At 39.0% G+C, this 144,179-nt stretch overlaps 1 protein-coding gene and 1 long non-coding RNA gene across 2 annotated transcripts; one reads left to right on the top strand and one right to left on the bottom strand.

Moving 5' to 3' along the window:
- Positions 1–31,112: 31,112 nt before the first annotated feature.
- Positions 31,113–86,829, top strand: Samd5 (sterile alpha motif domain containing 5). Its single transcript, XM_005321352.5, has 2 exons — positions 31,113–32,999; positions 82,059–86,829. The coding sequence occupies exons 1-2, from the start codon at positions 32,541–32,543 to the stop codon at positions 82,119–82,121; spliced, it is 522 nt and encodes a 173-aa protein (XP_005321409.1). The 5' UTR covers positions 31,113–32,540; the 3' UTR covers positions 82,122–86,829.
- Positions 73,559–77,003, bottom strand: LOC144366006 (uncharacterized). Its single transcript, XR_013424790.1, has 2 exons — positions 76,909–77,003; positions 73,559–75,197 (listed from the first exon to the last, which is right to left on the bottom strand). It is a non-coding gene; the product is annotated as an uncharacterized LOC144366006 (long non-coding RNA).
- Positions 86,830–144,179: the final 57,350 nt, after the last annotated feature.

Below are 144,179 nucleotides of genomic sequence, written 5' to 3'. Positions count from 1 at the left end.
TTCCTTCCTTCCTTCCTTCCTTCCTTCCTTCCTTCCTTCCTTCCTTCCTTCCTTCCTTCCTTCCTTCTTTCTTTCTTTCTTTCTTTCTTTCTTTCTTTCTTTCTTTCTTTCAACAGAATTATATGTTCTGCAAATGGAGACAGTTTTATTTCTTCCCAAGCAGCAGGCTCTCCATCTATGTCTATCTCTCCTTGCTATCTATTTTATCATCTCTCTTATCTCATTGAACTGACATAAAACTTCCAATATTGTGGTCCACAGGAATAGTGAGCATGGACATCCTGGTCTTGTTTCAGACCTCTGTTATTATATTTTTTAGTTCTGAAATCTCAACATGGATTTTCTTTATATATTTTATTTCTCTGCTGAGGCTTTCTGTTTTTCCATTTCTTTCTAAAAAGTTCACAGTGCTGGTTGGAGAGAGTAGCATGTACTCGCTGCTTCTTTCCTAGAACCCAAATCCTTCTTGCCTTTCCACATACATTGAATTTTTTAAAAATAGCTCTATTGAGTTGCAATCTGCATACCACAAAATTCACCTATTGAAAGTGTGTAACTCAATGGTTTATGGAAAAGTTTTAGTGTATGCAAAATTTGTTCAAATACTACCATGATCCCCTCAAAGAACTCTCATCCTCATTAGCAGTTACTTCTCATGTCACTCAACTTCTATATCCCCAAACTTAGCCTGACTGAGTTACTTACTGTTTCTATAGATTTGCCTATTCTGGACAAATCATACAATATGGTCTTTTGTAATAGCTTCTTTCAATTATCATAGTATTTTCAAGGGTCTTCCATTTTTGAGATATATTTGTCCTTTATCCTTTCATTGCTGAATAATATTCCACTGCCTGGATATACCACATTCTATTTACTAGTTAACATTTGATGGAAATTTGGGTTGTTTCAGTGTTTGGCTATCACGAATAATGCTGATGTGAACATTTCTGAGTAAGCTTTTATGTGAACATATATTTTCATATTTATACCTATAAGTGGAGTTACCGGGTCACATGGTTAACTCTTAATATTTGTAGAAACTGCTAACAAGGGTTCATCATTTTCAGTCTCACTAGTGCTGGAGAAGTGTTCCAATTTCCCACATTCTTGCCAACATTTGTTATTATCAGTCATTTTTATTACCAACATTCTATTGGGTGTGATTGTATATTATCCTCATTTTTATCCTTATGCAAATGCCACATTGTCATTTTAACTTTGTATTAAATTTGAAATCAGGAAATGCCAGTCCTCCAACACTCTTCACCCTTTTCTTTTCTCTTCTTCTTTTTCTCCCTTTTTCTTTTTTGCCTATTCTGATTTCCTTGTATCTACATATGACATTTAGAATTGCTTGCTAATTTCTGCAAAGAAGCCAGCTGGGATTTTGATAAGGAGTGTGTTGAATCTGTGAGTGGACATGGGCAATATTGTCATCTTAACAACATTAAGTCTTCAATCCATGAACCCCTGATGGATTTACACTTAACTAGCTCTTCTTTAATTTCCTTAGGCAATGTTTTACACTTTCAGAATATAAAGTTTGCATTTTTTATTGAATTTATTCAAGGTATTGTAAATATGTTGCTTCCTAATTTAATTTTTGTATTTTATATTCCATTCTGTAAATTTTAATTTTTTTATTCCCTGAAGTCCTGTTTGTATGTTTGTTCATACTAGCCTAGTAATTCATGTTTAATATATTATTTAATATAAAAATCAAATCATACTAAGTTCAGTGGTGCATGCCTATAATTCCAGCACATAGGGAGGCTGAGGCAGGGATATTGCAAATTCAAAGCCAGCCTCAGCAACTTAGAAAGGCCCTAAACAACTAAGCAAGACCCTGTCTCAAAATTTAAATAAATAAATAAATAAATAAGAGCTGGTGAGATGGGTGCAGTGATTAATTGCCTTTGGGTTCAATCTCTGGTATCAAAAACAAACAAAAAACTAAAAACAAAACATCAAATCATAAACCTCAATGTAAAACAAAAATGGAGATAACAGGAGAAAGTATAGATAACCTTGGATTTGGCACTAACTCTTGCACAAAATGCCAAAGACACAATCAAGAAGGAAAGAATTGACAAGGTAGACTTCATTAAAATTAAAGTTTTCTGCTCCATGAGAGACCATGTCAAGACAATGAAAAGACAAGGCATAACATGGGAGAAAATATCTATAAGACATATCCCATAGAAGATCATTATTCATAATATCCAAGCACCATTTAATACTCAAGAATAGGGAAACAAGTCCATCAAAAATGAGCCAAAGACTAACTGACACAAAAGGAGATATATGGATGGCAAATAAGCATATGGAAAGATGGGCCACCTTGATGTCATCAGGGAAATGTAAATACAACAACAGTAAGATACCACTGCAAATGTATCGCAGTAGCCACAAGAACACTGAAACCCCCAACAGGAGGGGAACAGGAAACAGCAGGGACTCCTGTTCATTTCCTGTGGAAATGCAAAATGGTGCAGCCACCTTGGAAGACCATTTGGTTGTTTCCTACAAAGCAACATAGACTCTCACTGTATGACCCAGAAATTCTGCTCCTTTGTGTTTGCAAGGATTTGAAAACTTAAGTCCACACAGAATTCTACACAGGCTTTATAGCAGTTTTACTGACAGTTGCCAAAACTTGAAAGCAATGAAGATGCCCTGCAGTAAATAAATTAACTGCAGTATATCCAGACAACAGAATATTCGGCACTAAAAAAAGAAATGTGCTACTAAGTTAGGAAAAGTCATGGAGAAGACTTAACACATTACCAAATGAAAAAAAATCCAATATGAAAAATGAACTATTCCAGCATGAACTATTCCCACCAGACAATATTCTGTGAATGGCAAAACTATGGAAACAATAAAAAAAAATCAGTGGTTGCCAGAAGCTGGAGGAAGGAGGAATGAATAGGAGTACAGAGGAGTTTTAGGGCAGTGAAAACACTCTAGGATACTGTACTGGTGGATATTTGCCTTATACCTTTCTTCAAACCCATGGAATATGCAACATCAAGCATGAAGCCAAATGTCCACTGTGGATGTTGGTGGCAATGGTGTGTCAGTGTAAAACATAAGTTGTAACAAACGTACCACACGTCAATGGTGGGGTGTTGATGATGGGGGAGGCTATGCATATGTGGGTGCAGGGACATATGGGATATCTCTGTACTTTCTGCTCAACTTTGTTGGGAATCTAAAACTGCCCTAAAAATAAAGTCAATCATTAAAACAACGAGACAAAAAAAAAAATACCACAAAACAACAATAAGAAAAAAGATCCGATTCAAATCAATCAGATGTAGAACATACACTGTAGGCTTCAAATCTGGTTTATATTTCTTGGAACTTTAATTGCAGGACTGATGTGAGGCTTAGTTTGATGGTACACAGAAGATTTGAGTTTGCTTCTGTGAGGTTCTTGAGGACACTGCCTACCCACTTGGAGCTAAGTTTGCAGATGGGATTTTATCACACAGGAAGTACACATTCTTGTTCCAAAACCCCTGATTGCTAGTTTCTTTTGGGGGTTCTTTCAGGGAAGCTTGTTTTCCCCTTGCTACTCAGAGCCAAATCCTAGATCAGATAAGGTTATTGACTCTCCCCCTTCATATGGTTGTATTTTTCTATTTTATTCTATTTCTGAGCTTGTCTTACTTTCTAAGTTCCAGATTTATGTGGGGTCAATTGTCCAAATCTCCAACCTGGTTTTGTTTTATTTTGGTTTTAGGTTTTGTTCCAAGGGTTGAACTCAGAGGTACTTAACAATTGAGTCACATCCCAAGTATGTATGTATGTATCTATCTATCTATCTATCTATTTATTAGTTCTGGTCAGTTGTATATGACAATAAAAATCTCTTCAATTCATTGTACACAAATGGAGCAGAATTTTTCACTTCTTTGGTTGTATATGAAGTAGAGTCACATCATTTGTGCAATCGTACATGTACCTAGGGTAATGATGTCTGTCTCATTCCACTATCTTTCCTACCCCTTTGCCCCTTTCCCCCATCCCCTTTGCCCTATCCAAAGTTCCTCCACTCATTCCATGCCCACCCCCATTATGGATTAACATCTACTTATTGGAGAAAACACTCAGCCCCTGGTTTTTTGAGATTGGCTTATTTTGCTTAACATAATGTTCTCCAACTCCATCTATTTACCTGCAAATGTTATAGTTTTATTCTCTTTTCATGACGAGTAATATTCCATTGTGTCTATGTACCACAGTTTCTTTATCCGTTCATCTATTGAAGGGCACCTAGGTTGGTTTCACAGATTAACAATTGTAAATTGTGCTGCTATAAGCATTGAAGTGGCTGCGTCACTGTAGTATGCTGTTTTTAAGTCTTTAGTATATCCCCAGTCTTTTTAAATTTTTAAATTTTGAGACAGGATCTTGTTAAGTTGCTTAAGGCTTTGCTAACTTGCTGAGGCTGGTGGTGAATTTGGTGACCCTCCTGCATCAGCCTCCTTCCAAGTTTCTGAAATTATAGGTGTGTGCTATTACACCCAGCTCAAGCTCCAGATTTTGTGTGTAGCTCTTTAAATTTTAGCATCCAGGACCCCAGGGATTGATAAAAACTACAGACACTACCACCTAGCACTCCTGTGCCATTCTAATTTGTTCTTATTTTGAACTTCTCATTATTTGTACTCCTCTATTAGCTCTTCAGTAATTAGAAAGCACTTTAAAATATCTTTAGCTGCAAATTTCCTTTCTTCTGAACATTAATTCTGCAATGTTACCTGTGATGGAACCCAATTAATATTTCCTTAATTTCAGTCCAATTGAAGTTGGAAGGTATGAAATTTGACTCTGGTTCTAACAGCATGAACTTTAGTAAGACTCTGATTCTCTTTGTGCCTTAATAGCTTCATCTGTGAAATATGAGGGGATTAGACTAAAATGATCCCCACAGACTTTTCCAGCTATGTATGCACATGACTCTTAGATGCACTGATTCCTAATTGTGCAGAACTTTGATTGCTATTCATCACATTCAGGGAGTTATTTTACATTGGCAAGGATGAGATGGTTCTCAAGTATAGGTTTCCTCTGATCTGAGTGGTTTATTCATTTTCTCTTAGTGGGATCTCTTCTTCTTATTGGGGCCCACACATTTGATTGATGAGTATTGTAATTCTGCTTTAAAATACTCCATATATATATATATATATATAATATGTCAAAATACACTCTACTGTAATGTATATCTTAAAAGAATAGATTTTAAAAATATTAAAAAATAAAACGAAATCTACCAAAGTAAAAGTTTGGGTTTCTTTTCTTCATGCAGATATCCTTGAAAATATTTCACATCCCCTACAAACTCTCCTTTCTCTTTTAGATTCTTTAAGAGGTGCTGGCCGTAGAAATTTGAAAATTTCTGATAACGTTCTGAGATATATTTTTTTGCAGATTCTACACTTTCAAAGCCCTTCAAACAACAAACCATAAATTGGGAGCAGGCATTGAAAAGGAAAAATCATCTTGAAGCAAACACTCTGTTTATTGCTGAGAACCCATGAATCACAAAGAACAATGTAACCCAAGTGTGTTTTCCTTCTGCTATTTGCAGTTGCAAGAGCAAATTGTGGCCTTGAAGTAATGAAATGCATTGAGATGGTACAAAAAATGCATTATTCAGTTGCTTGCTACCTAATGTGATTTAAATTGTTTTTCATTCCATTATCCTCGGCTCCTGGGCACTTAAGTTGAGGCAGATTTATGAGTATTTCATAATTAACAAGTGTTCCTCTCTGACAAAGAAAGTAGCCCAATTTCAGGGGAGGACAGGGGTCTTTTATTCTCTGTCCAAGCCGAATTTCTCCTTCAACACCTTTACTTCTCATCTGTCTGTGACTCCATTAACTTTAAAAGCAAATTAGAATCTAGCCCCTTTAACTGTTCTCACTTCACTCAAATCAAAAGGCACTTAATTAGTTTGCTTCTAGGATATATTACTGCAATAACAGGATCTAATATAAACAATATAAAATGATGGTCTAAGACTGTGCGGGTTCAAAAAAACTTGGAACGAATTATGGTCCATGCCTAAAGGACATCTCAGACAAAGTCTCTGACTTTATCCAACATTTGCAAGACTTTCATCTGTGTATAAAGCTTTAAAAGACCCATTTTTCCATGTTTGGGAATAATAAAGCTTTTGACAAAAATAAAAGTTTGACAGTTCATGGTTGCAAGGTAGTTTCAGCAGAGTCTGTTCATTCTTAGCAAATATGAGGGACTCTTGATGGAAAGTGACTTGCCTACCTTCCTTACCTTGACTCCAGCAAGGCTGGTACCTCAGGCCCTGTGGACCCTTGTTGGTGGTGGCAGGGTCACATACCAGGTCTTTGAGCTGCTCAAGAGGTAGCAAGACCTTCAAAATGGGAGGGCAGACATAGGAGGCTTCCTCTACCTGTCTTAATGTTCATGTGCTCTATTTCTACATTGTATGGTCACTTTGGGGGACATGCGTAGGCATTTCTTAAACCCCATACCGATTGAGAAAGCATGATTCAAGTACTGCTGTGTGACTCCCAAGATTACTTAGTGAAACAAAAACAAAAACAAAAACAGAAAAAACAAGAAAAGAAAGTATCTGTGGGGACTGCTTCCAGGATGGACTCTCAGATACCAAAATCCTTACATAAAATTGCATGATATATGTATATAACCTACAAATATCCTTCCTGATGGTTTAAAAACCTTCTCTAAATTCCTCACAACACCTAATACAATGCACATGTTGTGTAAATAGTTGTTACATTGTATCATTTAGGGAATAATCACAAGACAAAAGTCTGTACATGTTTATTACAGACAAATCTTTTTTTCCAGTACCAGGGATTGAATCCAGGGGTGCGGTACCACCGAATGACATACTAGAGGGGTTTGTATATGGTGATAATCACCCAGGTGAGCTGGAACAACTGAGAGGAGTGAGAAGGAAAGACACAGACACAGTCATCAAAAGTTCAGGAAAGGGACCCCATCCCACTGGAAAGGCTGGTGGGGTTCAGAGCATTCATGCTCCTTGCTGATATTGAAAGAAGGTGGGAAGGTTGGCAGATTTGGGTAGATGAGAAGGTTCTGTGCTCATTGAATTCACTTCCACAAGGAATGAAGGTGAGCAATGGGTACCTACGTGTTTCTAAGCCTCAGTACTTTAGGCTTTTAAGAACAAAGGCAGCTTCTAGTTAAAATGGGTGCAGGGAGGCAGTACAAATGTGGAGGATGAAAATCATTAAATAATATAGTTACTATGATTGAAAGAAACCCCTTTCTATATTCACAAGGTTTCAGAAAATGGAAATGATTAATTTGAGTCTTAAATAGTCAGATAAATAGTGTTTTGCATTTAATATTTTAGGCAAGTCAATTTTGCTGACAATGAAGAGAGACTTTCAAGAAGATGAGGTAAACCCATTCCAGAAATTGGGGTGGGGCACAATTATAAAAATACAAAAATGTTACTGAAAGTGACAAAGGAAAAAGAGATATAGACTTACTCTATTTCTGAATTAGAAGTCTGATTTAGGCTATTATATTAAAAAATGGTGTCTTTTAAAAGGAACTTGTCAAAATGATTATAAATTGCTTTGGGAAGAATGTATAGTTTTGGTTGAAATTTTTTTTCTTGAGCAAAGAAGGCAGATTCTAAACATTTTGAAAGATTATAAAGATTAAGTTACTATACTATTAGCATAAGATTGGACAAACTAATGTGCAAAACAGGAAAGAAGAATAAAGAAACAGACTTCAAATTTTAAAATATTTGCACCACAAACTAATGAAGGAAGAAGGATCATTCACTGTTTGAACTAAGAACCTGATTAGTTATTGTTTTTAAAAATGTACATTCTCATCAGCACACTGTAAATAAATTTAGGAAGAATTAACGACTTATACAAAAATCAAACCATGGAAAAGGTACAATATATTTTTCATATAATTTTAATCATCTTTGAGAAATACCATCTTAATCTTTTTTTAATTAAATTTTTATTTGTTCTATAACACATATACTCAGAAAAATGAGAAACTATATCCATCTATGTATAATATATCAAAGTGCATAAATGTATTATACTGTCATGTATACGTGTTATAGAATCACATTCATCATGCAGTCATATATATATATATATATATTACTTATATAAAGTAATAATGTCTATTTCATTCTTCTATCCTTCCTATCCTCATATACTTTTCCCTTCCCTCCTTTCCCTTCCCTCTACCTACTCTTAGGTAACTCTATCCTTATTTGGTGCCCCCCCCCAATTGTGAATTAGCATTCACATATTAGAGAAAACATTTGGCCTTTGGTTTTTGGGGATTGACTTATTTTGTTTAGCATGATAATCTCCAACTCCATCCATTTACTAGCAAATGCCACAATTTCATTCTTATTTTAAGCTGAGTAATATTCCATTGAATACGTGTACCACATTTTCTTTATCCATTTATCTATTGAAGGACACTTAGGTTGGTTCCACAGTTTAGCTATTGTGAATTGAGCTGCTATAAACATTGATGTGGGTGCATTACTGTATTATGCTGATTTTAAGTCCTTTGGGTATAAACCAAGGAGTGGGATAACTAGGTCAAATGGTGGTTCCATTTCAAGTTTTCTGAGGAATCTCCAAACTGCTTTTTATAGTGGTTGTACCAATTTGCAGTCCCACCAGCAATGTATGAGTGTACCTTTTCCCCCACATCCTCACCAACATTTATTGTTGCCTGTATTCTTGATGACTGCCATTCTGATTGGAGTGAGATGAAATCTTAGTGTAGTTTTGATTTGCATTTCTCTGATTGCTAGAGATGTTGAACACTTTTTCATGTATTTAGTTGATCAGTTGTATTTCTTCTTCTGTGAAGTGTCTGTTAAGCTCCTTAACCCATTTATTGATTGGGTTATTTTTGCTTTTGGTGTTTAACTTTTTTGAGTTCTTTATATAATATATCCTAGAGATTAATGTTTTATAGAAGGTGAATGTGGTAAAGATTTTCTCCCAATCTGTAGGCTCTCTCCTCATGTTATTGATTGTATCCTTTGCTGAGAAGAAGCTTTTTAATTTGAATCCATCCCATTTATTGATTCCTGATTTTACTTCTTGCACTTTAGGGGTCTTGTTGGGGAAGTCAGATCCTAGGCTGACATGATGAAGATTTGGGCCTACTTTTTCTTCTATTAGGTGCAGGGTCTCTGTTTTAGTGTCTAAATCTTTTATCCACTTTGAGTTGATTTTTGTGCAAGGTGAGAGATGGAGGTTTAATTTCATTTTGCTACATATGGAGTTCCAGTTTGCTATCACCAATTGTTGAATAGGCTATCTTGTCTCCAGTGAATGTTTTTGGCACCCTTCTCTAGTATGAGATTACCGAATTTATGTAGGTTTGTCTCTGAGTCCTCTATTCTGTACCATTGGTCTACAAGTCTACTTTGGTGCCAATACCATGCCATTTTTGTTACCCTATCACTGTAGTATAGTTTAAGGTCTGGTATTGTGATGCCTCCTGCTTCACTCTTCTTGCTAAGGATTGCTTTGGCTATTCTGGGTCTCTTATTTTTCCAAATAAATTTCATGATTGCTTTTTCTATTTCTATGAAGAATGTCATTGGGATTTCAATAGGCATTGCATTAAATCTGTATAATGCTTTTGGTAGTATGAACATCTTGACAATATTAATTCTGCCCATCCAGGAGCAGCAGAGTTTTTTCCATCTTCTGAGATTTCCTTCGATTTCTTTTTTTAATGTTTTGTAGTTTTCATTGTAGAGGTCTTTCATTGTTAGATTGAGTCTCAAGTGTTTTTTTTTTTTTTTGAGGTACCAACCACTGCCATTACTACCTCTATCTAACTTCTTAAAGCTTGAAAGGCAACAAAACATTTGACTACATAAAATGCTAAATTTTCCATTAAAATATAAACAGAATTGAAAGACAAACTAAAAATCCCTATCAGAAATAAATAAACTCATTAAAATAAATAAGAAAAGTACTAAGTTCCATTAGGTAAATGGACCAAGTATAAGCAGATATCTTACCAAGAAAAAATATAAACTATTCCTGAATGTTTGAAAACTTTAAATTTTCTGGAAATAAGTAAAATGGAAATGTAAACATTATTACTATTAATAAAAATATTACAATGATAATTTTGGTTGTTAAAATAGAAAAAAAGTTCTTCATATCACTTAGAACTTAGTAAGACATACGAGGAAATTGGTAGAAATTGGTAGGAAATTGGAAAGTGATTTTAGCAATATGTATTGGTAGGAAATTGGAAAGTGATTTTAGCAATATGTATCAAACACATAAACAATGTGTTTCCTCTTCTAAGGATTTAACCTTAAGAAAATAATCAGAAATGTGAACCTAAAGGAATGTAAATGATGTTCATTGTATGTCTATTTATACCCATGAAAATTTTTTATATATGTGTATATTCAAAGTGGGAAGGAAATGTATCAAAATGTTAACATTATTGTTCATTGTAATGAAATAATGAGCAAGCACTATTTTCTTCTTAGCTATTTTCTAAATTTTCAAGATAAGCATATATTTTTCATTATAATTTAAGGAAACTCTCTTTTTAAATGGAGGAATGTATCTGAAATTCCATCAAATGAATTATGTCCAGCTATCTGTTGATAATCCTAAATGTATTTCAATTAAGGAAAGAGAATTCTTATTTATAGCTGAAAACAAAAGATAGCGAGAATACACATATCTCTATAAAAATTTAAATTTTCTACATTTACCATTTTAAAGTGAAAATAATAATTTTAAGGCCTTGTTTGTAATTTTTAAGATTGAAAACAAACCTATAGGCCATATTTTTTTAAGGTAACTGCTTGACTTCCTACTGACCTGCAATATTTCATATGAGCATATAACTCAAATTACTTATGCACATTAATAAAAATCACATAAGTATACATTTTTTAAATCTCTCTTTTTTGTCAATAGACCTTTATTTTACTTATTCATAAGTGGTGCTGAGAATCGAACCCAGTGCCTCACACATGCTAGGCAAGTGCTCTACCACTGAGCCACAACCCCAGCCCCAAGTATATATTTTGATAAAATAAAATACTGAGGATGTGAAACAGATGTTTACAGAATACTTCTTTTAATATCCTAAGTGTGATAATTCTACCATTTTGTAGGTTGTCTAACTAAAAACACAAAATCTAGTCAAGTTGGTGACAAAAGAAATGCCTAGAGGACAAATGTGTAATTTATCCTTGTATATTATTAATTTATGATAACTTTGCTTTGAAAATTTTATCTTTCATATATATCTCAAAAAAAACTCATTTCTGTTATAAATGTTTTCACAAACAACACAATTTTATATTTAATTTAATTTCCATTATTATTTTCTAGAACACTTTGTACACTAAAATATTAAAGAAGAAAGATTTTATATTGAACATATAACTTACAGCAACAGTAGGATCTGCTAGTTTATTTTTTATAAGATATTTATTTTCTCATATTTTTAAAAATTCACAAGACATTCATCAATGAAGTATTTTTCACATCATCAAAACACTGGCTTTACTTTTAAAATTCTGACTGTGTCCAAATTTATAGCATGTCCATTATTTTCCTGAGAACCGACTTTGGGTGTGACAGCAGAAAGGCAAGGAAAAATCTTCAGAATGTAAAAATAAATTCTGAAATATTTCCAGAGATACCTATAAAGAAATAGCACACTAGATAGTGACATTATGAGGCCTCATCCATAATCGGCCACATGGAGGACCCTCATTTAACATTAAGATCCTTCTCATGCCTTTAATAACAAAGGCAATCCTCTGAGCATCCAGGAAGTTCTTCAGAGAACTCGGTAGAACTCTCTCCATGGAAATGCATGGAAGTGGGCCAGCACAAGGAGGGGCCATTTCTTCACTATGACCATCTTTGCTTATGGGTGTCTCCAGTTTTTACTTTATTTTTATTTTATTTTTTATTTATTTATTTTTTTTTGATGATGACCATTGGTTTCTTTACTGAATCTCAACCTCTTCCCTTTGTTTAAAATTGTAGCCGAAGATTTGATGCTTGTCATGGAAGGCGTAAAACTTTGTTGTCTTTGCCTTGACGCAGATGCCTTTGGACTGTGTTTAAAAGTCACTTTATTTCAGGTACTTTAAAAACGTTTTGAGCAAGGAACAATTAATAGGTTAACCTATTGCAGTGACAATAAAGCATAATTTCGAGCTGTGGGAGGCAGGGTTGGCAGTCCTTTGCCACTTCACAGTTATGTGGCTATAAATGACTTGCCGCCACTCAGAGTCCTAGTTTCCACATCCTCGAAGGGGAAAAATTGCTTATTTCAAGGCTTAGAGTGAATGAAGCTTAGAAAAGATAAAGTTCTGAAAAGCACTCTGTACAGTGAAATACTAATACTCTTATTATTTTAAGACCATGTTTCTTTGTCTTCCCTTCCTCTTCGTGTCTCTGAGGCTTTCCAGATCTATAATTGAATCTGCTGCTTTGTCTTTGTTAATATTCTAAGTTTATGCTAAAACCTAAATGCAACCATGCTCTGGAGCCCACTTATTAGTACCGTATTCTTTTCCAGTTTATCTATAGGGTACAGGTGCCGTTCTAGGCAGAGGAGCGTGCAGTGTGGCACGCTAAACTTTGAACAATGAAATGACAGAGATAAATTAGAATAGCAATGCAAAGAGCTGGTAAGAATGAGGACAGTTTTCATTTTATTGCCAGTTCTTTGAGGCTGCTGTAATCATTCTACTATAAATCTGTAAACACAGTCGGCACTGAATGATTTGAAACAAAATAATTCAGAGGAATAGACCAAGAGAGGCAAATAACTTCAGAGAAGACTTTTAAAATCCTAATATGTATTTTTGAATTCTACTATGTATGACCTTACAAACAATTATAGTAATTTAACTCTTTATGCACTCAATGAAAGCATTTTCTTCAAGAATTTGCCAAAGTTGTACATATTCTTTGACTTAATCTTTCTAGTTCTAGAAGGGCCTGAGAATTTCCCTGGGTCTGACTAACCATTTTAAGAATAGTTACCACTGTTTAGCATCCCTTCATTCACTCTATAAATATTCATTAAATATTTACCACATGCCAGAGTTCTAGGCCACATGTATACAGCAGTACACAAAACAGTCACCCTCTCTCTTCCACCCCTCAGAGTCACTGAACCTACATTAAGTATTATGTTAGATCAGAAGCACTGGGAAGAAAAATAAAAGCTGTGAATGGAGCAAAGTGTTGGGGGAAGGCTTTTGCTCATTTATTTGCTTGTTTGGTGATTTAATTAGGGTGGCCACAGAAAGCCCATTTGAGAAAAAGTTTGCAGGAGGAAGTGAGGAAGCCACCAGTGTAAAGGTTCTGAGGAGTAGTGTGTGTGTCTGTCCCATCTGAGATCAGCAGGGAGACCAGTGTCCTTCATGGAGTGAGGAAGCTGGGAGGTTGGTGGAACTGTGGACAGGTGACGTTCTGTGGGGATAACTTTGGGAACTTAGAGAACTTGGTGACTATTAGCTTCTACTCTAAGAGAAGGAGTAAGGAAAAAATGGAGGGCAATGAGCAGAGGAGAGGCATAGGCAGATGTACCTCTGAACAGAATCAGCTGATTACTGGAGAGGGGGGCTAGGGCAGAAGTGCAGAGACAAGTTTGGAGCCACCGCAGTGATCCTGGTCAGAGCTGATGGAGGGTCAGGCCAGAGCTGCAATTCAGTCACCTATACATGTGAAAGACGCTGCATGGGGCACTATTGTCAGGATCATCTGAAGGAGTGAGCAGGAGGGTGGTGGGAATGTGAGTCAGGAAAGCCTGCGTTCATAAGACGGGAGGAGGAAGAACAGTTTGCAAAGGGTACCAAGCCTGGCTTAGGGCTGTAGGTGAGCTAGGCCTGTGCTGCACTTCCACCTCAGGAGAAGGACCAAGATGGCCACACAAAGAGATCTGCTCTCACCCCCTGGGCTCAACATGGCACTGGATGTCCTACCCTGGAGCAGTCAACACTGGAAAAGAAATGGAAGGCATGTAATTTTGAAAAGAAAGAGTGAAGTTTTATTTATTCTCAGCATAATCATCCATGTAATACTCTTAGGAAAACTGAACCTGGTCCCCTCCCACCTCCCAAAAAACCTATTTGAACCAATAAGTGAGTTCAGCAAGGTCACAGGATACCAGGTGAGTTTAAAAAAATCATGTTTCTTCAAAATGCCAAGCAATGCTTAGACATTGAATTTAAAAATGCATATAATAACAATGGAAATATGAAATATTAGGAATAAATTTATAAAAGTTTTCAAGACCTGTGTATTAACAACTATAAAGATGTTGATAATCGGGCTGGGGATATGGCTCAAGCGGTAACACACTCGCCTGGCATGCATGGGGCGCTGGGTTCAATCCTCAGCACCATATAAAAATAAAATAAAGATATTGTGTCCACCAAAAACTGAAAAATAAATATTAAAAAATTCTCTCTCTCTCTTTTTTAAAAAAGATGTTAATAATGAAGATTAAAGAAAATCTAAATAAATGGATAGATCCTGATAAAGAACATGCATCCAGATTTTTTAAATATTTATTTTATATTTTTAGTTGAAGTTGGACACAATACCTTTATTTTATTTATTTATATGTGGTGCTGAGGATCCAACCCCAGGGCCTCGCATGTGTTAGGCGAGCACTCTACCAGTGGGCCACAACCCCAGACCTCAGATTTTTATTAACAACAACAACAAAAAAACCCTCTCGTTACTCCATACTCAATAAAATAAAATAGGCAAAAAATCTACACTTATACATTGAAACATGGTCAATGTCATTAGTCATTAGGGAAATGGAATTAAAACCATAATGAGATACACTATACATCCATTTAAATTAAACATATTTGAATCTGGGGAAGGAAACAATTATTTAACCCATAATAGATGAGGTATGGCACAGGAAAGGAGGTGTTGGGGAAGAACTGGGAATACATTTGCTGGGTGGCAGATTCTACCAGTGGTAAAATGTTGCGTCCCTTTGGAATAGCATGAAGAGGTGGGGAACCCTACTTGGAGGACGTTTTGTGCTTAGTTGGACCTGAGTACACAGAGCTTGGCATTAGAGATGTCACCAGGAGAGCTGTACCTCTAGATGGCCCCCAGGGACATGAACAAGGAATAGCCAGAACAAGCTGAGAGCTGAAAGCTTTTTCTCTTGCTTTTCTCTAATTTCTGGTGTGCAGAAGCCTCTGGGTTCTTATACCACGACAAAGGAGGGGAAAGCAGCCCTGAAAAGGATTTATCTTCCTGATACTTCTGTTCATGATAGTGGCCAGATTTAAGTCAAATTAATCTAGAAAAATGAATGAATAAATGTTTCCAGCTTTTGGAATCTGTGGAGCAATCTCTAACTGTTGTGCATTTACAGATACCTACTACATTCCTGGGACTGCTGAATAAAGAATAAAAAGGAGTCACAGCCCCTGTTCTCAAGTAGGTCATAGCGAGAGGGACATACAGAGATGCAAATAGTTAACAAAGAGTCTAGTAAGTTCAGTCATAGGAATTAGTACACAGTAGTATAGAAATATGGAGTAAGGGGGCCCCAAAAAAGCAGGAAGGACTCTGACCCAAATTTTGGTTCAGATGTCAAGACTAATAATCCCCCCTAAACCCTAAAGACTTTGGAAAGCTCTATTTTTGACATAATGGAGGTCAGTAGGTCAGAAGCCCCTCAGGCAAGTCCAAAATGGTTTGACAGGGAGGCTTTTATTGTGGCCAGGGGTGGGGCTGGGCCTGAATCTCCTGATGGATCCAAAGGAGGGTGCAAAGAGGCTGGGCTTCCTTATCACTTTATCCAGATGTGGCACATACCACAATAGGGAGAGGGAAGGGTAAAAATAGACAGCTAGCACCAGTCAGATATAAAAAATGGAGCCAGGTGCTTCATTGTAGCCCCTAGTCCATTTTTCTGAGAAGTGGGGTGGAGATAGGAAGTTTTCTGAGAAAGGTTATATCAGAGGTAATATGAACATTAAGGAATGAGTATTTCTGCATTTATTGATTGTTTCTATTTATAAATAGATGGCAATTGCCAAAAGGTGACAAATACCAAAAAGTATTAAAATTCACTCATGACTCTGCCATTCTAAATTTAACATTTTTGTTTTTCCCCAACTAGGGAAATTTGATCATTAGAAAAAGTAAATGATCAAAAAATGAAAACATGTGATTTTTTTTTTTCTGGTATGCTTTTCACTAACTTCAGTTATTTTAAAGAACATGTGTCTTTTTCTCCATGATGTCTTGGTATCATTGTTATTGTTTAAACTTCATATATATTCAAATTTTCTTACTATCCCTGGTGATAATTTCCTATTCCATTACTTTAAACACAGTGGAACTGCAACTACTATACTTTTTTAAAGTTTGCAAATCTACAATTTTATTTTTGTTTTCATTAAGAGTAGTGTTATTTTTACCACACCTATTTTGCTGTCAGGAAATTCTAGAATTCAGACTCGACCTTTCCTGTTCAATGCCTCAAGCAGAGCTGAATTGCCAAAGGACCAACATTTCGAACCCCTCCATCAACAGCACAACCTGCATTTGGAAATCCACATTCTCTCACTTTCAGTGCTTAAGGAACCTGTCAAATTCAAAAAGACAATCAACCCCTTTGTGTTTAAAGAATTTCAAGGCAGTTTGTCAATGATGTTTCTAAAGACTGATAGAGTGGGTTCCCTTTATCCCTGTAATCCTCACCTTTTCAAATTCCTTATTGGTTTATTTCATATTATTTTTATTGTCCCACAAAGGGGAAAGGAGGAAAAGAAGTCCCCTGTCCAGTCTTGCTTATTCCCTAGTCTTCGTCGGTCATTTCTATTTCATTGTACTCTATTTGGTGAATAGCAGTCCACATACCCAATTATAAAAAGAATGAAGTTCTTGATCATGAGGCAAAGGTGGTCATAGCCTTGGGCTTTGCAAAGAAAAGCCTCAAAGTGCAATCATCTTGAAAGACCTTGGTTCCCAAGATAATCTTCAGTAAATTCCCTTCCAGCTCATCCAAGAAGACTGACTTTGGATCACAGAAACATGTGAATGTATTTGCAGTACCTTTGTTTTCATTAAGATATTTGCGTGAAGTACATAATACAAACATGCAGATTGACATTTCTTTTTAAAGGGGGAAATGTATTTTAGATCCTTTACTTTCTAGAATCATCAGCTATTCAGAACCAAAACCTGAAACATTTATTATCTAGCCCTTTATAGAACAAGTTTGGGGATCCCTGATCCCATGCCCAAATTTACCAAAAGTTGGAAGTTGAAAAGAAATGATAAATTTTTCAGGTGATGGATATGCCAGTTACCCTGATTCAATCATCACATGTTCTATACAGATATTGAAATATCACACTCTAACCCATAAATCTGAATAATTATTATGTGTCAGTTAGAACTTTAAAAGTACATATTTTTAAAGAATTGATCATTGATACAGTACTGTAGGTACTTTAATTAATTAAAAAGGAAATTTTTGGTAGTTACTCACATAAAATAACAACATTATACCCATTGCAAAAATGTCTGTTGGACAGAGGATATCATGGCCAGTCTGCACATGGACAAAATGTAAAGCAAGTGACTTTAAAAAGAATGCATGTGACTATCATATAACTTTTTATTAGTGTTCATTAGTTTCTACAACTGAGCTATACTGTGAAAAAAAGTAAGTGCTGAAACTATATACCATCGAGGAAATGCACAATTAAGTGTCATCTTAATTAACAAATGTTGAAGGATCTTGGTTTGCTCTGTGTACAAAGCTATAAAAGTCTAGTTTGTCTCTCAAGAAGCTTAATCATAAAATCCACCAACATTTATGAAGCTACATGCCAAACATTCTAAGCACTTTGCCTGAATTATCTATCTTCATTCTCCCAGTATCACTATGAAGTAGGTACTACAGTCATGAACTCATTTTAAAGAGGAAATCCCATGGCTCAGAAGGTTCAATCACTTGCCCAGGGCCATGCAACTATAAAGATTCAGAGTGTAACTAAGAGCTCAGAAACCCCTCCATTGTGTACACCATTTCCCCCAAATCCCCAGTCCTGTGTGGTCTGTGCTTGATTGGGGGTGGGGTTTATATAAAACACTGTGGAGGAGGGTGGGATGCTGGCGAGGCCTTCTCCGAGAACCCAGTCTGGAATGATAAACAGGATGTGTGGGCAGTGGCAGGAGAATACATTTCAATCCTCCCCAGTAATTCCTCTCCTCCCCCAGCCCCACCTATGGCATCCATTCTGAATGAAGCTGCCCTCCTCTTCCATGTTAAGGGCTCTTGCTCTCCCCAGTGAGCCCTCTAACTGCTGGATGCTGCTCTATGTTGTGTGCCTGCTGTGATTTTACTAATCCACCTCCCAGGGATGAATGACAGGTGACCTTTCAAGACCCTATCCTCATAATTAAGATGACAGTGAACATCCATATAGACCTTTGTGAGAATTTTACATGCTAGAGTGGAGTTGCCCAACCTTTGAGCCAGTCTGTGTGCCACACCTGAGCAAGGCACAGAGTCTTCTGTATACCAACATATACAACTGTGTACCTAATGCCAATATATAATATAGGTATTCTACTTACCATTTTGTTACACTTGGCAAGTTAATGCTTGACATTTGTCAGCACAATCCACATAGTCCTTAATATATCTGGTCTAAAACCACAAGCCAGATAATTCATGGCTGCATCCAGGATGCAGATCAAACTCTTAGCTGGAACGGGCTAGGCACTCACAGCTCTTGTTCTTACAACATTCTTACAGCAGCTGAGCACTTGCTTGTTGTGTTGTCCTCTGTGATTATTTGTCTCTGATTCCCATTTTACTGTGAGTCCTCCGGAGTGGGGAGGGCATGTTACCCATCTTTTAGATCCAGAGAGCAGGACATAGTGCGCAGCATAGGAGCACTTGATACAAGCCTATTTACCTGAACAGAGAGAAAACAGGATTGAAGAACCAGTTTGAGAGGAAAGAGGATCACATTTTTGACACATTGGAATTAAATAATCAGTTTAATTGATAGCGAAATGTTCATATTATTTATTCAGAAAATCTAGAACTTCACATTTAAAAAAGAAGAGTGAGTTTGGAGACAAAGTTGCATTTGAGTCATTACATTTGAGAGAGTTTGGGGACAAAGTACCATTGAGTCGTTACTAGAGAATTAATGAATTGCATGCAAAAATATATTGAGCAAACTATGGAAAACAGGTTTACTTTGCAGTCATGGGACGATGGTCCTCTGCCAAAGAAGGCCAGAGGAAGAAGCTCGGAAACAGTGTCATGGTTTAGTGGGAGGTGTCCTCCAAAAGCTCATATGTGACACATTGCAGGAAAGTTTAGAGGTGAAATGATTGGGTTATGACAGCCTTAACCTAATCAGTGCCTTGATTTGCTGATATGGATTAACTGGATGGTAAGTGTCGGCAGGTGGAGTGTGGTTGGAGGGGGTATGTCGCTAGAGGCATGTCTTTGCGTTTATATTTTCCCTGGTAGCAGAGCTTTCTCTGCTTCCTGATTCCATGTCCTGAGCTGCTTTCCTCCTCCTGCCTCTCTGCCTTGATGTGCTGCCTCACCTCAGGCTAGGATCGATGGAGTTGGCTGACTCTCTCAAACTATGAGACCTAAACTTTTCCTCCTCTAATTGTTCTTGTTGGGGTTTTGGTCACAGAATTGAAAAGCTAACTAAAATAAAGAGGGGCCTGAGGGGGAGACTCAGAAAGACAGGTTTAGCTACAAGAGAGGAATCATTGGGATGTCTCTACACCAAGGGGAGTCTGATGATCAGAGGAACAGGTGTCCTTTAGCGCAAGGCAGTAGGCTCAGAATGAGACTGAGCAGAATCTGCCAAGTCTGAAAATTTATATTTAAGTAGTGTCTTCAATAGAGCCTATTAATTTATATTGACATTAAGAAATGTTCATCATTTTTATTTTATTTATCTTCCCTTTTGCCTTAGTTTCATTGTAGGACACTTGAAATACCTATATGAGGAAGAAATTCAGAATGTAATAGTGTAGAAAATTTGGAATTTTACTGAAAGTAGTTACGTTAAAATTTTTTGCCTATCAATTACTTTGTATCATGCATTTCTTTTATTTTTTAAACATTAGCTAATTCCCTTGTCTCATTATATCACATAAGAGTATCTCCAAAACTGTGGGAGCTTTGTATGTTTTAAAGAAAGGCACAATAGTGTGTCTTACCACCACATGCTAACATTGACACCATTTGTTTCAAGAAACCTGCTTTTCCCCAGCAATTCCATGAGGAACTAGAAGATATATGAACATAAGTTTTTGCAAGGTTACATAATATGTTATTATGTTCTTTTTTTAATTATCTGCTTTCTTCCTTATTGGATTTCCATTTTAATGAACATCCTAAGTTTCTTGTCAAAGAAATTTAAACACTTTCTTTTTTTTAATCTCATAGAACTTCTTGGAGAACACAGTTTTTATGAAGATCTTAAATTTCTACCTCTTCAGAAAGAGTCTTCTTTATAGTCTTTATATTTTATAAATCCTTCATCATGATTTTTATAAGTTATTTCTTCCTTCCTTTTACCAATCAGAAGCATAATCTTTCAGAATTTTCTGGAAGGAAAGAGAAATTGCCTTAAGTCATTTTCTATTATTTCCAGGAATAGAATTAAATTAATGCAATAAAACTTAAAGAAGAAAGTCTTCCTTTCGTATAGCTTTCATGCTCATTTCTTTTATTTCTTTTGCACCTGAAATTTACGTCTCTCTGTGCCCACAGTCAGTGACTTGTAAATTGTTTTTGCCCATCTACACTTCTGATTTCAGGCCTTGGAAAAAGATTTTTTTTGAGTCTCGTGATTTCCTTTCGTACATCACTTTCAGGATGGTAGGTTGTGTTAAGGTGATTGTGATTAGGATATAACTTGGGTTCTCTGGAATTCTGTCAGGCATGGTTAACCTTTGCTTACCTCTCTCCTATCTTTCACTAACACAATAATTGGTGCTCATAACCCCAACGTGGCCACTCTGCCTTCTGAACCATCAAGGTTGTCAGCCTGGTTTTATTAGGTACTTTATTTATATAAGTCCTTTACAAAGTTATAGTCCTGTAGACCAGGGGTGGTGGCACAGCCTGTCTGAGGCAGGAAGGTGGAAAGTTTGAGTCCAGGCTGCACAATTTAGCAAAATACTGTCTCAAAAATAATTTTAAAAATTTTTTAAAAAGGCTGGAAATGTACCTCAGTGGTAGAGTGGTAAGGTCCTGGGTTCCATCCCCAGCACTATCACCAAAAGTTATTATCCTTTAGAAGGAATTTTAATTAATCAAATTATTTGGTTAACTGGATCACCTCTTTCTTTGCTCTATGCTGGATATCAGAAGACCTGGCATAGTTTGAAGGTGGCTTTGGTTATTACAGTTTGGAGGCTGACTGTTCCCCAAAGGCTCTTGTGTTATAGCTTGGTTCCCAGGGTGGTGTTGTTGAGAGGGCTGTGGACCTTTAGGAGGAAGGGCCTTGTGGGAGGTCCTCAGATCATTGAGGGTGTGCTCTCAAAAGGGATTGCAAGGCCCTGGTCTCTTCCTCTTTCTCTTTTGCTTCCTGGCCTTGGGGTGAGCAGTGTGCTGCACCATGTGCTTCCTCCCATCGCTGTGCAGCACCCCCATTCGAGGTCCTAAGTAATGGGTCCATCCAATCTTGGACTAGAACTGCCAAAACCATGAGCCAAAAAAAAATCTTTCCTTTTTATGAAATAATTACCTTAGGTATATTGTTATAGTGGTTTTAAGCTGACACTGTATGACTGCATGATTTTTAAACTTTTCATATGTAAATCCTATCTTGCATTTTTCTCTGTATTTTTTTTTTTCCTAAGAGTCAAAGTCTGGTTAGGGTGAACTGTGGTTGTTCTGCATCTGCATCTGCATCTGTACATCTCCATGAGACAGAAGGACAAAACTCAATGCTGATAACTGGTCTCAATTCAGGGTTATGACTTTAAACCTCTGGTGTGACCCCAGAATCCCTGACATGCTTGTTCTTGCTCTCCGAGGTTCATTCACTGTCCCTCCCTCTTGGAGGACTGTTTCTGCATTATCTCATAGCTCCCTTGCCTCCTGCTCTCTCAGCAAATGACCTGGACTCTGGTCATTAATCAGAACTTCCACCTCATATTCCAACAAATATACCAACCCACCTGAATCTGTCCCCACAGACTCCCCTATTACCATCTCCTCTTCTGCCACTCAGTCTCTCTTGGGTCAGCTCCAGCTGAGATAGCTCCAGACAACCCAGACATTGACCTCTGTGGTACCCGATCTAAGTCAGTTTTAGGTTTCGTTTCTCTGGATACCTCAGCAGCCCTGGACACAGTTGCCCTTCTTGAAACAGCTTTCTTCTAGGATTCCAGATCCCAACCTTATTAGCTGCTCCTTTCCCCTCCCTTCTGTCGCTCTTTCGAGTCACGCTCAGTTTCTGCATGTTGGAGTGCCCTGTGTGTTAGTCTTAGCCTTCTTTAATCTAAACCCATTTGGTCCTATGACTCAAAGTACCAAAACTCTTGTTCCTTTCCTTCCCTATGCCCAAGATTACTCTTTTTTTATGTCTTCTCTGCCTTAGGACAGAACAACTCATTCACTCAATGGGTCATACCAAATATTTAGGGGTCGACGTTGGGTCCTCTTAAAGGTTTACCACTATTGGGTTCAAGTCCAGGTGATGCCTAGCTCTTGCTGGAACTATGAAGTAGCTTTCTAAGGGCTCTCAATTCTTCTGCTCTTGCAGCCAGAAAGCTTCTATTAAATTCTGAGTCAATTCACTTTGCTCCCTGGGCAAAACCTTCAGTGTCTTCCAGCACATTTGCAATGAGCCCCAAAGCTTACAGTGATTTGGCTTTGCCTCCCTTTCTAGTCCAGTTGCTGCCCCTTTCCTCCACACTGACTGTGCTCCAGCACAGGAGCCTGCTTGCTGCTTCCCAGACACACCATGCATGGTGCTGACCTGTCCTTTCATTCGCTGTTTCTCCACCCAGGATGCTCCTCCCACGGGAATCTCTTGACACGTTTCCTTCCTTTCTCCACTTTATTTTTCTTTGTATTTTTGTCATCACCTGAAATGAGATATTTATTTATGCTCCACGAGATGGAAACTTAGTCTTCCTTGGTTGCTATTGTTTCTCCATGCTTAGAACAGGGTTTGAAAAAATGATAGACCTCAATAAATGGTAAATAAAAGTAATTAATGGCAAAAGGTATCTCTCATATTTTCAGCTTAGACACACCCCACTGGTGCATATTCTTTGCTACATGCTTTCTTTGGTATATTCTTTGCTACATGCTTTCTTCGGATGTTTTTTCCTAAGGATGTTTGGGTTGATAAAACAAAATACATAGACTGAGTGCCTTAAACAATAGATACTTAGTTTTCAAATTTCTGGAGGTTGGAAAATCCAAGATCAAAGTGCCAGAGGGTTTGGTTCTATGGGATGTGGCGGGGACAGAAGAGAAGAGGGGAGGGGATATAGTGATATAGCTCAGTTGCATGTACAAAGCCCTGGGTTCAATCCCCAGCGAGAGAGAGAGAGAGAGAGAGAGAGAAAGAGAGAGAGAGAGAGAGAGAGAGAGAAACTCTGGTAGGAATCTCATTGTGGGGGCTCCATGACCTCATCTAAACCTAATTAACTCCCCAAAGACCTACCTCCTGACCTCCACAGGGGGATTAGTGCTCCAACATAATGGGTTTTGAGATGACACATACATTCAGACCCTAACACCTCTGTTGTAGCTCCAGTCATCCCTCAGCTCCCAGCCCTACAGAATAGCTCTGCTCTCTGTCATTATCAAGCTCATCTTCTGAGAGATGGTAAGTGTTCTGTTTTCATTATAATAGGCCATCTTGTGTCTAATTCGTAAGCACAGAGACTAATAAAGAGTGTAACAAATCCATAGTAACATCACTCAGCTTCAACAATTAACTCATTCTTAATTTTGCTTCATATATTATCACCCACTATCTCCTCAGATTATTCTGAAGCCAATCCCAGGCATTATGTAATTTCATCTGTAAAAATTTCATCTCCAAAATATAAGGAATATCTATCTATCTTAAAATGGATAGAAAAAAAGAAAGTGATTTAATGAAACAATGGCATATTCACTACAACCACGATTTTCCAAACTATGAAGTTTGTATGTCTGTATGTATGATGTGCACACATGAATGCCAATTTGGCAGAAATGTACTGCAAAATATATACATAGAGGTACATACACAAAACTTTAAAAATAGGAAGGATTTTCAATAATGTTCACATTGTGTTTTTTTTCCTCTTCATAAAATTACTTGGTTTTCTGTTTTATATTTTCATTTTGTACCTTTGTTTTCCATGTGAACATACACAATATCTAAAATTTTTAAAGAATGAATAATATTAAACTATAGATACAAATTAGAATAGAAACACACAGGGGCTAGGGTTGTAGCTCAGCAGTATAGCACTTGCCTAGCAAGTGTGACACATTGGGTTCTATCCTCAGTACCACATAATAAATAAATAAATAATAAAACAAAGGTATTTTAAAAAAGAATAGAAACACAGAAGTTTAAATTTCTTTCATTACTTTTTACATAAGTGATCTCTTGAATAATTGTGTCTGTTCTACTGAAAAAATTCTTCAAGAAATGTTTTATTAAAGCCTCATTATTACCTGAAAAAAGAAAAACGTGTTACTGTGATTACCGATAATAGTTTATCACAACTAGAAATTAACAATTTCTTAAATGTCAACAAATATCTAGTTACTGCTCACATATTTCTTCATTTTTAATAGTAATATTTTATAAAGTTGTTTGAATGAGGTTCCAGAAAAGACATTGATCTTCATATTATGTCTTTGCAGAAGTCTCTTTCTTTCTGTCTTGATTGTTTTCCCCTTTTCCCTGATTCCCACTTTTCTTGAAGAAACCAGGTCATTTTGTTTTCATTGCTTCTCTCACATGTTCATGTGTTATATTTTCTATAAATTGATAGTTAGATGTAGAGCTTTGATCAGATTCTGGGGCAATATAGTTTTTGGCATGGGTACTTCATAGGTGGCCTACTTTCAATAAGAAGTAAAAACAATGTCTGTTTCTCTCTCCTTTTGTGAGATTGTCAGTTACTGCTTAGATGGGCACTTAACAAATTTTTGGTCTTAACACATGTATTTCCCAGCTTTTGTTCATGTGGAATTTATCTGTTGATATATTCCACATGAATTAGAAAGGAGGAAAATTTAATTTTTTACTTATTTGTGATAACTATGAAAACCCTGTACAAATCAAAATAAATGGTATACTTTTATTAGAAATAACTTCATCTTCCAAAATAAAAAATTCATAAGATGAGGGACAATGTTTATATTTTTTTATAAATTCCCTTTATAGTCTGGATCCACAGAAGACAGCTAGACTCTTTTATCTGCCTCCCCATGCAGTCTATTGCTTTAATTAAAGTTATGAATTTCATCTTCACAAAAACATAGAGTTTGCAGTGCAAAGATTATTTTAATACCCTTTTCAAGGAGTTGTAGATATTTTTCTTTATCAAAATGTGACAAATGGTAGTTTATTAGAAGGAAGTTGAGGTATGAAATCTGAAACTATGTCAATAACTTTTTCATTCTGTAACATGAAGATCCATTGGTTTCTCTTGCTCTGTTTGTGTGTGTGTGTGTGGGGGGGTGTGTGGGGACGGGTTAACCAGGGATTGAACTCAGCATTGCTCAACCACTGAGCCACATCCCCAGCCCTAGTTTATATTTGAGTTGCTCAGTGCCTCACTGTTACTGAGGCTGGCTTTGAACTTGTGATCCTCATGCCTTAGCCTCCCAATTATCTTGCTCTTTTACTAGATCTCTTGCCTATGCATGATTTTGTAACATTATTTGGAATATATAGGGTCACTGATATATGTGATTTATAAATGTGGAAATATTTCACTATTCAATACTAAAGAGCAACATTATTAACTGTTAGTGTTATTAGAAAAGTCTATCAATATTGAGAATCTCTCAATTTCATGGTAGCCAATCAAAGCTTGCCAAAATTCAAATTTTATTTGAAAGCTTGAATATTACCACTGCCAAAAATACTGTTGGTGATTTACCTGATATGTCAGATTTATTTCATTCATTTTCAAGAAAATGCTGCCAAAGACTTGAATGTATATAACCATAAATTTTCCTGCCTGTCATTTTGCAAAATGAAAATGATGTGCCCTGAAAAGTATGGCTAGTTCGGCTGGCAACTCAAGCAATCACATAGATGGTTCTCAAGGTCAGATGCATCCATGTGTCTCACAAGTCATTCTCATTGCATTATGTGGAATATTTTCTTAAAGTATACAAAGGTAAAGATTAATACAATTTGTACTTTTTACTGCTTCACTGAGGAAATTCTTCACTGAAACTAATCCTGTCCCTTGTAATGCAATGTGGTAGAAAATACAATTACTTCTAGTAGCATAGTGCCACTCATTGATGCTAGGGCACCAGCCCTTTTTGACCATCATGGTCTTTGCAGCATTAATGCAAAGTTAACAAAGAGAAAATGAGATTGAATTTGTGATCTTCCTAAAACAGTGTCAGGGATCTTCAGCAGTCCATATAGAAGATAAGCTGGCTGAGATCCATTCATGCATTAGGAGTTGCAAAGGAACTCTTCTTCATCAATGATTTTATTTCCTGAGGTACAGATCATATAGAAAAAAAAACAGAAAAAAAATGTTTGATTTACTTCCTTTATGTACCAGTTTTCAAAATGATAAAGTGGTTCTGAAATGTTCTCTAAAGGTTACTGTTAACCTGAACAATCAGAGAGAGATTTTCCAAAGAATAATGGTATTTACTTGAGATAGCATGACAATGGGAACATGGTGTCATAATAAGCTATGGCAAGTGTTCTTTCGATAGCATCTTGTCTCAATTGTTGCAGTCTTAGAGAATATCAAAGATAATCTTTGTTAAAGAAATTCGTACAAATGTGTGCACCTTACAAAGAGTGGGGTTATGGCATAGAATGTGAAGAAAAGTCCTTGAAATAGGATTTACCTCCAGACAGGCAGGCAGGAGCTCTCTCCCTTCATCACTTCTTCAGACTCTAATTTTTTCTAAGCCTGACATGAATAATTTTATGTCGGTATCAGCAACTTTCACTTGTCTAAAATAGCTTTTGTCAATATCATTTCACTTGTATAAGGTCATGTAACCCAAGTTTGAAGAGCTAAGTTAACTTTGCTGACATCAGATTGGGGAAAAGAAAAATACTCCTAAGAACTGTCTATGTTCATTTAACAAAATACTGCACCAACAACCATTTTTACCCCCAGGAACTACTGGATTCATCTTTCCTTCTCCTCTTGAGTACATTTCAAAGCACAGAACTTTTGGAGATTGTAAGAGATGAGGTGATAAGAGTGTAAGAGTGTTTTTTGGTGGACCTCATCTTATTTTCTACCACGAATACCATCTTTTTGCTCAGCACTCTTCCTGTGAGTGACCTCTCAGTCTATGACTTCTCAAATGTGTACGCCCCCTTCCTTCTTTCAAGAAAAGAAAGGCCTGTTATAATAGCAATGAATAATCTAATGGCATCCTGCTGGTGTTCCCTACTGCTCCTTGTCGCTCCTTCTTTCAAATATGTGTTGTCACACACATGTATAATGTCTGCAGCTCAGGCATGTTAACAGACATCCCCACCCAGCCTGCCCTTAATTAAGGTGCCAACCCCACGCCTCATTCCCAGCGGTGAAGAAGAGATTGCCCCTTACATCACTCAAGCCCATTATTCTCTCTTTTCCCCACGACATATGTAACTTCTTGATGTTTTTTTAGCTCAGGGTTTAAGCCAAGACAAGACATATTTAGCATTTTAAGATTAATATTATATATCCTCTACGTTTACAAGGCTAGACACCCTGGGGATTCACATTTAATAGATGTTAATGGAATTTAATTTTATACATGCTAGGTATGAACATCTGTCTCCTAAATAAAATAGTATAAAATCTTATGTGGCACCAAGAAAACTCCAAAACAAATTATTTTTCACTCTGTAACCTGAAATTGAGTTACTGAGCAAAGCAGAAAAGCTGGTCTTTGATATTTGGAATTTAAAACCTGAATATAATTATCATTGATTAATTTCACTGAGTGTCAGTGCTAAGTTAACTTTGCACTTTGAAATCTGAAACCATGTCATATAGTGATTGTCATAGTTCTGAAACAGTACCTAAAATAAAACTCTCTCCACAACTGGTTTTCCCAGTGACTTTCATTAGGCAAGGAATCTTCCATGCAAAAAAGTCTCGCCTCAAATATATTAAGTAGTAATCAATATGATATATATTTTGAAATTTTTATCTAAAGAAAAACAATTCTTCGAAAGCATTATCACTCAAAAATATCTTGTAAAGTTAAACATACTTGACAACACTTGCTAGGTAAATTAATTTGGAATTCAAGGCTGTACCTAGGATCATAAAAGCCACTTATTTTTAAAGTACTTTTTTGTCTGCATGTCAAATATAATTTAATTTCAAATTTTGGCTAATGTTATCATATATAGAATTTGTATATAGTAAAGATAGAAGGCAGAACCTTTGTATCTTTGTAATCTTCACAATTCGTGAACCAGCATATAAAAAACTACCAGTTATTCTGTACATATTTTAAATGCTGAAATCTGTTCAGTTACAATTAATGAAGAAAAACTCTTTTTGCTTCAGTCCCCTGTACTGAAGTGCCTATTTAATAAACATTTGATGAGTAAATAAATGATTTTGACAGTAGCAGGTGCTCACAGCAAAAATGAGGTCATGCAGTGTACTGCAATGAGCCATGCAAGGGACAGAGCTGAGTTCTTGTCCCAGTTCTGTCACCCATTAGCTGTGTGATCTTAGATAAGTTACTTGACCCTCCTGGACCACTTATTTCCTTCATATAAATTTGGATGTCAGAGATAATAGCAATAATGTTTGAGCTCTAAAAGGCTACAGTTCTAAATCTTTAAATTGTTCTTTGTTGTTCTTGGCAGTTTTATTGTGGACTTCATCCATATGTGTCTACAGAAAAGTAGAGTCATATTTAGACTATAGAAGTTCTGCTTTGTGCTTTCACATGTTAGCCTCTAGAAAAAAAAATATTGAGAGGTTTAATGTGCTAAGGCAGGTGGTGGAAAGGAAGAAGATTCCAGGGTTCATACAGAAGACTTGAGCAAGTGGGGGGAAGAGAAGGGAACCCTGGAAAGGAATCTTCTATAGCTCAGACTAATGAAGTCTCCAGATAGCAAGTTTCTCAAGAGGTCAAAATGAGGAGGTTTTATTTATGACAGATTAACAGATTATTAGTTCATAAAAGGTGTCCCTTCCAGAAAGAGCACCAGGATGCTTTATTTCCTAATTAGATGGTTTTCTGCACATAAATAAAGGAGAATCACTGCTGCCTGTCAGAGAGACCCTCTGACAAGACAGGGTCTTTCTTGTCTCTGTCCTGATTTACAATATGACCTTGGGCAAGTCATTCATCTTCCTTTAAACCAGTTTCCCTAATTATAAAATGGAAATAAAAATACTCACTGCCTTGGCTGAAGATTAATGAGACAAGATGAATCTTTCTAGGCTCCCAGGGGGTAAAGCTTGTGTATAAGAAGGCAAAGAACTAGTAAGAAGCACTGTTGGACTTTTCACACAACAGGGGGAATAAAAACCAGGACAATAAAATCCTCTTCCTTTAAGTTTCCCGGTCTGAAAAAGAAAGAACCCAGTGTTTCCTGCTCATTAAAACACACCTGTAATTGGTGATAACTCTTGGGCAAATTAATGTTTTGGTGCCTTGATTTCTTCTCTGTAGGATATTGGATAATAATCCTACTCATCACATATGTACAGATAATACATATAGATGCCTTGCATATACTGATTTCTCCACAAATGTTTGTTTATAGCCTCTCTTAGACCAATTCAAACTAGGAAGTATTTTACTTTTAAAACTCAAGTCTTTATGAGAGAGCATTGGGATGCAAAGATTAACATTATGTAAATATTGGTACTTAAATTTTTTTTGTAGTTGTAGATGGACAGAATCCCTTTGTTTATTTTTGTGTGGTGCTAAGGATTGAACCCAGTGCTTCATACGTGCTAGGCAAGCACTCTGCCACTGAGCTATAGCCCCAGCCCAATATTTGTACTTTTAAAAGGTGGCGGGAAACTGGAAGCCATAAAACCCAGTGCCTTCTGCTTGAATAAAATGAGTTTGGAGGACTTGGACAACGCCTTAAAAATTCGCCAGTGAGGACACGAGGGGGCACTGTGCGTCCGCTTTGGCGAGGGAGAGGCGGCCACCCGCGCGGGGCTGGGAGGATTGAGAGCATCCTGCATCCCAAGGCCCTGGCGCCTAGCGCTCCACCAGCGCCACAGATCCCAACCCCGACTCAAGGGCCGCCTGGGTGATCCAGGGCTGGGAGCGCTCTCAGCCCCACAACTGTTCGCGTTCGGTTCCCTTCCCTCCCGAATATAAGGTTTTCTGGCAGCTGTTTTTAATATTAGATTCGCTGAGTTCCGGAGCTAGGGAATCCGGAACCAACTGCAAATGTAAGGGAACATTTTGGGCGCATCTACATCGGGCATTTTCCTCGGCATAAAGGAAAAAGCTGTCAGATTCCGTAAGGGGTCCGTGTCCAAAGATGTGCTTGAGTTCTTCCAATTTAGGGAAGGAGGACGCCCGCCTACACGCAGCAGATTGGGAAACGACTCTAACATCACGACTAGTCCACTTCTCAGTGTCAGGGCGACAAGCTGGCACACCCCACGAATATGCCATCAAAAAAAGGGTCCAAGGCAGGTCCCGAATGAAAGCTTTCAGGTCTGAAGTTGAACTGCACTTGTGCTAAAAGGAGACAGTGTGGCCTCGGTCCAAGATTCTTAACTACTCTTAGTCCCCCCCAAAGAGGCGTGATACCGGGAAAGTGATCCTGGCAGGATCTGTTCCACCTGACGCTCGGGTCCCCATCTCACAAGGTTGCTCAAGCAGGATGAGGAGACTCTAGGGATTTTGCTAGTCTCTAGAGAGAAAGTGTCGCCGGCGGAGGTTGTCCTAGCGTCCCCTCTGTTACCAGAGGCATCTGGTTTATTGATTTCTTTGCGATCCTTGGGCGGACGAAGCGAGAGTCTGCTCTGATTCCCGGGCTCCAGGACCGAACACCTCGCTTGTCCGTTGAAAATCATGCCACCCAGGGCGCTCGGATAGAATACAGGGTGGGGAGACCTGAGAAAAAGCATAGGGCAGGAGAGGGTGAGGGTAGCCAGCCGAAAGCAGAGCAGAACAGGCGGTTGCACTGGCCAAGGAGAAACCACATCCATCCTAAACTTTGGGATATCTGGGAGCCTGGCAAGAATGAGCCAAGCGGGAGCAACAGCAGCCTCTCCACGCCGGCGTGCCCAGCTGTAGCAGGAGGTGCTGCACGCAGCGCGGGCTGGACGCGGGCGGTCCCCACGTCGCGCCCACCCGCCTGCCAAAGCGCCGCCGCACCGTTCGGGACACAGAGCGAGTGACCACAGAAACAGCCAGATTGCGGGCTCCAGCCTTCACGGGAGCTCCGAGGAAGGGGGATTCAACGCGGATCGGAAAGGGAGAGAAGATACTTGATTTTGAAACCTTGCCTATCTCTGTGTGGGTGGCAGGGTCTTGCCCTTGGGCGGCCTTGGGCACGCAAGCTGAAGTCAGGTAGACTCCGGAAGAAGTGAGCGCAGAGACTTTCACGGGCTAAGGAAGTCGAATTTAAAAAGAAATGTGGAAAGCAATCCAGGGTGGCCACTGGAGCCCGGTAGCTTAAAAACCACCCGATCCCCACTAGGAGGACGACAGTGACTGGCACTCGCGAAGACTCGGCGCTCCCGGGCAGCCGCTGGTCTGCGCGGAGGAGCCGCCTCCCCAGCGTGGGGCGCGCGTGCAAACGCCAACCGCGGCGGGCAGAAGGCGGCGAGATGCGGCGAGCGGCCGCCGGACTGTCCCGGCTGGGGAAACTCTGGGGCTGCGCGGCTCGGTGCTGACCCAGGGCAGGTTCGAGGGGTGTGCCCGGCCCCGCCCGCCTCCGCCCCCTCCTGCGCCCCTCCCAGTGGCGGCGGCGCATCCAGGGGCGGTGCGGAGCGCAGCGGCTCTGCTCAGCCGCCAGCTCCTGCGAGCTCCGCGGCTGCTCCGGGAATTTACTTTGCTGCTTTTAACGTGTCTCTCTTTCTCAGACCGCTTCGAATGGCTTTCGGTCTCTGGCCTGATCGTTTCCTTTAACAGGAAAACTTTACTGCGCTTTCTTTTTCCCCTTCGAGGAGAGGATTAAAAGTTCCACGAACTGGTGCCGCCCGTGCCGCTTGGGCGCTGGGAAGGTGTTCGCCGGAGGGGTTCCCAGTCCCACCATGTGCACCAACATAGTTTACGAGTGGCTGAAAGCGCTGCAGCTCCCGCAGTACGCGGAATCCTTCGTGGATAACGGCTATGATGACCTGGAGGTGTGCAAGCAGATCGGAGATCCGGACCTGGACGCTATCGGGGTGCTGGCGCCCGCACACCGCCGACGCATCCTGGAGGCCGTGCGCCGGCTGCGGGAGCAGGACGCTGCTGCCGCGGGCCTCTACTTCACACTGGAGCCGCAGCCCGCGTCGCCGGGGCCTCCAGCGGACGACATGACCCCCTGCCGCCGGGGGGAGCCGTGCGGCGGCCCAGCCCAGGGTACCTGCGGAGACCCCCGCGGCCAGACGACCGCCCCCCGGAGTAGGGAGCTGGTGAGCTACCCCAAACTGAAGCTGAAGATCATGATCAGGGATAAACTCGTTCGAGATGGCATCCACCTGAGCAAGCCCCCTTACTCCCGAAAGGTAAGGAGGCGCCGCCCAGGCGGCCCGGGCGGGAGGAGGGTGGGGACAGGTCCAGACTGCTTGCGCCGGGCTGGGCAGCCCATTCCAGGTGACAGTGGGGAGGGCAAGATGGTTTGGGTGTCTGGAACTCTTCTCTTTTCTGTTATCTCTTTATTCCTTCCTTCCTTGTGTCACTAGTGGTTGATAAGACAAGATCCAGCTCTCGGATATTAACTCCAAACTAGCTCGGATTCTCTGCGTAGTCATTGGGTCTCATCTGTTAGGGGTTGTGGACTTGGAGTTGCTTCTGGTAGTAGGGGGATTCCCAACGTCTCTGTGGTGCTTGGGTCTTCAGGATACCAGAAAACATGGTCAACACGGAACATTATATTCAACCTTCCTTTTCTTCTTTACTTTTCCGAGTTTTGATAAACTCCCCAAAGAAATAAATTGATGAACTCTCTTGAATAAAGAGTGGGAGGTTGGGCCCAGTTGCTCTCAGTTCTATAAAATAAATAACCCGGCCGCTGCTGCACATTTGAGGAGTATAACATTAACCTGAACATCCTTGGGAGGGAGTTAATGAAACACGAAACATGTGCCCATGCACTTGAGTGAGACGCCTTCTTTGAACTTAACTATCCCGTGTTTGGTAATGAGGTACTGAAGACATTGGGAAATATGGGGCCAGAGGGCGCCCTTTGGAGGTCTGCGGTGTCAACTCTTTGGCTGTTATTGATCTAGATGAGATGAAGTAGGTACAACTGTGACTTACTTCAGGTGACATTTCAGTTTCTAGAGAGGATTCTGCAAGGGGGCGGGAAGGGGTGGGGAGCACCTTGGAAATGCTCACAGCTGCTCTTGGAGCAAGGCTGAAATGTGCAGTGGGCTTTGAATAATTAGGTAACAGAAAGTGCTGTTTCACCCTGGAGTTCTGCCTCTGTCTCTTGGGTTAGTCCAGTTGAGATTTCTGCAGCTGTCCACAGAGGCCTGACTTGACAGGAAATTAACAGCATAGGTAACCTGCCTCGCCTGGATTGCACAGGAAGATGAACACCTCAACTTGAAAAATCAAGACTGGGAGAAGCCCAGGGAGAAAATGATGGCAAGGATGCTCATCTGACAGGGACTGAAAACAGCACCCTGGTGGGGAAATGGGGATGATCTAGTGTTTTGTGGGCATCTGGGGCCCTTGAATTGCTTTATATTCTTAAGTGTTGGTTATAATGCCTGGATTTAAGAAAGTTCAAGTGAAAGCTATATAATAAGCAGATGGAAGTATAGGGTTTGATATTATCCATCTATTATCTTGCAGGTAAGGGAATAACCTGCTTGAGAATATAAGTTGGTTTTTATTATTAAGAAGACAGGTCAGGAGGACAGTGGGCTTCCGTTTAAACATACGTTCCAGTTCCCTGCTCTGACAGTACTATCCATGTGTGCCAAGAGCAAGAATGGATGCAATTTGCCAAAGCAGTTAGCATTAGGTATAGAGGGATCCTGGTCAGTCATACAGGAAGTTACTCCTGGAAGAAAGGAGGGCCAAGCCAGCTCCATGTTTGTTATTAATTGCCACCAGAATGTAGGTGGGCTTAGACTGAGAGAAGGTAAGTACCTGGGCATGTGGTGAGGGCGCAGTTTAAGTCCTGGCCACAAAGGGCAGCAGAGGGAAGGTGTGTCACTAGGGCTTGCTTAGTCTTCAGGAAAGCTGTGAGGTGACACAGCTAGGGAGGTGGGAAGCTGAGGACCTGGGTGATAGGAGTTGGCACTGTAATGTGTGTTAGTTCTGATCCTTACTAACCCAAAGACAGGCCTAAATATCAAACTTGGAAACTGTAAAGGATTTTAAGAATATGCAGTGTCTGACTGTAGGCTTTGAAACTGTGGACTCCTGCCTAGATCAGGGAGTGATAAAGCAGTGCGTTTTTATAAGTTAGATTTATGTAAGAAAATTTTCACTTGCATTGTTATGCTATTTACTTTCCACGTAAAGAATTATTTCATTCAACTTTCATATAAATACAATAATGTTTGCTAATAAAGATATGGCCTGTTCACTTTCTGTACATACTAATTCTCTTTCTTGAACTGATAGAAGGATAAAAATGGGAGCAGAAATGTTTTCATTACCTCCTTCATAGGTACTCCAGCTGGGGACCCCACCCCCCCAAAAAATCAAAGCTGACAAACTTTCTTGTAAGAAAAAATAACTCACTTTGCCAAAAATTAAAATATAATTAAAGGACATGAAACTGCATAGAGGTGTGTAGTAGCAGATCCTGTTCATTTGGAATTTGTTGCATGTGTATTCATTGCTTCCTAAGTTGTGGATTTAAATTATTTAGGGTCTTTTTTTCCCCCTGATGCATCTCATTCACTCATAAGCAGTGCAGGGAATTTTTCTTTAAAATGTGATCTGCATTATAATTTTTCCAGATTACTTGGCTCTGTCATGATCAGCATGTGTAATATTTGTTGTGTGCATTTGGAATTCTGCTTGGAAGATCGGCTCCAGCCTCCTTTATGGTCATTTGCATTGTTGATCCTTGTGGTTTTATGCTTTGGTGAGAATATTAGATGGTTTAAAAGTGGATTATATCAAGGATGATCAGAGCATTTTTCCAAGAGTCACCTGGATGGATTGTAGGATTTGCTCCAGTAACTATTCAGGTTTCTTGGTTTAGTAATCAGTGATTTAATATGGAATTAAAAAGCAAGTTTCTCCTTGTTTCCCAAAGGGAGTCTGTAGCTTTGGAAAACCAGGAGCTTTGAAAGCACACCAGCTTTGAAATTGGAGATGAATCCCTCATCTGCTCTGTAGCTAGCTTCTTTGACAACTGTGATGGTTGCCTTTACAAATAGAGATTTTTTTATGTATATATATATTTTTAAACCAAGCTTCTCTATGTCATGACCTCTCTAGGTTACTGTGGTTGATGGGATGCAGAAGGCCTGCCTTCAGAGATCTTGGGATTTAGCAGAGATAAAATAGATTGAGCAATAATGATGAATTGGAACAGTTGTACCCAGGTTAATTTTCAGGGACTGGTGATCAGCCAGGTCAGAGGAAAAGAGGAGGAAGTCCTGTTTAGAAGCCACTGGAAGCTCTCAGTTTTCAAGGAGGAAGTGACTTGTCAGAAGAGGTAAAGATTCTAGTATATCTTGCTGAAATAGCAACCATGCCAACAAAGGCCTTTACAATAGACAATGAGAGTGGAGACATGGGGCATGCCCCTCTCTTAAACAGAGTTTGAGAAAGTGGATCTAAAGCCACTGGAGGAAGAAGGGAGACTTTAGGTCAAGGGAAGTGTTCTGTGGGCTTGTGTTTGAGAATGAGAGAAAACGGAGCATGCCTAAGTGTTTGTGGCAGTGGTGAGAGAAAGGGAGACAATGAAGGTCTGGGAGGAATGGGAGAATTCGAGGTTAAAGGAGAACATTACTGATGTACAAATGTGAGTGGCTGTGATCAGATTTTTATAACCATGCCTAAATATAAACACTATGCAATAAAACACATAGAATTAAATACAGTTACACAGAGAAAGGCATCCTTGCCGTATATTTGTACCACAGGTTATAGGTTATGCATGGTGTTTCATTGAGTTCTATGAAGTGTAACAATGCTTGTGAAGGGGTCTGGGGTAGGTGTGAATGGTACAGGGCTTTAAAGATTCTTTCCACACTTGAAATGGTAGAGTGCAGGCCCCAAGGAGGTAGGAGGTGGAGCAGGCTTCTAGGCTTCTGGACTGAAAGTACCTCTTGCCACATCTATCAGCTGAAACTATTTGAGTTAGTATGACTTATTGAATAATGCTGGAGAAGTGTTAATCTTCATTTGTACCTTAGTGCTAAATGAACTAATTAACAAGACTCCATGGTAATAGGGCTCTCTATGGATACTCTGGAGGGACAGCCTAGAATGGAGGAATTTAGAGATGCAGAGGTAGCACGAAGGCTTCTCTGTATGGAGGAGAGAAGAAGGATTTAGAAAGAAAGGGGAAATGCCGGCGACAGACACACTACTGTCATTTGGAGACCTGCCTGTGGTTGTGGCAGAAGTTGAAATGATAATAAATATTGCTTCTCCCAAGAATTCCTTCTGCCTTCATGATATTACCAAGACAGATTGGAGACTGGCAAACTTAAGATTTTCCCAGGTCAATCAGAATCCTCAAGTGTCCTCAGCCTAGATCCTAATGGGCTTTTTTGTCTTTGGTCCCTGATTGGAGAACTGTAGGAAGAAGGGATGGGACACAGACAAGAGCTTGGGCGGTGATAGGGCTGCTGCTTTTCTCTTGCTCCTGTGGATTCTGTGTATGGAGTTTCTGTGTAAGTGGACCTGCAGACATCCTCCCGTCTGTTCATCTGTCTCTGTCCATCGACCCATTGTTCATTGATCCATACACCCATACTCCCATATTACCAATACTGAGCATGTGCCATGTGCTAGGTTTTCGGATTGGGATTGCAGGGAGCTAGACAGATGTGTGTTTATATGTGAAGGGCCTAACCCAGGATTTGGCCTGAAGTAGTTACATTATATCAAAGTTAAATGTTAGTTCTACAAACCTCAGAGGTTAGAGAATTTTACACTTGTGTTCCTTTCAAATGTTAACAAAAGTTCAACTTTGGTGAGAACTTGAGTAAAGGTAATGAAAGATGAAGTTAAAAGTCAAAACATGTTTATTTCTTAAGTGTTATTGGAGAAGGACTGGGAATTAAAGTGCTGGTCCTTAGTTCAAATGGCAGTCTTCAAGGATACAAATCATAATAAATGCTGGCAACGACGTAGGACGTAGGGGAAATGGTGCACTGAAACATTGTTGGTGGGACTGTAAATTAGTACAACCACTTGGGAAAGCAGTATGGAGGATTCCTTAAAAGCCTAGGACTAGAACATCCATATGACCCAGCTATTCCCACTCCTTGGAATTTATTCAAAAGAACTAAAATCAGCAAACTCTAGTAATCCAGGTACATCAGTGCTTGTAGCAGCCTAATTCACAATTGGCAAGTTATGGAACTAGCTCAGGTGCTTGTCAACAGAATTGAGAAAATGTGATACATACACACAATGGAGTTTTACTCAGCCATGACGAATAAAATTATGGCATTTGCTGGTAAATGGATGGAATTGAAGAACATCATGCTAAGTGAAATAAGATAGACTCAGAAGGTCAGACATCAAATGTTTTTTCTCACATACAATAGCTAGAGTAAAGTAAAGGAAAACAAAGTGTGTATGTGTGTGTGTGTGTGTGTGGGTGGGTGGGTGTGTGGCTCTGATCCCATGAAAACAGAGGGGAGATCATTGGAATAGAGGAAGAGGATTGAGGAGAAGGGAATGGGGGAGGCAAGAGGAGAAGGAAAGAGGAAATACTTTGGATTAAAGTTGAGCCAAGTATGGCTCAACCATATATAGCATGGACTATATATGATTAGGTCATAATGAATCCTACTTTTATGCATGACTATAATACACTAATAAAAACATTTCAGAAAAAGTGCTGATCCTGCAGGACATTCATAAGAAGATGTCTATAGCAGGGCCAGGAGAAGTGTGAGGTAGGTTAGGAGCTCAGGGTGCACAGATAAAGAGGTGCTTGCTCTCCAGGTGATACTAGACATCCAGCCATTATTAACAAAATTCCTTATTATGAAATTTCAAGTATGTGTAGGTATCCTCAGTGCCTCTCGAATTGCACACTAAGCATTCACCTACTCTTCCTACACCTAACTCCTACCCTCAGTAACAATGTGCTGAGAGCCATGATGATGTTGGTCTCCCGAACTCAAGCAAACATGGTTTCTGTGAAGTCTGGCAGGTCACAGGATTCATCCAGGTGAGATCAATTCTGTGCATTGAGATTACGCTTTCTGACGCCACAGGGTGGTGGTTATGAGTACAGGCTCAGACCCAGACTGCAAAGTTCATATCCCAGCTCTGATCCATACTAGATCACCCTTGGCTCCTCTGTGAAAAAAAAAAGGGGGGCCTCACTAGTGACTACCTCATAGGGTAGTTATGGAGATTAGATGAGCTCACACTCATTAATTTACTAGATCAAAATTTGTAACACTTGCCTAGAGCTGCCCCAACATGTTCCACAAACTGAGTGTTTGAAACAACAGAAATGTGTTCTCTCATAGTTTTGGAGGCTACAAGTCCAAGATCAAGGTCTTAGCAGAACTTTTAGGGCAAAGAGCCTTGCTCTAAAATCCTAAGGACCTGCACCTAGGTTCACCTAGACAGGCCTGCCAAAGGCTACAAACAGCATCCCTGTATCTGCTACTGACACCTCAAGCACCCCTAGGTCTGCTCAATCATGTGACTCAAGTGGCAAAACAGCTCCAACTGCAGCTTGGGCCTGCAGCAGAGCCTTCTGTTGTTCTGGGCCTCACTCACTCAGAACTGGCAGCTTTTTGGGTCACACAGTAAGTGGGCTGAAGTAGCACTTTCAAATGAAGATGTGGCCTCCAAATAGAGGCACATTAGACATTGTGCTTCCTTCTTGGTTGTTGTAGGAGGTCAGATGCAACAACTTTATTCTTCATTTTAGAAAGGGTTTCTTGTTATGCTCCCCACCACTGGATCCCTGAAAATTCACTGAGGTGGAAGGCCCTGAGTCTATCAGGTTTATCTACCACTTTCTGACATGCAAACTGTCATACCAATAAGTCAAGGGTGGTCACTTCATCTTGCTTACTAGGTCCAAGCAGCCTAATGTCATCATGGTAATGGAACAGTGGGAGACCCCATGGAAAGGAAAGGTGACCAAGGTCTCTGGGAACTAAATTGTGAAATACATCTGGAGAGTGGATGTACTTCTGTGGTTACACAGTCGAAGTGTACTGCTGTCCTTGCCAGCTGCAAACCAATTGCTTCTGGTAGGCTTTACTAACAGGGTTGAGAAAAGAGCATTTGCTAGGTGGATAGCCTGGCTCACGGTAAGTGCTCACTTGTGTTAGCTCCAGCTAGCCCTGTGTTGAGGTTTACCTAGACACCACAGCTCTATCTAGCATGTGATCTATATTTACTATATACAGCATATACAGAGGAGCCCACTGAACCAAGTCTCATTCCTAATGATATGGGTGTTTGGAACTAAATCCATAGTAGAGTTTTAGTATAAGTAATGTGATGCCTAGTCATTTCTATGTGCCTGAGAATACAATAATAAAAATTATTTTAAAAAATAAAAACATTCTGGAAACTATAGCATTTATTGGTAAATGGATGGAGCTGGAGAATTTAAATGCTAAGTGAAATAAATCAATCCCCCCAAACCAAAGGCTGAATCTTTTCTCCATATGCAGGTGCTAATTCCACAATAAGGAGGGTGCTAGGGAAGAATAGAGGTACTTTGGATTAGACAGAGGGGAATAAAGGGAGGGGAGCGGGCATGGAGGTAGGAAAGATAGTAGAATGAATCAGACATGATTACCCTATGTGCATATATGATTACATGACCAGTGTATTTCTACATCATGTACGACCCAAAGAATGAGAAGTTATATTCCATTTATGAATAATGTGTCAAAATGCATTCTACTTCATGTATAACTAATTAGAACAAATTTTAAAAGTCAGTAAAAACAATTACAGAATTTAAATAAGCAAAATTATGTTGCAATTTTTTAAAAACAATCACTTGGAAGATAACATTGTTGCCATTACTTAGAGCATTTCTAGAACTTCATGCCCATCTACAGTGGTGGCAAGCCCTTGTCCTCAGGTAGATTTGGTTTGGGGTAAATACTTAAAGTAATTTGGAATAAAATCAGTCAATTGAGAATAATGACATTAAGTAAAATGTGAAATAGAGAATGGAATCTCACTACTCTTGTTAGGACTTGCAAACTGGTTTTTGGATTTTATGATATTTATCATCCTTTTCCTATTTTTAAAACTTTAAAGTGTGCATCCATGTTTGCAAATATGGAAACTCCTCCAAACGCTTTTCAGAATACAGAAGTCAGTTTCCTAGCATTTGTGAAGAACAAGACACAGTGATGGTCTTCCCCAGTAGGAAATAGCTGCAAAGTGCCTATGGTGCTGCTGGGGAGGAATCAGGTAAACTGCACAGACAGGAAAAAACTGTGATGCCCGTGGGGTGGGTTACTCAGAATTGGGAAAGTGCAAGAAGGTTCATAGGCCTTTGTATTTGCTTGTCCTGTGCCAAAGGCCAATGTCTCGACTTGGCACCAGAATCACGAGGCACTCACAGCTTTGTAGGTTCAAACAGCAATTCTTTATTCCAGCTCTCACACCACCTCCACACAGGTCCAGGGGCAATCGCGTTCTCCTGTCTCCCGCACAAACCACCTACTCCACGAGGCTCTCTCCAAATCCCATTTTTATCTCACGAGAACTCAATGGGAACAAGCAGCAGGAACACCCTAATCCCAGCAATAATCTTCAACTTCCAACTTCCTTAAAACCCATTATCTTAAACTGGCAACGCCTTAAACTCAAGGAGCCGGTTACTTCCTCAAACCTGATCAGTTCTAAACCCGGATCTGCCTTGGTCCTTGAGCAAGGTCACCTCATTAAAGCATGCATGCAATGTCCCATCAAATGTCCTCTAAGCAGCATGGGGTACGCTTGGCAAGGAAATTTCGATGCGTCATTCCTACTTGGTAATGGCCCTCAGCATCTCCCCCCTTCTGATTAATTAAACAACAAGCCATGTGGCTTAGGACCGTGCCTGGTAGGTTGTCCAATTTAACATATGGTTCTTACCCGTCATCGGATGAACTGACCTCTAGGCGTCAGTCCCCTGTCTTAGGTTGAATCCACTGCAATCAGATCAACCCGTCGCTGACTAACCGGTCCAGCATTCAGCCATGCTTGTGGATAGGCCTAAGCACCAGTGGGGGGGTGAGGTTCTTGCCTCACCTCTGTTGGCCCCCAAATTTAACCTTGGTGCCAGTGGGGGGGTGGGGTTCTTGCCTCACCTCTGTTGGCCCCCAAATTTTAGACCATCACTAGTAGAAGGGAGGAAGATACAGAAATGCCACGACACCAAGCCAATTGACGGCTCCTTTGGAAAAATTGCATCACTGGTGACACCATCAGCAAAGATGTCAGCATTACCACAATTAACATGGGGTGCGCTGGCAAGGAAATTGCATCACTGGTGACACCATCAGCAAAAATATGCCAGCAGTACCACAATTCGCTGCACCAGACGATAGTTCACAATGCATGCAACTGATATATAGTCCAGGCAAGTTCTGCAGGCAGTTCAAATCGGAGGAGTCTATCAATATGTCCATTTCCTCCCAAAGTAAATCAAGTCCTTGATTGAGCATTACTTGTTGAGTTATATTCATTGATGCATCAGTTTATACAGTTTACTGTGGTAGCTATCATAGAAGCTGTAGTTTGGTTTTCTTTGTCTTCACCGGCACTGGGATGGAGATGGGAATTCTGGCAATGATGTTAAAGAGACATTATCCTGAACAGAATTATCAAATATAATGAAAAGGAAAAGTGAAAGTAAACAAACAGATCTGTTAATCACCTTTAAAAACAATAGTAAGCAAACAGATCTATTAACCACCTTTGAAAACAATCATTAACAGCTGTTTACCTAATTAGATTAAACCACTTAAATCACGTGAATAAAAAAAAATTCGGATCCATTTTTTCATGAGCGCTCCTCATATAAAAATATGGACATACACACATACTGACATGCAACACAAAACAGTGCATACATAACATACAACACATAAGACAATAATAACGGCCTTGTAGCTTTACCTAGGTAAAATAGCTTTACCTAGGTAAAATCTCCATTGCAATGTTTAAAAACTCCAGTCAAAAAATAAAACACAGTCAAAAAACAAAACTGATCAGAAAAACATTAACCTAGGTTTGTATGAGCTCAAAAAGTAAAATAGAACTTTATGATGTGGGAAAAATGCAATAATAAAATAGATATTGAAAAAAGGCACCGTGGTTAATCACTGTCGCAGATGTAAGAATAGCCAAGCTGGAGCTCTGGATATCAGCTGTTATGGATTTCAGTCAAATCATCTTCTTTTTCTGTAGAAATTGTTTTGGTTAACCTCTCTGGAATCCAAATCGGCTGCTGTTCTCCCTGTGGGAACACACAAACGGAACCCGACTCCAGACAATAACTGGGTCGGGACCTTTCCATTGTCCTGTTAGAATATCTTTCCAAAGTACCTTAGGCTTATGTACATTTTTCGGATACATATGTCTTTCCGCAGCACTAAGTCATGATGAATCCAAATTTAGAAAGTTTAGAGTAAAAAAAGGGTTATTTTAAGTTTATCTTTGGGGGATATATACCCCTTTAAGATCCTTTTAAATTTAAGTCTTTCAAAAGCATTTTTCCTTAGTTTTTAAAATTACTTTAGTCCTTTTAATTTTTAGATGTGGTTTTAAACCATAGTTGTCTTAGCCTTTTGTATTTTCTATCTGAAATACCTTTACTTGACATTTTTAACCATTTTCTATCTTATTTCTATCTTCTACTTTTCTTCTAAGGTTTTTATATTTACCCTTAGTTGCTTTCTTGTCTCCTAGTTTTCTTTTGTTTCCTATTTTGTGGGTTTAAAATTCTTGTCTTTCTACATCTTTTTTATCTTCCTATATCTTTTTTATCTTTCTACATCTTCTCTCTCTCTTTTTTTACCTTCCTGTACTTCTGTTTTTGAAGTTTTCCACTTCAAATTTTTAATCTTCTTTATCTAAATCTTTTTTCTTATTATCTTCCCATTTTCATAGGTTATATATTTTTTCTCCGTCATGAAGGCATCTTAACCACCTTCAATTTGACCTTTTAAACCCTTTTGCAACTTATTTAGACATTTTACAACCTTTTACTTTACCTCACAAAGATTATTTCATCTCCCTCTTTTTAGTTTAATAAATATATTTTAATAGTTAATAGTTTGATGAGTAAAGCAATCTTTTATCCGCCATGAAGGTATCTCGACCACCTTCAATTTAACCTTTTAAAGCCTTTTAATTATCACCTATACTGTACTTTTAAATGTACTTTTTCACCACCTACAGCTTCACTCTTTTAAACGAGGCTTAGATTCTGTTTAAATCGCTTAATGTTAGTTTACATGGCTGCCCTTCAACCAAAGGCTTTTTTTTTTTTTTTTTTTTTTAGCTCCATTAAGAAGCTTTGTCTCAATCTGCCATGTACAAATACCTTTTTTTTCTTTCTTCTTTTCTCAAGCTTATAAAGTAAGTCTAGTTTCCTCAAAATCTTTTTAAATGGCATTTACAACTTTTTACTTTACCATACAGAGATTATCTCATCTAGAAACATTTATTTAACCTTTAACCTTTTATATTAAAATATATTTCCACATCTTGAACCTTTTTATATCCCTTTTTTAACCATTAACACTTTTTATAAATTCACATTCTGAAACAACCCATATAAAATTACTCCACTTTAATAAGATGAAATACTTTCATGTTTTTAAGGTACTATTATGCTGTAATTGAAACCCAACTGAAACTTCTTATACTCTTTGTATATAAATTACACATGATAGAATCTTAACTCTTAGTAACCTTGTTTTAGCAAAGACACAGACCAAAGCAATATTAAACCTTTTTCCATTTACCGATTTATGAAAACACACATAATGTTTAAATATATTACCTTATGGAACTTAATAAGTAAAGAGTACTTGATTTCATATTTAGTGGTTGATATTTTAACACTTTAGCTTTGTAAATTAATCAGCTGTCTGTAAAAACCAAGATCTTAGACAAGTATAGTAAACAGAACTAGCCATCTCTTTCTTGTTCAAGAAAAATCCTTCTACAGGATACCATGATGGTCCTATTGATATACTTAATAACTCATCTTTAAAAAGCCATGGGCTACATTTTTGTACTGTATCAACATATGCCCTAGCTGTTCTTGGTCTTACTCGGGTGCCTCCTTCCTCTAACAATTTCTCTTCCTCAGAGGCGAACAAATTCAAACCTTGAGTCAACCATTTTCCCCAGTTTGCCTGAGAAAGTTCTAGGAACAGGCAACTTGAAATAAAAACAAAATAAACCAAAACAAGAACACGTTGTTTTTTGAAATGGTCACCCATTTTTTTTTTTTGCTCTCCTTCAGGATCGAGCAAATTCACTTACCCCCAAGCTTCAGACATCCCCGTACGGGCCACCAAATGCCAAAGGCCAATGTCTCGGCTTGGCACCAGAATCACGAGGCACTCACAGCTTTGTAGGTTCAAACAGCAATTCTTTATTCCAGCTCTCACACCACCTCCACACAGGTCCAGGGGCAATCACGTTCTCCTGTCTCCCGCACAAACCACCTACTCCACGAGGCTCTCTCCAAATCCCATTTTTATCTCACGAGAACTCAATGGGAACAAGCAGCAGGAACACCCTAATCCCAGCAATAATCTTCAACTTCCAACTTCCTTAAAACCCATTATCTTAAACTGGCAACGCCTTAAACTCAAGGAGCCGGTTACTTCCTCAAACCTGATCAGTTCTAAACCCGGATCTGCCTTGGTCCTTGAGCAAGGTCACCTCATTAAAGCATGCATGCAATGTCCCATCAAATGTCCTCTAAGCAGCATGGGGTACGCTTGGCAAGGAAATTTCGATGCGTCATTCCTACTTGGTAATGGCCCTCAGCATCCTGCTGTTCCTAGACAGCTCTCTTCCCTACATTGTTATGTCCGGTCTTAAAGGAGTCATAGTTGAACTCATTTTTCCTTCTAGTCTCTTGACTAAAATGATGCTCAAGTCAGGGGTACAGAATTAAGGCTTCCTTCTCCTAGGAGTAGGGTACTGTCTAAGGTAGTAAGACACATGTTTTTGTCAGCTTTTTTCCTTCTGTGACCAAAAGACCTGACAAGAACAATTTTAGAGGATTAAAAGTTTATTTGGGGGCTCACAGTTTCCGAGGTCTCAGTCCATAGATAGCTGGCTCCATTGCTTAGGGCCCAAGGTGTGGCAGAACATCATGGTGGAAGAGTGTGGTGGAGGAAAGTGTCTCAGGACATGGCCACCAGAAAACAGAAAGATTCTCTCACCAAGGACAAAATATATACCAAACAGGCATGACCCGGTGACCCACACATGAGCTTTTGTGGGGGACACCACATATCTAAATCATAACAGTCAGAAACCATGATGGGTCATAGCTTCTCAAGGTCACAACCTATGTAGGGTTAGAGCCAACAGTGAGTCCTTGGCTACAGCAAAGACTTGTTTTTACCACCAGCATTACTGAGCTGAAAGATTTTTAAGAGTTCTTTTCTAAGTTTTGTGAAATAATGCTGAAATAATGATCAACCACTGATTTGGACTTGTGGAAACCTAGGAAGAGAAGGAGGGAAATCTTTTTCTTAGTCAATATAAGAAATATTAAGGGACAGGCATGGTGACACATGCCTGTAATCCCAGCTTCTGAAGAGGCTGAGGCAGGAGGATCTCAAGATCAGAGCCAGACTGGGCAACTCAGAGAGACTCTGTCTCAAAGTCAGGGAACTGGGAGGCGGAGCACTTGCCTGTAGTACTAGAAATTAAACCCAGTACTACAGAAATAAACAATTAAGGGCCATAACTGGGGATCATGCCAAAAGGCATTAAGCATATGATCTGTCTTACATAAAGGCTAAGTGATATCTAATAGTTTAAAGATTTCATTACTGCTTCTAATTGACATAAATGGTCTGAGGCTCTCTAAAAAGCTTACTGTTACATTTCCATAAAGTTATAAATACAAACAAAATAAGACCTATTTTATTTGGAGCATGTCAGAAAGAAAGACAATTGGTATGTATTCATTTTTACTTTTTTTAACTTTTTAAAAAATTTCTTACATACATGACAATAGTGGAATGCATTACAATCATAATTATGCATCCACAATTTTTGACTTAACCAAAATCATAATGACCACATGTGACAAAGTTTAAGATTTTTTTCCCCAAGAAAGTAATAATAGAGGCATACCTATTTGACACCCAGAATATGCCACTGTTTAATACCTACCATTATTTGACAAAATTATTTTAAGTAATAGTCATGTAATATGCAGTGTTTATTATTTTCTTAATTCCTTCTTTTGTTTTAAAGAAATGAACAATTGAAAGAAGGAATTCACTTAAATTTTAAAAGGATTCAAATTTAGTAAAAATAATTTCATCTATTGAATAGAATTTGCATTGAAGTTTTTGCACTTTGCTGTTTGTATTCTGTCTTACTGTTTAAAGTTTTCAACACAAGTAAAACTAATATAAGAAAGAAGTGAAGTTATCCAAATGCTGGGTTTTTTTTTTCATTTTTTACAAATTATGGTGCTATCATTATTTCAAGTTCACTGCTTAACTCAAGAGTATTCAATCCATGAAGGAGGTACAATAGCTTTACAGACTTATTGTCCAAAATTGTCCTTGCATAACCAAGTGTGTGGCTTGGGGTCAACTCTATAACTGGGGACTCTGAATTAACTTCCACTGATACTATAGTGCTTATTGAAGGACAGGTAATGAGAGACGCCAATTCAAATCTTAGTGCAGATCATCGAAACCCAACGGACACTAAGAGCCACAGTTATTTAGGCCAGCAAAAGACACCCCCCCCCATGAGAAACGTGTCTTGTCAGTGACATTGTTTAGAATGTCACTGAATTGTTAGTACAGCATTTTCCTAATGAAAGGTTTTACTCTGATTTCAAGAACTCCTTCCTGTCTACAACTGGGGTGAGCCCTTCCCTATGCTTTGTTAGTACAAGATATGAAGAAGTTTTTTCCTTATGTAGAGCCCATGTTTTTCTTACAGCCTTGTAGTATGAATTTAATGGCATAATATATATGAAGTTGCTTTGTAAACTCTAAAAGATCTGTCCACATTTAAGGTGTCCTCCACTGATAGCAAATAAATGTTTATAACAAAATTTTAAAGGTATTTCTGTTGGAAAACAGCAAACACTCTGAATTGAGAAAATCGGGAGAAAAATTAACTGGACCAAGAGAAATTTTACATGGCCTATATTGAAGCATCTAATGTTATTCTGTATTCCTTTAAAAATATTTATGTGTCAGAATATTTTTTTTTACTCATGCACTAAACTTATATCACATTGTGTGAGAATAAGGGTCAGGTTATTTTTGTGTCAGCAGGTATTATTTGAAAAATGATTTTTCCACAGCTTTATTAAGATACCATTAACAAAAATTATATATATATTTTGTATAGTGTACAGTGTGATGTTTTGACATATGTGTTTATTATGAAATGATTAAGTCAAGCTAATTAGCTTTGTTTATCACCTCACATATTTATCATGTTTTTATGGTAAAAAGATTTACTTAAGCTCTAATCTCTTAGCAGTTTTCAAGTATACAATACATTTTATTAACTATAATCCCAGTTCTGTATGAGGGAGCTCCAGAATTTATTCATCCTGTCTAATTGAAACTTTATACCATTTAACCAACATTTCCTCATTTTTCTGCCACTTGGAAAAAATGATTTTCATCCAAGAAATTTTCTATCTCAGGTCAATCATAATTAATTTAGGCATTCTCTTATTGGGTTGGAAACAATTTACATTAATTATTTTCACATTATTACCTATATTATTATTATCATTATTATTTTAATATTTTGTTAGTTGTTGATGGATCTTTATTTGTATGTGGTGCTGAGAATCAAACCCAATGCCTCACACAGGCTGGACAAATGCTCTACCACTGAGCCACAACCCCAGCCCCTACCTATATCATTAATTATTATAATTTTCATTATTTGAGCATGTCAACTTTGAGAAATGAAATTTTGGCATTATTTAAATTGTATTAAGACTATTAGTTTATATAATTTGATGTCTGTGGGATTTTTTAATATCATGTATTGCCTGTTCATAGTACTTGCTTATTTTTTCTACTGGTCTTACACTACTTCTACTTGTTTTGCAAGAGGTATTCATGTATTAAGGACAATAATCATTACTTCACAGAAGTTGCAGAAATTTGTCTCTCAAAAAGAATATCTTTAGTTTAGAATTTTATAGCTTTTTGGATATGCAGAAATTTAAAATTCTTATATATTATACCTTATCAGGAATTTTGTAGCTGTTTCTTCCAAGCTAAAGAACAATAGCTATTACAGACTCGGAATTGAGATAGAATATTTTATTTAACCTTAATTGGAACAAGTTACTTAATCTCTCTGAACCTGAATTGCCTCATTTATAAAATGCATATACTGTCACCTGCTTCTTAAGGCTTTTGTGATGAATTAATGAGGCATTCACAAGAAGGGTCTCATGCAATACCTGACACACTGCAGTAATACTAAACATCTGGCTGATATTTATGCATTGTGCATACCTTAAAAAACAAAGTTTTTCTCTAGATGAAATCCATATCCTAAATGTTCATCTCCTTGCCATTCAGTTGAGATGCATTCTTTTCACAATTAAAAAAATCTTTAACAAGAATAACTTTTTTTTCTGTTCCACCATTGTAAATGTTTTGCTATTTATCATTTGCCTTGTAGATTTTCCTTTTTTAATTAAGCATAATCAATCCTATTTGTGCAATTGCAATTATATTTATGAATCCCTTCACTAAGCCACAGTTAGTGTTTTTGTGTGTATATATCTATACACACACATATATATATGCACACATATATACATCTTTTATTTTTATTGTTTCTTTTTTAACATTTAGCTCTGTAATCAGTCTCTAATTTATTATGGTACATAATATAATCTAAAGCTCTAATGTTATACATAATTATACACACAATAAATGTATCCTCTATTTTACAGAAATTATAGCTCTCATATCTTTGTTCTGGTGTTATTGTGTTGGCTAGAATTTATAAAATAGTGTTAAATAATAAATACAATTAGGCCTCCTCATCCTATTGCAAATTCTAATGAAAATGCCAGTATTTTGCTATTATTATTTTTATTGGCTCTCAGTTTAGGACAGTAAAGAAAACATCCTTCACAATGTAAAGAATACAATCCTTCTTTTTCTAATTTTGTAAGAATCTTTACCGGGAGTGGATATTTAATTATACAAAATGTCTTCTTAGCAACTTGAAAATAAGTTTTTTTTTTCCTTATTATATCTCCTGTTGAGATGGACATTAATTGATTTCCTAAGATTAAACTGTTCTCACATAGCTCTGGTAAAGTAAAACATGAAATGTCTCTTGAATCAACCTGTGAGCACAGGAATTTATATTAATCTTTCTCCCAGGACATGATTACACTCTTCTACATTATATCTTTTCTGTCACGAATAATGTTTGAACCTTACCTTTAGTTGTGTAACCAGTTCATCAATTATTTCCATGATGTTATTACATTTGACTTCCTGCCAATAATTTTTTGGAAGTGATGGTGTCTGTCTAGACAGGTATAGAGACTAGCAGTTTCCATACCCGAAAGGCAACAGCCATGTAATTGGAGGTAATAATTTAGTATTCTTGTCTTGTATAGAAATTTTGTTTTTGAACAAGGGGGTGGAGACTCTGAAGTGGGTAAAGGGTTAGCCTATATCTCTGTTGATTTTACTGTTTTCATAGCAAAAGGGTCTTTTCTTTCTCCAAGCATAGTTTAGGAAACTCCTGGATTCTGGAAACATATTCTTCTCCTTTCTTTTCCCACATTTCCCATCCTTCGCTTCCCCCCAGTCGTCTGTTACCTTTTTGACCCTTACCCACTCTCGTAGCCTTAGTGGAAGATATGGCATCTGGCAAGGAGACCCTGTCTATATCAAATTGAAAACCCTTATAAAAGAAATCAAATTGGCATTCATTTTAAATTGAATCTTTGGCTTTGCATAGCAAGAATAGCCCAATGTGTAACACAGATGAAATTGGAAAATTCTGAAGGAAGTATTAATTTAACAAACCTTGATTTGCATTTAAACATACAATGAAAGGGTCAAATAGATGGATTTTTTTTCTAAAAAAGTCATTGAAGCAAGGATTAAAAATGGGGTGTAGGAATAGAATGTTTCTGGAGAAGATAATAAATCAGGTGCTGCACTCAGCTGACTTTGCAGAAATGGATACACCCAACACTTCCCAAGCTGGCCATCAATCATGCAATAAAGATACAGCCACTTTAAAGTAACCATGTATCAACGCAGAAGTCAACACTGCTGTATTATGAAGGCTCCTCTGGGAAGCTCTTGATTGACAAAAATAGTACTGCTTTAAGTAGTAGCAATATTTTCATGGCCAGAAAGTAATAAAACTATAGATGAGCTTTATGAAGGGAAAATATTTTACATAAAAAAATTCCCCACAGAGCAATAGATGGGACTTGCTTCCTGCAGGATCAGGTTAAGGTGCAAAGTATCTCCACCCTATGTGGGAGAAGAAATTGATAATTCAATGTTATTTACATCCAAGTCACTGTCATTTATGGGCATCTAATGAAAGCATGGGATTATTTTCCATTTGGATCACATAAAATGTATCTCTAGCTTGCTTAGGCTTGTATGGTAGGAAAACAAATGCAGGGTAGCAGGATATGCCTATTGTACCCAGGGCTGAGCCTGAGGGTTTACAAATTCATTTACTCTTTGAGACCCACTTTGTTGCAGAGGGGTGAAAGAGAGAGTTAAATTGGAGAAATTAACTTTGAGTTTTATTGTTACATTATTTTAAATCAGTTTTTACTGCCACTTTTTTGGCATAGGAATTTGGGTCAGTGTTTTTATATGGATGAATATACTCACCTTGAAAATGGTAGTTAATTGAATCTTATGATCATTTATTAAAACAGTATGTCAATGACCCAGCTGACCTGCTGGGGCCTTTTTAGATGGATTTGTTGACAGGAAGTACAGTATGGTCCATCATCCCCAACATGGCTGTGCTAAGATGCACATGCTAAATTATATTACAAGTGCATTGTGGAGAAAGGAGGAATGATTTCTTTTTTTTAACTGAAAGCTGGAAAATTGAAAAAGCCAGAGCTGAACAATGAACTGAAGCTGTATTTTGAAATTTTTTTTCATTGTGCTTTGATTTCATTAATTGTGATAATTAGAATTATTCTGCACTTGGCCATATGTTAATTAGTTGTTGGCTTTTCTCTTCACATCTGGAGGGGCCTTCTCGGCTTTGAGTCACCTCCTTTACTCTCTTTGTGGAATATAGAAAGATTACTATTTTTCATCCCCACCTAAATTCACTTTTTAAGTCAGAGTTGGGCAAGTTAGACAACAGCCTTAAATTTGCCAAATCATAACAACAGAGATGTTTATTTATTATTATTTCCAACAGGAGATGGACTTTAGTGTATTTCCTACACTATTTTGTTCATGTCTTGTGACACTCCTCTAAAGTCGAAGTTATTCTTGTTATCCATATTTTATACATGAGGAAAATGAAGCTAAAAGAGTTTGGGCAACTTATGCAAAGTCACTCAACTAGTAAATTAAGGGCCTTATCATTGTGCAGTTCTCTCTAAAACCATTGCATCATGGGATTTGGGAACTATCTCTTGGTGAAAAATAGGTGTGAGATAGGGAATGGATATGTCTTAGAGATTTTATTGCTTTGTAAAAAAAATTTTCATGGCATACTAATTAGTTTAAATTTCAAAGATGTTATGGTAGAATGAATCCATATTTTATATTTGATTTAAGATGAAGGGAATGCCTTCATTCTTTCAATATGTATTATAAGTACTGATGGACAATAGGAGGTATGAAGAAAAAGTCATCTATAAATGAAATCACACTAATTTGGTAACAGAAGTTCATGTTGTTAAACTTGAGCATCCAGCCTCTTGTTCCATGTTCTCTGTAGGATGAGAAAGTTATCAGTCTTTATTGGCAATGTATGATTACTACTGTGGTACCCACTGTACAAAAGAATATTGGTTTTCTTTGGTTTGGGTCTTCAGGAACTTTACAATATAAAATCTTCTCTAAATAAACACTTTACTAGTTTAATTTGATATATTCTTAAGATCCAAGGCTTTTAAGATTAAAGATGGAGAATAACTTAGAGCCAGCAGCCATTTAATAAAATGATTCTTTTCTTACTTAGACTAAATCTAGAAGTTAGTTGGTCTTGCTTTTTTACCTCCAGCAGTTTTTGAAGTGCCAGAATGACTTATTTGACATCTGGAGTCAGATTTGGAAACAGTTGTAAGTCATTTTGGTAGATAAAGTTAGCTAGTGACTAGTCCTGTTTTAAGTTCCAAGTCCTCAAATTGAATATAAAATAAATAAATAAACAAAAATGTGATTGTGCAATGTCCAGACTGAAGTTCCACATCTCCAAATTAAATTAAAAAATAAACAAAAATGTGATTATGAAGTGTCCAGGCTGGTTTTGTCAGATGTGGGCATTTGCAGGGGAATCCATGTCTCAATACCTTAATCATGTGTGTGGCTACACTGTGTCATACACAAGTCTCCCAGGAAAAAATTGCTTTAAAAAATGTGTTTTTTGAGGGGGTGGGGAGCATACATAAAGCTTGATTTTTTTAATGTACTTAATCATTTCTAATAAGTATCCCCTCTGCATAGATCAAGCATTTGAAATGGTCTTATTTTGCTATTAAAATTGAGAACAAATATTTAAAATTCAGTTAGTAGCAATTATGAACATAGGGAAACAGACTCCTTGTTCTCAAGCCTTAATTGTGAAAGAGGAAATTAACCTGTGCTGAGGAATTAGTATATTAGACAGCTCTAGTAAGACTGGGCCGTGTTCCATCTGTGAAATCATGTGTGTTTTAATGGGAATAGGCCTGGGATACCTTGAAAACATCGGAGTGTGAATGAGAGATGCATATACCAAACAGTGGTTTTATTGTGTTGAAAAGAAGGAAAGGGGAGTTTGGAAATTATGAGAAAATATTGGTTATACTGTAATGTCCTCTAGGATTAGTAGCTGATTTTATAGGATATTCAACTCTCGAGTTTTGCTGTTCACATAGGTCACAGAGAGCCCCAAGGAAATATCCCTCCCATGTTAGCAATGAGAAAAAGATGAATAGTCTACAATGCCACTTGTTCTGTCCCCCCAGAGACCTGAGGTACAAAGGCAGCCAGGTGACCTAAATTCAGTTGAGAGAAGGGCGAGTCTTTGTTGTGTTTTTGGCAGAGCCCAAGGGGGAGGGTTAACAACCATCAAAGTAGATTTGAGAAAAACAACTAAAGTTTTTGTGAATTTTTAAAGGCCGCTATGGGTTAGCATGACAATTTGAATTCCCAGGAACCACAGGTACAAAGATTTGTATCTTCATGCCAGATCTTTATAACAGGCCTCCGGTGGGTATTATGAGAACTATTAGGGGCAGAGCAGGAAACCCAGACAGACTCTAAGCTGGGCATGTACACAGGTGGTGATCAGTTACCCCTGGAAAATATGCACAAAATCCACCAGAGTCTGGGACCTTCTGTCATAGGACACAAAAACTTAGAGGTGGGGGCTCAGTAAACAAGAAACCTGCCCAAACACCTGACCCAGATAAAAATTGGCAGCTATTTGGGTAGATATTTCAGAAAAAAAAAAAAGATGCTTTCCTTGCCCCGTGCTGACCCTAAATAAATCCCATCTGTACTAGGGGAGACCTAGGAAATCCACTTATACCCAGGATCTGAACGATACAATGTAATGGTATGCCGTAGCTGAAAGGATCAGGCTGAATCCAAGACCCACATCAATTCAAGGTGGAGACTGGCAGTCAGTCAGGGGTGGAATCAAGTAGAAATACTGAGAGTATCATCCCTGAAGCTCCAGTGCAGAGTCCTTCAAAGACAGAAGCTGCAGCAGAGGAAGAACCTTCTTGACTCCCATGTGAGACACCCCTGGAACAACAAGTCCCAAGCTGGGGGAAGAATGAGAACACACAGAGCAGCACCCGCAGTGGCACAGGTGTGCAGGGACTGCAGAGAGAGGGTGGAGCAGGAGCACTCAGGAAAACTCTGTCACCCCAGGCTTCATAGAACAAGTTGGCTGGAATCCACTTCTAGAGGAGCTGGAAGTCCCTGCTGCACTGAAGGTTACTATAGTTATAACAAAATCCAAATCCAGCTCCACCACTACTTAGACTGACTGGACCACCCATGATAATGCCCATGGAAGAGATGTGCCCATTTCAGAAGGACATCAGTTTATCTCAGGCCCAGCTGTTCTTTTACATATGTTAAGTTTTACATTTAAGCAAAATTTACACATGGAAAAAAAATGACTTACGGAGAAAAAAGTAGTTAGGAATGGCTAGGAATTTGGAACTGTCACATACAAACTGTAAAATGGATGTTAATTATAAAAAAAAAAAAAATCATACCAGAGTAAAATGTTAATGGAAATGGTACAGGGGTAGATGGGATCTCTCTATATTATTTTTGTAATTTTTCTGTAAATCCAAAAATAAAGTTTAATAAAAATTTATATTGTTAAGGAATACATTTGAGATCTATTGTTAAGGAGATGAAGGTCAAGCCAGAGACCAAGAAAATGTATTTCTAAATCACACCATTAATAAATAGTAACTAGAATAATAACTCTTATAACTTACTAGTAAGAGCACACAGTAGACTCAGCTGAAAAATGGAGAAATATTTGGACCTTCACCAAATAAGTTATTCAGGTTACTGTTATGCAAGTGAAAAGATAGCCAGCATTATTAGTTGTCAAAGGAAAGCACTTTTGCCACAGTTTTAATGGCCTTTCAGAACCAAGTGCTTTTGAAAATGTAGAGTGAGTAGAATTCCCAAACAGTTCTGGTAGAGGTGCAGGATGGTATAACAACTTGGGAAGATGGTTTGATGGTTTCTTATAAAGATGAAGATTCACTTCCCATATAACCAGGCAGCCCCACTCAGCTATTAATAGAAGAGACACTCAAGCAAACATCTCTACAAAGACCTGTATAGACATAGATGCTTCAATTAAAACTGCCCCAAATGTGAAACAACCCTAAGGATCATCTACTTGTTAATGCATCAACAGATTTCCATACATCTGTAACTACAGAATAAACTGGGCAATAAAAAGGAACACATTACTTTCAACAACATGGAAAAACCTCAGAAACATCAGATTGATGGAAAGAAGCCACACATAGAAGATTACATAGTGTGTAACTCCATTTATATGACATTCTAAAAAAGCCAAAACTGTAGGGACAGAAAGCAGATATGTGTTGGGCTGGGATGGAGGGATGGGCTTGACTATAAAAGGGCACATGGAACATTGAGATGATGGTGATGTTATGAATCTTGATTATGATTGTGATTACATGACCGTATGCAATTCTCGAAACTTATTGAGCTGTAGTCTTAAAAAGGGTAAGTAATTTACATTGTACCTCAACAAACTTGTCCAAGAACGCTGTTAAAATCTGGAAGAACAGATAGTGGGTTCTCATAAAATGCATGTTTAAAATGAAATTTAAGAAGGTTTTGATAATCTCTGTTCGTATCAGATTGTGCTGTCTGGTAGCATTGAGCCTACTACTTCTCAGTGTCTTGTTTCCTTATATGTGAAATGGGATAACAGCCCTATCTTCTGTGACCTTTTGTGTGTGTGTGTGTGTGTGTGTGTGTGTGTGTGTGTGAGCATTTAATTAATTAGTATACATAAAGTACCTAGAAAAATCCCAGAACATAGCCAGTACTCAGATTACATATCTGTGATGATGCTCATGGGACATTAATTTTTATGTATAGTAGGGGCTGAAATGTTAGCTCTCCATGTACTAAGGAAAGAATTTACAGAAACATCATGAGTTTTCTTCAAAATTGATGTTTGTACTATTGACTGATCTCATTTCTGCATTAATTCAAGAAATCTGCTTTTGAGCACTCTCTATACAAGGCAGGTGGTAGAATTACCTTGATGAAGAAGACTTGGTGTGTGCCCTCAAAAACTTACTGTGGAACAGACCAATTTGTAGGGTCTGCATTCTCTGTGATAAGTAGTACTAGGAGTGAACAAGAGGTCCTGCCAGGGTGGACCATGGAATAGGCATCTCCTATGGCAGAGAGGAAGATATATCATGGAGGGGGTGATGGTATGGAGGTCCCTAAAGAGGCAAGCATGTCATCACTTTGGACTCTCAGGAATAGTGATGCATTTAAAAAGTCTATGGAATACTCACACAGGAAGGGGAAAAAATTAAAAGTGGAATCTGTGTAAGGGGTATCTGGTTTTGTAGTAAAGTCTGTTCATTGATATCCTAAATATTGATTGGTAGCTAGGCTTTACAAAGCATGTAGTTCCCATTGTTTTCCATCACAATGGGAAGATCAGATTTAAAATAAACCAGAGCCATAAAAATTCTGAGGACATCAGTGCAGATTTTAATTAAGGTGTGAATGAACCAGGGTGATTGGTCACCATGTGAGCAAAATCAACAGATGGCTGTGTCACAAAGTCTGGATAAAGAGAGACCTTTGTCAGCCCGTATTAGGAAGCAGTGGTGGCTGCCAGTGTTCCAAATGTGCTGGAAAAATTTTGCTTCTTGAGCAGGACCAGTCTGTTGATCACGCACAGGCAGACAAACAGAACCAAGAAACCAGCTTGCCTTCTGGAAGGCTGGGTGGTTTTATGGTGGTCATAAGACATTCATCCCTAAACCAATTTTAAGTTCCAGCAAGCAGGGACAGGTTCAGATTATCTGAGGCTGTATCACAGCGACCACACCTGGCTGCCTGTTGACACTTTGTCAGTGTCACCTTCACACCAAGCTCTTGAAATGGCCTGATAGAAATGAATTCTTGGGATAGAGCTCAGACATGAAACAGGCTTGTTGGAATTCAGCTAAAAAGCTTGAACCTGTACACAGGGAATGGGAACGGTGTTTTTCTGGGGAAACACTAAACCTAGATTTTTTTTTTTTTTTTTAGACTTAGTTTTGGTGAATTTCATATTTAGTATTCTACCTTAGAGTATTACTTGGCTATTATTAATTAATATTGTTGGTTGCATTCAGCAAGTGTTTATAAAACATGAAGAATGTGCAAAACACTATTAGGTGTTTTAGATGGGGGAATTAAAAGATGACTGTAGTATAATTGTGTCCTGAAGGAATTTGTGGTCTGGAGAAGGGTACACATAGACACACAAGTTTCAGAGTTTACACAGTTTAAACAATGTATATGGTCTCTGAGATATTCATGACTTACATTGCGTGTTTTAAAGAATAAAGTTAGTGAAAAAATAATTTCTAGATTTAGAAATGGTTTGAGAGGACATTTAAAAACATACACATTTGGGAGTCTTCTGCACTCTTTCTTGTGGTGGTCTGTTTTCTTTCAAGTGGATTAGTCTTTACCATATATGGGGAAGATATTTTTCTGATATTTTGTTTCTGCTTAACAAAACTACCTAAGAAGTATCAAACTAACCATAAGAGGTTGTTTTTTTTTTCACAGAAAGGAAAATATTTGTTGTTTGTGTTTGAGATTTCTGTTCCTTGAGAGTTAAACTTATTATTATTTTTTAACTATTAAGTAGAGGTGACATGGACAGGAATCACATTCATAACAGAGGAGGAATGATTTTTAGTAATACAGTAACAGCACCAGGTTGCTGCGTGCACAGGTGTGGACACATACACACCTGCGTGTCTACGCACATTTTATTTGTTGGGATTTACCTTGGAGGAGTAAGGTGTGTGAGCAGGAGGCAGGTGCAGAAGGGTTTTTCCCAGTGATAGGCATGTCAGTTCTCATTTCCTCTCTGCTAAGGGGTATGAAGTGCAGCAGCCTTGGTGCCTTCTGGGGCCAGCCTGCTCCTTCCTTCCCCTGACTTCTTGGAGAAGTGCCATCCCATCTCAACCCCTGCCTCCCCAGCCACAATTGGCTGTGGTTTTCCTTTTTGTCTTGTGGTCCCATTGAGGGTTGTGTAATTTAATTTAAGAAGCAGAACAACCAGTGAGAGGCGAATCTTGCAGACTGAGGAAGTTCCTGTAAATGCTAAAAATCACCAACTGAAAAGAAAGGAATGTGGTGGTGGAGTTAAGGAATTAGTGAGATGCTGGCCAGGCCGTGGTTCTCAAACACAAAAAGAAGAATCTGGTCTTGGATTCTGAGCCCTGCATTTGCATAATCAGCCTTCTATGCAATTTGTACTTGATGTCTTAATCTGTTATTCTGAGAACTATGAAATCTTGAAATGCCGATCCAAGTTACTCCAAGTTAACCTCTGAACTTGATCTAATTTCACTTGGAATTAGCCTTTTAAAAAACATTCTTTTTAGTGATATTTAACACCAGACTATACCCTGACATAGTCACAGAAGCATGGAGTGCAACCTGCTCCAATTCTGTCCCCAGCACTCCCCTCCCTCCACTCCACCACTCCACCAAAGCCTCTTCAATTCATTTACAGTTTACTTTTTTTTAAAATTAGCTTCCTGGTCCTGTGGATACACCTGGTGCTGAGATCCACCATGCCACATCCATGAACGCACATAAAAAAGTGCGTTCTTTCCGCTGTTCTTCATTTTTCTTGTTTCTCCTTCCTTCAATCCCCTTAGTCTCCTTTGCTGATGATCTTTCCTCTCTTTTGATAAAATTTCCTTTCACTTTTTTTCCCTTTTCTCTCTCTTATTTTGGACTAGCTTCTGCATATCAAAGAAAACCTTCCACCTTTGACTTTTTGGAACTGGCTTATTTCACTTAGCACAATAGTCTTGTTTAAAATCTGAACTACTGTCTTGACTGTAGCAAATGAAACAGTATTGTGTTTATTAAACTTATGCCCTCCCCTGTCCCACTACTACTGTAGATCTTTCCCTGCTGAGGAAGTCTGTATAAAAAAAAACCCAGAATATATATTTCATTTATCATAGGACATTTAAACTTCTAAGGATTTTAAAATAATACTTCTTAGTGGTAAAATAATTTCTTTAGGCTTGAAAATGTTCAATGAATTTTTGATCTAATGCTTCATAAAAATGCTTTGATCCTGTTTTTTTTATGGATAAAGTCCAGTCCACATGTGAAATTACACTAAAGTCAGGATGATCAGTTATGATTATGTAAATTGTAGAATTGAATCTGGCTAAGCATTTAAAATACCCTGCCTCAAATTGCAGTGTTTAATTGTAATCTTAGATTATTATCAGGATAATTGCTGTTTTAAGTCTTATTTCCATGAGATGTGAAGGCAGACTCATGTCTTAGTTATTTCGTCTGCAGAGCCCCCACACAAGGCCTGGAGGGGTACCCAGTGAGCATGGCACTGAATGGAATGGTCACCCAGAAGCTTCTTTCCTCCATTTTCATTTTGTGCATGCCTGTAGAAAACATAGTCACCAAAATTTATGTCAGAACTATAGCATTATTATAGCAGGAGGTTGTCTTCTCATATAAGACTTCAGCCAGACTCAACAAAAATGTTCTAATTCATTGGCTCTATGGTATATGATAATTTTGAGTTCATTTTTTTGTAAATTGTGTGCTACACATAATTTATTAAATAGGTTGTGTCCTTTATATCATCACTATTTAGAATTTACAATAAATTATGAATATGTATATGTGCACGCATTTTTCCTCCTCCAGAGCCAGTTTTTAAACCCTTAGCACCATATCTCTAAGGAAGCCTCCTTTTTATTCTAGTTACTTCTAGGATTTTGGGTAATAAAGACTAACTAAGGTTCTTTTGAGCTGGGATTTGAAAGACAGCCATATATGACTTCTTGTGCTCTGCATTTTTGGGGACTGAACCCAGGGGTGTACTATTTAAATTTTTTTTTTTTTTTTTTTTTTTTGGTACCAGATATTGAACTCTGGAGCTTTTGACCACTGAGCCACATCCCCGGTACTATTTTGTATTTTATTTAGAGACAGGGTCTCACGGAGTTGCCTAATACCTTGCTTTTGCTGAGGCTAGCTTAGAACTCTCCATCCTTTGCCTCAGCCTCCTGAGCCACCGGGATTACAGGCATGTGCCACCATGCCCAGCTATTTTTTAAAATTTTGAGACAGGGTCTTGCTGAATGCTGAGGCTGGCCTTGAATTTATCATCCTCCTACTTCAGCCTCTGAAGTTGCTGTTATCACAGGAGTGTGCCACCATGCCCACCTCCTGCACTATACTCTGTATGGTGGAATGAAGGCAATGTAGCTGTGGCCCCAGAATCAGGTCAGGCCTTGGGTTGGAGGGGCTTGGTATTCTGCTACAAGCCAGCAGAGCTCAGACCCCATGTCAAATCCCAGACCAATCCATCAAGTCCAGGGTAGATCCGGGGCTCCTACAACATGATACGAAAAATTTGGGGAGCTTCTTTAAGGCAATAGAATGAAAAGTTTAGGTAAAAGACTGGAAATCCCAGGTGAGTGGCCCTGTGGCTTCAACTTCCTGGTAGACCAGATTGGACTAAACTGAACATTTAAGAAACCATGTGCTTGCAGCTCAAGAATGTGAAGGTAGACACTAATATCTACAAGAATATCAGTGGTGGCAGAAGTCAGCAAACAGAGGGTCACCACTCGTTGGCTAGGATGAGAAGCCTTCTGCTAAAGGAACAGAACCATAGGCTGTCTGTCTGTCTCTTTCTTCTGTTATTTTAAGAAATTGACTCAGGCCCTTGTAGGTCTGAAATCTTGTGGGTCTGAAATCTGCAGGACAGACCAACTGCTACAGATCCAAGGGTGAGCCGATGTTGCAATCTTGAGTTTGAAGGTGGTCTGGAAGCAGAATTCTTTTCTTCTTGAAAACATCAGTCTTTCCCGTTTTGATTGGATGAGGCCTACCCACATTTTGCAGGATAATCTACTTGACTCAAAATGTTCCGCTTTAAATGCTAGTCACATGTTAAAAAAAAATATGTTACAGAGACATCAAGATGGGTATTTAATATAAAAACTGGTACCACTCTCAAGCCAGGTTGACACATAAAATTAACCATCCTGGTCTAGAGGAGGGCTTGTGAGGGCAGGTGACCCCTGCCACAGCATGGAGGTAGCCCGAGGCACGGAGAATGGAAGAAAAAGGCAGCAAGTGAAAGATGGGGTTCAGCTCTCTGCCGTGCTCTTAGCTGGTTCAGTGGGGCCTCTGGGAGGTGAATCCTTTTATCCTTCCATCCTGAGTGAGTTTTCTGCCATGTAAAATAAGACATTTTGTAGAGACATGCCACATCAGAAGTGACAGGACTGGGGTTTACATTGATTTTTTTTTTTCCTTATGGAACCCTGTTGGAGGAAATCTGAACACCCCCACCCCCCAAAAAAAGTTAACAGTTGCTTATCTAAATCAATGTGAGGCACAGAATAGGAACCAGCTCCCTTGAGCAGGCTGCACATCTCTGGAGCGTGGTATGGAAACCACTGGAGTCCATCTCCCCCCACTCCTCCACCATGTTTTCTTTTCCTAACTAACTACTTAACTCCTGAACCCGTGTCTATTCCATGATCATGGAATAATAGAATCAAGAACCAAAGCCATTCCTTCTTAGCTGCAGAATTCTTCCTGTTGAAAGACCTGGAGTCTTGTCCTTGCTTGCACTGATTTGCTAAAACACCCCCACACACCTTCTGATATCTGCGAACATTTTTACAATTTATAATAAGAGTTTCTTGGCATACAGGACTCCACTTCTAAAGAAAAATTCTAATGATAGTGAGGTCAGAACCATAGATCTTAGCTGAAATTATATGGAAGTGAAAAAAATTTTAACTTTTAACAATTTTACTATTAAGGGTCTTCATATTGGTGTTTGTGTGTTTGAGCTGATTATACCCAATTATAACTGAGTACAATTGACAGAACTTGCAATATTTAGGCATAAATAACTTAAGAACACCTAATTCTGAAATTATGCAAGTATTGGTTATTTAGAATTATGGACAGTTTCTTTCAGCACTGAGATAGGTCTCTACTGATGAACTTATGGTTGATAAGAAGACAAATTTATGAATTTATTAAATGCTCAAGTAAAGAGACACTAAAGGCAGCCAAGATGAGAAATCAGGCTGGTTATTAAAGGGACTGAGAGTTGTGAGTAGGGAGAATGAATTTCTCAGGAGGAGCTGGCCTGGGAATTAGAACATAAAGGATGGACTTGGAGCCAGGTCTGGATCTGAGTGGGAAGGAGGAGGCGGGGGTGGGGGTGGGGGGTTTCAGGAGATGGAAGGGTGTCAGCAGATGTGTAGCGTGGGAAAGAAATGCTCAAGGGAGCAAGGTCCTCTTCTCTCAAAGGCAATTGGAAAGGTATGTTTAAAATTAAGATACTCAAAAGAGATTAAGGCCCCTTAAGATGCTGGCACAAGGTGAATAGGAAATTACCACATGTAAAATTTTATAAAAGACTCCCTGTGGAGGTACAGTGTTATTATAAGACAACCTGGTTTGCAAGGCTATCACCTCCATTGTGGACAACAGCCACATTGATAATAGATAGAAAATTTGGGTTTTCATAAGATGCTTTGTGTTGCTTCATGAGTTATATGTTATAAACAGTATTTTATGTATATTCATGCCAGTTCAAGTATTTATGGAATGGTCATCTGACTCTAAAAGATGTACAGGTTTAATGTCTCTAATCCAAAAAAATAAAATGCTCCAAAATCTGGAACTTTTGAGCATCAACATCATGCCACAAATGGAAAATTCCATACCATGAAACTACATACTACATAACCAGTTACTGCATACAGTTATTAAAAATATTGTGTAAAATTACCTTCCTGCTATGTGTATAAAATATATATGAACTATAAACAAATCTTGGGTTATGTTTAGACTTAGGTCTTATTCCCAAGATATTTCGGTATGTTCAAATATTCCAGAATCTGAAAAAAATCATCTTAAATGCTTTTGGGCCAAAGGTTTTGGGGTAAGGGGTACTCATCCTAAAATATCAGATTTTCCTGCCTACCTAGCAATTCTACTCAAGAGTAACATTCTAAAAACTTCATATATATAGCCCAACAACTGACCCATAGTTATAATAAATGTTTATAAGAAGCATATTCAAGATTTTAAAGTGGGAATTATTAAATTATTAGCCTTTAAGCTTACAAAGTTATGTCCAGAGACTTACATTCCATAAGAATGACCTGCTGGCCCATCCTATCTTCAGTTCTTTCCTTTTTTTCTTTCTTTTTTCTTCTTCTTCTTCTTTTTTTTTTTTTTTTTTTTTTTATCAGGAATTGAACTCAGAGCATTTAATCACTGGGCCACATCCCTGGCCCTTTTTATTTTGCATTTTGAGACAGGGTCTTGCTGAGTTGCTTAGGGCCTCACTAAATTGTTGAAACTGGCTTTGAACTCGAGATCCTCCTGCCTCAGCCTCCCCAGCCCCTGGGATTGCAGGTATGTTCATTTCTTAAGTGCACAAATGTAACAGTGGAGCTCTAGTGTCCTTGATCCTTTTTTTTTTTTTTTTTTTTAGCAAATTTAGTGACTGACTTTGTCATTTTTGTTAAGGAGGTTAATGCTGATGTTGCAAGATCTTGTAGTTGCCTCTGGTGAGGGTGGGTTTGGTAGTGACACTGCCATTGGTGCATGACTTTATATCCTTTTGGAAATAGTAAATTCCATTTGGTTTTTCCATTCTATTTTTGTTATTGTTTCCTTGATAAATGTAAAATCCTGAGTGAATAAGAAAAAAAAAATCCAAGTAATTTTGCTCCAGAATCAACTCTTCAAATTTTACAGTATAAAATGTTCTTATTGCTCTAGACAGAGCAAAAGCTTTCAAAGTTAATTCTGCATACCTGAAATTCTCTGGCACAAAATAATTCTGAATACTAGTAGAAAATTTATGGATTTCAATTAGAGTTTGTAGTGTATCATAATTCCAGTTTTATATTCCATGCAGTTCAGTGTTTTGGATTTTTAATGGGGCCAGTGCAGTAATAATAAAAGTGATTCAAAATGCACCCAGTAATTACAGAGATTTGCTGTTGCCTTTGCATTAAAAATGATGATGATTTATGCTCAGAGAAATTGCGGTCTGTGGCTCTATTTAGGGTATTCTTGCTATTAGGCTGCTTATTAGTTATGGTCAGTGATTTAAAGCTTAAGAGCTACATTAGAGGGCTGTAAAATTATTTATTTCTTAATAGATAATAGTAAATTTGAAACAGACGTTAGGTTAATTATAATCTTGTACATTAAAGAATATGTATTAGCCCTTTGTCTCTTCTTAGGTCTTTTGAAATCCATTTCAAGTACATGGAAAATATAGGTGATTGGAATAGACATCTGGTGTATTTACTTCTGCCTCCTGGTTTATAAATAGTTAACACCTTTTCTGAGTGTTCTCAAAACAGACTTAACTTCTCATTGTGAATCCGTCTCCATGCTAAGCACATGCTAGGCTTCACTATAACTTGTCGTTGTTCCAGATTGACATTCCATGAATTAGGCTGAAAAGATCTGAGGGTCAGGGCCTTCTCCTGATCCGGGGTGGAGGCCGTGGGGGATGGGAATGTGAAGGCTAAGTATACTTTAATTTGGCATTGCTGGAGGAAGTTTGTCATTATTCCCATCATTAATAATTATGTATAAATTTACGTGTGTATATATATACATGTACACACACTTGTAAAAATTAGGTTTTATATGCTTCTTATTATAACTCTATAAGAAATCATCCAGTGTAAACATCGAGATGCATCGGAATAAAAATTCCTTATAATATTTATTTTGATATTCAAATTCCTATTTAATGTTTAGGTGTTATACTAAATCAAGAGAAAAGTTATAGAGAAAGAGACTGTCTAGGAAGCTGTTAAATCAAATGAGAAAATATGTATTTATCATAAGTTAGGCTATGCTTTTAAAAGGAGATATCAGCTCCTTTTCCCACACTCAACTCAAAACCTTAGCATCACAAATACTCTTTCGTGGGTTTGTGGTGACTTTTTTTGCCTCAGTGATCTTCATCTTGTGGCCTAGCATCTCAACACTGGCTTCTTCAGGGACAGTGGCATAGGAGGATTTTAGAGCGAGGCTTAGAAGAGACTTCTGTTGTTTCTGCTTACAACTCATGGATCAGAACTCCATCAGAGGAGGGCCTTCGGCCTATGGTAAGGAAACCTGGGAATGAAAGCCTTTAGTTGTGTTGAGGAAGAGGGAAACAAAATAGTAGTCTGTGAATATCACACATTGTCTCTGCTGCAATATGTGAATGCTTCTGTGCTCAGCATGTACTATTGTGAATTTACAGCTTGGAAAATCATTAATATATGACATCTTTTAAGTAGTTTCATGATCTCCCTGCTACCTTCTGCCCCACATACTAATAAACGGAAAGAAAATCAGTTGGTTGCATCCAGATTCCTATCTCTCATGGCTTGGTACGTGGTCATTTATCACAGTCGGCCTCTATCTTCCTTTAGAGCTGCTGGTTGCCTTGCCTAAATGCAACCCTGCCCACTGGGCAGATGATAGTCCCCATTAGTCTGTCCCACGTTGGGCCAGCCTTTCCATCACTGACCTCTCCTTCCTTTGTCCCCAGGGAATTCCCTCCCTTTCATGAAAATTAATGGTGCACATTCAGAAGATGCGAAAGAGTCATTATTTAACTGTTTAACAGAACTCTGCAGATGATAAATCCGGTTACATATTGTATTAGTTTTCTATGGCTGCTTAATAAATGACTACAAACTTAGTAGCTAAAAATAACTCCCATTTATTATCTCATAGTTCTGTAGGTCAGAATTCTGAGCAAGTTCCAAGCTTGGTTAGTTGGGTTCTCTGCTCAGTGTCTTACTGAGCCAAATGCAAAGTATCCGCCAGTCTGGGCTCCTCTCTGGAGATTAGGAGGGAAAACCTGATTCCAGGCTCATTAAGGTTTTTGGAACAGTCTAGTTTCTTGCAACAGCAGAGTGAGGTTCCCATTTCTTTTGTTGGCTGTTACTGTGGGTCTGGGTCTAAAGACTGCCTCCTTCCTCTTCATCTGGCTCCTTCCATGTTTGACCAGCAGTAGTGGAGGGTAGAGTTGTATCATTTTTGAGTTTTGCATGTCTCTGACTTCCTGTTTTCCAACCAGAGAAGCACAGTGCTTGAAAGGGCACATTGTACTAGGCTAGCCAACCTGAACTATTTTCCTTTTGTCACATACTGTCACCTTCTCTTGGGAGTGTGACATCTCATGCATTTACAGGTTTTATCCACACTCAGAAGGGAGGGCAAGAATCACCGGGCTTTCCTTAGAATTTTGTCTACTATGTGTTTCTTGCCCAGGAAAAAATTAGGAAGCTTTTGTTTAGTAGAACTGGCATTTTTGCTCAAACACAGTTTTGTCAAGTAAGAAATTCTTCTAAAATAAGAATTCGATGTGAGTATGGCTGGAATTGGTGGGAAAAGAGAATTTTCTTTCAAAAGCTTCTTGATGTCCAGAAAATGTTCGAAAAAAGAAAGTTCACTTAGGTCATGGGCATATAAAATAGTTCACTTGCTTGGTTTTAAAATTAAGAACAATATTTAGAAAATTTATTTTACTAAGTACACTTAAAAAAGAGTAATAGTCAATAAAAGTAGAGAGATGTCATGGGAACTGGGATGTCCATTGAGATCTTAATAGGGTAACAAGAGCCCTAAGTGGGTCATCTTGCTAATACTTTTATAAAAAAAAAAAACTTTGTAAACCAGGCACGGAGACACATTCCTGTAGTTCCAGTTACTCAGGAGGCTGAGGCAGGAGGATTGCTTGACCCCAGGAGTTTGAGACCAGCCAGGGCAACATAGCAAGACCCTTCCCAAAAACAAAACAAAAATTTATGATTTTACATAAGTCGTTTAATAATTTTCTTAAGTGTTACTTCTCCAGAGAGATCATCCTTTGAACACTGGCAGCCCTATCTCTGCCTCTCACTGTCTTACTGTTTTTACAGAATGTGACAGGATTTGAAATTATCTTGGGTGTTTACATGGGTCATTGTCTATTCTCCGCATCCCCACTTGAATACAGAATGATGACTGTAATGTTTTGTATCACTTTGACCCTGGAATACAAATACAGGAAACCGAGTCCCGGCTCCAGTTCTGTCATTAACTCGTTTAGAGGTCGCTTCGTTTGTGAGTTCTGAGAACTGATGTCAGCTCAGCATCCGTGAAACAAAGACATTCACAATATGGGAACGACATGATTTCTAGTGCTTCGGCCTCAGCTGGTCCCAATGCCTTGTTTTGTTTTCTCCTTGGACAGAGGTCTACTGGAAATGATTTCCTTTCTTTGATTGGCACTTAGTATTTCTGAATATTGGGTGGCCATGTGTATAAAGAAAAGAAGGCCCTATGAAGGAGCTTGCACAGGGTTCCTGAGAGTGAATTATTCCTCCTGCCTTTGACTTTCTGCCCGTGGAATTGAGGTCCAGTGTGTTATATTAGCTATTAATTACCTGTCCTATATCCTCCCCCCCCATAGAAATATTGTTGAAAGTATTGTGTGTCCCAGTCTAGAACTATGACACGCCTTGGGCAACAAAAGGTGAGTAGAAGTGATGTGAATCTCTTCTAAGCAGAAACTTTACAAAACTCTGCATGGTTCAAAAATTTTAAATCTTTTTCTCTTTGTTATAATGACTGACAGTGTTTATAATAGAAATTCTTCTGTCAGCTTTGGATCTGGGGTGAAGAAAATGGCAAAGAACTATAGCTGATCCCTAGTAGATTTGTAGCATGACCTAAAAATAAACCCTTGCCTTTAAGCCATTAAAATTCCAGATCATTTGTTACTGCAGCATTAATTGGCCCATCCTGACTGATACACATGGCCTGATACTTGTTTGCCCCACTGAGATCATCTTGGCCTCAAGTCTTATTTTAGCTAATATTAAACAAACAATTTGACATGGGCTTCAACAAGCACAGCATACAGGTGCAGTCTGACAGTTCACTGATTTACGAACAGGCTTCCTGCTTTATGTCCAGAGGCAATAGGAAGTCCAAGGAAATTCATACCTTGGACAAGGCAACACGGACAAGTGGGAAATAGAAGCTGAGTCATAAATGTTTCTCTGCTCATTTTCTTCCTTGCACCATTCTGAATGATACCTCCTAAGGCTCCTGGGGGAAAGTACTGTGTAATTTAGCAAAACATCCCCAGTGGTCAACCCCATCATACTTCCTGTGCTGGTTTTCCCTTCCCTTCTTTGTACTCTCTGGAATTTTAGCTCCAAATAAATTGCCTGCTCATGAGCCTTTGTCTCAGATTCTGTTTGCTGGAAGAACCTGACTCATTACCACTTAGACCCTCTTTTAATTGGACTCATCAAAACATTACCCCCATCCAGAGTGAAATATTTAATTTCACAAGTAAAGGCTAATACTTTATCCTTGCAATAACTCACACAATACAAACATTTTGCTCTTCACACTGGAAGTTATTGTTAGGTTTTCTGGTCCAAAAATAAGTCTTCTTCCTGCCCCCACCACACAGATTGATCCCCTATCATTAGATACTTGTCAGTCCATCCCGATGATGGTGGCGTACAGGTATTAGATGGGAGGAATACATGTTTTTGAGATTCAGCCTTTGTAGAATAACACATTGGTAGGCAACTCTTTAAATTTTATGATATGGTTGAGGCTTTGGCACGATAGTCATCGTGCCACACCCACACCTTGTTGCCCACCAGCTCCGAGTGCCCTGTATGACAGTTGTGGGGTACCAGGGGAAATGCTGCCTTGCCCAGGCACTGAGTTGACCCCGTTTCCATTGTGCCTTGGCTCTTGCCCCTCCTGGACTCCTTGCACTCTGTTCCCTAAGAATCCTAAAGTCATAGCATGATATGACCAGAGGATAGTTTAAAATCATTTGGCCAGCCTCCTTATTTCATAGATCAGAAAATAAATCCATAGAGGTTAAGGAAAATGATCTGTTTTGTGGGGTGGGGAGAAAAATTGAGGGGGATATAATTTGGACTGTTGAGAAGATACTGTTCTTTTTTGACATAATTAAATTCTTGATTATGATGCTCTTAAATGAACCATGAAATTCTAAGCACTTACAATGCAAGTGTGATTTTTAACTAAGGCTCTTTCCACCCCATCTGAATGTTAAGGTGGCAGATGCATAACTAATCTTAGCTGAATCTATATTAAGAAATCAGCAAGGTGTCTTTATTTAACTTGCATGATCTGTGAATATAATGTAGTGTTAAATAGCATGATTTTGCACGTTACATCCCAAAATAAAAACAACTTCTCCTTTAATGTGAAAGGTTATTTTATATTTAGGCTCAAAGGGAAAGAAAAGTACAGAAGGAAAACATGGAAGAATTTGTTTCTAAATGTGATTTGAGCAGGTGTGTGTGTGTGTGTGTGTGTGTGTGTGTGTGTGTGTGTGTGTCTGATGGACCAAAGTCAATGCTTGGAATTGTGTCCTATGACATACAAAGGAAACTCTTATCAATAAGAGAGAGGGCAGAGGGCATAACCTTCTTTATCAATAGAAGGGAGGGTAATACATTTTCGGGGTTGGGGGGAACTGAACCCATTGATCCTCTATGTTTGTGCTCAGGTATGTTTCCATGGATCTGTTTGAGTCCCAGGAAGTTTGTGTCTTTTGTATTTTGTTTTGGGAACCAAGGCTCCTGCAGAAACTCCATGAGTTTAATCTCTGTTCTCTATTTAACATCTTTGCTGCCATGGGTCAGATTCCTGAAGGGGTGAACAATGAAATATTTTAAGGCCTTTGGAAGATTGTGTGGAGAGGAAATCCAGTTATTCTGAGTTAAGACGTAAAAAATGTTGGCCTTTAGCTTCTTGAAATGCTGCTGTCAACTTTTGCCTCTTGCACACTGACCAGGGCAAACATGTAGGACCACTCGTGCTGATTCAGAAATTTGGATTCTGGAGTTTGACTCTTGCTTGGTTAACCAGTTTTAAAAATTGTAATGTGTTTGAACTTCTTTAAGAATCCAATTCTAGCTTCTGATGATTCCATTCCCCTGTGAAAATACTCCCAGTGCAAGGAACACAGACGCTTGAGGAATAAATACAAGAGTCCCAGAACCTATTTGGGTACCAACTGTTGTCAGTGATGCTCCATAAATAATATGCTTTATATAAATATATGTGAAGTTGTTTCTAAATTTCTCAGTCTCTTTTAAAGCAGTGATTTTTTTTTCAAAGTAAGAAAAATATAATAGTGAGGTTATGCTGTATGAGTGTTTCTGCTTATATGCATACACACAGTCATATGCAGTGTGGGGAGAGACTGTTTTTAAAACAATTAAAGAGGTCTTGATGCTTCAACAAGCTGAGAACTACTACCACAGTACTTATGTTCTATAGGGCATGCTTCACAAAGCTAAATGAAAAATTTTTAAAGTTAATGGCTAAACGGTGCTTAAAGCACACGCATTATTCATGATTTATTTTAATAACATTTGTGGATGACTAACTTAATAATGCCACTGAACATCCATTATGTTTTTGTTCTGAAGATGTGCCTAAGTATCTATGTCTCCTCAGGGGTGGGTTTATATCACTCAGTGATTGAGCTGAGATGTAGAAATTCCACATCTTTGTATAAGGCAGGCACTAGAAAAACATCCAGACAGACAGGCTCACAAGGTGCCAGATACTGTTCTAAGCAGACTTAAGATTTTAGCTAATTTAATTGTCAACAGCCTCCTGTGATGGAGGTATTAGTCTTGTTCCTATTTTATAGGGGAAATTAAAGGAGAGAGTGGTTAGGTCCACTGGGCCCAAGGAACCCTATCTGGGAAGTGGCAGGGCTGGGGTTTGAATCTAGAAAGCAGATCCCTTACCCTGGGCTGCTTCCTCCAGGAATTCCCATTTGTCCTGGCTGGGCCAGATGAGATGACAGCCAGGGGTGGCTAGGGGCTGATTGGTTTGGTTTGAGGTCATAAAAGCCACGTGTCCTTCATTCCCCACATTCCCTACTGTCTCCCCCCAAAACTACCCCCCATACCCACCCTGTGCCCACTCTGAATACATCGCATCAGGTGACTTGGGACTGACTGAGGGGCCAGATCTTCTCCGGGGAACTGCTACTTCCTAGGAGCAAGTGTGAGTGGTTAGGGTCTCCAGTGTGTGAAGCAGCTCACTCCTACTCACATCTTTTGCTGCTTCGGGTAACCTCTTACACGTCCTCAGAGTTCATCGGGACAAGGCGGGCCTCTGAGGGTTGTTTGGATGACTCTCCATGGCTGTTCCTTTAAAACTCTTAGGTGGTGGTCCATCAGAGCTTGCTGTTTTTGTTAGATGTCATAGTGCCACTTTTCACCTTTGCCAAAGTCAGACATAAGGTAGGGCAATCGAAAACAGCTCCCTGGATAGGCCCTCACTCTGGAAGCCACTAAACATGCAAATATGCCTTTTCGCAGAATTGCTAAAGAGGATTATGACAGTTGTCTTGCTTCCCTGCCCATTCCAATTTGGCAGGTGAGGTCAAGGCCCAGTGGAGGCCATGCTTCAGTGTGTAGGGGCTGAGACTGGATGCCAGGAGACAGGCAGCCGGTGATTTTGATGTGGCAGACTGGCAGTCCTCAGAATTGTCTGCATTGCTTTGAAAGGGACTGGCAAGCAAGTATCTCTGACAAGCAGGTTTTTCTGAACCCACCAACCATCTCTGCAAATCCTCTCACGAGACATGAGTGAAAGGTCAGCTCACCTTCCTGGCAGGAAGGTACCAGTTCCTTGGAACCAAGCCAGATGGGAGGCCAGGAAAGCACATGTGGACTGATTGCTAGGAAGGAGGTATCATGTGAGAGGGCAAATTTGTATTCCAGACTGATAGACTGGTCTAAGACTTGCTTGATGCTGATTATGTGACATCTTCCCTGTTTTTTGGATCCAGAGATGAAATCAAACAGTGGTTCTTAAAGCATGGTCCAAAGACCCTTGTGGGTTATATGACCCTTTCAGGGGTCTGTGAGGTATAATTTCACAGTAGTACCATGATGTTACTCATTTTTTTCATGGTGTAGATGTTTGCACTGTTAGAAGAATATCAAGGATGGCTGCAGATGCTGGCACATTTGTACCTGTCTGTATTAGTATGTTTTATATTCTTCACTCTCATGTTTGTCAACCCCCCAAAAAACCATTGGTGAAGCAATAGAAATTAATGAATTGATTAAATCTCAGCCTTTGTGCACATTTAAAAACAATTCTGTATGACAAAATGGAACTACTAATGAAGCACTTCTGCAGAGGGAAGTGTGTGTGACCCTTGTCACCTGACCAGCCACTTGTGCCATTGTGCAAGATGCCAGCTGAGCATCTTGCTTTGTCATACAACTCCATGTGTACTTGAGAGGGTATCTGCAGGGCAAACTGTGGTCATCTAGACTTGGGTGTTTGCCAGATTTCTTAATAATAAGTGAATCTAACCATTCAAGGAAAACAATTGACAATATTTGTTAATAATAAGCTGGATGGTTGAGGGAAAATTGGAAATTTAGAAAATGTCTATCTGCCACGATGAAATTGACAGTTTTCTAGGACTTGGAGTTTTTTTTTTTTTTAACGAGACAGTTGGCAATATTATGTTTTTTTTTATGGCATAATTATTTGTGTCAACTTTTGGAAGATCTGCTTAACATAGGAACCCAATATTTTCCACATGAGCAATGCTTGATGTTATATAAAGAAATGTAATGAAAAGTACATTAAAAGTAGAAAATAGACCAGTGATTTTAATGGAGTAGCAGAGCACAAAAGGTTCATTGATACAGTTTCAGATTTCACATTGCAACTGATCTTTTAGAAACTGCCTGTTGCCATTTTAGAATGGTATCAAAAAGAATATCTATAATTATCTAAAAATGCTTTTCAACTATTCCTCCCTTTTCCAGTGACATGTCTGTTTGAGGCTAGATTTTCTTCATGTACTTCAACTGAAACACATGCTCTCTCTCACCCATTGAATGTAGGAGATGAGAGTATTCGAAGTTTATCAGGCCAGACATAAAGAGATAGACCAAAATGTAAAACAATGCCACTCTTCTTAATTTTGGCAAGAAATATAGTTCTTTATGTTAACATATAGTGCATTTATGGGTGTTACTTTTTAAGGAATTAAATATTTTAAATATTTATCAGCTTTAATTCAAAATACAATAAATACCGATAGTTATAACTCAAATAAACACAATCACTTTGGAATCCTTATTTTTAAAAAAATGCAGACATCATCCCAAACTGAAATGTTTAAAAACTGCAAATGTAGAATACTGTAGTATTTTCATACTGGAAGTTTTTGAGCTGTCAAGAGAATTCAAAAAGGATTTCCAAGTTAGGAATCATGACTGTTTCATTATGTATTATTAGATATGTGAATGATGGTTATTCAAATATTTCTCTTTAACATGAAAAAGTCTTAGAGCTCAAACATATTTATATCACACATTAAACTCTCATTCTTAAAAACTGATATCAAAACAGAAAACTACTGAAAATTATATTCAACTTTAATTCATCAGAGATAAATCTTGGCCACAACTATAGTGTCTCATTTGTAGAAAAATGTTTGGAAATAGCCACTGGAAACTTCTTTCTTATCTTGCAATTTAAAGGAAATTACAGTATTAAAGTAAATAATAAACTAGTAGACATTTTTAGCAAAATAAAAAAATAGTTCTTTATGTTAACTATTTGCTATTTTTGGTGCTGTAGTAGCTAGTTGCATCTCAGTATGCATTTTAATATATATCGTTCCACATATATACTATATATGTGTATGTAGTACATATTTCAATTTATTTTTATAAGTTATGTTTTCCCTTATATAAGAGGTTTATATCATTAATTAAATAGGAAAAAGTCAATTTTTTCATTAGACATTATGAATGAGATTAAACATATCATCTAAATAAACATTTTGCACATTTTATATTATGAGTAAAAACAAAATACCTTTTGCCTATATTTACATTTGTGCACACTTTCAGGAACAAGCAAGCAATTAAATATATTCCTAAGAGCATTTGAGAAATTATGTATTTTGGTGAAGGGACTCTGTATTAGTGTCTTAGGGCTGCTGTAACAAAGTACCACAAACCAGGTGTTTTATAACAATCAATTGTTTCTCTCATAGTTCTCAGGGCTAGAAGTCTAGAACCAAGACATCAGCAGGGCTGTTCTCTCTTCTGTGTTAAATAAGGCTCTTGTCGATTCCAGATTCTGACCATTTATGACAATCGTTGACATGTAGTGGAATCTCTCCTATCTTTGTGTGGCTTTCTTCCTTGTGTGCTCTCCTCATGAGGACATCAGTGGGCTGGGGATGTAGCTCTTGATAACCAATCCCTAGCACCAAAAAACCAAACCATAACAAAACAAAATTACCAAGCCCCTCAAGAGGACACCAGTGATTGGATTTAGGGGTCATCTTAAATCCAGGATGATTTCATCCAGAGATTTTTTTTTTTAAACTAATTACATCTGTTTCCAAAAGCCCTATTTCCTACTAAGGTTACGTTCTGAGGTTCTAGATGAATGTGAATTTGAAGGGACATTGTTCAACTAATACAGATACCCGATTGAAAATGACTGTAGTGTATAGAAGTAATTTGATGAGGTTGGGTTCATTGTTGGACAGAATCCTTTGCTCCTGGTTAGCAACTTGACTTTGGCAGATTATCTACACTTTCAATCTTTAGCTTCATGTGTAAAGTTTGGTCCCAGATCACCATTGAGTTATCCTGGGTTGCCTAGAGGAGATTATGTATAAACACACCTTCTTTGCACAGTGCTTGCTACAGAGGTCATTCATCCAGTAATTATTAACAGTAATTTTCAATTGTTGCTAGGGCAGGAGATAATAATAATCGTAGTATGTATCATCAATGTACTGTTAGTGGCAGTTATATTGGAGATAATCAGAATAATAGCAGACTAATGCTAGTGTGGATTTCAAAGACCATTAGTACTTGATAATGGATGATTTTACTGTGAGTACGTGGGTGAGACAGACAGGAGAGGGGGAAGGAGAACCTCCTTGAGCAGCCTGGGTGGAGACAGACGTCATCAGAAGATTCATCTACAGAGCCATCGAACGGGTTCAGCTCCTGTTCAACACACTCCTGTTCAAATCTCTCTAGCGCTTATGTGTTCCTGTGTTCTGGGCCTGTATCTTGGTTGCATTTGGAGTGGTACTGGAGACTTTTAAGCCTAATGCAGAGAAAGACTCTAAAGCCCACTGAACCTGCCTTCCTGCAGTAGTCAGGTCTTTGGGAGGTGATTTTAGATAACCCCACTTCCTACTCAGAGCTCTGCTCTTGCCCACTCCAGCATCTATTCTGCAGACAGCACTGGCTCCATCCACCGTGACTGACTGAGAAGTTTGCTGATCATCATTTCCTCCACTCCCTCCGTCCTTCACCTCCAACGTGTTGGCATCTTTACCGATCTAGTCTTCTTTCCTTTGATATTTATTTATGTATTTATTATCTTGGTTACCAGGGATGGAACTCAGGGGTACTCGACCACTGAGCTACATCCCCTGCCCTGTTTTGTATTTTATTTAGAGACACCACACCGTTTTACTGAGTTACTTAGTGCCTCCCTTTTACTTAAGGCTGGCTTTGAACTCACCATCCTCCTGCCTCAGCCTCCCGAGTCTCTGGGATTACGCTTATGTGCCACTGCACCCAGTCTTTCATTCTATTTTTGATGAGGAATTACTTCAATCCCCTCTCAGACTCTTAATGAGTACTCTTGACCTAAGTAATGATTATGGCCCCTGATTACCACCAGCACCCCTCTTTGCCGTTAGTCTCTCCATAGAATCTTTCCTCCCTGTCTGTGTGTACCCAGGCTCCCTCCCTGTTCTTAAAATCAATTGGCACTTCACCTCCTTAGCCAGACTACTAAACTTCATGAAAAAGTAATGACTTAGTCCTGGCTTCTTGTGACCAGAGGTTAATTTTTATAAAATTATTGAACATACAATACAAAATTCCCAGACAATAAGTTCCTGATCATTCCCTCTGCTGGGGGAGATAAGCTGTGGTGTTACCTCCAGCTGTAGGGACGTCCTGGACAGAAGGGAGCACTTGTAGCCACTGGCAGACCTTGGTTCTTGTTCCTTGTGTGGGAAGTTGGCTGATTCAGAATATTCTGTGATGAGTGCAGCAAAGTGCTTTTAAAAGAGTTGGGAATTTACATAGCTATTCAGTTGGAAAAATTATAAAGTCAGTTAATGCCCTGAGGATAGCATAAACAAAGATGTTTTTGTTTTTTAACCTCTGAATAAGTTGCTGAGAGTTTTCTGAATAATAAATGAGTAGGAAATTTTCCAGCCAGCCTCTCTAGTGTAGTTGGTTGAAAAGCTGCAGATAAGTCCTTAGTGAATATTAGAACTGTGTGGGTCCAGAGGAGACTGTGAGAGGCAGTTTCTTATAACCCACTTAATTTGTCCCAGAAACTGGAATGCCAAATCAGCACCTACCAACCTGCCAAGCACACACCATGCAGGAAAACAGATCAGATGGTTAAATAGAGCAGTTTATAATGGGACAACATTTGGGTATTTGTTTTTAAAGTCACACACACACACACACAAACACACACACAGAAGAAGAAGAAATCTATGTAGCTTATTTCAGAATAGCTCAAATGTTTTTCTAGTCTATAGACTGAGGAACTCTATCCTGTAGGACTTCTCTAGTATAAAAAAGCATAAAATATGGATTTTGCCCTTGGAGAGGGTAATAGTTAAAATGAGGCTATATTTAAATCCCCCTTCTAAGCAAATTCCCACCTTTCTTGGCCCCATAAATAAAGCCAGTGTGACATGGCTGAATATTGGAAATCTTTTAATTTTTCATGAGGTTTAAAAAATATCCTATGTTTTATCACCAGTACCACTAACAGTTAAACTTTGTATCCCTTCAGTCAACTAGAAGAGAAGGCAGTTGTTTGTATCGTCCTTAACTGTGTTTTGCCCCCCAACTCTTTGGAAATTGCACAGGCTATTAATTTTACACACCAGTTATTTTTTTTTATTTAATAAACCAAATATGGAGAATTTGTGTATTGACTTTGCCTCTACAGTTGAACTACGTATGCACTATACAGTAACATCACAATAGAGAGACATTTCTCAGTGGGTTTAGCCTGCATGCAACTCTGATTGCCTTTAATTAGGGGAAAATCAAAAGCTCAGAGAATAACAGATTTGAAGTCAGTTAAAATCAGAGTAATCAACTTAGAAAAAAATCATCTCATATATCTTAATTTTTAACCATAGGGTAGTAGTTTAAGTATTGAATAACTTTTTCTGTCTCTTCATATTTCTCAAATTAGAGTACTAACATTGATAGAGTTGGCATGAGAGAACTGTCAGATCTCTGGCAAGTGAGAAGCTCCTCCCAGCTTCATAAAAGCCTAGGGGAAGAAAAAACTGAGAAAGCCACAGTTCTGCCTGAGAGTTATATTTGGATGGTCCTAATACAAGGGCTCTCTGATTGAGCATGGTCTCACAGTCAGGTAAGGGGAGGAAACCAGCTAGCCTTTTGGCTTCACTAGGAACAAGGAGATGATAATTTGGCACACTGCAACAAAGTGCTGGCAGTTTAAATTTTTTTTTCTCCCCAACCAGGCTTGTCTTTAAAAATAGGAAAATAGTGGGGCATGGTGGCACATGCCGGTAAACCAGGTGACTCAGGAGATGGAGACAGGTGGATTGCCAAGGTCAGCCTGGGCAACTTAGTAAGACCTGTCTCAAAATAAAAAAAAAAAAAATAACAAGGGCTGGAGATGCAGCTTAGTAGAAAAGCACCTCTGGATTCAATCTCCAGTACTAAAAAAAAAATTTTTTTAACTTAACAAAAAGGAAAACAGGCAGGCGCAACAGCGTGCACCTGTTGTTCCAGCTATTGGAGAGCCCCACCAAGACAGGAGGAGCTCTTAAGCCCAGGGATTCAAGATCAGCCTGGGAAGCATATTGAGACCTATGTCTTAAAAAAAGAAAAAAAGAAAAAAAACGGGAAAACTTCAGGAGTATTATGAACCAAAAATAAAACATAGAATTTATTCTTCCCATGATTGGCTTTCATGAACTTTGAGAAATTAGAGGTGATTGCTTTCAGGATTTTTAAGCCTGTCTCATATGGAACTAAGGAAGAGGACAAACACATGTGAACAGACAACCTTTTTTCTTGGAGTGAAGACAGCCCTGGTTTTCATGATAGGACTATCCCAGAACAGTTGGGAGAAAAATGAAATACATGGAGTGCATGTTTGCCTGTATGAGCTTCAAGATGGTCAGAATTTTTAAAAAAATCTGCTCATTTCTATTCCACTAGAAAAATGGGATCCATTAGGACCAGGCTCTGGGATGTCACAGTGTGTATCAGCCACCAGAGTATGATGAGTATTCGTGACAAGGGAATTACTAATGTTTCCTATGATCATGAAGCAACGTGTGCAGTTAATTACTGTTGTCTGCGGCTGCTCTCACATCTTGAAACTCTCCATGACCCAACTGCAGAAATCCTGTTTGCCTGCTTCCCACCACCTCCTCCAAAGAATGAAAAGTAGCAAGTTGCAAGGCTGGGCTTGTTGGATGAATGTGATTGTTTTTGTGGAACCAGAGGTTGTGGAGGCTGTTGGCTTGTCATTAGATTTGTGAAATGACTTCATGGTCAGCATCTCCAGATGAGTTGCATGTGGAGGTGTGGATGTGTGCTAGATGAAAACCTGTCTGAATGTACTTCCTCTCTCTTTGTGTGTCCTGGATCATACAGTAGGTGAGGCCATCTTCCTGATTTCGTGCATGGGGCCAGAATCCCGTGGCCCTTGCCTGTCCAAGCCCAAGTCTTCTTGTAACTCTGTGGCCTAAGGCTTCTTCTTTTTCTTCCTTTTTTTTTTGTTTTGGTATTTTCCCCTGATATAAATAGCTAATTATCTAATACTCTATAATAAATATAATTTTCACCATTAATGTGTTCTCATTTCTTCACTTCCTAGAGCATTAAAAAGCAAACATCTTTCTTCTTTATAGTACACTTCTTTGTATTAAAGTGACTTCCCTTCTCTAGAGGATCTCCCTCACTCCCCTACTCTCCCTCTAGAACACACCAACAACTTGGCTAATCAAGATAGATTAGCATTAACTTTTTCATAGATCATGATAGGAAGTGATATCAATATAGGAATTGTCATGGATATTGTTTTTTAAGAATGACTATTTGAATATAATAGTTATTAGATTTTCTTTTAATTACAGCCAAAATAAACAAACCACAAAAGGCCTGAAAATAACTTGATTCTCTGGAGAAAGAAACACACTTCCTGGATAGTAATACTTTCTATCATTTAGACTTGATTGCCTGGTGGTGTCACCCAAACTAATTAATAATGACATATTAGTTAACATGTTGCCATCAGCAGGTGGCTATTGGAACAGGGGTGAAAACAGCATGTGCTAAAACAAATTGTACCTTAGAGAAAATGTGCAGTTGTTCTTTAACAGTCTTCATGATGGCCGGGCACAGTGGTGCATGCCTATCAACCCAGCAGCTTGAGAAGCTGAGGTAGGAGGATCACAAGTTTGAGGCCAGCCTTGGCAACTTAGTCAGACCTTCTAAGCAACTTAGCGAAACCCTGTTCCAAAGTACAATAAGTAAATTAAAAGATCTGAGGATGTAGCTCAGTGGTAACACAACCCTGGATTCAATCCCTAGTATTACAAAAAGTCTTCAGGATATTTGCAATATGATTAAAAAAAACATTTTTTAAGTTGTAAATGGACACAATAACTCCATTTATTTATTTATTCATTTATTTTTATGTGGTCCTAAGGGTCAAATCAAGGGTCTCAAACCTTCGAGGCTCTACCTTCGAGCTCTACTGAGCTATAGCCCCAGCTCTGCAGTATGATTTTTTAAAAAAATATTTTTAGTTGTAGATGGACGCTTATACCTTTTTTTTTCTTAATGTGGTGCCAAGACTCTAACGCAGTGCCTCACATGTTCTAGGCAAGTGCTCTACCACTGAGCTACATCCCCAGCCCACATCTGATTTATATTTACTTATTTTTGACATTGGTTAAGCCTCAAGAGATAAAAAATTGTTGTGATATTGGAGAGATAGAGACTAGGAGGGAAAAAGAAAAAAAAATGATTCCACCTTTTCCAATTTAAAAAAATGTTTCACTGAAGCAGCCTCAAAATCCTGGGAAAAATTCAGGCATCCTTTTTCTCTCTTTGTATTCTCCTTTTCTTTCTGTTCTTTGTCCATCCTGGATCTGTCAAGAGATTCTCAGCACATGGTGTGGCTATGACAGATGGGCAGTAAATAATCTGCTGCTGTCTTTCAGTTTCAGGGGATCATTGTGACAGTGAAGGGGTTAAAATGTCAACACCTATCAGAGCTTGCAGATAATTAGTGTAATATAAACCCGAGAACCTTGATGCTGATGACCACACAGCAAATGAATTCTACTAGCTTCCTGCTTTGTCAGAAATCCTTATTAATTTCTTTCTGACTTGTGTTACAGCTATGCTTTTTAAATGCCTGTGTGAAAAAATTATTGTTTATGCATATAAATGATTAAAGATGATTGTGAATCTTCCTTATCATAGACGATGCATTTTGAATTAGCACTTGCAGATACAAGTTGAATAGATAAGTACCCTTTGGCACTTGAACATGAGATGGGTAGCCTTTACGCTCAGGGAGGGTGTTGACTGTTGACTTTATTATTAAGGATGCAACGTGTAGTATTGAGTGATGTAGGAATGCAAACAATTACAAAGTAAATTTTAATCATACACTCTTTTTTATATAAAAAAAGAAGTAGACTTTTAAAAATAAAACAGATTTAGGCTGGGGTTGTGGCTTAGAGGTGGAGCACTCACCTAGAGCATGCAAGGCCCTGGGTTCGAACCTCAGCACCATATAAAAATAAATAAATAAAACAAAGGTGTATAAAAAAACAGATTTGAAAAGAATAAAATCCATTCTTCATTTATTATCTTGAAAGAAAAACTTGCTACATAAAAAATCAGAGATTCTCAAAGCTTTTTTTTTTTTTCCCAAAGTCCACCTGGTAACCCAAGAGGAACAAATATGGCTTAAAAACAGGAGCAGGAATCCCTGATGGACTAGGGGAAGAAGGGGTAAAGGAGAACTTCAGTAACCCAGATGTGTTCAAATCCGCAGGTCCCCATGGCTGGCATCCTAGAGTACTTAATGAATTGGCCGAAGTCGTCACAGAACCGCTAGATATCATTTTTGAGAACTCGTGGAGGACTGATGAGGTGCCTGAAGACTGGAAAAGGGCATATTTAGAATCTTCTTTCAAAAAGGGAAATGGATGGTGACCCTGGATATACTCATCAGCTTAACTTTTTGCTTGGAAAAATTCTGGAATAATCAACTTAGGAAACTGGGTAACTGACTTTTAAGAGCCAGAAATAAGGTAGTGAAATATCACAGATCAATTACTGAGTTCATTTTTTAAAAGAACACACCAGCATGAGACACAGTCTTATGCACACACTGGGATTTTCCCCTCCATTCTGTCAATTCTTCATAAAAATAGATGGTGTTAGTTAAGGCATTTGGGTAAAAATTATTTTAAGTGTAATACAAAAAGTAGGTTTCTAATCATAATCTTTAATTATATCACTTCTAACTTTAATCTTAAACAATAGGCTTAATTTGATATGTTAACATACACCTTCTTTCACTTCTTGTAGGACCCTCTTTTCACTAAGTTGTGATATTTCATAATTCTATATAGAATATATTGGTGAAGGAATTCTTATTTTAAGGTGCTTTATAGTTACTTAATAAGTACAGACGTAAAGCAAGTGAATTAAGGAACATAACCAAGGGAAGACAATTTCTTATGACTTCTCTTTTTAAATCTGTTCTGGCTGAGGTTAGATATTCAGATTAAAAAGAGTGTCATGCTCTGACATATATCGAGCAAGTGCCAATTGTTTTGCTTCGGGGACCCCTGAATTGCAGTGTCTTGGCCCACCTCCCTTCATGGGCCTGTGGGTCTGGGGACAGAGACAAGGCAGTGGGCACGAACAGCCCTGCAGGAGAGGAGGTTGAGGATCAGGGAAGAAATTAAGGTGAAGCTGGAGTTTTTATGATTCCTATTTTTTTTTCTTTGGGTGTTGGTAGTTTTATTTTCTACTTAGAAAATGCAAGCTTGTTGATGGGACCAAAACTTATTCAAAAGGAGGCTGTGGAAGAAGATAGAGTAGTGGCTGGGAACTGTCAAGATCCCCTAAGCAGTACCGTGTTCTTGCACTGTGTGGAAGTATACAAGAGAGATAAGTTTACATCAACATAGGACAAGAATAGGAAACTCTTGGAGGAAAAGAGATTTAATGTTCATCTCCTGGAGCATACTGATCCCCAGGAATAGATAGATAATTAAGAAGAGATTAGGTCTCCAAGGACACTCCTAACACAATACTATTTTTTAAAAAAAATATAAGGTCTAAATAGTTCAGCTACTTTTAGAGATTAATTTAGACACTAAGTAAAGGATGTCTCACTCTTAAGTACAAATAAAAGGATATTCTAAAAGTGTGTGTAGGTTGTCCTTTAAACTACACCTAGCTGTGGTTTTGTAAGGATTATATACCAGTCAGCCTTTCATCAATTTTTGAAGTAGAGTCTTTAAAATTTTCAAGCTGGGTTTAATTAAGGGGTGGGGAGTCTATATTGATTATTGATATAATTTATTGTGATAGTAAATGGCTTCCTGTTTCAGACCTCATTTCCAGGTGCAGCATCTGTGGCAGATTTATTTCACAGATGTGCATTTGCATGTAGCTCTTGGACTGTGGCTGCACAGGACTTGATTTCTGAAACGTCTATTATTTTCACTGTGGGCATTATGAAGCAGTCCCCTACAACCACCCAAGTCAAAAAAGGCTCTTGGTCATTTCAAGTTTGATTTTTTTTTTATTTGAGTAATGACTGACTTCAATTATTTTGCCAAAGTTAAATCCTTTCTCTGAGTCTGCTGTTGAAATTTGAAAATATTTAATACTCTACCTAAATTAAGAGTCACAGTTTAGAACCATGAAATAGCCAAGAGATTTTAAAGACTTCTTAGTTAAAGCTATAGGAAGAAAATTTTTAAATAATAAGAGAAATATTGAGGGACGCCTTCTTTGCATTAAATAATATGAGGTCTAATATAAGAGAAAGGAATTATTCTTACCAAAAATAGTATCTGGAGATGATTATTCTTAAGATGAATTCTTCATGTTTTTTATTCAGTTTATTTAAACACTAACGATCATTTTGAGTTTTGAGTGTAAAGGAAGTAGCAATTCACTAAGGAGAAAATATATTATCAAGACTAAAGGGCAATCTTGATTTATATTTTCTATAACACCAAGAGAGATTTAAGTACAGACTGTTTTTATCACATTGAGGAATTTGGAGGATTGTAACACATTGTTTTTTTTCGGTTCATCTTAAAATTTGAGGGGTATGAAAGATTTTATTCACATAAAAGATTTCTTGGCATAGGGATACATACCTTTAAGGGCTCTTTCCTCACCAGAGGGAGAGCTGAGCCAACAATCTTGGGAAAAACTGGATGTGTAGCAACAAAAGTAGTTTCTCCGTTCAGAGAACTCAGGCATTTTCTCGGTCCAGAGAAATCTCCTGCATGTTGCTGCTATGACGTGAACACAGGAGGCATTGAGTTTTCACTTTGGAGTTACTCAGATCTCAGTTCAGATTCTAGAGTTTACCTAATGGTGTTTTCCCATGATGAACCTGTTAAGAGCATAAGCTGTAGTGTAGCTTGGGAAAGGATCTTGAGTGGTGAGGACATTACTAAAGCTTCTTTTCCCTTGTTCATAAAATGGGAGAAATAAATACAGTGCCTCCTACAGTTCTTAAGAGGCTCAAGACCTCTACGACTTATACCCACTTGTAGCTCTTGGTCCAGGATTGGCATGAAATAGGTGCCGACTCCTGACTCCCTTTCCTTCCTGACTTTCTGTAATTTCCTCTTCTGTGGAACAGATTACTTTAAAACTGAGTAGAGAACTCAAGTGTAAATTGACATGCTCATCTGCTGCTGTAGCCCACAGCATAAAGATCTCTTTTGCTTTCTTTTTTGGAGACATGAAAAAAAGACTACTGTGTTTGCTCATGGTAGGAGTTCAGTAAATGTTTAGTGATTGAATGAAAAGAATATGATGTTTAAAAAACAATCCTCAGATTCACCAAGGCCAGCACTTTCAATTCTGGGGAAATAATCACATAGACACGTGAAGGGCTTTCATTACCTCGATGTTTCTTGTAGCATCTTCAGGTTTAAAAATTTGGAGTGTAAATAAATGAGTGGCAGATGTGCAGTTTCCAGTTTCCTCTGATTTTATGACTGGGGTTTATAAAGGAGGAGTGCAAATGGGCATCACCCCCAAAGCTTCTTCTGGGATGCACCCAGCCAAGAGATAAGGCTGATAATGGTGGATCAGCAAACCCTTCTCTATGGGAAGAGAAACCAGCTCAACCAGGGACTGGGAACTACCTGTCTGAGGACTGAGATCGGCATGTCTGAATTTTTCTATTACAAGGCTGAGTGCTGTAAATGGATCCCTGAATAAGAGACTGAAGAAGAACAAAAAGAGATTTAAGATAATAAAGTTCTTAGACAAAATATTTGACTTAAATAATCCCTTACATGTAATAATGAGGTATCAAAATATGTCCAGGGAGCTGGAAGATTTCAAAATTTCAAAGTAAATAAGTGATAAAGAATAGAATATTTTACCCAGGGACATGTGAGAAATGAGTGTGAACCTAATCCTAAATGACCAATTCTCAATTGCAACCAAGTGCCAGGTATCAGAAAATTCTTAAATAAGATTAACTGATGATAACTTAGAAAAAAAAACTGCATAGGTTCACACATAGATGCTTTACTAAATAAAAAAAAATTCAGAGCAAATCAAATTAAGCTTATTTTAGAATTTTCAAATTTTATTCTGATCTTTCCCAATATCCCCACATCAGACATTTACACTATTCGATTCTTTGATTTAAAACTCCTTTGCAGCTTTACCTTATTAATCTCTAATAAAATAAAATCAAATAATTTTCTAGTCCATGATTAGAAATATTTCTATATCACTCTTTTGGATGTTTCCATAAAAGGCAAAAGGGGAAAAGATGTAGTTTAGAAAAATGAACAGCCCTACTTTCTTTTTTTACTTATTGAATGAAAGTAAAACAGGAAAGTGATGTTTAAATAGTTTAAATTCTAGAGATGTTTTATTTTTCATTATTTTTGTTACAAGATACCTTTTTAGAGGAAAACAAGTAGTTAAAATCTCCACATTGAGAACTGGTGGTTGGTTTTTGTTTTATAGTTCTGCCCCCAGAATTTGTTCCACTGTACCAAAAGGAAATAAGGCAAATTTTAAACATTAATATGGGAAATGTTTTCTATAGATTATATTCAGTATCCTGCCCTTTTTTAGATGAATTTTCCTTATTATTCTACAAATGAAATGCTGTGTGGACAATCTCAAGGACAAACTGGTATATTGAGGGAGACAAATGTCAGACGTTTTCCTGTTTATCACAGTTGTGGCCCTGTTTCCTAAGCTTAAGAATATTCTGAGATGCAGTTTGGGTTACTAAAGCCATTATTCATTGAAAAGTTCTGGCTATACAGAAGTATCTGCGGGGCCGGAACAATCAACTTGTGTATATCTAAATAGCCAAGCACAGATTTGTTCTAATTGAAAGCTACCATTTGGTTTTGTAAACACACTTTTTTTCTTCCCCTTTTCAGTTACATTTTTTTAAAGGGCTATATGTGAAGACTCCATGAGAAGCCTAATTGGAACGTCGTTATGAACCATGTAATGTAACCCGCACAGCTCTGTCATTTGCAAACATATGTCTACTTTTCAATAAATGTTATGGCTGCACAGCAGTTCTGCCTTGGCCTCTTTTGTGATCATTCTGCATTTTGATGAATGTGATCGTTTTTGCATCATTTAAATTGACAATGTATAAATGTTCATGGTATTACAGTATTATGGTCAGCATGGGAAATCAGAGCTCTAACTGGAAAGAAAGGAAAATGCAAGTCTCCACACACTGCATGCAGAATTCAGATAAGACCATCATACATATTGGGATGCTTTTGTCCTGTTGTGTGTGCTTCCTGTGGCCTTCTCTTGTGTGATTTTCTGCCGTCAGTGGCTCAGACAGTGGGAGGTGGGGTAGTGGGGTATATCGAGTGGTAGGAGGAGCTTGTGTGTGATCATGTGATTCTGCTGTGGCTTCTGCAGCACAGATTCCGCATCAGCTGAACAGATAAGCAGTATCTCAGCAGTGGTTAAAACCAGTCTTGGATTCAGATATCAACATAACTGCATTCTGGTTTGAGAGCCTTGAAAAAATGGAATAATGATTGTACTTGATCAGCATACTAACTAGCCCAAAGACATTTATCTGAAGAAGTTTTCAACAGTGCTTTGGGTTATATATAAATGTCATGATGTGCTGGGTCTTGATGGTTATCAATGACTCTTATTATTCCCACTGAATATGAGAAGAAAAATATATTTAAAGTGAGAAAGATGTAAAAATTTAAATTGTGGAAATGAAAAAAGACCTCAAGATTCACCACATCAGATTCAGAAACTGCACAGTTCAAACACTAAAAAAAATAGGAGTTTGTGACATCTCATATGACACACCAGGTTGGTGGCAGACAAGAAGTTTTCCCAGATCCTTTGCTACTGATTTTTTGTCCAACATAGATCTTAGAAAGTATACCTAAAGGGTTCCATGGCTTCTTTAAAAAAGACCCATCTTTCTAGATTGGACTTAGTTTGAACTTAGATCTGTGGTTTTAAGTCATAGCCTTGACACATTCACAAATCAAACCTCCATGAAACTCTGATTTTCTGCAGGGGCCAGCACCAGGGTACAGAACCCTGATCTTCCCTCTTTCTTCATGTCTTCTTTGATCTCATAGTACATGATATTGGTGAGTCGCACAAAAAATATCTTTTTATTTTTTTTATTTTTAGAAATAGGGAAATGCGGGGTTGTGGTTCAGTGGAGAGCACTCACCTAGCATGTGCAAGGCCCTGGGTTTGATCCTCAGCACCACATAAAAATAAATAAAATAAAGGTACTGTGTCCAACAACAACAACAACAACAATAACAACAAAAACATTTAAAAAAAGAGAAAGGGAAATGCAGCAGTAAAGCTCACAAATAAATGTTGAAGAATAAGATGGTCTTTATCATTAATAAAGTCACTTCACATAAGGCAGCTTTAAAAATGTCTTTCATCTGAATCTGGATAATGAAAACTTCTAGGCCCATTTCTGGGCCATCTGCTGCCCCACTAAAGGTTTTTAATTTAAAAGAGAAGTCTTGAACAATTGCAAGTGAAAAACTTAGCCCCAGCCCTACCAGAGTTACTCTGAGGACAGAATGCATTCATGTAACCATGGACACTTTTTTGGCTAGCTACTCTACTTTAAAATACCTTCGTGTACCAATAACAGGATGTCTGTGGAGTCTCATCTGTTTCTTGGTTGAAAAATAAGCACAGATCATGAACTGTATATATTCATTGTGTATTCTTTGACATCCCTTTTAGCTCAATCAGTGTAACTCCAACTTCATTTTGGAAGTTAATCTACATAAGAGAGTTCACAAAAGTAGACGTTTTGAGTGAAGAATATATACATTTAGTTTTATTTCAGATCTTTGCCTATAAATCAGAAGCCCTGAATCCGGTCTTGGTTTTCCTAGGGAGTAGAGCTGTCTAAGACACTTCCTTTTACACCTTCGGTCACCCATCTGTAAAAGTGCTCAGGGAGCAGGATTGCCAAACACGCCCTGCGGAAGGTCTGAGAAACAGATGGTATCTGAATAACCTCACGTTCTTTAGAAGGAAGTCACTAAATGACTTACTCTGCTTGTTTTTTTGCTGGTTTCCACCAGGCTGTGAGCACATCTGATTGTCCCCACTAGGTGCTTCCTCAGTTACTAGTATGTGTTTGTCACCTTGTAGGTGTTCCATAATATTGTTGAGTGAATGAAGGACCAAGTGAGCTTTCACCCATGCCTAAGGAAACTGAATCCTGAGGTTGTCTGAGCTGGTTCTACCAGGCATTGCCTATTTTGAGGGATGGTGGAGGAATGCTGTGGCTTTATGTCTGTAGGATAGCAATGCCTTCCACCCTCAACTCTGGGAAACAAAAGTTCTTCTTTATTAGAAGTTTACCTTGGGGCATGGTTTTGCTTTTACTTGGGTCTTCTGACATTCTTGTTTTGTATAATTTCTCAAGTAAAATTTTATATATTCAATGAGGTCTCCTTTTGCAGGAATGTATTAAACACTGTGGTTTGCAAGGGCATGTGCTTAGACTAACATGACACACTATTTGAATTAAGGTTTTCTTTCCATCATTTTTTCCTAGTCTGAATTGTGAGAGGATTGGCATCTATTCCTGCAAATTAAAACTAATAAGTACCAGCCTATCCCTGCAATTAGAGCTAATCAAACCCCTTAATTCTTTATCACATACATGTTAGCATATGGTATGCTGCTAGATAAACTGTAGAGACATTTTCAGAGTTGATTCTTCACACTGCGAACTTCCTTCCCAGCATTTTCACACACACCCCCTTGCAGATATGAATTTGGGACCCATGATTTTTGTTCTTGGAAATAAGAACAAAAGAAACCTTCCCTAAAGTTGTTTCTATCTTTTACCAGTAGGAAGGCAAAAAAGAGTGGAGTAGTTAGGAACGGTCCAGGGTTGTTCAGATGTGAGCTTGAGTCCCAATAAGCTGCTGAGAGGTAGAGTCCCTTGACCTAAAGAGGGGCCTGTAGCTCTGTGGTGATCGCAAACTGTGTCTCTGTTCTTTTTCTGATGTGCATGGAGTTTGTGGAAGGGAGGGAGAAACATTTCAGCTTTAGGGTCACAAAATTCTGGATACAAATCCCAGCTTCCCATGCTTGGCTGTGACTTATGCAAACTATTAAACCCTTTCCCATCTGCTCTATCACCTGGAAAATGAGGTAAATACCACCTCTTAAAATACCAGGTGTGATAACTGATAGAAGGCCTTATGTGTGAGGAACATAAGTTCTTTTTTTTAATTAAAAAAATTTGTTCTTTTTGTTTATAAATGGCAATAGAATATATTATGGCATAATTATAAAAACATATAATTTGCTCTAATTCAGTCCCCAGAATTTCCCCTCCCCTCCCTTCCTCCCACCCAGTTCCCTTCCCTCTACTCTATTGATCTTTCTGCTATTTTCATATAGTTTTTTTTTTCTTTTTAAAACTAGTGTCATGTGATGTACATAGTGGTGAGGTTCACTGTGATGTGCTTTACTACATCAGCTAGGTGGTAGTGGAAGGGGTGGGAAAAGAGATTCGTGACTCATGAATGAAAATTGTTTTCAAGATATGTTAGTGAAAAAGCTTGCATTCCTGAATCAACTACGAAGCAACATTAAAAATACAGTGACCAGCACTTTTAAAAGAGCATTTAATATATGTCAGGACTACTCAAAGCACTTTACATGTATTAGTTCACTTAATCTTCACAACAACCTTATGAAATGATTTTGTTAATTTGCCCAAGGTCATAGAACCAATGACCAAGTAAGTGGAAATTTAAGGCTCAGCAGTTTCACTTTAAGCCTATCCTCTTAACCTTTATGTCTTCTAAGAGCCAAATGTAATAAAGTATCAAATATAAGGACCATATATCAAGCAATAAGACTGACAAATTACTGTAAAAAGAGGGGATGCTCTGGGGATCAGGACACCAGCTAAAAATGTTGTTTTGGTCCATTTTGCATTACTATGAACACCAGAGAGCAATTTATAAAAAACCAAATTATTTTCTTATAGTTCTGATGGATGGGAAGTTCTAGCAGGGTACTGGCTGGTTTTGTTTTCTGATGAGGGCTTCATACGCTGGGGGAAAGAATGCTGTGGCCTTACGTGGCATAGGCAGAATTGGAAAGATCAAGTGCTGTATGAAGCCTCATTTAAGGGCCTTAGTCTCATTCACAAGGGAGCAACTCCTGTGACCCAGTCACGTCTTAAAGGCCTCATCTCTTAATACTAAACCACGGATAACATCTTAGCTTGGGAGGGGATACATCCAAACCATTGCATTCTGCTCTTGGCTTCTCAAAATTTGTGTCTTCTTTCCATGCAAAATGTCGTCACTCCATCCCAGAAGCCCCTATCCAAGATGCTGACTTGTTTCAGCGTGAACTCAAAAGTTTAAGTCCACAGTCTCATCCATCATCTTCGTCAGATGTGGGTGAGACTCAAAGATGCATTTCATCTTGAGGCCAATTGCTCTGCAGCTCTGAACCTGTGCAATCAAACAAGTTATATGCTTCCTAAGTACAATGCTGCGGCAGGCATAGGGTGGACATTCCCATTCCAAAAGGAGCAATAAGAAAGAAGGAAGGAGTCACAAAGCAAGGCCAAAACGCAACAATGCAAACATCGAATCTTAAGGCTCCAGAATAATCTTCCTTATTCCATGTCCCACCATCTGAACACACCAATCCAGGAGTTGGTCTTCAAGGTTCAGACGACCCCACTGTCTTTAAGCCACAGTTCTCATGGGCTGGAGGCAGAAGCCTGAGGCTCTTACAGTCTGGCTTTGCATTCTGGGGGTCATACCTGTCCAAGAGTTCCCTAAACCTTGCCCTAGAGCAGCATGTCCTTTCCTAGGTCTCTGCCTGGGCCCCAAGGTGGTATTTTTTTGAAATCAGGGTGGTGGTAGCAGGGTCTCCACAGCCCATCCCTGCCTGCAGTATCCACCATGTGGATACCAGCAAGGCTTGCTGCATGTGCTTGCAGAATGCTGGCCCCAGTTGAACCCAAGTTCCTGCCACAGCTGGGGTAGCTACCGACTCCTGTGCTGGAATGTGGGGAGCAGCATCTTGAGGTGGCATTGGGTAGCAAGCATTGATATCCTGTGAATGTCTCCCCCAAATTTATTCTGCTCTCAAGACTCTGGTATTCTGGGTGTAGGATGGATGTATCAGCCTTGAAGATCTTTGAAATGCCTTCATAATCGTTCTGCCATGGTCTTGATAAATAGGACCTGGCTTCACACTATCTTATTAATCTCTGCACCCTTGATTTTCCCTCCTAAACGTTTTTTTTTTTTTTACTCTTTATATGGCCAGGCTGAGAATTTTCCAAATCTTTATGTTCTACTTCCTTTCAATTATGAATTCTGTCTTTAAATCACGTCTGTTTTCTTGCATGTTGCTATAAGCAGTTAAAAGAAGCTGTGCAGCTTCAGCACTTTGCTGCCTTGTGATTTCTTCAGTCAGATGGTCTCATTCGTCATTCTTAAGTTGTGCCTTCCTGAAAGTCCTAGAAGAACATAAGGCAGCTGGAATTCTTACCACTTTAAAATAAGAAGAGGACTTGGGGGTGTAGCTCACTGGTGTAGCGCATGTTTAGCATGTGTGAAGTCACAGGTTCTATCCCCAGCACGAGAAGAAAGAAAGACACTAGAACAGGATGCCCTTTCCTCCCATCACCAGTGCCTTGTTCTTCATTTCTACACGACACCTCATCAGAACAGCCTCCTGTCTCTCCATGTTTCTAGCAGCTTTCTACTCGGAAACACTTAGTCAATCTCGGGTGAGACTGAGGCTCTCCTTATCTCCTGCATCCTCACCAGAAACACCCTCCATGCTCCCTTCTTGGTAACAGAGGCAAACCCAACATTCACTTTAAAGCTGCTCTAGCTCTACCGAGTACCCAGTGCCAAAGCGGCTTGCATATCGGTAGGTATTTGCTATAGCAACCCCCTAGTCTCCACACTAGTTTTTGACTTTGTGTAGTTTGTGCTCCTACAACAGAAAATCTGAGACTGGATAAAAGGAAGAGAAATTTATTTCTCACAGTTCGGGATGCTGGGAAGTTCAAGATCAAAGAACTGTCAGATTCAGTTCTCTAGTGAGGACAATGTCCCCCAGAGAGAGTTCTCTGTGTCCTCACCTAGCTGAAGGCAGAGGGTAACAGACCAACAGCTGCTCTTTAGTAAGGATCTTAATCCTACTCACAAGGAAGAAGCCTTATGGATAGTCACCTCTCTAGGGCCCCACCTCTTAACACTATCACATTGGCAACACCTGGATTTTCGAGGGGACACATTCAAACCATAGTAGTCAGTGTCTGATATATTGCATTTCATCAAGTCTAAGATGAGGTCAAGTGAAAGATCATCATTAAGTAGCACAAAGAAAGAAGGATGCCATCAGTTCCACTATATAAAAAGTCCACAGTACTTTTTTTATTTTCAACATATTAACAGAACCCTCTGAGACTTATAAGTGGATGTTTATGATCTGTCACTCATACATAAAAATAAAGCTAAGTAAATGCAAGTTGACTCTATAACAGTTTTGCACATTTGCACATAGACTTCTCTGGACCACTTTTTGACTCATGTACCTCTGTGGACCGGGGACCTCAAAGGTGTTCTGGCCAGCAGGAGTGTCGTTGATACAGTTGTGAGACTGTCTGGATTTTCTCCACACTCACACCCTTCTGTGAGTTTAGATGCTGGAACTCTCTTGGTCTTACTCATAGTTATTTGCAGCAATTCATTCTTCCCATGGCCACGAAATGCTGCTTTGGTTGAAGTGTCCCAAGCTTGCAGCTCTCTAGTTGTGCCACTAGCCTGCAGCCACGTTTCCACTTGTGCACAGGGTGGAAGCTGGGTCACCGTAGCTCTCTAGTTATCGTTCTCCATCCTGGTTTCACACGTGTTTAAATGTGCAAATGCTGGCCTTGGAACCAATGAAATATGCTTGTCTATCAAGTTACAAGGAAATTTTGATGACCCATTTCATTTTATCTACAGTCCCTGACTGTGTCGATAATGACATATTAGTCATTTTGGTGTAACTGTCTTGGACTCAGAATAAAAATTTATTTTGAGCTTTTTGGTAGTTGAGTCTGTGCTAATATTATTCTCTAGTGGTCTCTAATATGATTTACCCCATAGACATATAAGATATATGGGTTATTTTTGGCTTGCTGCCATTGTTCTGTATTTTATGGAGATCCCTGGTTCATGGAAAGTCTTTAAACAACGATTTAAATATTACTTTATAGAATTTAGCACCTTCACCCATGGAATGATATTAGCTTGTAAGTGGATATTTTTATTATTAATAATGATGCCTAATTATGGGATGACCTCTTATACTACCAATACATATGCCCACTGTTTGGTGCAGGAATGTTCTCACTACTGGTTCAGGATGAGAAGTACTATATGTTCCCATGAGGATTCCAAGTGACTGCTCAGAATTTACAGTTTGGCCTTTAAATCTTAGAAGTCTGTTGAACTATTTCTAAGTTCTTGAATATCGGGTACATTTAGGCTTCCATTCCTTGCGCTCAGAGGATGTGTGTTGCAGTGGACAGAGGGTGGGGCTTTGGGACCATGGAGAAAGGTACTGAACTGTTCTACCGCTGTGTGGTCCTTTTTAACAAAGAAACATCAAGTACTTTCACTAGTTGGAGCAACCTATGTACAAATTTCAGTGAATTCTTCTAACAACCCAGTGAGGTCATTGCTGTGACACGTGAGGAAACTACGGTACTGAGTGTGTACATGAACCGCACTGGGCTGATTTGGTGATTGAAATGGAAATTAATTTTATTACTTTGATTTTTAATTGTGTCCTCCTTCCACCATTCCCTAAGGAGAATTAAATTGCCATTTGAAATTACTTTATGGATTTGGAGAGGAAAATAAGCTTTTTAGAATTAAAAACTTTTTTTTTTTTTGCTGACAATGGACCTTTATTTTATTTTTTATATGTGGTGCTGAGAATTGAACCCAGTGCCTCACACATGCTAGGCAAGCACTCCACCACTGAGCCACAAACCCAGCCCAGCCCAAGCTTTTTAGAATTTTTAAACCCAAATAAAAATAATTTTCTATTCCTAATTTGATTTTCCCTGTTTTGTCATAAGTGATCACTCATCCCCTTTTTTTTTAATTAGAAAAATCAGCAGGCAGGTTAATATCAATCTGAGATCGTCTCCTACCTGAATATTCTCCATGATCCCTAAATCGAAGGAATTTGTTCTCAGAGCCACTAAGTGGATTTCCCCCAGCAGTTTTGAAGGAGGCAGCCTAACATCCTCTGAACTTTTATGATTTGATAACTATCCATGGGTTATACAATAAACTAGGGTTTCCAGTAGGTCTTATCTTTATACAATCTCAATGTCTGCATTAGAAATATTCCTTTTAGAAAATTGTTTTAACGCCTTCACAAAATATAAAACAGAGTGATATTTTGAGGTGATGGGGATTGAACCCAGAGGCACTTTAGCCCTGAGCCACACCCTCAGCCCTTAGTCTTTTATTTTGAGACAGGGTTTGGCTAAATTGGGGAGGCTGGCCTCAAACTTGAGATCCTCCTGCCTCAGCCTCTGGAGTTGCTGCCATTACTTCCAGGCATGCCCCATTATGCCCAGCAAAGCAGAGTCATGTTTATATACATGTTTAAAAAGAAGTTACTTCATTCATTTGGTAAGTATAATTAATTAAGTCATAGTTTTGAGAAATACTGCTATTGTTTCCTCAACTTTTAAAGCCTGTCCACCCGCCTGCCGGCTTCCTTCCCTCATTCTTTCTTTCCTTTCTTGTTTCCTTTTTCTTTCTTGGAACTGACAACTGAATAAATCGAATGTATCTCTTTTAGCCCACAAATCCTATTCATCTGCTTTTATTTTTCCATGCTTTAATCTTCTTCCAAGTACATTGGAAGAATAAGTAAAGCATACTTTCTAAAAATCTTGGCACATTTCCTGGTTTGGGAGGTGTAAGGAGAGCACTGGCAAAAAACAGTGATTTTTGAATGAAAAATTAAGGCTATGCTTATATTTAAAATCCCCAGAGACACCATTGATACAAACCAAAGTAGCCATTTTCAGTGAGGAAAATAGCCAAGTTGTATGTGTTTTTGGTGATTGAGTTTTTGTAAAAGCATGTAACGCCCAAATATATTTGGAAAGCTAGTGTGTAGTATATTCATCACACAAACCACACACACAGTGTAATCCCAACCAATAACTGGACAAAAATAAGCTGATGAAAGTTATAGTCTAGCCTCAAGTATACTATTATAAAGGTCCAATTTATTAAAATAATAGATCTGTTAAACACAATTTTAGGAAACAGGCAAAACTTCTTACTGTGCCACACAATGGAGAGAAGTTGAAACACAGTAACAAAGCTGACTTTGTGAATTTATATATGGCAAAGAGAATAATAGGAAGAAAAGGCCGACATTTTATGTATTCATGCATGTAGTGAGCTATGCCTTCAGCATACTAAATGTCAGAGGAGAGGCTTCACTTGCCTGGGTAAGTTTATTGAGTCTTGTTTTAGAATTTTTTAAACTCTAATTATCAGTTGCTTAAGGTTTATTTTCATACCATACCTGCTTAGTTATGCTAGTGGAATGTTTGGGTGTGTTTTATATATAACTCATTTATTTACATATCTCATATATATACACACACATATATACGATGTATACATTTTATACATAATTTACCTGGGTTCATAAACATTAAATAACGTTGAGTAATTAAATATACCTGTTTCCACTCCCACCTCCTTGAAAGAGAGTGCTCTTATGTGACGATAGTTAACCTGCGCTGGGTACTGCTTCTCTGTGCTCACATTTATAGATGATAAGGGAGATTTTAAATCACACCAGTTATAAAAATTCCATGAGAATATATCTTTACAATAAAAGATTTTATTTATTTATTTTTTGTTTTCCTCTTTTACACAGCTAAATCAGTACCTAGCTAGAGGCATTTTTTTTGTGAGAATATATTTATTCTTTGATTCAAACATAATTATGAAACATCTACTTTTAGAAAAATAAATAGTGTAACTTTCTCTTGGATGGTTGAGTTGGTCATAGTAGGCATGGAGAATGATAAAATTATAAATATGAATAGGTTTTAGCCTGTGTTACTAGAAGGGTTCCAAAATAACTGGGAGTGAGTAATCATAAGAGAATATATGGCAGAGGTTGTACATGTGGATAAGAGTTTTTCATATTTTATATATAGTATCAAGAGTAACAAATACAAAGTGAAAAAAAAAACTAATCCACATTTGTTACCAATGACAAAACTCAATGCATCAATGGAAAGAAGAATTAGACATGGGTTGAATTCCTTTCTGACACCTAAATCCATATGGTCTTGGGCAAGTTACCTCCCCTATTTTAGAACTACAAGAGCTGTTTACTCAGTTATATGTATATAGTAAGTGCCCAATAAATGTCTGCTGTCATCATTTTCATGTTTGACAGATATGCTGTTAGAACTCTTTAATGAATCGAGATCCAGAAACATCCTGCCTAAGCAATACAGTTTGAGAAGAATTTATTGATCAGTGTCCCCTGCTATAACTGTAGTGGGTTCCGAGAGAACGCAAGGAACGAACAAAGGATGTACCACATGCAGCAAGAGACAGAGGTTCAGAGAAGCAGTCTTCATCCCAATAGAGTGGCACTAGTGTCACATTCCTCCAGTGTGCTGGGAAGAAAAGGGACGCGCGAGTAATTGAGATGAGCAGTCTTAGAAGACACGGTGGGTAGGATTTAGGTTATTGGGGCAGGGGAGTAGAGTGAGGGAAGGAGGACCCAGCCAGCTCCAGGAGCAAAGGCATAAAGGGAGGGCTCTGCAGGAGAAAGGGGATTGGCTGGCTGCTGGAGCTAAGGATGTGGGTGAAGAGAAGGGAAGGTGCATCTGGTACAGTGTGCTTGCTTTTGAGTCTTACTTAGTATATTTAGAAGGAAAGGGTTTTTTTTTTATGGGTATTTCTAAGCTTTCTTGCAGTTATGACGGATAGCATTCACAGGCCCAGTATTTTCCCATGTGACAAGTGTGTGTGGAATCCTTACTCTGTGGCAGGCACGGTTGTCTGTGCCAGGGAAAAATAGACCTGGCATCTGCCACCACTGAGCTACTTCAAGAGGAATGGAGGGGAGGGCGATTCAATGCCAGCTAAGACTTTCTCTTTGACTCAAGAAGGAATATCAGAACGCAAGTCCATGCTCATCTGTTTATGACAGGAAGAGTCTGATGCCAGCCCCTGAGAGAGAGGAGGGTGGTCCAGAGAATAGACAGCAACCATGGGCAGAGAGAGGGATGGCTTTCAGGTTAAGGTGGATAGGATGGGGATGACTGTGGGTGCACAGATAGGCTCAGTAAGTGGCTGATGAGCAAGGTCCTGTCTGCATGCTGGCTTTGCCAAAACCAGTGTCATATGCAAGATTTCTCAAGTGACTTTTGCATTTGAATGCAGTTAATACAAATATCCCCATAAAAAGAATCCAAAACAAGATGTGCATCTGAAGTTGGTGTAGTGCTTTAGGAAAGCTGCCCTGTCCAGTGTCCTGTGCAGAAGGGCTTCTCAACTGCAGTCTGATTGGAAACTCTGTGATGAAGAGGCACATTAGGCATCCCCCTTGGCTACCTTAAAAGCAGAAAGCAAGCACGATAATTGTTTGGGTTTTACTTCTTTGTAGTTTGTATAAAAAGTTCATGGTTCTAATTTTTAAAAATCTATCAAAACATGCCCTTGAATGTCTTAAGGTGCAGAGACTTAGGCTGCAGGTGAGGCTCCTGATTGGCTGGGTGTTGTGATCAAAGGCCCTGGTTAGCAGCACCTGCCGTGTGCAGCAGGGGTGTGCCATGTGTGCCTGCCACGGTGTGCAGCTGAGACGTGACCTTTGCAGGTGCTAGAAAACACTATTTGTGTCAGGCATGTGGAGTGAGCTGGGATCTGGGTGGCATCCATGCCTGAGAAAATCTTATTATGCAAAATGAAAATATAACTAAACATTAAAATACTTAATGATTTCTTAAAGTAACATGCCCTTTCATTAAGTGAAAACAGGATGTATAAAATCCATATCTAGTTTTAAACATAGACATTTCATTACATGAATATTTCTCCAATATGAAGCTGAGCAGCTGTTTCTCCAGATGCCACATCAGGGCTCTGGAGGGAATTGTTGCTAAATCCAATGCCATAGTTAGCTGGATATTGCAAGAAACACTACAAGATGTATCTGATCTAATCAGTAAGCCTCAGCGAACTAAAATTTAAACACACAGCATGGAATTAATATGGGAATTTCGATTACATTCTAAACAAGGGGAATGTAATTGCTGTGCTTTTGAGCTTGCACATTCTAATTTTTATTATTTAAACCCTATTAAGGATCCATCACAAGAACCTTCTTTGTTTTTCCTATAATCAGTTGTCATTGTGGCAGCCAATTGTTTGGAGAGACAAAGTACAACATTATTATTTATGAGGAAGAGCCGACACACACAGTCCACATGTTCCCTAGGTGACTCTAATGTGCCTGGGCCGATATATTAAATTATGTGGATAACTATAATCTTTCAAGAAGAATCCAGAAAGTTACAGGCAGTGAGTGCTATACAGGAACCAACTATAGTGAAATGGAAAACTTCTGACCTTCTGTCTTGTAACCTGTTGCCATTCTATACCAAAGTGGCAAAATGAAGAACAGGCATATTTATGGAAGGATTGTATGGGTCTAGAAGAATTATTTGAAGCTAGGAGTGGTGGCTCATGCCTGTAATCCCAGTGACTCAAGAGGCTGAGGCTGGAGGATACAAGTTTGAGGCCAGCCTCAGCAACTTAGTAAGACCCTGTCTTAAAATTAAATAATAAAGTGTGTGGGAGGTAGTGCTGGGAGTGTAGCTCAGTGGTAGAGTGTCCCTGGGGTTGATCCCCAGCACCAAAAATAAATAAGTAAGTAAATAAATAAATAAATAAACAAATAAATAAGCAAATACAATAAATTAGAATGAATTACTTTAGAGCAATATAAAAAAACTAAAAAAATTTATAAAGATCGATGGTTTGTCTTGAAGAACAGTTATTAGGGGAAAACTAGTTGATATTTGATTTTGTCAAATAAAAGATAAATCTCTTATGTATTCTTTTCTTTCTAAGATATTCTAAAAATATTCACTTGTATCATTAAGCTTAAAAATACTTTAAAATACTTCAAAGAATATTGATTTCAATACAAATACTTATAGTTTATACATTAGGAAAATACTGGAACATTAAATGGCAGTATGCTAACAGTTCTTACCTCTGATTGGTATGGTATGGTCATTTTTATTATTTTTCTTTATTACTGAGTGTAAGCACTCAGCCTGTGTTAACTTCATGATTATTAAAACCACCAGCTACTAAACAAACAACCCCTCAGCATGTCACAGACTTTTATGAAAGGCTCTCACCTTGTCCAGGTATTCTTAGCCAGAGATTTTCTTTTGTGTCTCAAAAAAAGTGTCTTTTGCTTTTACAGCATATTTTGTTGATGAGAGGTTCCTTTAATCTCTGTGATTTGATCCATTACTCCTGTGACTCTTCACTGTCCATGTTCTTTGACCCAGATATTACAGCACTGGAGTCCTGGACAGTGGTTACGTATCCTGACAGTTCTCCAGCCCACATCCCCCGCACTCCATGTCCTTCTCCCTCCGGGGCTGGGCCTAGGCCCACACTCCTTGTTCCCAGCTAATGAGGCCCAGAGAAAATGTCAACTTCCAGTGACATTTGTTGGCCTGATTCTACATAACGTTGTATCACTGATAAATTAATAGACATACTACAATTATATCTGTATTTCTGTTAGTGAGGTATGTCTTCTTGGAGTGAGTAAATATGGGCATGTATTTTTTTTTTTTAAGTCTTTCAGGCCACTAATTAGGTTAGCTCGTGAGTGCCTAGCAAAACGTACCTTGTGTGTTATCCTTGGCAGATATGAAACCAGCTAGAAAACCTTTGTTAGAAAATGTGACAGGGAAAGAGAAATATGAGAGAAAAATCATTGTTGACTTCACAAAAGCAACTGCTGGTAAATACAGATGTAGCAAATCAATGGTTCTTGATACTTTAGAGAGTCTAAATGTAGGAGCACAATGGAAGTACTTGGAGAAATGGCGTTACTTCTAACACTTGAACCCATTCATGATTATTCTAAGTGCTTTCCCCCAACCTCAGATGCCCCACCACTTGAGTGAATCATTCTTCTTTGTGGGTGGTATGTTGGGGTGGGTGGGTGACAGACTGAGGACCATTCGTAGTGACAGAAGATTCTGGAGACTGTCATGGTAGCGCTTAGGTGGAGGATCTGTTGTGGGGAGGAATGGAGGCCAAGTGGAAGATTTTTAAACACTGACAGGTTCAAATGTTAAAGCCGCAGAGATAACTCCCAATGCCATTGTGTTATCAGAGGGGATAGAAGCCAGCAAAGATGGGAATGGTGGAGTGGCAGCATGAATTCTTTTCCAGTGACTGTTAAGTAAAAAAATATGCTCCTAAAGTCAATAATTAATCTCACCAAAGGGAAGATTTTGCTGTTAAGAGCTGCCATGAGCTCTCTACTGCCTCTTATGAACTTTATGTAATGGCAAGGACTCTTAATGAGAAGGCAACAAAGTGCTTCTGTTAGGAGGAGCATTAACTCCTAGGAATTCATTGAATGCATTACTACTGCAGCATAAGAAAACACTCCTTAATGGCCTGAAAAAAGTGTTCCTACTCCCTGTTAGCAGGACAAGCAAGTCCCATATGCAGCATTAAGAACCTGCCATCTCTTTGTCATTTATAAAAGAATTCTTAGCTTCGGTCTTTAATTACTTGTACACAAATTACACTTTATGAATTTCCAAAGAACTTTGATTTTCTTAAGTCCTAATGCCATCTCAGTTTGAGCGTGAGAATGTGTGCATATATTCACACAAGGTGAGTGCTAAACCCAGATAGTGAAAAGTAAAAAATTTACTATGGATGTAAGTCCTGTGGAAAGGACTGCAAAAGAGATAAGAGCTGTAATTGAAATCAAATTTTCTTCATGTCACAATTCTGAACAACTTGGTCATGACAACAAGAAATGGGTCACATCAAAGAATGGGGTGGAAGGTGAATATGAGCTTGGAGCGGAGAAAACAGACGTCCTTAAGGATGGCCATCACATGGCGCCATGATTAATTAAGGTATCTGCCAGTCATATGGGCTTGAATCATCACTTTGGAAAGGGCAGGAAGCCTCGATATTTACATAGGGATCACTCGCTCATATTCAGAGTGCTGTCATTGCTTCTCTTGGCAGCCTCTGACTTGTTGGCAAAATGTCTTCAATTATGGGCAAACTGCCTAGTCTCATATCATCACAGACCAATTTGTCAAGATGTGTGTATTTGGAAAGCTATGGAAACAGAAATATTTTACTTATTTTAAAAGGATGGGGAGAAAACCTAGTGTATATACAGTCAAAAAATATCAGATCTTATGAAATTTTACTCTTAGATAAATAAGATGCCCTTGCCATCTATAAAAGAAAAAAAAGAAAGAACTAGAGAAGAAACAGTTTGTTAATGTTTGTGAGAAAGCTCTGTGGATATCTACAGAGAAATTACCATATGGAGAAGATAAAATATTTCTACCTGAACTCCACATTGAAACTAATCAACATTAGACTGATCTTACTTCAAATAAGTCCACATGCCTAGATTAAAAAAAAAAATCATCATTTCCTTCATACTCTAATAATCATGGAGAATAAAGTATTAGCCATGATAATTTATATTATAAATAATATAAAGATGTAAGATAAATATAAAGATACATGGAATGTGGAAGAAAAATGTGGCAGCAAAAATAAAACAGAGTAAGGGCCAAGTAATGAAATAAAAGCCAAAATGCAGGAATTCATTAACATTCTTTCATTTTTCTTGCTCCTTGCCTCTTTCTTCAATACACTGTAAGGAAAAAAAAATCAGGATTAGAGGAATGAATAACAATTATTAGTTCATAAATTATGTCAACCCACATTTCGTTACTTTTGATATACAGCTTTATATGTTATTTTAAACTTTGAAAAATATCTGCTTTCCCACGAAGTGGATTGTAAAGAAAGTACCTTTAAAACAAATATTATTTCCTATTAGATTTAGGTACGGAGCTTTAGGATATTTATTTATTTGTGTATTTACTTGTTTAACCCATCTTCCCTGCTTGATTATAAACTTCAAGAGAGTAAGTACCATGTTTTTTTTCCAACACCATATTCTAGCACCTACATTCATTGTAATTCCTTGTAAAAATATTTTTCAGTGACTATTGAAGGCATAGTGATCTGCAAAAATATCACCTAATATAATAAATCTAAAATTTATTAAATATGGGTAAGAGATTATTTGCTCTCATGTTATAATGAGAATATTCTAATAAGCATCAGGGAAATGCCTTCTGGACTTAGAGTTGACCTTAGAGCTTCTTTTTTTCTTGTAGAATCATGTAGTTTGCCCTTCCATCTACTATAGCAATGACTTACTTTGGAATTACTTAGCTCCACTCCTCCACTCAAGTTGTAATATCTATACCTCGGGATTCATCTGAACCATGTTTTATACAGTCTGGGGGATTTCTATATTTGCATCTTTGCATTTTAAAAATTAATTGTGGATCTGTTATTTCTACTTCTAAAATTTAGACCTCTGTGCATAGACGTCTTAGAAGGAATGATGCTTAATCTCAAAAGTTTAATAAAAAAGAAGCAATAAAATTAAGATGCTCAAGCAATGCTGCCTGGAAATGGCATGCTGAGGAACGAAGTCTGGAATAAAGTTGCTTTAGGTTCCCTTATTAATTATTATGAGAAATCATTATATGCTGGTATACAAACTTGGTGGGAATTTGAAACAGATATGCATCTAATTTATTTTCAGATATTTGAGATAAATACACGATATGAATAATATTGCCTGGTTTCCATAAATCCTTTTAGTTCCTTGAATAAAATGCTTTGTTTTATTACTCTGTGATGTGATTTTTGAAATAACTTTTGGAAGACTAATATTCAGTTTATCAAGATAATATACTGACATTGCTTATGAGGACCACTTAGAAAATGCAGTATTGCCCCCCTCCTCCGCCACTTCCCCTTTACTCATTTCTTCTAGTGCTCTGATTAAATACAGGCATGATTTTGTGCCAACTTCTCACCCCTGCCCTGTGCCTGTCGTCCTAGAACTGTTATCAACAGCTCCCACCCACTTGTACCTTTCATTTGCAAAAGTCAGGACTGTTATGTGATCAGTCCTTCTACAATGAGTACTTTGAGAGCACGTTCCACATATTTCTTCACACACTTTTTTCCCACTTTTCTTTACCATTGCTCCTCACAGAACTTACCCTGCCATTCTTGGGTACACCACAGAGACAAATAAAACATGGCCGTTCTGACACATGAAGAATTGGGAGCTGAGCCAGTCTAGCTGGGTCTGAAGCCCAGCTCTGTCATTCACTAGTTGTGTGACTTGGGGTGAGCAAGCCAGTCTCATCAAGTCCCAGGGTCCTCATTTGTCCATGAGGGTGCCAGTAACCCTTCTTATAAAGGAGTTACAAGTCTGCACTCTGGCACCCCATTAGTTGTCTAAGAATCCCAACTCCACCACACCTTTGTAGGATAGCATCACAGGAATTGATAAATGCACAAATTCTTAGAATAAAGCCTGACACAGGAAAAGTGCTCAGTGTTAGCAATTGTTATTAGTGTTCTGAGAATGACAGCATAAATGCAAGTGACTACCACATAGCACTCAGTAAGTGAGATCTAATTACATTATTGGGTACTTACGTGGCACATCTCTGGTTTCTGGCTCTTCCTAATCCCAGCAATAATGTATTCATCATAGACATTCTAAACATGCATATGCATATGTATGTGTATACAGACCCAGAATTAGAAACTTGCAACAGATATTGCTTCATATCTCCAAATAGATTGTTCAGGGATGCCAAAGTACAGTTAAAAATCTAGCAAAGTGCCAGCACGTTTTGAATAAGATGCAAATACAAAATTTACTTGCTCTTATAGGGTTTGTATAAAGGCTCTGCTAAATTAGAAATGCAGAGAAGGGAGGGTTTATTTATCCTGTTTATTCGAAGTGAGAGCCAGAATCATGATGCTTTAATGGTTCTAAATATTTTGTTGGATTTTTCCAAGAGACAAATTATATTTGTCTCTGAAAAGGCCCATATATATCTCCCCATCTCCCCATTTGAACAGCGAGATGCTTTATTTATTTAAGAAGAAGGCACATAAAGAAGCATGACTCCTTTGGAATATGAGCTTTTCCAGTGAATGAGGAGAAGTGAATGTGGATGTCCTGACATCCCCCTCTGGTACCCAGCATGGGGCTTTCCTGTGCTCTTAGAACCTGCATTGAGAAGATCACATCACACAGGAGAGGAGACTCATGCCTGAGCCCATCTTCTTTCTCTCTTTCCTCTTCTTTCCTAGGAACAAAGAATTCTACTTAACCTCCTGAGCAAGTGACTCTTTTTGCATAGTTTTGAACGTTTCTTTGGGACCAGCTTACATTTTAATGCTTCTTTCAGAAGGATGGGCATTCTAGCACAGACTCAATTCAATCACACACCTGGATAACGCGCTGGCTTAGTTTCCCATTGAAATGGAAATTTATTCACTTAAAAATAGGACACTTCTACTAAATTTGACTTAGGGTGCCTAGAATAAGGACACAAGGTTCACTGTAGAATTTTTGGAAACTGACTTAAGTTGTGACAAGCATGTAGCACCCACATGCGATATCTTTCCCCCACTCTTCAGGCAGTACCTGCTCTAGGGGCATGAAACCCGCAGTCCTGGGCTACCTCTGAGAAGGGCTTAGGGGAGTGTGGCTTCTCATTCAGAAGATCTTCTGTCTCTTGAGAGCTCTCCATGTCTCTGGCCTGGGGAAAGGGAAGCCACCGAGGCATTGGGAAAAACAGATTGATTAGAACTGGAAAGTCCTAGAGGATTTGGCTTTCCCTGGGCCCTGGAGTGCCTCGCCCCTCATAGTCAAAAAGACATTCTGGTTACTCCTAAACAGCGATTACTGTTAGAAAGTGCTTCACTGCCCCAGTGGTTTCTTGTTCAGAGGCTCTTGTTTAGAGGACAGTGACTTCCGGGCACCATGCAAATGAAGAGGCCGCTGTGATGGGTTAGAGTCAGTAAGAGGTGAGCACGGGCTGCTGGGGGCTCAGAAAAGGCACCTGATTGGTTGGGGAGGAAGAGGAAGAAGGGCAGGGGAAGGAGGAGGGAAAAAAGAGGAGGAGGAGGAGAAGGAGGAAGAGGAGGAAGATGAGGACAATGATGATTAGCTCCTGAATTGACCCCTGCTGTTTTCTCAATTGCTGATACGCAGCAATGAGATGACGGAGCAATGTAGGATGCCCACCTTAGCCATGGGCTTTGTGCAGGCTATCTAAGTCTCCTGCTCCTCTGTGAGACAGAAGACGACACCCAAGTTAGAGGGGTGCTTGAGGAGTGAGAGAACACATTTGAAGTGCTCAGCTGGTACCCAGAGTAAGGATGCTGCAACAACTGTTAATGTTGTTCATTTTTCTTCCTGTGCACTCAGGATCCATTTTATCCACCCACTGCTGAGATCTTGAGCCTCCTTCAACCATGGTAGATCATGGATTCCTGGAGCTAGAAAAACTCAGTATTCTATAGTCTGTGGATTTCAGTTTTTAAAAACTAGACAGTAGATGATTGGAACCCTATAGAGTTAATTGTTTGGTATGTTGTGTTTAGATTCATATAGGGCAGAAAAGATGTGGTACAAGGGGGTGACTTCATTAGGTCACATCAGAAGTGAGCAGCTGGGACTAGAATCCAGCACCCAAGCATTTGGTTATTCATTCATGCACTCATTTTGTTAATGCATTCATTTTATTGAATACTGAGCACCTGCTCTGTATCATGAACTACGAAAACATCTGGATTTATAGTGCAAAATAAATCAGTGTTGGCTTCCTATCCTAACAGGGCTGTCACTCCAGTGCAGAGGTGGACAACATACAAATAACCCTGGGAGTAAGTATGTGATCAATACACTGAGGCAACAGAAGAGGACAACTAAGCAGGATGGATGGGGAACCTACTTTTGATTGAGGGACAGAGAAAGGCCCTCTTTACACCAAGTTACCAGTTGAATAGAGCCTCCATAAGTGCCACAACATGTTCATTTAAAGTGTTTGAAATAGTGACCAATGCCCCAGCGTTGTGTAGAGAAGTGTTAGCTACTACTCATTTGCAGCTGGCAGAATGCAGCCCTTTTCAGATCACCTTGCCTCAAGAATTATCAGAGACTGACACAACTTGAACATAGATTTCATGGGATTGAGACTGCACAAGCAGGCCTCACTGTTTCTCCCATTGTGCTGTCATCTCTCCACAAGCATCTTACTTTCCTTGTACATGTGAAAGGATTCGAGGAAGCATCCATTGTAGGAAGACTACTTACTCTTTTGGTAAACTCACCCCAAGAATGTAAAATGAAAAGCAACAGGAGTGAAAGAGGAAGGAGCCACAGGAGCACTTCCATTTCCCAGTTTAATTAGACTGTGGGTGAACAATCTGAGCACTCTGTTTCTCTCCCCTCCCCCCTTCCCTTGCTCATCTTTTGCTCATTTCTCTGCTTGTTAAGACTTGATCAGAGGTTAGAAAAGAGCAGAAAGAGGAAAATGTAATAGTCTCCATTCTTTTTTTTTTTTTTTTTTTTTTTTTTACTAATAGTTCTTGCACAAGCTTTTGGTGGCAGGGAAGACTGAAGGTGAAATGAGATTATAACAAAGTTTATAGGTAATGCCATTGATTTTAATTATGTTAAGGTCTGAGTAGCAGAGATAATTAAGACTGAGTTTGTTTTACAAGTTTTCATCTAATCCATTATGTTACAAAGGCAGGTATTGGTAAATAGCTGTTTTCACCTTAAGGAATATGCTTAGGCAGATGTAGTAGAATTATTGTGACAGTTGACTCTTTGTAGTAGTGAAAACGGGGACAGGAATGTAGCTCAATGACAGAGCCCTTGACTAGCGTGCATGAAGGTGTGGGTTCAATCCCTAGCACGGAGAAACAACAACAAAAGCAAACAAACCCCAGATGGAAAGACAGAGGCAGGAGAAAGGAGCAGGGGAAGTTCAGACTGCAGCTGGCTCTGGGGAAGGAGAACTTTAAACAGTCTTCACAACCATCAGTCAGAGATGGTCACCACCGGCCGGGTATCTCTCTAAACTCTGGCCGCATGAGGCCCTGCGGTCCAGCCTGCTGGTCTTCAGATAGTTTTGGAGTTTGAAATTCCCTCTGAGGAAAACTGATTTAAATTCTATGTCATTTCTTTAGGTATTTGTGTTTTCTTTCCTCAAAAGTTGGTGATGGGGGGGGCCCCCAAATGTGACAGTTCTGTTTACACCATAATAGTTATTCAACTGGCACATCCGTCTCCAACCCCTCATGGAAAACATAACTTCACTCAAACTACAGGTGGAAGGTTGATGGAGGAGCTGTTAGCTTTGCACCGTGGGCTGATCTTCATGAACTGGCTTAGAACTTGCACTTGCCTGTGAAGGCCACTGTCATCTTGAGACTCCCTCTGCCTCAAAAAGCCCCTTAAAAATGCCCCAGTATACTTGAATATTTTTTCATAAACTATGGAATATTTTTCAAAGTATCCACTCTAATAAGTGAAAAGCTCTATGTAACTCTGTGACTTAATGTTCACATCTAGCCTATGAGGTACCTCCTGGTATTTCTCCCTGTTTAGTGGTCTGAAGCTTAGAATAACTTTCCCAAGAGCTTCAATGACACTTGGATTTTAACTCAGGCCTTCATCCCGGTCTTTGGAAACTTGCTTTTCTGCCTTTCTAATGTCAGCGTGCTCAGGGTTAGGTGCCCCACTGCCTGCCTATCTTTAGTAGCCGCTGAACTCCTAAACTTTCATTCATAGGCAAGTCATCAAGATTCCTCAGGCTTCCGTTTTCTTATCTGGAAAATAATGATAAGGCGTGTCCTATATCCAGCTTAATATTATTCTTAGGATTTTATTATGTGTCTGGGGTAACTGGGGCTCAAACCCATGGCCTTACCCATGCTAGGCAAGCACTCTATCACTGAGCTGTACCCCTGTCCCCTTATAATAATTTTAATATCAACAAAGGGATGAATGTGGTGTCGACCCTGAGTGGTGTAGATTTCACTGGTTGGGCATAGCAAGGTAAAATGTTTGGGACCCAGCCTGTTACGGTTTGAGTATAAGGTGTCCCCCAAAAGCTCACATGTGAGACAATGCGAGATGGTTTGGAGGAGAAATGATTGGGTTCTAACCTTAAACTAATCAGTGAATTAATCCCTGAGTGGTAACTGGAAGTAGGTGGGGGGTGGCTGTAGGACGTGGTTCACTGGGGGTGTGGCTATGGGGTATATATTTTTTATCCAGAGAGCAGAATCTCTCTCTGCTTCCTGATCATCATGTGAGCCATTTCCTTCTGCCACACTCTTCCTCCATGATGTTCAGCCTCACCTTGAGCCCTAAGGAATGGAGTCGACCTATGGTCTAAGACCTCTGAAACTGTGAGCCCTCAGATCTTTTAGCCACAGCTGCGAAAAGCTGACTAGAACACAGTCTGTGTACATTTGCATTTAGTAATAACCTCTTTTATTTTTCCAGGTTCCCAGTTACATAAGATATTCATGGCCATGTAAAAGTCATTGAAAATTGTATCGAAAAAAAGATTATTTTAGTAATTCCTTTCTCCTCCTTAACTTTTCCTTTGACCAGGATTATATATTTGTTTATTTCTTTCTCCATAGGGTTTGTTTAAATAATGGCTCCTCTAGCTTTTATCAACAATATGTGCTAGTGTAGACAGATTTATTGGTCTACACCTTCCTTTGTCTATATTCATAGTGCATTCAATACTATAAACCTTATTGTAAATATTCTCATATTTTTTACTTAAGTATGATTTTTAAAAATCGTCCTAAAGGTTTATTTCCAGTTTCTGATTTATTAGTCCTATTAGGCTGTGGTTAGGGTCATATTGCTAGTTTGGCAACATTTGGGTTGTCTATGTGAGTGATTATTGGAGATGAACGTTCATTCTTTGAAAATATGTTTTCTAGAGAAAATAGGATTCTCATTTTCTCTTGCAATATTATTTTAAAAATTCCATTTGAATAATGAGTCATCAAACACGCTAGTGTTTCTCTTGCCCCAATTATTAATGAACCGTTACCCAAAACTTCATAAAGTTGTACAAATGATTTATAAACATCAAGATTTACTACAGTCATATTTCATTAATGGCATTTCTTTAAAAATTATCGTTTTTCTAAACTTGACAAACATGCCCTTTTACTAATAGGTGTACGTGCCTGCTTCATCTGTTAGGTGCTTTGGAAGAAGGGCCTAGGTTGTGCTTTGATTTCCCTTTAAATTCATTTTAAATTTGTTCAGAGCTTTATTTCTAGGAAATGGCTTCCTCTTTGGTGCCATATGACTCAAGTTGCAGATAAGCACCATTTGAGAACCTTTCATGTCTTAAGTGCTATGGTGCTGAGTCATGATAGTGACAGGGTGGGGGGTGGAGGTACTGGGTGTCAGTGACCAGCTCAGGACTCGCCAGGATTCATGGTGAAAGATCTGGGCTGCGACTGTCTAGTTAGCCAGTGAGTATTTTACGAGGATATTTATCTTATAGATAGTTCTGTAGAAAACGAGCAGTTTCTCAGCTATAAGGTTGATGATTTTTAGGATTAATTAGTAGGGTTATTAATCCAAACAATTAAATTCTTTCGTAAGAGTACAGCTGTCTGATTAATTAATCTATTAATTAATCAGTGGATTCTCCAGATGTCTGTTGAGATACTGTCCCTTGAGCCCTGCTGGGATATGTTTTCAGACCATGAATTAATCCCTTTCACTTATTCAACTTCATAGTAAAAGGAGACTATTTATTAAGAGAGCCCTGTTGTGATTTTGCTGTGAGCAAAAATCTATTTGTAATTATTTCAGGTAATCCTTCTCACTCACGTATGTGACATACTTCTGTGTTGTGAATTGATAACGTTTGATAAAATCTTAATAGCTTTTCAGATGTATTTCCTCTCACCATACTGGAAGGTGTACTTACAAAATTAAACATTGCAGCTGAAAAGAGAAAATTCATCACATCCTAAAACATGATTTATTTATTTCAATAAAGTGAGAAAATTATACCGATATTTTTAGTCATATACATTTTATGACTTCTGTGAGACCCGTTGCTTTCCAAGGTAAAACTTTAAGTGACAACCTGTTTTTTTTCCTGACTCTGGCTTCAAATTCTTCGTCACTGCAGGTCACATGAGAAGTCTTTCTGTGACTCTATCTGGAATACCCAGGAAGTCATGGTCTAGTAACTTCTGGGGTGATCTCCTCTGCTGGGCATGGCTGGATGGCTGTGTTCTCTGGTCAGCCACGACTAAGTTGGGTACACTTCCTCTTCCCTGCAGGCCACATAGAACACTCCACCCAACATAGTGGCTCCTTCCACTTTAAGGCTGATTTCCTTCCTGGCGCCATACTCCTTTGGCTAGAATTTGCCAGGCACTTCAGGCACAGCCTCACCACACCATTGATGCAGTGGCGTCTTGAGGTGGCAAAGCACCAGGGTATTCTTATAAAAATAAGAAAGAATGATTCTCTCTCCCCAACTTTGTGGGGTGTGTGTGTGTGTGTGTGTGTAGGGCTGGGCAACGTATTATAGCAGAAAACAACAGATCTTAGAATCAGAAAGACTTGGATCTGAAGCATTCATCAGCCAACTGTCTACAGAAAAGGAGAAGGATGAGGTTGTTGACTTCACAGGATAGTTGTGGGCCATTGCAATTGAAATACTGAGTATAATCCAGGCGTCTCTTCATCCTCTTCCTGGAATCCATCCTTGGAATCCTCTGCAGAGTTAATAATAGCTTCTTTACATCTGACAGGTGCATTCATTCATTCATTGTTCAGCCTGGGCCTATTGTATGTTCATTATGCAACACTGTGTTGGTTTATGACATAAAATTGTGTCCCAGGTGTGTGAGGGTAGGGAAGAAAACCAGAGGGGGAGGAAAAAGCCTGGGTGGTTGATGAGGCATTTGAGCTCAGCAGCATGAATATAATATACAAATTAAGAAGATGAGAGCTGAGGGCAGACTTCTGGGGGACAGGGATATTTCAAGGGAGGACAAGAGGAGAGCATTCATGAGCTGGAAGAGGAGGTGTGGTCAGTGGAGTAGGAGACTGGCAGAGGGACAGAACCACAGTGGGGGTAGTCAAGGGAGTGTTCCAGGGGGCAAGTTGGAAATGTGCCCAGTGGCTCCAAGTGTCTCTTGATTGGGCAAGGCTAGGAAAGCCCAATTGCTTAATTTGAGAACTGAGTAGAGAGAAGAAAATGTAGGTTTCTTGAAAGAAGCATGAGTGGGAAGGAGAGAAGGCATTCAAGGAAGGAAACAGGGTCAGGAATGGTTTGTACTTCACATGGAGGAGACTGGACATCTTATGATGAGTTCCAGATGGTTTTGCTTGTCAAAATAATTTAGAATTCACAATAAAATAAGGTTTTTAGAATTATGAAAAATGCCAATATGTCATCTCGATTTTAACTATTAAAATAGGATATAAATTCAATCTAGTTTAAATATAGAGTTTTCCCAGATTTGAAAGGGAAACTCATTTTTTTCCTCAATCTCTTTTGTTTTGCAGATTAAAAATGACATTTTAACTAATGTCATACTTTGGGGTAAAAGTACAATTCCAAACATTTTCTATCTATATCTTTGAGATCTCAGTGTTCAACTCAGATGTTTCTTTCCTGTGTTAGATTTTGCAGCAATGAGAACCAGACCCATTATCAGTTCATAGTTCAGCCCCTTTTCTTTTCTTTTTTTTTTTTTTTTTTGAGAGAGTGAGAGAGGGGGGGGGGACAGAGAGAGAGAGAGAATTTTAATATTTATTTATTTTTTCTTAGTTCTCGGTGGACACAACATCTTCGTTTGTATGTGGTGCTGAGGATGGAACCCAGGCTGCACGCATGCTAGGCCAGCGCGCTACCGCTTGAGCCACATCCCCAGCCCTCAGCCCCTTTTCTTGTCACAAGAGATTTGTGAAAAATGAGCTGGCTTTGCTTGCCTGCTTGGCAAAGCATAAGACCTGGCATACATTAAATTGGCTTTGGCTCTTTCTTTCTTTCATTCATTCATGAGTCTTATTTCATGTATTTTATTGGGCCAGCGAGGCCCAACACCAGTGTGGTGAGGAATGAATGCTGAACCTCAGCGTGCGACTGGGGCTCTGAGAGATACTTAGAGCCGGAGCTCCAGAGCCTGAGTGGACACTTCCACCCCATCCTTCCTCCCTGCTTCTCCTGGAGCCTCCAGTGATAGGGACGAGAAGCCGTCTTATATTAGCAGAGAGTAGAAGTTATGTGACAAGGGACCTCTTAAGACGTGGGCAGAACTGGGACTGCAGAGGCTCCTGCAGGATGGAGAAGGCCCAGCAATGGTTCCTCACGGACGTTCCATTTGGTGATGGGCTGCGCTGACGTTTTCAGCAGCTCTCCCAGATCCCTCTCTTCCAGCTGTCTCTGCTTTCTCTCCAGCTCTGCTCCGCAGAGTTCATCTGGAAGTCAGCGTGTCCCGGCACAGGAACTGACCCAGTGCCCAGAGTTTGACATACCAAACTTTCCCTTTTCTTTTTATTTTCCTTTCTTGGTTTCAGACCAAGAAAAGAAAAAAATCTTTCTTCCTTGATAGATAAAAGAGGTTAAACAGAACCAAAAAAAAAAAAAAAAAAAAAAAGAAAAGAAAAAGACCAATTTCTAGCCAGATGCCTGTTAACTGTTAATTCAGCGGCTCAGGAGGCTGAGGCAGGAACATTGCGAGTTGAAAGCCAGCCTGAGCAAAAATTGAGGTGCTAAGCAACTCAGTGAGACCCTGTCTCTAAATTCAAAATACAAAACAGGGCTGGAATGTGGCTCAGTGTTTGAGTGCCCCTGAGCTCAATCCCTAGTACCCCCCAAAAATTAAAAAAAAAAAAAAAGACCAATCTCCCATTTCCTTTCTTTTGGGAGTTCTCTATGTAGCATCTCTTCAATCAAAGTCTATCTCATCTGCAGGTTTGTCTTTCTCTTTAGCATGAAAATTAGATGAAGAAACCTATCTATTCCTGGAGTACATTTCTTTCTCCCCACTTTCCCTCTCTTCATTTAGAATCCTATGTTTTGACATAATTTATCATGGGTTGTCACCTTTGATGATTAAAATAGGCACTAATGAGATGAAGCTTGTCAAGACTTGATCACAGGTCTCTGTTCTGTCGGATGGTAATAGGACATCCTCGAGAGATGTTGAGAAAGCAAGAAGCGTGAGAACAAATTATGGATTTGTGAGGATGAGGGCAGAAGTGAGGTAAGCCTGCCCCAAATCAGAATTCTTAAAGGAATCATCTGCCACTAAAGCTGTCTCACCCTGGACTGCATGGGTAAGCAGAACATTGGGCAATGTGGCAATGTGCTGAAACTCAGAGTGAGATGTCCATACTAGGAATATCCTTAAAAACAGATGTTTTTCTTGATGCATTTGGGATGGAACTAAGAAGATTGCTTTATTTAGGTGACAGACATAACACAAGAGTCTGACACCTTAATTAGCTTTCCATTGGTTTTGTGGGATTTTGCAAACTGACCTCAGACAGACGAGGCCAAGTTTATATCCTACTCCAGTTGAACTTTCTACTGGAGATAGACCTTTTTTGCTTGGTCCAGTGTGGTGTAGCTAGCAAGATGGCAGCAGTTCATAAATGAACAAGTCATAAAATCCATCAGGTTAATGCCATACTAATAATATCCTAAATACCATCAATCAGAACTTTTGCTGGACTCTAGGCAACTATTTTATTAAGATATTTGGATCATCAGGACAACTTCTCCAACTCCTGTGAGAATTTAGTGTAAGATTTATATTTGATCATGACTTGGCAATTGATGATTTTTTTTAAATTGTACTGGGTATCTGTTTAATATTTTTTAGATTGAAACCTCAATAGATCCTGAGAACACACTTTTTTTCTAACTTACACGAATGGACACATGCCCATATTGTTTGAAGATAAACATACCTTGGATCATAAGCCTCAATCTTGATTACGAATTGGAACACTTGTTAAAAAAGATATAAAGTAAGAAAAAATAATTAAATCATATTTTTTATCTGATGTTGCTGTTATCCCTGTCTCCCAGGAGACGAAAGGATTAACCTTGGTATGCTGATGGGTGGATGGATTTGACACAGCCTGCTTCACTAGGAAGGTGATTATGCATTTCAGGGTTTTCAGGGAGAGAGAACTTGCTGCCAGAAGGAATGTGTGCTAGGGAGTGTTCATATTTTATGAAAACTACATTGGTCCATTGCCTCCTTCACTTGAATTAGCACTCAATTATCCACAAGGAAGGGCTGAAGACCCAGCAGAGTTGGACGATAACTCCAGTCTCATTAGCTCAGCAGCAGCTGCCGAGTCCCTTCCCCTGACCACACTGGTTTCATCTTTGCTCTTGACTTTGTAAAAGACATAGATGTATTTTACATTTTTTAAAAATGCCCCAGCACAGATTGGGAACCATGTAACAGCTTGAGAACTGGTAAAATCTCTCACCTTAAATACCACCCATTCCCATTTGAGATTGGCCAGGCTGAAGACCGCAGTCTTTTTAAAAATCCTTTCTCAGGCTGGAGCCTCGGCACTACATAAAAATAAAACAAATAAAATAAAGATATTGTGCCCAACTATAACTAAAAAAATTTAAAAAAATTCTTTTGCCATCCAAGTGCATCGTTTTTGACATAATGTTTTTGATTCCGACTAGAATATTGAGATTGGAAAGAGTGATGGTGGTGAACTAGTGCTGTTAATTTTGGATCTTAAAAAATGATATTAACCTTTTTTAAAAAATTACCTGTGGGGATAGTTTATTGGCTATTTTGGAAATGTCTCTTTGCTATGTCTGAGGGATCCTGGTGGAAGAAAACAAGTCACATTTTTTTTTAACTTAACAGAATAGGAGTAGCTCTAAAATAAGGAAAATTGTTAGGTAATTAGCAAGAGAGAGAAGAGAAATATATGTGAGCAAAGCATGTGAATGAGGCAGTTGGGGGACACCGAAAGACGGTTTCTCCATGGAAATAGTGAAAAGGGGCGACATTATCTGAAGTCGACAAGCACCCGCTGGAATGGGTGTAATGGAAATATATTTTCTAGGCATACACAAATTACCATGCGATAACTTTAAAGCCGTGGGAAGGTGTAGATGAAATTGAAAAGATAAGACTGCTCAAGTTCAAGATTCTCATTCTTTAAAGAAGAAACCGATCTTATATTTCTTCCTGGGGAATTACATCGGATACATTAACTGAAGTTATTTCTGGGTGATTACCACAGAAATTAAATTGAGTTTTGGGGGGGGGTATTAATAAAAGAGTCTATCAGCATAATTTCAGGACCTCGGTTCTATTACCCAGGCAAATGTTGTATTTTATGTACAGTCTACGATCCATTTTGTGGGCATGGAGGTGTCTATAAATGTTAATCTGGGTTTCTGTTGACAAACAGAGAAAGCTTTCTCATTAGATTTCTAGTTTTGACCTTTTCCATTAGACTCAGACAATCCTTACTTTAAACTACGGGCTCAGTGTTTCCAATTTGCTCTGGTTAGAAACTGACAATATTAAGTAAGTTGAGTTGAAGGGACAATGAGCACATGGCCCCCTGTCTCTCAGTGGCTGTGTCTCCCAGTGCCAGCGTCTGGCCTCTTCACAGCTGCCTGCTCCTGAGCTGTTTTGGGGCCCATCCAGGGTGTGTCATTTACTCATTGTCATACAGCTAGTTGTGGTTGAAGCCAGGTCTGGAACCCAGGTTTCTAAATTCTTTGCCCAGTACCTTTCTGCTAAGCCACCGCATGGAATTGGGGTGAGTTGGCTTTCTGTGTTATCTATGAGCGGAGTAAGCCCATCCGTATGAGAATTATCTTGCTGGGAGATAGAGTGCTAGATTTTCTGGCATATCTGCAGGAGTTGAAATCTGGGCAGGATGGAATTATTCTCTGTGTGTTTCTAGCTTCGGTTGATACAGTGCTCCAATACTTTTTCTAGAAGACATTAAGTTATGAGGCTGCATATGTATTTTTAGGCCTTCATTTTCTATGGTAGTTAGACAAAAAGACACAAATTTAAATTTAGTAACCCCGATTTTTTAATCAGAATATAGGCTTACTCATACTAGAAAAATATTTTATTTTTGATGGCAAATGGAGAAATTGCAAATTAAAAAAAAAATCAAACTGAATTATCCCAGACTGACAAGATTTTTTTTTTTTTTTGGTACTAGGGATTTAACCCAGAGGTGCTTTGCCACTGAACTACATCACCCCTTTTTTATTTTGAGACAGGGTCTCATTAAGATGCTTAGGGTCTTACTAAGTTGCTGAGGCTGGCCTTGAAGTTGTGATTCTCCTGTCTCAGCCTCAGTCTGTGGAATTATAGGAGTGTGCCACCATGACCAGTTGCAAGATTGCTTTTAACATAGAAGTACTACATTCTCTTTTAGTAAATGATGCCTAAATGTCAGTACTTATGGCTTGAGTTAGTGCTTAGATCAGTGAAAAATCTCATTTTAAGTGCTGTCTTTAATTTTTCCCACTACAAAGACCTGGCAGTTCTTGATGAAGTGAGTTAAAAGGATAGCACACATGTTCTCACTTGGGATGGGATTGTGAGGGAATTATGCCCTTTCCCCCTACTACTTAAATTCCAGCCAGAAAAGCGTTCCCCTGTTAGGTTAAGTGCTATGCAATTACAAAAATCACTTTCAAGAGGGGAAAAAAAATTAGTTGGCCAATTTGGGGAGTTTTGTAACATATGAGCCAGTGCCAACAGGGTTAGATGGGGATCCACTTTCAACTGTGGTTTTCAAAAGTGGAACTAGTCTTGGCTCATCTTTCCTTGATGAGGAAAGATGGTTGGTTGGAAGAGTTCTTTTGATTTGCTGACACATTGGCTTAATTAAGCTTCAGCATTATGGGATTTGTGAAGGAAGGCTGGTAAATTTGCTGAGTAGTTCACTGAGTACATAATTGTCTTAATAATGGTTTCCCAGGTAGGCCTTCTAAATAAAACACCTGTAGCCTGCCTGCATTGATGTTAGGAAAACCCTGGGGTGTGCCTTATTGGATAACTGGAGACCAAGATAACTATTTTTGAACAGATAGTGGTGAGCCAGAATGTTTTCCAGGAAGAATTTCTAAAACTCTGAAATGTGGCCACTGATCTGTGTCTTATGTGGGATAATCAGAGCCCTAACCACTAGATAAATAATCTATGGTCAGCTTGCATTTCCACATCGAAGGTTTCTTTGATTTAATCTTCTGTGTCACTTTCAGTGCTAGATTTGTGTCATGCTAATATTGCTGTTTTTATCACCAGAATTTTAACTTTATAAAGTGTATTGGCAGGAATGGATGGTAACAAATCTGTAAATAATCCTTGTGGTTTTAAGCCTATTCTGGAAACAAAAGTGTCATGTAATGTGCTTGGAAAATATTTTTTCAGGGTTTTATGTATATAATGCAATGTATAGAAAATGAGGTGACTAGAGAGGATATCTTTAAAAATATTAACTCATTTGAAAATCTATTGAAATTCTATTAAAATCAACCATTTATCCCCTTATGTTTTCTGCATTCAACAAAATTTATGCAACTAGATCAAACATTTTCATGATTATCATGCAGCAAAGAAAGATGAAATGATGCATAGAACCCAGCAGAAATTAACCATAAAGGCTGTATCTGCTTCTGGACAATGTATTTAAAAGAAAAAAAATTCTACTTTTAAGGAGGGAAGCCAAAGTAGCAAAGGGAACAGAACTATCTTCCATGAGGGATTTTTGAGATGTAGGATGTTTATCCCAGAGAAGATTCTAGCAGGCCTAGTGCTGTGTCCAGCACATCAGATGCATGAGTGAGCAACAGGCTTCAAATACTGGGGGATTATCATGTGAAAGAGGAATCAGATAGGTTCTGTTTATCCCACAATTAAAATGAGGGTCTATTCTGCTTGCAAAAAGGAAGGGTGTTTTACTTTCCTGCTGTTTACAGGAAGACAGGCACTCTGTTTAAGGGGGGTTTGCTGCCTGGCACAGACTGGTTGATCCTTAGGCACTTGTGTTAGTCAGCTTTCCATTACTGTAACAAATATCTGAGAAAATTTGCTTATAAAGAGAAAAGGTTTATTTTGGCTTACTGTTTTGGAGGCTTCAGTCCATGTTGTTTGGCCTATTGCTTTTGGGCTTGTGGTGGCACAGTACATCATGGCAGAGGAAGCTGATCACCTCATGATCAGCCAGGAAGCAATGAGAGGGCTGGCTGAGCAAAGAAGGGATTGGGCTGGGATTCTAATATCTTCTTTGAGGACATGTCCCCAGTGACCTAACCTGCTCTCAGTGAGACCTGCCTCTTAAAGCTTTCAGCACTTCCTAGTAGTGCCACAGGCTGGGTACCAGGCCTTCAACAACACAAGGGCCAAAGCACAGCAGCATGGGCGTCGAAGAAGACTTGCGACATCCAAGTGGGGTCAGGTGATTTTGGGGGCCTTTCTTGATTCTTACTCGCTGTAAGTCATCTTTCATTGTTTCTTTGTTTTTCTTGGATTCTCATTTGATTTCCTTTCTCCACTGTAGCTAGTGGTTTAGTAATGCCGTTGGACTTATTCAAACCCAACAAAACAGTCATGCATCAGATGAGGCAGGTCCAGTGGCTCAAGGTAGATTCTCAGTTGCAATAGTCTTGATACATGTATAGCACAAGAAGCATCTCTTTCTATGGCATTTTAATATATTGATGGATGGATGGATGGATCTATAAAATGGAAGCTGACTTTTAATAGTTTTCACGCATAATTTTGAAAGAGTCTATCCAGAGTGGGTAGTGGATCCAGAACCCAGAAACAACTTCAATAGTAAAAACTTCCAAAGCATTGCACAGGTCAGGGACTAGGTGAAGAAATATAAAAATTACATAAGTGTATACATACACAGACTTTTTCTCATTCAGACCTCACATATTTATATTTCATGTTTTGTTCTATATTTTCATGTTCCACATTTTGCAGATGTGGAAATGAGGAGTAGAGAGATTAGTCAACTTTTTCATAAGGCCACACCATAATGGAGCCAATAATGAATCCAGGCAGATTGCTCCAGAGTATGTACTTTCAGTGAGTGTTATACATGTTCCAAGGAGAGAAGCAGAGAGCCTGGTTCTCTAAAGTCAATCAAATCTAGCAGATTTATACAAAGAAAAGTACACATATGAAGTTCCTGCCTTCTGCTTTCTAAGTTGTAGGTCTGATGCTAGATTGCAAACACATTTGAAAACAGCAGTTTGTAACTGTGGTTGGACATTACAGTCACTTGATGAGCCTTCAAAAATCTTTAGCTTTACCCAGGCATGGTGGCATATGTCTGTAATTCCAGCAGTTTGGAGGCTGAGGCAGGATGATCATGAGTTCAAAGCCAGCCTCAACAACTTAGTGAGGACCTAAGAAACTTAGTGAGACCCTGTCTCAAAATAAAAAGATAAAAAAAAGGATGGGGATGTGGCTTAGTGGTTGAACACCCCTGGGTTCAATCCTCAGACTAAAACAAACAAACAAAAAACCTCTAGCTTATGCAATTGTTTTTACTAACTCCAATAGCATTTTGAAAGTCCTTTTGAAAATAGAAAGCAATCACTTTTTAAATGATGATTGTTTTCTTGTATCAAATAGGTAAGAGCTACCTTTGACATCTATTATGTTTTAAACTTCCTCTTAGGGTGTTTAACGGAGTCTCCCCTCAACCCCGAATTCATCTGCTCAAATCCTAACCCCGTTAGTACCTCAGAATATGACCCTGTTTGGAGATAGGCTCCTTATGAAGTAATCAAAGTGAAATGAACTCATTAGAGGGAACCCTAATCCAATATAACATGTGTCCTTATAAAAAGAAGAAATCTGGGGAGATAATCTACAAGCCTGAAAGAGGCCTGGTGCTGATCCTTCCCTTATAGCTCTCAGAAGGAGCCCACCCTGTTGACCTTGACCTTGAGCATCCAGCTTCCAGACTGTGAGATGGTACATTTGTTGTTTAAACCACCCACTCTGTGGTGCTTTGTTACAGAAGCCCTAATATAGAGCAGATTAATAGACTGCTTCAAAGATGAGACTTCATGTTTCTACTAGATTATGAAAAACAGAACATATTTATGAAATCAGGAAAAAACTGACTTGTCTAGTGCATTTATTTTCCTTAGATACCCCTGGATTAATATTCCTAACAGCCTAGTTTGCGTTAGCACCACTGGTGACTTTGGTTGTTTTCCTTAAACAGTTGGGAAAACAGCCCCCAACAAAGTACGATGCTCCCACATTATGCTGTACGCTGTGCTCTGTAAACTACAGGCATAATTTTCTCGCTTATGAAATACTTCCCATGCTGGGCACAAATCTCTTGTTACACCTCTTACATTCTACACATTTGGGTTTACATTTGCATTTATATGTGAAAAGTATTTGGTCTGGCTGATAAACACAGGGAAAGGAAGGAAATGGATAATTTACCTGAAGTATTTAGTCCTGAAGTATAATTTCCACTATTCCTAGCTGATCTACCCTTTTTGAGTAAAAAAAAAAAAATAGAAGGAAAAAAAAATCTCCTATAAACAAGATATGTCTGTATTCAAGACATGACTGGCTTTGGTGCAGTGACTACACTCCTGGGAGCAATTGTCGTGCTAGGCGATGTTGTATGTAAGCTGTGCCCCGGGGATGTGATTCTATAGCAGTCTTTCCCCACCACCATCTGTTATGCAATATATTTCCTATAAAATCGTATTCAAGCATGGAATTGAAATTTGTATCATTACCAGTAGTCTACTGGAGAAGCACATTTGCTGGACATGCCAAAGTAACACCAGAATAGCTTTGAAATTCACATCACCTACCAGTCCTTTCCACCAGACCTTCACACACACCCCCAGGAGCATCACATTCGCCTCCGTCTTAGGAGACTGACAGTTTTAGTCAGCTCTGTGTCTCTGTGACCAAGAAACCTGGCAAGAAATAGTTAGAGGTGGAAAAGTTTATTTTGGCTCGAAGTTTCAGGGGTTCAGTTCAAGGTCGGCTGATTCCATTGCTCTGGGCCTGAGGTGAGGCAGAACATCATGGCACAAGGGTGGGGTGGAGGAAAGCTGCTCAGTTCATGGTCAGAAAGCAGAGAGAGCTTGAGTGCAAGAAGCCCTGGGTAACATAAACCCCAAGGGCACACCCCCAGTGACCTATTGCTCCAACCACACCGTTCCTGTTACAGTTACCACCTAGTAATCTATTCAAATTATTAACTGTATTAATCTACCAATTAGGTTATAGCTCTCAGTAATATAATCATTTTACCTCTGAACATTCCTGTATTTTCTCCTTCTTGAGCTTTTGGGAGACACCCCGTACCCACACCATAAAACTGACCAGTTCTGGAGTCAGCATTCTGGAAAGATTTGATCTTCTTTCCCTTATGGCTGCAGAAGGTTTGATCAGGATTTGGGGTGGTGCCCAGAAGGATGCCCAGGGATAGGGAGGGGATAGATTGTGGAGACAGGGTTGGTGCTGAGAAATTCTGGGGTCCATGAAAGCCAGAGTTCTTTGTTAGAGGCCAAAGAGCCTGGCTCTGGAGTGGCTGGCTGTGAATTGTTAGAAGGTGCAAGAAAAAGATCTGAAAGAAGAGACTGACAATCAGCTTCAAGCAGGAGCTGGTCAGGAATCCCTGAGCAAAGGTCCATCGCCGTGACCTCTAGTGTGGGTTTTTATGATGAGAAAGGTGAAGGCACATTGGACTCCTCTGAGCATTTAGAATGGAGGAGACAGTGTTCAGACTTATTGTGGGGTACAGTCTTTAGTCAGGAGAAACAGAGATCCCTGAGGTCACACAGAGGAAGACAGCCTGCTTACAAGGATCTGTGCCGGGAATCTCACTCAGACGGGTTGCCCTGAGCCACGGGAGACATCATACCGTGGAGCCTCTTGGAAGTGAAAACATAATCTGGGAAAGAACGATGATCAGCAGGCACTGGACAACTGGAACATCTGGTCATCTCCCTCCTGCCTGAGCACAACAGGTGTAGATACTTGTTAGGGTGCCAGCTGCGGGTGTAGGTCAGTTCTCTGATTCTCTTTTCCTGTATAGGCCTTTTGGCTTCACTCCTATTAATAATTGCTGATCTATCATTACAAGTCTCAAGTTCGAGCTCTCAGAAAGCATGGATAGGATGACTTGAGTTGGCCAGTCTGTCACCTCATTGCTGTCCAGCAAGGAGATAGGCTGAGCTTTCCTGTCTTTAGACTTGATGAGACAGCCACATGACATCCATGTGGAGACTTACGTGAAGAACCCTGTTGCTAATGGCAGGGCTGTGGGTTTGGTACTGTTCTGAGACTTCTTTGGCCTACAGTACAGCCTGCCTAATAAGTCATAATGTGTACAACTGCTACACTAATCCAATGGCCTAAACATTGTATATACCTTATATTTTCTCTGTTTTAAAATTCAGAACCTAATTTCACACTGCTTCTCAAGGATCCCATCTGCACTTTATTGCAAGGTATTGAAGTTGTAGGAATCTGGCCTCAAACTGCTTTCCAAACCTCCTCTTTTATTACCATTCTATTCTAACCTTCCTTACTATTTTCAACTGCTCTGCTAAATGCCTTTACCTATTCCAATCCTGATCCCAAATCTGTTTGTTTTTTGTTTGTTCATTTATTTTTAGACTGTGATTCAAACAATGGCCTCAGAAAATCCCCAGAACACAGAGGAACATGATGTGACCTCTCTGGGTCACTGTCTTCATTTATAAAACATCCCAAGTTACATCATGTCGTCCAAGTTCCATTCTAGCCATTGGGAGGACTCTGTCTTCTCTCTTTTTTTTTTCTGAAGTTATCACACTTAGTCTTAGCTTAGGTATGAAAATTATGATCGGCTCTGACCTGGGTCCTGTAATCTGCGCCCACTTTCTGTCCATGGAGAGGAGGGGGTCCAATCAGTGGTCCTCACCCTGTGGATCTCCACATTTCCTTCTTCACTGAGCCCCAGGTCCTCTTAAATATCTTCTGAGAGCACTCTGGACACCTTCTTGGCATTTGCCTCTGGGCACTTAACCTTGCATTTCCCGCAGGATGATTCTCTAATCCCCACAATGCTTCTTCCACTGGCCACAGGAGTCCACTCATTTTCTCTTCCCCCACTGCCCAGTGGCCATCACACACATTGCCTGTTGTCTGAGAAGAAGATATACAGACACTGGGAGAAGCTCAAGTGAATTTATTTAACTGTTTGTCAAATGAACCTGGTATCATAGCACATGTGTGACATCTTAGCAACTCAAGAGGCTGAGGCAAGAGGATGGCTTGAGCTCACAAGTTCAAGACCGGTCTGGGCAGCATAGTGAGACCCCATCTCAAACAAACAATCATCTCCCCCCGATTTAAAAAAAAATGAATGAACTAACACAAGAAGAGGAAAAATGAATATATAAGGCAAAGAAAGTAGAAAATGAGATTGGGAGACACAGAGAAGGAAGGAGAATAGGAGGAAGGCAGAAGGGGGAGGGATCAAGAAAGAGAAAAAAATAAAGAGATTGCAGAATAAGAAGGAGGGGAAGAGAATTATGAGAAGAAGTTTTTGCCTGAATTAAGCATCTTCCCCTGTGGCTGCTCTTCCCATAGTCATTCACCATCAAGTAACTATTCATCTCTCCTTTCCTTGTCCTGGTGTAATAAGGACATCAACACTTCCTGTCCCCATCCCCAGGACAAACAACACAATTCATGGGGCAGATGGATTTTGTCTTAAGAATGATGACATGAACAGACAAGGAGCTTCTAATTTTGTCTGGGGAAATCCAGAAAAGCTTGAAGACCACACTGAGCAAGATCAGCAGGATTTGTGGAGCCCAGATGTCCCTTAAGACATGGACAGCAGCCTTTATAAAGATAAGCTTATAGGACAGCTAATACATGCAGCAATGCAGAAGAATCTCAGAAACACCGTGTTGACTGAAAGAAGCCAGATACAAGGGACACACTGATGATCCCATGTCTGTGAGTTGAAAAACAGGTGCATTAGCTCCTCTCCATCATCATGACCAAAATACCTGATAAGAACAGTTCAGAGGAGGAAGAGTTTGTTTTGACTCACGACTTCAGACGTTTAGTCCATGGTGGGCTGAGTCTTGCTGTAGGCCTGAGGTGAGGCAGAACACCATGGTGGCAAGACATGGCAGAAGAAAGTAAGTGACTCAGCTCATGGCATCTGTGAAGCAGAGAGAGAGGAAGTGGCCAGGACAGATATAGTCCCCAAGGCCATTCCCTGCAGCCTATGCTCCATCTACCTATAGTTTTCAGCATCTCTCAGTAGTCCATTTAAATTATTAATCCACCAAATGGATTAATCCACTGATGAGGTCACGATCTCTCCTGATATAATCTTTTACCTCTAAACCTTGTGGTGTTGCCTAACACATGAGCCTTTGGGAGCAGCTCAAATCCAAACCATGACAATAAGCAAAAATAATGCAGGGTGTTGGATGCTACGAGCGGTTACGTGGGGTTGGGATAGTATTGCCTGAAGGGACCCAAGAGAACTTTTGGTAGTCTTGTGAGTTGGTTTGGATAGTGAATACCTGGATATACCTATGCAAAAATTCATCAAGCTGCACTTCACTGAAGAATTTTGCATTTTACTTTATTTGAGGTCCACTACATTTAAAAAACTAAACAGAATGAAAGGATGCATATAGAAAAGTAGATTAAAAACAAAAATGCAGTCAAACAAAGCATATCAGGCAATAGCTCTGATTTTATAATTCATATTTCTTTATTTAAAAGCTGGTTGAAATTTAAAATTAGGTTTCACTGATGCCATGGGAACACATTAGAGTTCTGATTTTAAAATTAGTTTCAACAAATGTGTACTTTTACATATTTATTAATTTAAAAATAGATCACTGATAATGTTTGTCTAAATGCCTTTGAGCACCTACTTTCTATGACTGGGGGAAAGTATTCATTTTTATTTACATCAAAATAAGATTGAGAAAAAGTTGATATTTTACTTATTTGAGGGGAAATACTATTTCATTCCTAACTATGAACTTGTTTATAAAAACCCTCCAGAAAAAAAAAAGTGGAAGAATTTGCTGGGCATACACTAGCAAAATCCAAATATTAGTAAATGTTTAGTTCTTTGAAATATGCCTGAAATGTGTGTCATTGTAAACATATCTTCCTCCACAGGGTGATATGAAAACATTGGCTGGGTTGACTCATTTATTTTGCGAACTGAAAGTATATGCAGTCTAGTGTTAAATAAATAAGTATTCACTACACTTGGAAACACACTCTACCAACAATGCAAGAGTTTCTTCACTGAAACTCTGAAGTCCATGACTTTGACCTTGGCTTTCAAGCTGCTAATAGAAGATTCTGCGAAGGGCCCTGGGAGTAAGAAGGTGGTGAAATTCAAGTTCTGCAACTTGCTGTCTGACTTTGGGACCTTGTGTTAACTTTTCAGAGGCTTGTGTCCTCTGTAAGAGCTGAGCTGCTGGTACCTGCCTCGGTGGAGCCCTGTGAGGACTGACAGAAACTGACAGTGTGGGTCTGGCATACAACAGGTGCTCAATAAATGCTGTCCTCCCTCCCTCTGCTGGGGATTCTGTGGTCACTACAAACCCTCCATTAGGCAGCAATGGTGTCTACCCATCACACTTTTGCTTTTTAGCTTTAATAGTTTGGTTCATTTAGTGTACGATCATTTCAGAATACAAATTAGTAAACAGAGAGGGAGTGATATTTGTTTCAGATAATTTTTGTTTCCTTGTTTTCAGTGTTAATAAATAAATTCTAGATGGATAGAACAAGTTAAACGTATGGGACACAAGTTTCTTCCCTGAGGTTTATTTATTGGGATTTATCTCCACCTAATTGAGGCACTTTGTGTGTGTGTGTGTGTGTGTGTGTGTGGTGCTGGGGATTGAACACAGACCTCACACATGCTAGGCAGTCACTCTGCCACTGAGCTCCATCCCCTTAGCATTGACCTCTCTTTCATGGTTACCTGACGAGTATTGTGGACAGTCTTTGGGTGACTTTTATATCTGGAATGAGAGGGTGCTCTCTCATCTGAGTGGGAGGTTTGCAGCATTACGGTAACTGAAAGGGTTAATGAGAAAAAAACATTATATGTACATGACAACAAGGTTGGAAATGCTCAGAAACTCCCACAGAAGCAGGATCTCTCGTGTAGGTTGTGTGTCCAACATTGGCTGCCATGTTACTGGGGCCTCCTATGACCAAAACAGATAACCTGGCAAAAGCAACTTTTCTGATGCATTGGCCTTTGGAATTGGTTTGTGACTTATAGACTCTACTTAGAACATAATTATGCCATTTCCATCGTCACAAATGTGGCATGCTCTCGAATCTAAGCTGCAGGGATAGCTTTATGAAATGAAATTGCTCCATAGTGCTTTAAATGGAAATTGCCGCACCAGCTACATGGCAGTATCTATTCTGGAAGCTAATTGAAATTGCTCTGGCAGATGCTGGAAACAAATGCTGGGTTATATTAGCTTATGAGGGTCACTTTCTCCACTGTGTCACATGCAAAACTCCCCACGTTGCCCTAGGTTCTAGGAAAGAGGAAAGGACCAGAAGAAAGGGAATTTGGCCGCTGTCCTCCATACACAACATACTTCCAGTGACACTGTATTTCTGTCTGTGATTGGCAGGTGCCTTGTGCTGTAACAACACCTAGTCCTATAACTGTCACAGAGATTTGTTGATACAGACTCAATGTGTGAAAGTGTTTAAAAGATAAAACAGGTCAAGTGTGTCATTTAATTTTTAATACTGATTCTGTCTATATATCAATATATTCATTTAGTCTTTTATTCAACAAAAATTTATTGAGTGCCTAATAGTAATAGCAAAAATTTATCAAAGGCTTAAAATATGCCAGAGTATTCTATTTTTTAAAAAAATGTTTTAACTCATTTAATCCAAACCAAAGCCCTATAAACTCTATTTTATAGGTGAAAGAGACAAAGAGGTGAAGTGACTTCCTTAGTGTTGGTTAAGTGCTCTAAATATACTAAGGAGCGGGTGGTGTGATGGGAACACACAGATCCGTGAAATGCAGCTCAATGCTCTGGGGCATTAGAGTCTAGTGGAGTGGAGGCAAGAATAGAGAAATTGACTAACCCATGGTTAAGCTAAATGATGGAAAAATGGCTCAGTGCTGGGGATGGGGGGCAGCTTCATCATCCTATCCTGGGTCAAGAGAGGTCATCCAGCTAGGGACCAGTCTGCCAAACAAAGGAGGATGCTATATACTAGTGATGACTCCTAAACCCCTGGTGCCAGGGTCCTCCGGCTTCTCCAAGGCCCAGCAGGCTAGATTGATTCAGTGCAGAGGGTCTGGTGGATTTCTGGTGGTTACTTTTGGCTATCTTCTTTTCTAGTTAATGGCCTAGTGACACATTATTATTGCTGTTTAAATTATTATGGATTCTCTATGAAGTATAATGTATTTTATCAAAATAAGTAGTGTTAGTGTTTCGCCCTTGGAACCTTATCTAACCCCTGCTGGAAAGGGCAGAGACACCATTGTCAGTGTCATAGTGCCAGGAAGCCCTGTGGATTCTTTCCTTTCCACAATCCTCTTCTTCCTCCACTCACCCACCACCTGCTCTGCTTCTGCAAGTCCTTGTTGCCCTACACAATTCATCACCTCATTTTCTTCTTGTTCTGCTCCCTACCTGTCTCTTTTGCTTACAAAATCTAACTTCAGCTCTACTCCTGCATGCCCCTGTGGCCAGCCGACTTGGACCACTACTATCCTTACTTAGCTCTGCTCTCAGAACAAAGACCACAGTTCACAGCATTTGATTTTCACTCTTATTCCCATAACCCATATTTACTGGGCACCAATTATCTGCAAAGCCCATTTAGTAATTCTGCCTTCAAGGAAATATAAAGAAGTGGTAGAGATGAGACACAGGCATGTCTGCTTCTGCTTTAAGGTATAAAATGCCCTAAAATCCATAAGATAAATTATAGAGGGAGGAACTCTTCTAAAAGGACACGGAGAGATTGCATGAAGGAGACTGTATTCTCAAAAGTGGAACTTTCTCACCAGCATGCGGGGACTTGGATACCAGGCAAATTAAATAGCCATCTCCTTAGTACAGAGCTTCCTGGAAGCACCTGGCTTTCCTGGAGGTTTATCTTGGAGGGTTGTATAAGGAATACCATCTCCTCTGGGCACAGTCCCAATGTGAAACTGATGAGTAGCACTTACTTAAAGAAGCATTAGACATGGACATTGGGATTGTGTGTGTGAGGAGTAAGAAGGGAGACAAGGATAGAAGAAGGGACCCTGACCGCTGTGGTGTGCGTGGTGTGTGTCTGTAGCAATAAGTAGATCAGCAGTAGGCAAATGCAAGTAGCCAAAAAGAAAGGCGGATTAGAATTCAGGGTCTCCAATGTCAGGCTGAGCTTAAATTTCATTCTGAAGTTGGAGGAGTCAATAAAGATAGCAGAACTGCGTCATCCGAACAAAGCTTTGTGTAGACTTACGCTGCTTCTCAGGTTATAGAAGGAAAAGAAACCAGAGGTGAGAAGAACATTAGGAAGGGTTTTGAGGTTTTAGAAGTAAAGGACCAACATGAAATAGAGCAGTGACGGTGAGGTTGGGCAGACCCAGGAGGTGTTTTGAAAGACCATCATGGAACTTGACCTCTGATTGGAGGACCCAGCGTGTGAGTCAGGGGTGGAGGTGGAGGAGAGAGAGGGGAGGTCAGGGATGAGGCCGGGGCCTGGAGCCTGGTTTCTGGATCACATGTGTCACTGTAGGCACTCTAAGGTGACATCTTCCCTTCCACCTTGCTGACATAAGCTGTTCCAATCTAAGGAATGACTCAGGATGGTCTGAGCCAGACAAGGCCCTTCCTCTCCCTTTGCTAGTGACTGTTGCAGACGTGACCCAGGTCTGGCTGACAATGAGAGGAGAGACCTAAGGGCTCTCTGGCAAAAGAAAGAAGCCGAGGGGCACCTTTACTCTCTCTCCTTTTCTTCTTTTCTTTGGATGCTGCTTTGACACGTCGGTGATGAAGGCATCTTGGGATCATGAAGGGGAGACCAAAAGCATCATGGAGAAACCAGTCTGTCTTCCTTTTCCTCTCTTTCTCTCCCCCACCCTCTTTTTATTTGCTGGAGATTGAACCCAAGGTGGTTTACCCCTGAGCTACATCCCCAGTGTTTTAAATTTTATTTCTTTGAGACAAGATCTTGCTAAGTTGCTGAGGCTGACCTTGCACTTCACAATCCTCCTACCTGGGTCTCCTAGTTGCTGAGATTTTGGGTGTGGGCCATTGTACCTGGTGAGACACCAATCTAGAGTCCTGATAATGTTGAGTTTGGAATCAGACAAGGAACCCTGTGTCTGCAGATTTTCTTTCAATGTGAGACCGTACGTGACTGTACGGTTAGCATTTGGCTGCTTACAGCCAAACACATCTGAAATGATTAACAAGCACATGAGGGAGGACTGAGACGATATGATTGTGGTAGTACAGCAAGATGAGGAGAGAAGATGAACAGTTCTGTGTAAGTCTAGGTTCCCCCCCCCATCCCAATATAAGTATTTATTTTTTCTAGTCACATAGGCTTTACTGTATAAATTTAATGGGGTATAAAATGATGCTATGCCTTATGACTACAGCATAGGATAATGAAATCAAGCTAGTCAACATTTTCATCACCTTAAAGACTTTGCTTTGTTTTCAGTGAGAATATTTGCTGTTTGGTCTGGTGGTTGGCCTTCCTCATTCCTCTTCTGGTGTATCTCCCCAGCTAAAGCAAAACATCTCTGGAGATGGGCAGTGTATTTACCACTGCTCCTTCCAACACACATGGCAGAAAGAAGCTTTAGGTGACTTAAGATCCAAAGGAGAATTTACTGTACATCTTGGGAGTGTTTTCTAGAAGCCCAGGGTGGCCGGGCAGCCGGACCTCAGGAAGGAATGGAGGCCTGGGTGGCAGAGGCAGCTGGGGCTCTGTTCTGTCTCTTGTTCCTGGTGCAGTCTTCTTCCTTTCTCCACTTGACAGAGCAGGAAGATGATTGGCCTCTTGTTCAGGAAACCAATCAGAATGGAAATCACCTGGGCCTAAGCCTGCATTTGTGGATGGGCAGTGTGGCCTGGTTTAAGGAGCCACTCAGGACTGTGAGGTGACAGTTTACAAGTATAGAACTATGTGTGCACATAGGGGAGAGGGCGGCGGACAACCAGGAGGGGTCGAGCTTCACAGACACCCCAGAATATGTCTACTACTCTGACCACTTATATAGCTGCTTGATTCCAACAATTTCCCCCAAACAAGAGGGATCTTAATAAATAACTCTCCTCATATAACTTTAATATTAAAATCATTATACAAATGTCAAAGGATTTAATATAAAAAATTGCTCATCTGTATTTGGGGACATATGGTGTGCCTTGAATTGTAGGGAATTTTCCACTGGCACCAGAAGACTGTCCTGTCCTTCCCCTCTGCAGCAGCCGTGGCAGGATGGTGCAGTGGTGTGATATCATCTGCTATTTCCATGACTCACCTTCCTGCTGCCATACTTTCACTGAAGGAAATGATGTTCTTCCAAAAAGCCCAATGCAGGGTACAAAAACAAGGTTTTGCTACTTTGATGGCCTTGTGCCAGGTGTTTCTGAAAACTTAAGATCTCAAATGGTCCCTGAATTTAAGTAAGATTGAACCCATTCGAGAAGTGTAGGTCAATGCCCATTAGGATGTTTTAATTAGAATGAAATTTAACTGAGGGCTTAAACATATATTTATTTCCTGGGTAGATTTATGTTATATTCTCAAGTTTTATAGTTCTGAAAGCTAAAGGGAGAAAAGTCTAACGTCATCCAGTTAGGTTAGGTGCCAGTGGAGTATATCCTACAAGGTCTCAGACATAGGAACCAGGCACAGAGGCTGGCAGCCTCAGTTTTGCTTAATGTGAAATAATTTAAAAAAAAAACAACTTTTGTTTTCAAGTAAAAAAGGAGTAGATTATCTAGAGACTTCAATAAAAAATTGAACCATTAAATGTTTTTTTTAAAATTTGAAAACTGCCTGTTTAAGGCAGTCCTCCTCTGGCTTGACCCAGTCCTGCAGTGCCACTGGAGCAAGGACAAAGGTAGCTTCTATTCCAGACCAGGTCTTTGGCTGCTGTGGGTTTCAGGTGGGGTGTGTGGAGGGTGCGGGGGAATGTGGTGACTTTCTATGTGAATGTTCAGGCCTGTGAAGGGCCCCGATATTCATATAGAAATTTTTAATAACTTGTGTCTAATATTTTTTAGTTAATATGAACATGATGTTCCTACTATTTTGACTTTAAATCATTTTGATAAATGCTGCTGCTTCCATTTCTTAGGCTTTCCTGGCGTTAAAGTCGCTCAGTCTTAGAGCTCAAAAGGGACAGTGGCTCATCTAGTCTGTCACCCTATAGAACTAAGTCTGAGCCTGGAAGAAATAAAATTATTAGGGGAATTACTGACAGTACTTGACTTAGTTTGGTGTGAAGTCACTAAGTTTTTATGAGGGGAACTGGTTAAAAATCTGTTTTTTTTTTTTTTTTTTTTTTTTTTTTAACTACCAGTCCTAATTCCTTTGAGAAAATGAACATATGGGTAGTGAGAAATGGTGGAGCTCATGAACGCTTTTGCAGATTGGAGTTTCTTCAGTGATGTCTTTGGTACCTTAGGCCATAACCCCTAGGTTGGCAAGTGACAGGCCCACTCATGGTGTATTCTTAGACAGTCCGCAAACTAAACATCTTTACAGGCCATTAGCAAATAACTACAAAAACAAAGACAACGTGTAGCAAAAACCATATAATAGCTTCAAAATACTTAGTATCTGGTTCTTTGCAGAGGTTCGCTGGCCCCTAAGGTACCATAGCAGGCCATGGTAGCTCCAGCCTTGCTAACAGGACCTTACTTTAGTTCCTGGAAACATGGTGCCCACCTTCAGATAGTGGGCCAAAGCCAGTCATGATAATGCTATTCCATGTTTCTCTGCTTGATTTACTGTTGAAGGTAGCCATGTGACTTAGTTCTGACCCATGAGACCAAACTGTAAGCCTTTATCCAGGGGAGGAGGTGTGGTTTGGGGGATGTTTTGCTTTTCTGATGTATTCATTTCGTAGCGCTAGTCTCACTTCTTTGTAATGCAATGGCTGGAGTTGCGGTAGCTCTTTTATGACGATGAAGTCAGGAGGCAAGAGGATTACATCACCATTGCCCCTGACATTATTAAATCAGTGTCAGCAACTACCTATGTCAAGATGTCATGCTCTGTGTAAGAAGATTAAGCTTCTGTTTATTTAAGCCACTATAATTGCTTTATTGTTGCTTATATTCAAATATCTTCCTACTTATGGAGACACTACTCAGCTTCAGAAATACCTATTACTCTGAGGGTTCCCCTCAAACCCCTAGAAAATATTTTCAGGTCAATTAAGAGCTACTAGACATTTTCTGATCTATATTTTCCTAGTTGCCCTTCACTCCCTTACTGCATATTCTAACATAGACTTAGTGGTAATTAAGTGATATTTAAATATAAAGATAAGCTACATCCCTGGATAATTATCCCTTCAGTTTCCAGATTTCTAAACTGCAAAAAAAAAAAAGAAAAAGAAAAAAGAAAAGAAAAAAGAAAAAAATTAAGGCGTGAGAGCACTTGGCGTAGTTCATGGCCCCTAATCAGCACTCAAAATGTGTGTGGTTGTTGCTGTTCCGGTGGTTGTTATCTCCTGGTCCTCTTCTTCCTCCTCTTTCCTAGGTCTTTAATAAAGCAGTGTGCACCTTAGATCATATATTCAGGCCCAGCCCTTTAATAATGGCAGGAAGGCAATGGCCTTGCAGCTGCTCAGGAAATATTTATCTAAGGAGGAGAGGCTTAACTTTTAAATTCAGTGTTGGAAATAACCTGAAGATTTCTCGACCCCTGGGAGTCATTCTGATATGAATATTGATATGAACCATCTTGGAATACAAAAGACAGCGGCAGAGGAACTGCCTCTTTCTCCTTCAGTGTTTTAGAAGTTACCTGGTAAACTGGATAAAGATATGGAGGAAAGAACTTGGCTCATGTCTAACTGTTTGGTGGCTTTAGAGGATGGGTGGGATGTGGCGTCTGGGTGAGACACATTTGGTGTGAGATTTTTTTTTTTTTTTATCAGACCAGTTTGTATTTCTCATAAAGAACCCTTGAGGTTTTGGCAGGAAAGAGAATCTATTTAGTCAAATTAGGAACTGGGGTGGGGGGAAGTGCTTCTTTTTTCAGTTGATGCTTCAAAAGGAGGAGTATTCCTATTGCAATAAATTATTTTTTGATTGCCTATATACCTCTTCCTGCTCCACATCCCCATGCTGAATGGCATCATTAAACAGTGCCCGATGTGAATATTAATGCGAGTCAGGAGAAGTCTGCCAGCCACACACAATGCATTCAGATGTTGGCTTTACATAATTATCCTTCCTTTTTCCTATGTTCTTTTATGATGCCCAGTCTAGATTTTGCAGTGCTATCTAGTAAATCTGCAGTGAAAAATTTCTTTGTATTTGGATGACAGCCTCAAAATATTGCCAGCCTTAGACCCAGATGAAATTTGTCTCAAAAGAACACAAGCTACTGGCAAAAGTGAAATTTTATTGGAGTTTTAAAAATACTATTCACAGTCCACTGATATTTTCCTTCTTTGTTATAGATGTTCCCTGATACTGGATCTCATTGTTCTCATCTCTGTGTGTAAAAGGGTTAATAATGTTGGCCACAGTATCCCAATGCCTTTTATTTATTCAAAATAGTTTTGAATACAGAATGAAAGGCCCAGTAAATATTTCTAATCTATGAAAACATGTAGTTCCCCGTGAATGAAAATATGATAGCTGTAGACCAAAGGATATCACTGGTGGATAGCTCGTTTGCTTTTCCCTAATGTTGATGCCCCTTTTTTAAAATCTAGTTACAGACTAGATTAGGTAAGGGACAAGGAGGCCCCAAATAGAAAGAGATCATAAAGTAGCTTCTGATTCCTTTCAACAACTTGGTATAAGTGAATTGTGATCAAGCATAGCAGAGGAATTTGAAAACCGTATTTCTAGACCATGTTTAAGTATTGATCATGTTTAGGTAATTTTGGTTAATAGAAAAGTAATTTCTAAAATATGACAACTTGGTAAATGAAATGTAGCCCTGATTTTCAATATACCCATCCCAGCCCAACGGAAGACAGATTCTTAAGTATGTTTCTAAAATTAAAACAAAAACGGAGCAGACCCCCAGGAGCCTTGGGGCTTTGCTAAGATCCTTTGCTCTGTTGGCAGGATTACTGGAGGAAGGTCAGTGCAGTTGATCTGAATTTCAAAGGCATTTGTCCAAGGATCTCATGAGGAACACATGGAAAATAGAAAAACTTAGCCTAAATCAATGGTTTTCAAAGATTCATTAAACACGAAAGATTTTTTTTTTCAAACAAAAAGTTGCAAGAAGATGGAATATGATTCCTTCTCAAATAAAAGGGGGGGAAAAAGAGACAGAGTTGACATTAGGAGAGAAGACCCCCTGCCCCATCACCCTCACACCCAGTCCCCACATCTTCTCCTTGCCCTCCATGGTCCACAAGCATGGATCTTGTAACTCTGTGGAAAATCACGGCATGATAGGATAATACATTGGGCTGTGGCCATAATTAGTTGAGTGACTGTACCCAAAGAGCTCATTATCACACTGGTGACAATCCAGCACATACCAGGGGAAATCACAGACCCTCATCTTCCTTTTCTCATGTCTTATTTTTAAAATTTCTTAGGTAGATAAAGATATTAGTGATCGAATTCCTGAATAGGAAGCTATGAGGAATATTAATGTATTGGAATGAAAGGCTAAAGAGATCTCAGAAGGGAAGAGTGGTTGACAAAGGAGATCCAACAAGGTGAAATTCAATGGAATAGATGGAAAACTCTGCCATTGGGCTAATAGAGCCAGGCATATATATTCAAGACAGGGGTTATAATTTGGAAGCACATATGAGAAAGATTTGGCATTTGTAGCTGGTTTTACAGAAAATATCAGTCAAGAGTAATAAAAGGGTGCTGTCCAGGACAGGGCAACCAATTGATGGTTAAAGCCAACTCAGACTTGTATTCCGCATGGCGGTAGTGATGGTGAAGGGCTTACTCTGTGTCACACATTGTGTTTTTCCTTGTCCCCTCCTGTTCCCAGATTGCATTTCTCCTTGAGATGCATCAGGAATCCTGTTTATGTGCCACCCCCCTGCCCCACATCCTGCAGCATGGAGGCTTCTTCAGCTGCCCCTCAGCCCCATGTTCTCTGGAGGGTCTGAGTCCAGCAAGGACCTGACCAGGAGTTTTCAGTCATGATTCCTCAGTTTTCTTAAGACAAACTAGTTTGGGCTTTTTCATCTATTTATTACAAAGAATGGGTCAAAGGCTCAGAGGTGATTCAGACCCCAGAAGTGATGTGTGTGTCTTGCCACAAGAGACCATGGTGTTGATACTTGATCTGTTCTAACCTGGCATCCGACAGTAAAATTTGAAAGTATATGCAATGGCCAATGCCCTTTTAAAAATACTAAAAAGCCTTAAATTAATGTTCTTTTCAAATTGATGATGTGACAAGTGTTAGGTAAGTTTCATTCATAACTGAAATTTTTACAGATTATTAAGTCAGTGTTTCTATGTAGAAATTTTTATAATTAATCACACAATTGATGTGAATCCTTCCTTCCCTGAACCCTTTCCACATTCTTGTCTTCCCACCTTCTAACTCACATCCTACCTCTCCTTACACACTTAATAAGGGTCTTCTATGCCACAGTTACTGTGGAACAGAGGATAATAAAAGTTGGGTGTTCAGATATAACCCTTGGATGAAGAGGTAAACAGGGTGACATGGCAGAGATACAGGCAATTGTGTGTGTGTGTGTGTGTGTGTGTGTGTGTGTGTGTGTGTGTAGGAGGTGGGGATGCTTTCTTAAAGGGGATACACCAAAAAAGAAAGACTGTCTTATTCAATGCCTTATTCTAATTTAATTAATTAACTTTGTTCCAAAATGTACCAAATAGAGCAAGAATCCAGGAGCCTACCTAAGTCTTTTTGTTTTAAAACGGCGGTTACCTGCTACTTGTGCTAAGAAGATGACAAATTCTAGCTGGCACCTCCACTGCCTCTTCTCTTTGTGAGAAGAGAACCTCTTTGTGAGGTTTCCTGACCCGAGGGCTCCTTCAGGCTGTGGTTTCTCATTCCTTCTGACACAGGGAGAAAAAGAGCCAATGACACTATTGGCTTAGCTGCTTGCCGAATGGATTGGGAGTGACTAGGGGCATCTTGTGCTCATTCTGGCTCCCACAGTCTAGCATTCCCTGGCCACAGCCTTAGGCAGGAAGCTCACACCCCCATCGGCTGACAACTGCTATTTTTCCACAGAAAGGAAACTTGACGTTAGTACAGAAGTGGTTTCCTCTGGAGGCTCGCCTGCAATGTGTCCATGTAAAGTACTGAACACCATCTGGGAACTTGCGTAGACTTGAACATGTTAGACAGTAATTTTGCTTTTCCAGGTATTCCACAAGTTGCGATGCTGACTCATCTTCTTCCTCTTCTTTTCCATCATTCCTTCATTTTTTTGTGCTCAAAAAAAAAAATCCATTCTCTCCTTTCTGATTTACAGAGGTACAATTAAAGTTACAGTTCAATGGTGATTGGCGTATTTACAGTTACATAACCGTTGCCAAAATCAAGTTCTGAATGTTTGAATCACTTGAGAAGAAACCCTGTATCCACCAATATTTATTTCCCATTTCACCTGTCTCCAGCCAGCTCCCAGCAACTACTAATCTCTTTCTTGTACTACCAGTTTGTTTTTTCTGGACATTTCATATAAATAGAATCATTGAATTTGTGGTCTTTTGTGATGGGCTTCTTCTACTTAACATAATGTATCCAAAGTCTACCTACATTGTATCCAGTATCAGTACTTTGTTACTTTTCATGACTGACTGACTGACTACTATTTCATTGGATGGATATGCCTTATTTTGATTCATTCATTTTTTTTCAAGGCACCAAACTTTTATTTCTTCTATAAGATTATAACTATGTTGAGGGGAGAGTTTTTCCCTCCACTAAACTTATATTGTGCACATAGGGTAAAAAAATGGGTTCTGTATCTTTTTTATTTTAACAGAGTAAAGGTTCATTAAGGAAAAAAAAGAAGAGAGGGAAAGTGAGAGAAATAGTAAATAGTTTGACAGAATGGATTGAATGAGTAATTGTAAAAACAAAACAAAACAAAACAAACAAACAAACAAACAAACAAAAACGGTCAAATAAAGAGAAGCCCTTCCTCTTCGAAGGGCAGGGATGGCTTTGGAAGAAGACTCCTACTAGATAGAATTGGGAAAGCCACAGGGGCAAACAGACAAGCACAGGCAGTAGGAGTAGGAGCCAGAATTTTAGGGCACTCATCTCAGATTACATTGAAAATCTTGGCAAGGGCAACTGTACACAGTTTTATTCTTTACATTATATGTATATTGTAAAATGTCAAAATTTGAATATTTCATTCATGAATAATTGAAATTCTTCATGATTTCGGCCATCCTCATCACTATTGCCACTGCTGTCAGCTCTCTGGCACCATGAGATGGATGTTGGATCAAACTTAAATTAAAATAGCCATTTCTTGGTACTCAGGCACTTGGCATGGTGGTATTGGGTGTACTAAAATACTTCACATGACTTATTTATTTTATGAGTCTTTTTATAATCCTATGAGGTGGGACCTAATAGGATACCCAGATGTACTTATGAGAGCAAGGTTTAACTGACTCTGATGTCTCTTCTTCTAGGTAATTTACAAGTGCAGCTCCCAAACTGTTAGTCTTATTTCTGCTTCTGTCTCTAGTGAGTTCATGACGATTTTTAGTTACAGTGGTTTGGATAATTGTTAGCAAATCTTCACATATGAAATATTCAGACCCCTGCACTCCCGTGTGGGCACTTCCCACCTCTTTAATTTGGGTTTAAATGACTAGCATTAACCACTAGAATAGTGGGAGGCACAATGTGGGCAGAGGCCTTAAAACTGTCTGCACTCTGGTTTGTCTTTCCTGTGTTAGTGATCCCCCATGAGAAGAGGACACCAAATAACCACTTCCCTTTCAGTTTGGATCCTAGAATGAACATGGATAGGGAGCAGACTTCGGCCAACCTGCCTGTGGCCATGCCCAATTGATTTTCACATTGGGTCAACTATGCAAATTCATGAGCAAGAGAACAAACACTTGACATTGCCAACTGTTGGATTGAGGTAGTTTGTTACACAGCCTGACTGACTATTACAATAATTATCTATTTGTACTTTCAATCATGCATCCATTTAATAATTAATTCAACCATGATTGATTTGACCCTGTAGTATCTGTCAATCACAATTGTAGATGTTGGGCATATAAAGATGCAAAGATTTTTGTTTTGGTGATGTTTAGTGTTTAGTCAAGACAGAGAATATGCCCATACAGTATTAGAAGGCAGATTAAAATCTGTAAATGCCTTGGAAGGCAACTATATCTATTCTTTGATAGTTCTGAGGAGAGGATTATTATTATGACTGATTGGAGGGATCTGGAAAGGCTAAGGTACAAGGTAATATATGGCATCACTGGGAGAATTTAATGCCACTGAACACCAATAAATGCTGCATTGTGAGGTTTCTTTCATGATTTTAGCAAGCAGAAGTGAAACCCGCATCAAAAAGTTAGACACTAGATATTTCTTATCAAAAATTGAGAAATCAGAATCTCTCCCTATAATGTTGCTGCGAGCATGAAGTCAAGGCATTTTCATGAAATCATGGGAATGAAACTATAGAATCCTTCCATTTTGTTCTTTTTGTGTTGCCTGACGTGCATGATAGACTGTAAGATATCTGTCATCCAATTCCTGCATCTGTCACTTTTTACTAGTTTTCTTGTGTCCAGTGCTTGGCATGGTGGCCAGAGGTAGTGCTGTTCACTTGTTAAGCATTTAGGCTCTGGGGATCTGTGATGATCCAGCCTCTCAGATCAGTTAGCATTTCTACACCTTCTACAGTGCCAGTCCTGCAGCAGACTACTACCAGATGTTAAACATATTGTTCACAGTGTGGTCCCAACAACCCTGATGAACAAGCCTGGAGCCCAGAGCTACCTGCCAACACCCCACATTGTATTATGGTCAGCAGCCTAGTTTCTGATACCTTTCAGCCCAAACAGAGGGAATATGTTTTTTAAAAAGACATGGGTGAGCATGGAATGCTTCAGCCTGTTCAGCTAGTGGGAATACCAAACTCTCCTTATACCTTATGTTCAATACAATAAGCTTATTTCAGCTTCAGATTCCTGGGGAACCTGTGGTCAAGTTCCCTGATCTCTCAGAACTTCTACTTTCCCATCTGCAAAATGGGGATGGCAGTAACTACTTTGGAGTTATTTCTAGGATGGAATGCGATTAATGGTTTAATTCTAATGTGATTATTTGATTTAAGGGATAAACAACTAGAAAGCTATTATTACTTTCCACAAAGTAACAAGTACCTTGTTACTTTCCAGATATGACCAGGTTTTGCACCATGGCAGGGCTGGCTCTTTCAGTGATGATCTTAAAATATATATATATATATATATATATATATATATATATATATATATATATATATATATATATACATACACACACACACACACACACACACACACACACAGCCTAACTGGGAAACATAGCTGTGGCTCATATGCCTTATCACTTTGAAAAAGAAACAAAGAATCCTTCATCTCATAAATATTTTCAGCTTTTCTGAATCCACCTTTGTGCAGTAAAATGGTGCTCACCGTGGTGGGGGCACTAGGACTTACACATTCATTCTCTCTCCTTTGTGGGGCAGCTGTTTCAGGAAAATGAATGGTAGACTGTCATCACAGCGCTTTCCTGCGTGTGATTTAAACATCTTCCTTTTCATAAGCAAGTTCTGCATTTTTTTTTCATTTTAAACCAATTTAATACTTTTGTTCAGTACCAGCCATTATTAATTTCTCTCATGCACATATTTCAAATTCCTCACATGACAGTTTTGAGAAACTAATGAAAATTAGAGTGTGTTAGCATATCACATTCCTACAGAGACCTGCTAATACATTCAATTACATTTAGTAATGGTAATGGAGACTACAGAGAAAAGCGTTGCCATTTATACCTGCGTGCTCAAATTCATTCTCTCTCTCCCTCCCTCCCTCCCTCTCTCTCTCTCCTCTTTCTCCCACCCTCACCAAATATTTGGAAAAAATAGAGCATAATGTAAAAGAAAAGTCATTTTCGATGCTATTTTGAAAAGTGGTTATTTCTGAAAATGCATTTCTTCTGGCTATGAAACAGGAGGGTGATAGCACGTCACTTACTTATTATTTGTCAGTTAGGAACATTAGTCCATTTATCTACACTATGGAGAATCTTCCTTTTTGCTCACCAAAGGCTTCAAAGGAATTACATAAAGATGTTTTTCTCCCTAGATACATACTTTGGCAATTTGATTTTGTTTTAAAGTAACATAATTACATTTTCTCCATCCATTCTGTGAATCACAGCCATCTTGGGAATACCTTTGAAAACCCTGATTAGGGATGGGAGGTATGAGTGACGGGTGCATGAGCACGTTCATGTTCACGTGTCTCCTGAGCCTGGTTTGAGATTTAGCTCTGTCCAGCAGGACCTAGGCCCTGGGTGTCATGGTGTTAGCTTGAGATGTCTGGGCTCAAGTAATTTGTGTGTGCTGTAGCCAGCAGGTTGGTCAAGCTATCTACACACAAATACATATGGAGGACTTCAATTCTTGATGCCAAATACTTTCATATCCCATTATGGAATAAAGCAAATGCATATTTATTTTGTCTAATTCTGTCTAATTTAATACTTTCTAGTTCAGATGATGACATTCTGGAATTCAGGGACAGCATCATTAAATTTATTTTGTGTAACCTGTACATGCATTTTGACAAAAAAATAATAGTACATTTGCTTATTAAATAGTGATTTATTAGGCTAGTGTTTTACAATTTGTTTATGTCAGATCACATTCTGGTTTATTATTCTCATTAAGATAGACTAGTTAGGACAGATATACTTCGGCTGACCTTTACAAGTTCAGTGTCAGGCATTATGCTGTCTTCATGGTACAGAGATGGAGAAGGCCAAGTTAATATTTAAATTGCAATTACTTGACAAACGAAGTTACTTGGTATCTAACCTTTTTTGAATTTTTTAGTCTTGGAATCTATGCCAGGAAGACAGAATTTCTAGCTGTGATGAGGTTACAATTCTGATCTAAGCACAAGACTATAATTTGTCTGAACTAACAAAATGAAAAGTACAATTAATAAGGTTGCTCATTTAAAAAGTGCTGAATATTATCCAAGAATTGTCTATGAAAATATGTGTGTTCAAGATAAGGTTATTAAAGCTTTATTTCCATTAGCCAATGTATATATTTATGCATGTGAATGATGTTTTAATATGTGACCTTTCCTTTTTTGTTTTTATTAGTGCATTGTAGTCATACATAATAATGGGATTCATTTTGACATAATCATACACACATGGAATATAATTTGCTCCATTCAGTCCCCAGTACTTCCTCTTTCCCTCACCTCCTCCATCCTCCTGTTCCTCTTACTCTACTCTATTTGGCCTTTCTATGATCTCTTTATAATTTTCTTTAAAATTAATAATTTTTAGATAAACATGAAGGTGAAATTCACTGTGGTATATTTGTATATATTCGTAGCATGACTCAGTCAATTTTATGACACTCTTCCTTCGTATTCCCATCCCGCCTCCCTCCCTCTGAACTTCTTGCCTCTAATTACAGTGATTTTGCTTTTATTTTTTCTCTCCTTTTTTCCCTTATTTCTCTCCAGCTTCCACATATGAAAAAAATACAACCATTCAACCCTTGACATTCTGAGTATAGTTTATTTTACTCAGCATGATGTTCTCCAGTTCCATCTATTTACCAGAAAATCCCATAGTTTTATTCTTTTGGCTGAGTAAAAATCCATTATTTATGCATACCTCATTTTCTTTACCCATTCATCTGTTGACAGGTATCTGTTGACAGGCAGCTTTAATAACTTGGCTATTGTGACTTGTGTTGCTATAAACATTGATGTACCTATGCTGATTTTATCCCTTTTGGATAAATACCATGGAGTAGGATACCTGGGTCATATGGTAGTTCCATTCCTTTTGAGGAATCTCCATTCTAAGTTCCAGTAGTTTATAGTTCACCAACAATATATGAATGCACTTTCCCCCCAAATCCTTGCCAACATTTAATATTATTTGTATTCTCGATGATTGCCATTTTAACTGGAGTAAGATGAAATCTCAATGTAGTTTTGGTTTGCATTTTCAGGATTGCTGGGGATGTTGAACATTTTTTCACATATATGTTGGATATTTATATTTTTTCCTTGGAGAAATATCTGTTTAGTTCTTTTGCCCATTCATTAGCTGGATTGCTTTTTGTGTTAAGCTTTTTGGGGTTTTATATATTCTGGATATTATCTTGTCAGAGGTGCAACTGACAAAGATCTTCTCCCATTGATATATTGATGAGGATAGCATTGAATCTGTATATGCTTTTGGTAGTATAGCCGTTTTGGACAACATTAATTCTACCTATCCATGAGCCTATGAGGTCTTTCCATCTTCTAGGGTCTTCCGTTGCTTTCTTGAGTTTTCTGTAGTTTCCATTGTAGAAGTCTTTCACCTCCTTGGTTAAGTTTATTCCTAAGATTGTGTGTGTGTGTGTGTGTGTGTGTGTTGTGTGTGTTTAAGGTTATTGTGAATGACATAGTTTTCCTGATTTCTTCCTCAACAGATTCTTATTAAAGTATAGGGAAGCAATTGATTTATGTTCCTTGTATCCAGCTTCTTGGCTGAATTTGTTTAGCAACCCTAGAAGTGTGCTCATGGAGATTTTCGGGAATTCTAGATACAGG

The sequence above is a fragment of the Ictidomys tridecemlineatus genome, chromosome 8, assembly GCF_052094955.1.
Source record: "Ictidomys tridecemlineatus isolate mIctTri1 chromosome 8, mIctTri1.hap1, whole genome shotgun sequence".
In the NCBI taxonomy this organism is placed as follows: Eukaryota; Metazoa; Chordata; class Mammalia; order Rodentia; family Sciuridae; genus Ictidomys; species Ictidomys tridecemlineatus.
Note: the sequence above shows the minus strand (reverse complement) of the source record. Positions and strands in the feature narration are given on the sequence as shown.

What these genes read in the sequence shown, in the direction of transcription:
- Samd5 (XM_005321352.5), top strand. Translation starts at nt 32,541, where the DNA reads ATGTGCACCAACATAGTTTACGAGTGGCTGAAAGCGCTGCAGCTCCCG. An exon ending in AGCCCCCTTACTCCCGAAAG is followed by an intron (nt 33,000 to 82,058) that starts GTAAGGAGGCGC and finishes TCAAATCCGCAG; the next exon opens with GTCCCCATGGCTGGCATCCT.